Here is a 144179-nt window from a genome sequence, read left to right as displayed (position 1 = left end):
GGTACTTTAGAATGAACACTTAAAAATACGTAAAAAAGAAAAAAGAGACGGAAAAGGCAAAGGTTTTTGCCTTCACCTTCAATTTTTCTTAAGAAATTCAACTTTAAAACATTTTAACTTTTTTAACTTTTTATATTACATAAATTATTATTCAAACAAAAATACTCACTACAAAACTAATTTTTTAAAACTTTTTCATACAAATTCTTTCTACTTTATATTATATTAATAACTTTTTTTTATTATTCAAAAACAAAACTCACTTAAAAAATCTTTACCTCACAAGCAAAGATATTGGTTGTACGTGTTTGGTAACCGATTGGGTTAATTACCTCGATTTTGATGCAAGGTTTTTTTAAAAAAAACACAACCTCAAAATATTGTTATTTTTTATATCATATCAATAATTTAATATTATTATTCAAACACAAAATCACTACTAACAAAAAAAAAAAAAAAAAATCACTTTTCTATACAAAAATTTCAAAAGTTCTATCTGTTTTGTATGGCATCAATTATTTATATCTACTCCAAAAATTCTCCATCAAACTCGAAATAAGTTAAATAACTGAATCGGTTGCCAAAGGAAAAGCCATAATTATTATTGGCACCGTATGATAACCATCTCTACTCTTCTCTCACTTGTTTTCACTTCTCAAATTTGAAATGAATATTCTACATGCTTATTGAATCTCACTTATTAAGAATGAGTTTAATCTCACATGCGAAGGGATGTGAGAATATTAGGTAAATGATATATTAAATAAACTATTTTTTTATAAGCTTAAACCTTTAAAATAAGTGATTATTTAATACGTGCACACATGCCCACAGAACATATATAAATCAAAGCCATATCGTCCATCATATATTATTAAGAAGAATAACAGTACTATTTTGACAACTCTGGCCGTACAGCATGATTCAAGAAAAAGAAATTACACTTGTTAGTTTTGTAATTTTTATGTTCAATCAAGAATGAGGTTAATTAGTAATAACTTGATGTTCACATATATATGCATGGCAGCTGTGATCCATCCGTTTGCAGAACACATAGCGTATTTCATACTCTTCGCGATACCATTGTTGACAACATCGTTCGCGGGGACAGCCTCAATAGCATCCTACTTCGGTTATATCACATATATTGACTTCATGAACAACTTGGGTCACTGCAATCTCGAGCTCATTCCAAAGTGGCTCTTCACTGTCTTTCCCCCGCTCAAATACTTCATGTACACCCCTTCGTAAGTCATCCACATATATAACCTTGCATTCTCTTTTCAATGTTATATATATGCTTTGTTGGATTGGATTTTTAGTATATTTTTCAAATCCCAACAGTTGTTTTAAAATTTAATTAATATTTACCATATTTATTGTTTTTTATGGAAAGTAATGATAAGATGATAAATAGTAATAAATATAGTAAATAATGAAGTGATGAATGTTGATAAAGTAATGCTAATCTTCACCAATTTTACACTAGCTGACGTAACGTGTTTTAAGTGACTTTTCATATATATGAGTCAATTCAAAAAAAAAAAAAGGTGTTAGCCACTTAAACACGTCAAATCCTATCGATCGGACTAGTTCTATGCATTTCATATATTGTTTTGAAAAAATTTCACTTATAACCCCCTGATCTTTTTTCACTTTTGCAATTAAGTACTCAAACTTTAAAAAGTGTCAATTTAGGACGTCCATCTTTCAAAAAAAAAAATTTCAATTTTAACCCTCTGTTTGAATTTTCTGTTAAATCCTGTTAAAATTTTCAAAATACCCCATTTTTTTTCTTAAGGAAAAGAAAAAATAAAAAAATTTGCAAGGATTTAAATGTTGGTCAAAACTTAACAGAATCTGCAAAAATATCCATACCTTAATCTTTGAAAACATTTCTAATTTTTTTTTTTAAAAAAGAAAAGAAAAGAAAAAAAGAAACCATAGTATTTTGAGAACATGTCCATCACCATTGATGAACCATATATCTGAACTACGTTCATTATAGAATACTTTTAAGTTTCAGTCCTTTTAAACAATTGACCTATGCCTAATCAATCAACTAATCAAAATTTATTTCTATTATTATCTCTATTATTGTTGTTTTCATTATATGAATTTCAGGAAATTATAATCTAAATTTTTTGACTCAACAGATTTCATTCACTACATCATACCAAATTCCGCACCAACTATTCACTTTTCATGCCTATATATGATCACATGTATGGAACCATGGACAAATCCTCAGATGCTCTATACGAGGCTTCACTAAAAAGACGTGAAGAGTTACCTGATGTGGTACATTTATCGCATCTAACGACACCAGAGTCCATCTATCATCTACGGCTAGGATTTGCCTCCTTGGCCTCAAGGCCCCACACGTCCAAATGGTACCTGTGGTCGATGTGGCCTGTGACACTACTATGGTCTCTGATTCTAACTTCGAACTATGGCCAGACATTTGTTCTAGAGAGCATCACCTTCAAAAAGCTCAAATTGCAGTCTTGGATGATACCAAAATACAATATAAATGTAAGAAACGTTCATTTCTCTTACTATTGTGATTCGACTTGTGTTCAGTTTTAGTTCGAGTTGGATTCGTTGGCATTGGGACATGTGCTCTTTATGTCCTATTGTGAGACGTATTCTAATTTCAACGAGTTCAATTTCAACTAGAATTGAACCCGGCCCAAACCAAACCCAATTATTGCTGGTCACATTCAATTTGATTCAACTAGTTTTTATTTTATTTTTATTTAACTTCTTCCTTTGTCTTTGTTTTTGTTTTAACCTTCAGTACATGTTACAATGGCGAAGGGAATCCCTCAACAACTTGATTGAAGAAGCTATACTAGATGCTGAAGTGAGAGGAGTTAAGGTGCTAAGTCTAGGTCTTCTAAATCAGGCAAGTAAATCTAGCTTTCTAATATTAAATTGATCAAGAACAGATCGAAACTACGTACACTTATCTTGGTGAAAATTCTAGGTCTACCCACAATCTTACTAATTGGATCATCTCAACTGGTCAAAATGGAAGCATTCACATTCTATCTCACCCCGTTGTTGTTGTCTCGATTAGTAATTTGAATTCCACTTAGGTGCTTCATTCCTTGTTGTACGTGTCTCTTTGTTTTTTACGTTTCTTCTGTTTTGGTTTGTTTACTTCTGTTATTCGCTACGGAAAAAAAGTAAATAAATAAAAATCCAGCTTTCTAATATATTAATTGAAACTTTTTTTTATCGATCCAATGATTAGTTTGCACAATGGAGAATTGTTGATGTAAGAGAAATTCAATCCATATACTGGATCTCTAATATGATTCAGTTTTATTTTTATATTTTTATCCTCATGAGCTCCTCTTATTGGAAGTGTTGAAGAAACTAACACAAAGAAAAGACATGGATATTCATTCTTTCTCACAGTATTTTATCAACCTTTATTTATGTAAATTTTTGCAGGGGGAGGAACTTAATAAAAATGGTGAGCTTTACATCCAAAAGTACCCACACCTTAAAATAAAGCTGGTAGATGGAAGCAGCTTAGTGGTGGCTGTGGTGCTAAATAGTATTCCGAAAGGAACAACTCAAGTGTTTCTTAGGGGCAACCTTACTAAGGTTGCTTATGCCATTGCCGATGCTCTATGTGAAATGGGTATTCAGGTACGTTTTAATTATAAAATCCTTGCTCGACCCATGTAGCAATGTTTTTATTTATTTATTTATTTTTTTAATGTTTCTTAACTTAAAAAGGGAAAAAGAAGGTAGTCGAATTGCACGTGATCCAAGAGAAGTATTAGGGTATTACATCAAATGATTAAATTCAATCATTCATAACTTTTTAAACTTTTAGAAGATTAAGTGGTGATTTAAAACAAGTTTATTCAAGCATTTGGCTTAAACAAGATCAATTTATTCTAATCAAAGCCGTCTTTTATATGTAAAGACAATATTAATAGAATTAATCATGGAAATACGAATAAAAAGTATTCAATATTCTACGAGTAATACTCGTCTCTCACATGAATAATATATAGATTTCATTTTAATTTCACCTAGCTATGCGATTTACTGTTATATTAAACAATAGAGAAAATACATTAAAATGTTCATTTAGTTTTCTAACGCTATACTATAATTGTTTCAGGTTGCACTACCATATAAGGATGAGTATGAGAAGCTTCAATTAAGGCTGACCACAAAGGTGAAAAATAGCTTGATCCTTTCAACAAGTTTTGCTGATCAGAAGGTAAATTTTGCAGCCCATTTCATGCATGATTAATATTATCATTTCTTTCTTTAAATCCACACAAAAAGAAAGAATGCGACAATAATTGCTTATTGTCACATTCTTTCTTTTTGTGTGGATTTAAAGAAAGAAATGATATGTATTTAGCAGTTCACTTTAAACAACTCTCCTTTTATTTTATTGGATTAAAGACGTACACTCGAATACAAGTGTATAATTGAGAAATTTGTACGGTGTATCCATAGATTTTTACGAGGAATTAATGCTGTTAGAAGATTGTAGTTGAAATAATAGTGACGTGGACCATCATGTCATTTTGTAAAGAGATTGTAGTAAAAATTGTAGCATGCATCATAAGCATTTCCCTTTTATGAGACTCATGGCGAAATTATAATATAAAAAAGAATAATTTTTTTAAAAAAAAAAGAATGTTTACTACCCTATAGTTTCAGTTAATGGAGCTAATTAATTAAACTTTTTAAAACTATATGATATCATTGATATATATGACATAATGAGACTTGCAGACATGGTTAGTGGGAGATGGATGGAACGAAAACGAACAATTGAAGGCATTAAAAGGAACATTATTCATTCCCTTTTCTCAGTTCCCACCAAAGAAAATGCGGAAAGATTGCTTCTTCTACAGCACACCAGCAATGATCACCCCCACATCTTTCATCAACATGCACTCTTGTGAGGTTAATATTTAAAATCACCAATTATTCCAACCGTTTAAGCTTTTGATGATAAAAAATGAAACAATAAATTTAATCATTTAGTTAGGATTTTAACACTCCATATTTCATTATGTGACAGAATTGGCTACCAAGGAAAGTGATAAGTGCTTGGCGGATTGCTGGGATATTGCATGCCTTAGAAGGGTGGAATGTGAACGAGTGTGGAAACACTTTGTTAAATATCGAGGATGTATGGAGAGCAAGCCTTCGACATGGGTTCCGTTCTTTTATAGTGCCTGTTTGATCGTTCTTTAATTAGCTAATTATTACTTTACATCTAATTAGCTTATTGCTTTATATTCATATGTAGAACATATATATATATATATCTATATATGTGTGCGCGTCTATTTATATATTCTCTCTGAATAAAATATAGCTACATATCTCATGTGATTTGATGCATGCATGCATTTCTACGTACCGAAGAAGAAAAAAGACGTTTATGGAAATATTAGTTTATATATATGAGAACAATTATGTACCAAAGGGACTATAGCAAGATCTATAAATGCAGAGATTCTTCTTAAAAAAAAAAAAACTAGTTATAAATGAGGATTGAATTACACTAAGCAAATAAATTTGATTAGGATTAAATTACAAATTTATACTTTTGAAACTATTCAAATTATTTGTAAGCTCTATACAAATAGAGTCATGTACATAATCAGATTAAGTTAATAAGAGTATAATGTAGTTCTATTGGGCTCTTTCCTAGTAATTGACGTAAGTGTCTAATATCAAACGCAAATTACTCCTTTGTCTCCATTTTCTTTATTAATTTCTTCCTCTTCCGGCCTCTTTCCATTTAATTGCATACTTCTTCATTGATGTCAAGTCACCACAAAACTGGATTGGGTCTGAAATGTTCAGCCTGCAGCGTAGCTCAACATGCCTATTTCCTATACTAAGGTGTAATTCTTTTGTGCTGGGCTAGGCAGCAGGCTGCATGTTTAGACCTTTTGGCCCGTAACCACCCCCGTTGTCGATCTCCTTTGGTATTAATTTCTTTGTAATAAGACAATTTTTCTTTAAGCTGAGTTGAAGTAGTACTTACATGTGTCATTAGAATATGTGAAAATTGAAAATACACGTGAGAATCATATGCTCTAACGACAAATAACAGTTTAATAAACTGAATTTGAGAAATTTCAACTAACCCATTTTATTTGAGTTTGGAAATTAATATCCCATTCAGCGTGATCTTGGCATTGAAGCAGATAATGAGACTTAATTTGTATTATAAGTTCAATATAAACAATGTATTGTCGAGGGAAAACTATAGCATAACAAGAAAGAAAGCTAGCCATAGAGTAAGATTCTACCTTGAGTTTTCACCCAATGCAAAGGAAATCTCAAGGTTGATGAGAGGATATTACATATTTTTCCCGAGAAAAAGGTGCAAGAATGAAAGAAACTGATGTCGGAGACCATGTTATTTATGCCGATGATCATTAACAAGACATGATGAGATCACCTTTGTTCTACAAAGTGGGCACGTAGAATGGGAGTGGAACCATACATCGATGCAGTCAACATGGAAGCAGTGGCTGCATTTGGGCAACCTTCGGAATCTTTCCCCGTCCGTGACCTCGTGAAGGCACACCACACAATATAAGGTGTCCTTGCTGCTACGATTGCGGTGGAAGCAGGTGAACACAGCTGGGAGGTGATGGTTGTGCCGGAAAATATTCTTTGCGCAGAAATGGATTGTGGGGAAGACGATTGCGATCACTATCGTCTGCCTGCAACTGCTTGTGCTAGCACCTATGGAGTTGGCTATTTTGACCATCAACTCCAATGAATCTTCCATTCCTTTTCACCTGCAGACTTTCAATGCCCTCTCTCTCTCTCTCTCTCTCTCTAGCTCGAACAATATGGAAGACGAAGGCGATTATGAATTTTCTGCTAGTATTTTAAGCTTGCAAGAATGGAGTCCTAAAGTTTATGAATTTTGTTATTTAATTAATGTAGTTTTTTCTTAAAAATAAAAATAAAAAATTAATTAGTGTAGTTGTTTCCAGGGAAACCCGTACGTAGCCATATGGAGATCACCTAATGCATATTAAATTGTTAATTATTAAATCCGCGTGCCGTTAACGGCATGTCTATTTAGACTATTTACCTTAATTATTATGCTTTTGGTTGAAACTTGAAACGAGTGTTAGAACTATTTCTGTTGTCATTTCATGTAAAAGTTTTAAAGGAAAGAAAAAAAATAACAATATACTTTATGTAGGAGCCTATCGTGGGCAATTATATATGAGTAATACTATATATAAGCTATATTTTTATTTCACAATATTTTATAATATTGTTGACATGACAGTCTCAACCAACCTTTAGATCGATCATTGTTTTTTTAAAAAAATATATATATCCCATGCTTGTTCTCATTTAAATTCTACTTGGTAGCTCTATGAGAATAAAATTGTTGCCAATTTTTTTATATTTTTTAGTAGAACCAAATTCTAAAGGGGAAGCAGGGGCAAAATGAGTACAGCTAGATATTATAATTCTTACCAACAAAATTGACGTGACATTCATAACTAATCCTTAGATTAATTCTTGTTAAATACTACGAAAAAGTTCGCACACCCTCTCAAACTAGCACCAAATTAATAATGTCATTCCAAACTTTCAATTGAGATAATGTCGCCCCTGAACTACAAAAAAAGAAATTGTGAATGTCCCCCCAATGCTAACAAAAAGACAAAAATGACCCTATAAATTACTCAATAAAACAAAAATACCCTTATAAATTCGTGAATTAAAAAAAAAAAAAAAAAAACGCATTTTTTTCCAAAAAAATAATAATAATTAATTTGGCCACCCTTGGTTTTATTTTTAAAAAAAAAAAAAATTATTAAGGGTATTTTCGTCATTGGGTTGAACAATATTGACAATTTTTTGTAATTTCGAGAGACATTGTCTCAATTAAATGTTTGGAGAATATTGTCAATTGGATGATAATTTGAGGGAGTATGTGAAATTTTTCTCTTAAATAATTATAAAAAAATATTAAATGGTTGGTTGTGAGTGTTATGTTATGTCAGCATTGTTAAATTAGTGTTGGAGAGAATTATGGTATCTAGCAATTGTTAGGGCAAATACAAACGAATTAAACGAAAGCAAAAACGTGAACCCAATCCTACAACATAATAGCAACAAGACCTTCCAAGTTACACCTAACCAAAAATTAATAAATAAATAAATGAAGTAACAAAGTGTAATGCAATAAACTATATTTTTATTACATTATTATCCCATCGTGCTATTAAAAAACTAAAAAATTGATCAACACGACCACATCAAAATAATAATAAAATAAAAATATATTTCTAGCCATTTCTCGAACAAAACATACACATGCGAATGGTGAGTAACACCACCAACCATTTGTTCACATGAAGTCTTTAAAAAATAAAATTATTATTATTATTATTATGTTGACTGGCTACAGTGAAAAAATATTTAGCGATTTTGAGTTTATAAATAATTTTTCAATGTTTTGCTAATATTTTTATTTTCAGTTTGTATGATTCTATTGTCTATGTATGATGTTTCTCGTATATTTCCCTTTATTTTTATTTTTTTTAGTGTTATTTGAGTTTATTTTTTCTTATTGTTTTATTTGAGTTTTTGATATTTAGTTGAATTAATTTCTAATGAAAGTTACAAAAAAATTAATAATAATAAGAGTAATATCATTTAGTAGATTGTCATACTACTTGATTATGTGCCAATAAAAATCAGCCTTTAAATCGTCATTGAGTGTTGAAAGGTACATGGATAATAGCCTCATGAATTAGTTTATTCTTAGCAAACCAAATTTGATCCATTAGCACCAAAGCAAACATCTTACACCGGGATTCCAAGATAGAAATGAGACCGAAGTAAAGCCTTCAACCATGGCATGTTTATTTTGACTTAAACCACACAATTAGGGAGGGGAAATGCTGGATGGGGGACACTCATCCGTCCCCCATCACCCATATATAATAAAAAAATAAATTTTTATTAAAAAAGTTGGCTTTGATGTCCCATCAAAGCCAACTTTTTAATAAAAAATTATTCTTTTATAATAAAATGCTCACAGGGGACGGATGAGCGTCCCCTGTGTAGCAAGTCTCATTAGGGAGAACATCGTACCCTGACCTTGTAGATACGACTCCGTACAGTGTCGTGTTCTAATTTGGTTCCATCCCATCCCATAATAATGGGCACAAAATAACTCAAAACATGCACACCCCCACACCCCCCTCCCCCTCCCGGTTTGTGGCCTTGTTTGATAAGCATGGTTACAGAACAGGATAGAATCCTGCTTGGCACTATTTATTGTACTTTTTTTTTTACTTTTTTATTTTTTTAACAATAATTTACATAAAAACATTCTTACTTTTTTCACTTTTTATATCACATCAATAATTTTTTATTACTATTCAAATAAAAAAATTCACTACAATACAAAATTTTTTCTTTTTTTTTATACAAATTCTTTTTATTTTATATCACATCATCACTTTTTACTAATTTCAAAACTAACAACCCACTACTATGTTCTGTTCTGTTCTTTGCCAAACAAGCCCTGTATTTAGTTAATGAAATCAATTTTGCCTGCTGATATGATTGACCGTACACTGAGGAGAAAACTTGCAAAAAAAAAGAAATAGTTCGAGGTATGGACGAGAGAGAGGGGAGTAATTCTATAAATTACTTTTATGTCTCTTTAAGAATTATGTGATTTTTAAAATTAATCATATTTTTATTAAAATTTAATAGTGATTAATTATACATTTAATGATAATTTTAAAAATTATCTTATTTTTTAAAGAATACAAAAATAATAAAAGAGTGACTTCTAACTATACTTAAACAAAAGACACTAGCTCTCATTGTCTCTGTCAATAAAACAATAGGAGAGAGAGACCAAAAGGCAAGAGAATAGCAAAAATAAAATAAAATAAAATAAAATAAAATAAAGTGCATACTTCTCTTTTAAAGAGGATCCACTCCTCAACCACCCTAGTTAAGCCCAAGTACCCATAAAACTCTAAAAAGAGTAAAGTCTAATACTGCTCAAAGGGCTAGAAGGGAAAGGTGATGGGCTTAGACAGGGACAAATCATGTGACCATTTAATTAAGATTTAATACGAAATTATTAAATGAAAACTAATAAGAGGAAGAGGAATTTAGACTCTAGATGGCACTCAACAGCATTAGTTATGAGCTCCATCTGTCATCTCCAAAACCGTCAAAGAAAATGAGATAAGATATTCATTTTATTTTTCTTCTCTTTTTTCCTTAAGGACTTGACATTGAGATAAGATATTCCTGTTATCAAATTGATCCTTTCAAGTATGAAAATGAGATAAGATATTCCTAAATTCATGTCACAACTGTTACCCCTCACCATCAGTACGTGGGGCGGCCTCACCTCACCCTCCCTTTAATTAAATATATATACTAAAATTAGTCATAAAATGGTCTTGTGGGTCCTCCCTCCCGAAAATGGATACTTGAATGTATGGACCCAATAGATCTAGCCACAGTGCATGATTCTAACTTTCATAAGCTATTAGTCATGAAATTCTCTTATGGTCCACGTGATTCATATATATATATATATATATATATAGGGGCGGAGCCAGGTTTCAAACATTGGAGGGGTCAAATTGAGAAAAAAATTTTTAGGGGGCCAAAACTAAGAAAATAAAAAAAATAAGGGGTAAAATATAAAAAAAGTGAAGTCTAATATAATACTGCTCAAGGGCTACAAGGGAAAGGTGATGGGCTTAGACAGGGACAAAGCACGTGACCAATTAATTAAGATTTAATACGAAATTATTAAATGAAAACTAATAAGAGGAAGAGGAATTTAGACTCTAGATGGCACTCAACAGCATTAGTTCCTAAATTCATGTCACAACTGTTACCCCTCGCCATCAGTACGTGGGGCGGCCTCCCCTCACCCTCCCTTTAATTATATATATATATATATATATATATATATTTTAAAATTAGTCATAAAATGGGCTTGTGGGTCCTCCCTCCCGAAAATGTATACTTGAACGTATGGACCCAATAGATCTAGCCACAGTGCATGATTCTAACTTTCATAAGCTATTAGTCATGAAATTCTCTTATGGTCCACGTGATTCATATATATATATATATATATATAGTACATGGTCACATCCGATCCTAGGTTACACTTTGAATTTCCTCCATTACTGTTGGTGCTTTTTCTTTTCTGAAAATGAAAACTACATTGAAACTGTCGATAGAGTAATGCTAAAAAAAATACTTATATCCTCATTTAATCATCTTGAAATTGATGTGACTTTTAAAATTATCATTAGATATGTGATATATCACTATTGAATTTTAATTTAATTATGATTTTAAAATCAATCCCTGTGTTTTACATGATCTACAATTAATTTCATGTAGTATTAAAATGAACTTAGAGGTCATTAATTGGGGTACGTATGCCAAAAAAACAAATCACTTCATATAGTCAAATTCCATCAAACAATTAATAAATTCCGTTAGTGTGTCATTTCAATACCAATAAAATGACGACACGTGTCACTACAAGTAAATAAAAAATATATAGAATATAAAATATATAAAATTAAAAAATAAAAATTGTAGAGCTAACATATCTCCGTCTTAAATTGCTATGACAGTACTATAAAAATCATAGACGTAACCTAAGATGCACATGTTTTTAGATTGCAATGTAGTGACTAGATTCAATCAACTGCAAAGACATATCGCTCAATGCATGAAAGCTGAATCGCTTCAAAATTTCTTCCTTTTTTATTTTTTTAACAAAGTAACAATTTTTATTGATAAAATCAAGAAGACATTTGTTCTTTAGTAACAATATCATAAATACAGCATCAAATTTATTCGATTCAAACCCTATTTATAACCCAAGAACTTACCTCTCAACAAGATAATAGACTGCAAAATTTGCAGGGTAATACTTCAGTGAAGCAAAAATTTTGGAAATCATCCGGAAATTTTGCTTGATAATGGCATTTTTGTAATTATAAATAATTACAAAAATGCCATTCTCAAGCAAAATTTCCGAAAATTTTACCTCTCCCAAGCACTGCTCATTTGCATATCTCCGTACATGTGCATTAATATTCCACAATCTGAGTGTATCATCAATAAAGTAAGCAGCTTCACAATTTCCTGCTACGTACATTAATGCAGGGAAATTAGGTGGAGCGTTTTAAGTCATATCTACTTTATTGGAATGGGGTTCGGCTCCCTAGCTACTTGCATTTAAAAAATAAATAAATAAATCAATAGAGTGAGAAGCTACATTTTTTTTTTTTCTGAAAGAAAGTTAAACTTTCATTAAAAATAATCAACATTACAACAACAAAGGTGAACATATTCAAACACCTTAAAGGTGTGCATACATCTCACATCAATACATACAGTTGAGAAGCTACATTCTTAGGTTAGTATTTGATTTTTTTACCAAAAACAGAAGCATTAATAAATAATTTAAAACATACAATTATCGCAAAATACTTATAACTATTTTTATCTTTATGTCAAATTACAAGCAAAACGTAAAAAATAAAAAAAAAAATAAAAAAAAAAAAAAAAACTCATGTATTTGGTAACCCTTTTTAATTAGGATAGCTTTTTTGCTAATAAAATCATTAACAAATTATTCAAAATATAAAATACTTATAATACACTAAAAACTACTTTATATCGCATCACACCTAAAAAGCAAAAAAAAACACAATTTAAAAAATTTTGTAAATACAAAATTCCTTTGGATATATATATATATATGTCCAAATAAAGATAGAAAGACTTAAATAAGCCCCCCCATAAATGTCACTCTATTATTAGTATAAATCACGAGTGGTATTAAGGCTATAAATGAATAGAGTTATTCGCAAATAGATTTGGGCTAAGCTCGAGATCAATTCATTTATTTAACAAATAGAGTTTGAACAAAATTTAGTACTGGTTTATTAAACGAGCCGAACACGTATAGGCTTGTATAAACTCGTATAATTTATTTTTATTATTTTTATAATATTCTTTTTAGTTTCTTAATAATAACATGTTAAATATTTAAAATAGATAAAAAAATAATAAATTTTTTTCATAATATAATAAATATAGCTTGAATTATTGTAATTGTGAGTCTTGATACAGATATATGTGTATTTGTGTATATATAAATGGGTTTTTGTGTATGTATATGTGTGTATAATGAATGTATATACATACTATAAGACAAATATGAACTCAATATTAAATTATTTAAGATTTAAGTTAATTTATCTAATGAATTAAACAATAAAGCTTAACAATACTTAAATAACTAATAATTAGTATGAACTTACGGAAAATAAAAAATTAAACAATCATGACATTTAATTTATGTATGGAATAAGTAACTCGTGATCAAGCTTGAATTTATTCAAAAATAAATAAATGATTTGAGCTTGAACAAAGTATTTAACTCGATGATAAGTTTGAGCTCAGCTCATGCTAAAAAATAATTAAATAAACTGAGTTTGAACATTCAATACTCAACTTGGTTACAACCCTAAGTGGCCTACTAACGAAACTTTTGTTTGCTTTTATGAACAAAAACCATCAATATGATGCATTATTGACCAATGTTTTGTTTTTGTTGCAAAAAAACAAAACGGTTTCTTTGAGCTTTGTTTTAAGCACATAGATTTGAATTTGGACATGTTTTTCATATGTAGTTAAAAACATAAGAAAATTAATGGCTTCTCAATAGGAACAGAGACAACCCCTCTATTGAAGCAATTTCAAAAGTATTTTTTCATTCTAGCAATCCAAAAGGCAATATTCTCTATTTTACCTTACTTCCTTTTTCAATAAACAATCCAAAAGACACTCTATTCTTTTCTTTACTTTCTTCAAATATTATTTATTACTAATTTTCTTATTATTTTCTTTCCAACCCATAAGATAAAAATTCAATGTCCATCAAAGTACGAGAGCCAACAAAAAACCCACATCCATTTTCCTCATGACTCCTGAAATTCTCGTAATTCAGCCGGCCTATGCCTAGATGAATAAAACCTTGCCAAAACCAATTTGAAAGCTGAAGCCTGAAGGAACCGAAACTTCGACTCAAACAGTGGCTGGGAAAATGAATACCCATTTGGAGTTTTGGTTTGGATATATGAAATTGAAATGGTGGGTAAGAGACACATATACTGATATACGTATGAGATATGAGAAGAGGATCGAGGGGAAAGAGTTGAGAGAGAGTGACGATTAAAAAAATATGCAAGGAATAATTAAATAGCCACTGTAGTAATATGTTAATTAAAATAATTAAAATTTAGGTATCTACATTTATTGGCTGGCCGACCAATAAATGGAGGAATCTCAATTAGGTATCTATGATGCTTTTCAACATAATTAAGCTAGGAAGCAAAATCTATTGCCACTTTGACTTCGTACTGGTTCCCTGACGATGGTGTAAGAGCACATATCTAACAAAAAAATGATAATAAGGAGGATATTATTAGCTCACAATCCATTTGAACAACTCTCTCACAATCCCACTCACAATGGTGTGAGGCTCACACATATGAGTTTTACACCATTGTGAGTGGAGGTTGTGAGGAAATTGTGATGGGGTTGTGGTTTTATCATTTTTCTAATAAGAAAGAGGGACGTAGAATTAAGGTAGTTGAACCTATAATTTACATTCATACATTAAATTTTTTTGTTTGACTACAATTTTTCATGATTATTGTTTGATTGTATGCAAAACACTATTTATAGAGAAATAGTCTAAACATTACAAGTCTCTTCTAATTCTATATTAATGTATAATAATAAATTTAATTTATCATTTAGCTTGTAACTCTTGTCTCATGAGTACTTATAACTCTTGTGACCTTGTTTTTTGAGTTATTGTAACTCTTGTATTAATAGATAGAACTTGTAAAATGAAAATGATTATTTTATGGTTTCAATTAATTTTTATAGATTTAATGGTATGTGTGTTGCGACATAATATATATGTTATTACTTCTTTTAAAGTTTTAAATAATATAATATCATATATGTCGATATATGCAAAAAAAAATATATAATTTTTAATTATAAAAGTGAGAGTATTAATATGAAACCTACTTGCTAAAATAAATTTGAATTATTTGGCTATCTATTCAGACATATAAATTTCATGTGAAATTTAGTCCAACGTTCAAAATGAAATGAAAAGGAAAAAAATAAATGTTAAGAAGGTGGAAAGTCTCTAAATAACTTATTCAATTACAAACTCCTTTTTTTATAAGTTTATATTTTTTTCTCTTTACTTCTCTATCTAAATTTGAATTATTCTCTTCTTCTCAAATTTCATTATTTCCTGACAACTTATTGTTCATCAAGTTCATAAAATCATTTCAAATCTTATCAGTGATTTTTTTTTTGAAAAAAAAGAAAAAGAAAAGAAAAGATGATGTATAGCACATCTCTTACCAAAAACTCAATCAATCACTTGCTTTAATTTTTTTTTTTTGTTTGATTTTAGAAAATATTTTTACAATAATTTGTCTTTCCTTATGCATTTTAAAAGCGTTAAATAACCCTATATTATAAAGATTAAAGCGAATTCGAAATATAGTTTCTTTGACAAATCAGGTTTTATTGTTATATTTTTAAAATTTTATTATATATATATATATATATATATATAGTAATGATGTATCTGATTCTATTGTTACAAATGTTAACGACTTACGTCAATAGAAAAATATTGATAAGTAATTTTGCATCCCAAGAGAGAGAATAATAATTTTTAAATAAAAGATAGTATTAAATTAATATTTAATTTTAAAGAAAATGCCTCATTTAACCTTCTCACCTTATAGCACCAGCCACATATTCCGCCTATAACCTATTCCCTTCATTAAATATATAGAGAAAATCTCAAAAAAATCACAAAAAGTCACTTGCAGCAACTTCTTTATTACTTTTCTTAACACTGAGAATGCTAGAGTGTAACTTAATGTATTTAGTAGCAGTACTTTAGAATCTTTATACATTATTTTAATATAAAATATCTATCTCATCTCTCCTTTTTTTATCTTTTTGTCTTTCATCGAGGATTATGTTTAAAAAGTTAAGGTACGCAAAAAACTTATATTTTGTAAAGAAATAATATTTTAACTGTATAAGAAAATATTAAAAAAAGTTATTGCGGTAGAAAAATAAAGATTAATTTTATTTCCTAAATATTTTTAAAAAATAAAAAATAAAAAATCTAAAAAACACTACTGCCAGTATTCTTAGCTCCAAAATGTATCAAGTCGGCTGGCAACATGCCACATTGCATTGCCATTTGGGCGTTGGGGATATTTAATTGCTTTCATGGCAACTTTTCTACAATTAATTGCGCGTCTGTACGTGCTCAATCTGTCAAACGATGGCCGATGGGTGATGCAGTGGGTTTTATTGAAGTACTGCCCTGACCATGAATTTATATCTTGATTCAGATAAAATAATAATAATAATAATAATATCTTATTTAAAATCTCAGGCATGACACAAAAAAAAAGGAGCCTGTAACGGCATGCCACATGGCATTTCGGCGGTAGGGACCCTGTCAATGCGTTCATGGCCGGCGGCTTCGATTTCTACATTTTATATTTTTATTTACGAATAATAGAAGAGCATGCATTATATATAGCCCTCGAAAGCCATGCACAAATAGCACAAATAGCACAAATACCTTAGGAGTATGGCTACGAAACCAGGGATCCTCACAGACTGGCCATGGAAGCCTCTTGGTAGCTTCAAGGTATTGGACATATATGCTTGCAGTTTATGGTCAAGTTTGATGTACAAATTATTAGGTCATATATATTGGTTCATTACACTGATCTTCATAAAGCATCGATCTTTGTTCTTTTAACGTATTTTTTTTAACTTAATTTCCTTAATTTTGTGTTCTCCTGTTGGGGATTAAGTACGTGATTTTGGCTCCATGGGCGGTTCATAGCACTTACTCGTTCATGGTAAAGGGAGAAAGTGAGAGAGACCCCTTGTACTTCCTTATACTTCCATTCCTTTTGGTGAGGATGCTGCACAACCAGATATGGATTTCTCTATCCCGTTACCGAACAGCCAAAGGCAATAATAGGATCGTGGACAAAGGTATCGAATTCGAGCAGGTTGATAGAGAAAGGGGCTGGTAAGTAAGTAGATTCATTCAGAAATTAATCTACTTGCATGATCAGCAATTGACACATGCATGATTTGAAGGATATTTTGTTTACAGGGATGATCAGATCTTGTTCAATGGAGTACTATTTTACGTAGGCTATATGATTAATCTTCCAGGGACTCATAACCTACCCTTCTGGAGAAGTGATGGTGTGGTTATGGCAACTCTGCTTCATGCGGGTCCAGTGGAGTTCCTCTACTACTGGCTTCACAGAGCATTGCACCACCATTTCCTTTACTCTCGCTACCATTCCCACCACCATTCTTCCATTGTTACTGAACCAATTACCTGTAAGAGACTTCATTTTTTTACGTACGTATATATTATATTATATATTATATATAAATATTACATGTTTAATTAGCGGTTGTTTAACTTGTTTCTCTGACACGCAAAAGTTGCCTTTCACGAAAACCTAGCTTTTATATATATATATAAAATAAAAATAAAATCGCAGCAGCTGAGATTTGAAATGGAATATAATATGTATATAATGCTATATTTGTTTCGACGTAAAATGATTTATGAAAAATGATTTCTGTATTTATCGGTGTTTGGTAGGGACGAAAATAATAGTCAACCAGAAAATGATTTTTGTTTGACAAAAAATGCTTAGTAAATTTCAGAAAATAATTTATGCTTTTTAAAAACGTAAATCATTTTTCGAAGACGCCAGACGCATTCAACCCCTTTTAAACAATACAGTTGACCTTCATGTTCGAGCGGTAGACCATCACTGAAATCTTGCTAGTACCGGAATCCGACAACATCAGGTCAATATCGCCAAAATCCGGCGACGGAATCCGGTCATGGCAGATTCCGGTGACCATATTGGTCGCATTCCGGCTGAATCCCTACCGACTTGCCGGGATCTGGCCAAAACGGCCGGATTCCAACAGTTCTGGCAGATTTCCGCTAGCATGCAGGAGTCCGGCCGTTCTGTGCCGGATTCTAGCAGTTTTGGCCGGAATCCGGCCAACCCAGATTATGACAAAAGTGTCCGAATTCTGGCCTTTATCTTGGATTCTGACTATCGGTAAAAGTGGCTGAAATTCTGTCGGTCAATGACGGAATCTCGTCTTCGATGATTTTTATATTATTTTACATTAATATTTATATGTTTTGAATAAAAATTAATTTTTATAGGTTAATATGATTGAATAAAAATATAAAAAATAGTTGTGATTTTCCGTACACGCCAAACACTGTAAAATGCTTTCGAAGAAAACTATTTTTCAAAAAAATAACTTTCCTAAAACTATTTTACGACGAAAATTATTTTACATCAAAACAAACGAAGCATAAAATAAAAATAAAATCGCAGCAGGTGAGATTTGAAATGCACGCTACGTTTGAAGCTTATTTACGAATTAAGCTTTCCAACAAGCTTTTACGATACGAAGCTTTTGGTCCTTTGGATAAGAAAAAAAAAAAAAATTGCTATGTATTCTTAACAGTCTTAAGTGCTCATTGTTAAGGGTTCGGTCGGTGAAAATTATTATTGAATATATATATATATATATTTAAAAATAATTTTAAATGTCACCTTAGAAAGAAGATACTTTAGAATGAACACTTAAAAATACGTAAAAAAGAAATAAGAGAGAAGGCAATGGTTTTTGCCTCCGCCTTCAATTTTTCTTAAAAATTTCAATTTTAAAACATTTTAACTTTTTTAACTTTTTATATTACATAAATTATTATTCAAACAAAAATACCCACTACAAAACTGTTTTTTTTTTTTTTTTACTTTTCCATACAGATTATTTCTACTTTATGTTATGTTAATAGCTTTTTATTACTATTCAAAAACAAAACTTACCTAAAAAATCTTTACCTCACAAGCAAAGATATTGGCTGTACGTGTTTGGTAGCCGATTGGGTTAATTACCCCGATTATGATGCAAGGTTTTTTTTCCAAAAAACACAACCTCAAAACATTGCTATTTTTTATATCATATTAATAATTTATTATTATTATTCAAACACAACATCACTACAAAAAAAAAAAAAAAAAAAAAAAAAAAAAATTCACTTCTCTATACAAAAATTTCAAAAGTTCTATCTATTTTATATCACATCAATTATTTATATTTACTCCAAAAAATTCTCTATCAAACTCGAAATAAGTTAAATAACTGAATCAATTGCCAAAGGAAGCCATTAATTATTATTGGCACCGTTTGATAACCATCTCTAGTACTCTTCTCACCTTTTTTTCACTTCTCAAATTTGAAATGAATATTCTACGTACTTATTGAATCTTACTTATTATGAAAGAGTTTAATCTTACACGTAAAGGGGTGTTAGAATATTAAGTAAATGATATATATATTATATAAGCTATTTTTTTATAAGCTTAAACCTTTAAAATAAGTGATTATTTAATTCGTGCACAAATGCTCACAGAACATATATAAATCAAAACCATATCGTCCATCATATATTATTAAGAAGAATAACAGTACTATTTTGACAACTCTGGCCGTTCGATCAGCATGATTCAAGAAAAAGAAATTACATTTGTTAGTTTTGTAATTTTTATGTTCGATCAATCAAGAATGAAGTTAATTAGTACTAACTTGATGTTCATATATATATATATATATATATATGCATGGCAGCTGTGATCCATCCGTTTGCAGAACACATAGCGTATTTCATGCTCTTCGCAATACCATTGTTGACAACATCGTTCACGGGGACTGCCTCAATAGCATCATACTTGTGTTACATCACATATATTGATTTCATGAACAACTTGGGTCACTGCAATGTCGAGCTCATTCCAAAGTGGCTCTTCACCGTCTTTCCCCCGCTCAAGTACTTCATGTACACCCCCTCGTAAGTCTTCCATATATAACCTCTGCATTCTCTTTTCAATGTTATATATCTGCTTTGTTGGATTGGATTTTTATTATATTTTTCAAATCTCAACAACTGTTTTAAAATTTAATTACTATTGACCATATATATTTATTGTTTTCTATGGTAAGTAATGATCAAATGATAAATAGTACATAGTAAATAATGAAGTGATGAACGTGATAGAGTAATTTTAATCTTTACACCAATTTTACATTTGGCTGACGTAATGTGTTTTAAGTGAGTTTTTATATGAGCCAATTCAAAAAAAATAAAAGTGTTAGCCACTTAAAACATGTCACATCCGATCGATCATACTAGTTCTATGCATTCCATATATTGTTTTGGAAAAACTTCCCTTATAACCATTGATCTTTCATTACTTTTGCAATTAAGTGCTTAAACTTTAAAAAGTGTAAATTTAGGGTATCCACCTTTCAATTTTTTTCAATTTCAATCATCCTTTTGAATTTTCCATTAAATTATGTCAAAATTCTCAAAATACCTCGCTTTTTTTTTTTTTTTTTTTTTTTTTATAAGGAAAAGAAAAGATAAAAAAATCGCAAAGATTTAGATAGTCAAAATTTAACGGAATCTGTAAAAATATCCATGCCTGAATCTTTGAAAAAATTTATAATTTTTTTTAAAAAAAAAAAAACAAAACATAGAAGTATTTTGGGAACCTGTCCTTTTAAACAATTGACCTATTCCTTATCAATCAACTAATCAAAATTTATTTTTATTATTATCTCTATTATTTTTGTTTTCATTCATTATATGAATTTCAAGAAATTATAATCTAAATTTTTTGACTCAACAGATTTCATTCACTACATCACACCCAATTCCGCACCAACTATTCACTTTTCATGCCTATATATGATTACATATATGGGACCATGGACAAGTCCTCAGATGCTCTATATGAGGCTGCACTAAAAAGACGTGAAGAGTCACCTGATGTGGTACATTTAACGCATCTAACAACACCGGAGTCCATCTATCATCTACGGCTAGGATTTGCCTCCTTGGCCTCAAGGCCCCATACTTCCAAATGGTACCTGTGGTCGATGTGGCCTGTGACACTACTATGGTCTTTGATTCTAACTTGGAACTATGGCCAGACATTTGTTCTAGAGAGCATCACTTTCCAAAAGCTCAAATTGCAGTCTTGGATGATACCAAGATACAATATACATGTATGAAACGTTCATTTCTCTGACTATTGTGATTTGGCTTGTGTTCAATTTTAGATCAAGTTGGATTCGTTGGCATTGGACATGTGCTCTTTATGTCTTATTATGAGACGCGTTCTAATTTCAACAAGTTCAATTTCAACTAAAATTGAACCCAAACCAAACCGTACTCGATTATTGCTGGTCACATTCATGAATTTGATTCAACTAGTTTTTATTTTTATTTTTATCTAACTTCTTCCTTTGTTTTTGTTTTTGTTTTAATCTTCAGTACATGTTACAATGGCGAAGGAAATCCCTCAACAACTTGATTGAAGAAGCTATACTAGATGCTGAAGTGAGAGGAGTTAAGGTGTTAAGTCTAGGTCTTCTAAATCAGGCAAGTAAATCCAGCTTTCTAATATTAAATTGATCAAGAACAGAAACTACACTTATCTTAGTGAAAAATATTCTATAGGTCTACCCACAATCTTACTAATTGGATCATCTCAACTGGTCAAAATGGAAGCATTCACATTCTATCTCACCCTCGTTGTTGTCTCTATTAGTTATTTGAATTCCGCTTAGGCGCTTCATTCCTTGTTGTGTCTCTTTGTTTTATATGTTTCTTCTGTTTTGGTTTATTTGCTTTTGTTATTCGCTAAGGAAAAAAGCAAATAAATAAAAATATTTGAAACTTTTTTTTGTCGATCCAATGGATAGTTTGCACAATGGAGAATTGTTGATGTAAGAGAAATTCAATCCGTATACTGGATCTCTAATATGATTCAGTTTTATTTTATATTTTTATCCTCATGAGCTCCTCCTATTGGAAATGTTGAAGAAACTAACACAAAGAAAGACATGGATATTCATTCTTTCTCACAGTATTTTATCAACCTTTATTTATGTAAATTTTTGTAGGGGGAGAAACTTAATAAAAATGGTGAGCTTTACATCCAAAAGTACCCTCAGCTTAAAATAAAGTTGGTGGATGGAAGCAGCTTAATAGTGGCTGTTGTGCTAAATAGCATTCCAAAAGGAACAACTCAAGTTTTTCTCAGGGGCAAACTTACTAAGGTTGCTTATGGCATTGCCAATGCTCTATGTGAAATGGGTATTCAGGTACGTTTTAACTGTAAAATCCTTGCTCGACCTAGATTGCAATGCTCTTATTTCTTATCTTTTTTTTTTCTAATGTTTCTTAATTTAACTTAAAAAGGGAAAAAGAAAGTAGTTGAATTGCACGTGATCAAGGAGAAGTATTAAGGGTATTACATCAAATGATTAAATTCAACCATTCATATCTCTTTAAACTTTTAGATCGAATATTAAGTGGTAATTTAAAACAAGTTTATTCAAGCATTTGGCTTAAACAAGCTTAATTTATTCTAATGCAAAGCCCTTCTAATATACTTTAATTTTATATGTAAAGACAATAACAGAATTAATCGTGGAAATACGAATAAAAAGTATTCAATATTCCAAACCTCTCACATGAATAATATATATATAGATTTCATTTTAATTTCACGTACCTATGTGATTTACTGATTAAACAATAGAGAAATACTATAATTGATTCAGGTTGCATTACCATATACGGATGAGTATGAGAGGCTTCAATTAAGGCTGACCACAAAGTCGAAAAATAACTTGATCCTTTCAACAAGTTATGCTAATCAGAAGGTAAATTTTGCAGCCCCATTTCTTGCATGATTATTACTTGTCACATTCTTTCTTTTTGTGTGGATTTAAAGAAAGAAATGGTATTAGATTTTTTGTTTTTCTTTAAATGAACTTTTTAGGTGTTAACATGTACGTAGTATTAGTTTTACCCTCTAAAAAATGATTTCTAGTTTTGCCCCACCCCTACAGTTTCAGTTAATGGATCTAATTAATTGGACTTTTTAAGACTATGATATATATGACATAATGAGACTGCAGACATGGTTAGTGGGAGAAAGATGGAACGAAGGCGAACAATTGAAGGCATCAAAAGGAACATTATTCATTCCCTTTTCTCAGTTCCCACCAAAGAAAATGCGGAAAGATTGCTTATTCTACAGCACACCAGCAATGATCACTCCCACATCTTTCATCAACATGCACTCTTGTGAGGTTAATATTTTAAATCACCAATTATTTCAACCGCTTAAGCTTTTGACGATAATTATAAATTTAATTATTTAGTTAGTATTTTAACACGTACGTCATATATATTTCATTATGTGACAGAATTGGCTGCCAAGAAAAGTAATGAGTGCATGGCGTGTTGCTGGGATATTGCATGCCCTAGAGGGCTGGAATGTGAATGAGTGTGGAAACACTTTGTTAAATATCGAGGATGTATGGAGAGCAAGCCTTCGACATGGGTTCCGTTCTTTTACGGTGCCCATTTGATCGTTCTTTAATTAGCTTATTGCTTTATATTCAAATATGTAGAACATATATATCTTTATATATGTGTGTGCGCGTGTCTATTTATATATTCTCTCCAGATAAAATATAGCTACATATCTCATGTGATTTAATTTGATGCATGCATGCGGTTCTACGTACTGAAGAAGAAAAAAAGACGTTTATGGAAATATTAGTTTATATATACGAGAATAATTATGTACCAAAGAGACTGTAGCAAGATCTATAAATGCAGCTAGAGATTGGTTCATATAAACATCTTCTTAAAAAAAAAAGAAAAAATAAAAAGTAGTTATAAATGAGGATTAAATTACACTAAGCGAATAAATTTGATTAAGATTAAATTACAAATTTATACATTTGAAACTATTCAAATCATTTGTAAGCTCTATACAAATAGAGTCATGTACATAATCAGATTTTGTTAATAAGAGTATATAGTGTAGTTTTATTGGGCTCTTTCCTAGTAATTGATATAAGTGTCTAATATCAAACCACTCGCACGCAAATTACTCCTTTGTCTCCATTTTCGTTATTAATTTCTTCTTCTTCCGGCCTCTTTCCATTTAATTACATACTTATTCACCGATGTCAAGACACCTCAAAACTGGATTGGGTCTGAAATGTTTAGCCTGCAGCGTAGCTCAACATGCCTATTTCCTATACTAAGATGTAATTCTTTTGAGCTGGGCTAGGCAGCAGGCTGCATGGTTGGACCTTTTGGCCCGTAACCACCCCCATTGTCGATCTCCTTAAGTATTAATTTCTTTGTAATCAGACAATTTTTCTTTAAGCTGAGTTGAAGAAGTACTTACATATGTCATTAGAATATGTAAAAATTGAAAATACACGTGAGAATCATATGCTCTAACGACAAATAACAGTTTAATAAACTGAATTTGAGAAATTTTAACTAACCCATTTTATTTGAGTTTGGAAATTAATATCCCATTCAGCATGATCTTGGCAATGAAGCAGATAATGAGACTTAATTTGTATTATAAGTTCAATATAAACAATGTATTGTCGAGGGAAAACTATAGCATAACAAGAAAGAAAGCTAGCTATAGAGTAAGATTATACCTTGAGTTTTTACCCAATGCATGCCAAGGAAATCTCAAGGTTGGGATCGAGGATATATATTACAAATTTTTCCCGAGAAAAAGGTGCAAGAATGAAAGAAACTGATGTCGGAGACCATGTTGTTTATGCCGATGATCATTAACAAGACATGATGAGATCACCTTTGTTCTACAAAGTGGGCACGTAGAATGGGAGTGGAACCATACATCGATGCAGTCAACATGGAAGCAGTGGCTGCATTTGGGCAACCTTCGGAATCTTTCCCCGTCCGTGACCTCGTGAAGGCACACCACACAATATAAGGTGTCCTTGCTGCCACGATTGCGGTGGAAGAAGGTGAACACAGCTGGGAGGTGATGGTTGTGCCAGAAATTCTTTGCGCAGAAATGGATTGTGAGGAAGACGATTGCGATCACTATCGTCTGCCTGCAACTTGTTGTGCTAGCAGCTATGGAGTTGGCTATTTTGACCATCAACTCCAATGAATCTTCCATTCCTTTTCACCTGCAGACTTTCAATGCCCTCTCTCTCTCTCTCTCTCTCTCTAGCTCGAACAATATGGAAGACGAAGGCGATTATGAATTTTCTGCTAGTATTTTAAGCTTGCAAGAATGGAGTCCTAAAGTTTATGAATTTTGTTATTTAATTAATGTAGTTTTTTCTTAAAAATAAAAAATTAATTAGTGTATTTGTTTCCAGGGAAACCCGTACGTGGCCATATGGAGATCACCTAATGCGTATTAAATTGTTAATTATTAAATCCGCGTGCCGTTAACGGCATGTCTATTTAGACTATTTACCTTAATTATTATGCTTTTGGTTGAAACTTGAAACGATTGTTAGAACTATTTCTGTTATCATTTCAAGTTAAAGTTTTAAAGGAAAGAAAATATTGATATATATATATATATATATATATATAATTATTTGGTATTTTTAACAGAAAATAACAATATACTTTATGTAGGAGCCTATCGTGGGCAATAATTATATATGAGTAATACTATATTTAAACTATATTTTTATTTCACAATATTGTTGACATGGAGTTCCAACCAACCCTTAGATCGATCATTGTTTTTACAAAATAAAAAATAAAATTATTATTATTATTATTATTATTATTATTATTATTATGTTGACCGGCTGCAGTGAAAAAATATTTAGTGATTTTGAGTTCATAAATAATTTTTCAATGTTTTGCTAATATTTTTATTTTCAGTTTGTATGATTCTATTGTCTATGTATGATGTTTATCGTATATTTCCCTTTATTTTTATTTTTTTTAGTGTTCATTTTATTTGAGTTTATTTTTTCTTATTGTTTTATTTGAGTTTTTGATATTTAGTTGAATTGATTTCTAATGAAAGTTACAAAAAAATTAATGATAATAAGAGTAATATTATTTAGTAGACTGTCATACTACTTGATTATGTGCCAGTAAAAATCAGCCTTTAAATTGTCACTGAAAAAAAAGAAAAAAAGAAAAAACGTTAATTTTTACTGCCACACCATCCCAGTTATATAGCGGTCAAATAACAGTCAACTAAATAGCATTACTCTTGTCGCCATGTCAGACGTTGTATTAACTCTTTCGATTTCAATAGCAATTATAGAGAACATTTTTTTTTTTTACCATAAATATCATTAAAACCAGACTTAATTTGCAAAAACATGAAAAGTGACTTTCTTGCGAAATTGCTAAAAAATTTAGCAAATAAATTTTGACAGATTATTTTTGCAATATTAATGTTGAGTTTCACCATTATATGAAATTTGTGAATTTTGTGTACATCTATATCTAAGTTGACTAGATATCCTTTCGTATACTCCTCTTTAGTTCTAAAACAATATTAATACATAAAAATAAATAAATAAATACTGTTTGATATATATATATATGTGAATCCCACCAACCCATCAACCTCAAAGTTAGACTCACGCGTGGCTTCAGGTACTTGTTTGAAGGAGCAGAAATAGGTGTACCGACTTGAAAGATTAACAATGCTTCATTCTTTTCGTGTTTCACAATAGTAAGTAAAGTGTTGCTTCAGCCATGCTTATTGTCCTTGGTATTGTATTCTGGAGGCTTCGAGAGAAGGGTATATCTTCTATGAAATAGGCTATGACCGACATTATATATACATGAATGATTCTTTGCATTCTGTCGTCTATCTCGCATACATTTTCGCTGAGTTGGCATATATGCTTCTTATACCCTTAATTAAAAAGGAAAAAAAAAATACAAATCATAAATAGAGCATGCCAACTCAGCAAAGATATACACGACCTGGACACCAAAAGGCCCAAAATGCAAATAAGCATTTCTCATATATATAGCCCATATTAGTTGAAAACCAAAAGGAAACATGTTCCTATCTTATCATCCCCATGGAATAAGAAAAATGAATGCTATCATTAGAGGTTTTGTTCTCATTGCCAATTTTTACTGGCAAGGCTTGCATGGATTGGCTTACAAGTTAAGATTCTGTTTCAAGGTACTCTTTCCAAGAATTGTACGCATATTCTTTTCCAATTAGATACAAGATACATAAAAAGAATACCCAATGTTTTATAAAATGCTATGGGATAGCTTTGTTTCCACGCATAGGGAAAATTTTATTTGAATTTAGTCATTGAGTTTTCAATATCAAGAATAAAGCCGGTAAGTTTTGCCCAAATTTTTAATAGGTCCTCATGTCACGTTACCATTAAAATTAACAATTTGTCATCTATCACGTATGTCTCATTTGACATATCAGCATCCATATCAACACCTATAATATCAATGACACCTCAACAAATGCCAAGTCATCCTTAGAACAATAAAAAATAAAAAGACCCTACTATGGCTTTGATTACGCTCGGCAATGAGTAAAACATGGGTTTCTAAAATTATGCTAAGGACCATCTTTTTGTACTCTTTCATCCTCTCAAAGTTGATATGACTTTTAAAATAATCATTGAATCAAAATCTAATAGGGATTCATCTCAAATCTAATAGTAATTTTAAAAATCACATCAACTTTGAAATGATAAAAAAAGGACAAACAAATAGTCCCTAGCATTACTCCCACATCTTGTTCTCAAGTTTTTGTTTCTCTTTAAGATTCACGCCAAAAGAGGTTAGATCTTACACGTCCAAAGTTGGGTCTTTTTCTTGTTTTTTTTCTTTTTTTTTAATGACTAGGCACTCGATAACATGACATTGATATTGGAATACTAATATGGACACTAACATGTCAAATGAGACACACGTAGCATATGACAAATTATTAACTTTAACAATAAAGTGATAGAATGACTAATTTAAAATTCGAACAAACCTAAGGACTAAATTCGAATAAGGTGAAAAACCTATAAACTAAATATGATTTTTTTTTCCCCCCCACAAATAATTGAAATACAGGCTTTGTTTGTTAAGATGTTTGTTCTCTATCTTTTTGTTTTAAGGATAATTACACCGTTGGTCCTTGTGATATGCTATAATTATTTTTCACTCCCTATGGTTTAAAAAATTTATGGGAAGTCTTTGTGATTAGCAATAATTACAAATCGATCCCTATCGTCAAATTTCGTTAAAAATTTTAACAAACGGGAAGCAAAGGGGTGGCCGCCAGGGGTGGCCCAAAGGCCATCCCCATTGGCTAGGGGTGGCACGCGGCCACCCCCCCCAAAGGGCCACCCCTTTGCTGCCCTTTTTTCTTTTTAAAAAATAAGTTTTTTTTTTTTTTTTTTAATAAATTTATATTTTTTTTATTAAGATGAACACGTGTCGCCATCTTATTGGCGACACGTGACACTGATGTGACCTTTGACGGAATCTGTTAAAATTTTCAACGGAATTTGACTATAAGGATCGATTTGTAATTATTGCTAACCACAAAGGCTTTTCATGAACTTTTTAAACCATAGGGAGTCAAAAATAATTATGACATACCACAAGGACCAACGGTGCAATTATCCCTTTGTTTTATGTTCTCAAACAAAAACAATAACCAACTTAAAACACAAGAACAATTTTCACCTTATGTCACATCATAACACATTTTCAAACAAAAAAACCTCTCAAAACACATTAACCATTTCTACTAAAAACTATTTTCAATAGAAAATGGCACCTAGGAAAGAAGAGCATAAGCAAGTTCTTGGATTGAAACCTCTGGTAATTGATCGATGGGAACCTCAAAGCTGTCTAGGGCAGGAGCAAACCCATTTAGACACTGCCGCAGCATGCACAACCCAAAAAGATAGAAAGACTTGTCGATCAAAGAAAATTCTTTTAGAGCTATCACTTTGATAACATATGTCCAAATTTTCAATCTTTATAAATAAAAATTGCTCCAGACAATCAATTAAGTGCATTTATCATTTTTTTTCCTACCGAAAAGTGAAAATAAAAATGAAACGAGTGAAATTTCAATGATTTTATACGTATGTAAAGAATCATCAACGAAATAATGTATATACAACCAAGTCTCACTCTACCGAAAATTAAAGAAAGCAAAATACGTGAAACAAGTAAATAAAAATCTGAGGGAAGCTGTTCCAGTATACGTGTCCACTAGTCTAATGGTTTTCCCACTTCCCTTATTGCTCGAGAACAAGTATAGGCCATTAGCAACGAAGAGGAAGCACACCGAGAGAGTGATAGGGAGAGAAGACAAAAGGTGGTTTGACATGCTAGAGGCTTGCATAGGAAAACATAGGGATTCTCATACGGGCACTATCCAACCCTCTTCACTTTTTCTTTTCTTTCTAAAGCTTTTCTCCTGGTAGGCATGCAGGCGTAGGCTAGTAAAAACAATCAGAATCTTTTTATGTACATGTGCGGAACACCTTAAGGCACACTCTCTAGCTCTCATATAATGTATAGACGTGACTATTTCAGCTGAATGTGATTCTGAATGGAAAAAAGTTAGAACATAAAGCAGTAAGGCACAACAAGTAGGCAATACCAGGGATTCTGAAAATAAACTGCATTAGGAGCCAACACATCAAGTGTAGCAAGTAGCATCTAAGTGACAGCTCTCATCATCTTTCTATGTGCTTCAATTTGCGCCAATCATGCATTTGACTGGACATTTCTCTGAAGAAACAAAATAGCTGCTGAGCCTCATGGATGCTAATCTGGAAATAAAACTTGTATTTCAGCTGATTCGGTCTGCCTGCATTATGAAGAAAAAACCTTATTTTATGAAAATAATCAGAAGGACAATATAAATTAGCATTTCTTACAACTTTAGATTCTCATCTTTTCATATTACTGGATTCTAACCATAATTTTAGGTATTTGCAGGACAGAAGCAAAATGAGAACAATAGTTCTTAAAATGATTAGAGAGAGCCTCAAAGTCATCTGCTACAAAACTCATTTGTAGATTTCATAACTCTCAGTGTATAATGATATTAACATATACAGTTGGTAATAAAGCTACTTCAATAGAACCAATGATTTAATTCACCTTTCAATTATGCACCCACAAGGGTTCCAAAGAGAAAGGCTTCTCATTGCGGGTATGAGCAGCAGATGTCCCAGGAGGCGCATGCACAGTAATTGGGAGAACCCACTCACTTTTGTCTCTTCCCTCTATCAGGAGCGGGTGCTCATATCTGAAGTCATAATATCCAGAGTTTTAGGACGGAGAGGTGATGAGAATTCTCGACGACTACTGATATTGCATATTTTTGGGTACAAGTAAAATCTCTAACTGTAAACAGGGTTACAAACTGAAATAGAAAAGCAAAATCCCTAGCATCAAATAAATCTGCGATTTCTGATCAATTGAAATCAAACTTGTCACCTAAGCCACAACTATGAGAGAGTCAAGACTATAGTTAGATACATAACATATCCTTATAATCTAATGTTGTTTTTTCATTTAAATTACTAGTTGCCAAGAAAAACTATGATAATATTGATCACTTATTCATCGAAAAAAAAAACTATGATAATCTTTCCTGGCCACATCATATACCCCTTTTTTTTTATAAGTCATCGTATAACCCTTTTACTTCATGTACTTCAATTATACTTCTCATATCATGGGAACCTTCGCAACATACTAATCACTTGCATTGGAATAAAGCAAGATGCTATGGTAGTGCTACTATCAAGTCATACCTGGTCCAATCTATATTCTTTGGAGTGGTAAAAAATTCAAAACGAAGCGACCATTGCACGGATACATGGGGAGTGGAAAAGGACATGGGTCCATCCATGGGAATGGAGAAAAGAAAGCTTGATTGGACCAAATCCGCAACAACCTCATAATGATCACTTTGAACCTGCAAGCATATTGGTCCAACAAACATGCCGCAAAGCAAAAACATTAAATTCCTACAACTATTAATATAAGTTCACAACAGAAACTATTTCAGTCTTGCCAAATAAATCTGACTTTCAAAATCTTTCTGTATGCATTTTAAATTAGTAGCTTTATGCATCTTAGCAATGTAATGTCAATGCAAGAAGCATGGTTTACAACATAAACTGATAAATGCTGTACATGCTTGATTGGAAAGAACACCATCAAGAGAAAAAGAAAATGGAAAACATAAAATAAAAATAAAAATAATAATAAATAAATAAATAATAAAAACAAAAATAAAAAATAAAAAATGCATGAAGTAACTATACCATAACTTGTGTGACAAGCCAAAATTTTTAAAAAGGAAGCATACAAGCACCAAGATCATCCATATTAAATTGCTCCTCTATCAAAGAAAAAAAAAATACCACTAAAATCACTAAAACATAATATCTGCTCAGTATTTGCAAAAATTATGATTGTGCCACAAGCTAAAAAAATGCATGTAACTCTCAAATATAAGGACCCAAAAAACTGTTTTTTTGGCATAGGCCCTAAGTGACATGAACTTCAAAGCAATGTTGGCCTTTCCCAGTTCAAGTTCATGTGAGTTGCAACTCTTACTGACATGATCATCAGAGCCCCAACTCTTAATCATCTTTTCTTTCCATTTTCATTTTAAAATATGAGATGAGAATATTAACGGAAAAGCAAAAGTTTGCAAAGCTTCAATGGGATGCTTAAAAAACTTGAGGTTGGGTTAAATAAGAAGTATTAGGACTGCTATTGAAACAAGCTGAGCAAAATATTAACTTTTCACACTCGGCTCTACACATCAGGAAATGTTCAGAACCTTGAGCTTGAATAGAGTTTAGCAAAGATTGTTCAGATTCGGCTCAGCCATAGCTTACCCAAACATGAGCTTGGTTTGTGAGAGCTCAGCTCAGCACATCTCATCATAAACTTAAAGTAAACTAAACCCACAACACCTTACTTCTTGAAACTTTACATAGATCGTATTGAAGCTTTAGCTTCAGAATTTTTTTTTATAAGCAAGCAAAATAACATTGATAAGTAGCTTCAGAAATTTGAGGGAGATTTAAGATTTAGAGAGAGAAACTTGATAAAGAAATCCTTATCTAAGCAACTCACAGACAAACTAAATACTAAAATAGTAGAGTAGGAAATACCCTGCACAAATGTCACACAAACCAAATAATAGAAAGAAAAGACTAAGATAGAAACCCAAATCAGAATCCCTGCCTGATGAAATCTAGACTTCTCTCCCAAAAAGCATGAAAGGCTAAATTTTACATTAAAACAAGAATGGTAGAAAAGAAGAGCGGTCATCCAAAGATAAAAGGCAGAACAAGAAGAAAAAGATATGTAACAAAAAACAAAAAGGAAAGACAGAGAGAGGTGTAGACCCTATGCTCTGAAAGAAAGGGAGGGAAACAGGAAATTGCTGGTGTCATCCCTGTGTGTTTAAGTTCTGTCTCTAATGAAAAGTTCTTAAAATGTGTGGCTAGCAACAATACAGGCATTACTGTGGGCTGCAGTTGGATGTATATATATGCTAGTATTAAATACTGCCAACATTCTCATAGGGCCCAATGTTTCCAAGCCCTATTAAGCTGAGTGTAGGCTGCTTGGGGTAGGCTAGTTAAGGGAAACAAACTATATATTTAAGCTTGAGACATTGATAAATGATCTTTAACAAGCCAATTATGAACTTATCAAAAAAAAAAAAAAAACAAGCTTATTATGGAGCCGAGCTGATAGGTACATAAACAGCTTAGTTTGCTTGCAGCCCTAAATAGTATATATTTCTAAGAATAAGATTACACTAAATTTCAAATACTTAAATAAACACTACCAATTTACTTGACTACAAAACTATGATACCAATCTTCATTTCCATATATAGAAAGATCTAGCAACCACAATTCATGCATCCCATAATGGGATTCGAAAAGAAGTAATCAAGTGTAATCTATGACTTCAACAAAGGTACAACACCCGATCGATCAGACAATCAATGCAAGTGAGATAGCTTAAATTGAAAATAATAAACAATAATGAAATAGTACCTTTGTAAGTGTAGGAGAATTCCTCCGAGAAGGATGGACGAATCGCCGACTTACAGTCTCTGAAGTCTCCAATGTTATTGAAACCTGGAATATAAATCTTTTCATCAAGCATCAATAACACTAAACAAATAGATACTAGCTGATGATGATCTTTCTACTCTTATAACTCCACGATTACCTCAAGGCATCTCCTGGCTCCTTCTTCATGAAAGAAAGTAAGAGTTCCACCAATCTGATACCAGTACAGGTTGTTGAAAATGAGAAAAACAACAAAAACAAAAGGAAAACGGAGGAAAAAAAAAACAGACAGAGATAGAGATAGAGACAGAAGAAGAAAAGAAAACCCTTGGAATATGCAAAACAGACCCAAGATATCAGTATAAAACTGAAAGAGGAATGGCTACAAGCATGCAAAGGTCAGATCTTGGCCATTGGATGCAGCCCACACATCTATGTGAGTCCCACTGTGGAACAGATTCACACATTGGTACCTGCACAGACGCATGGCGCCCTCACAGTGCAAGGAACAGACCTTCAGAAATGACCATAGTATTTCTCAAACTGAAATTACCATATCGCTGAAGTAATAAGTTGAGTCAGAGTTTTTTGGAGAAAATCTAAGCAGAACTTGATCGTCCAGCCTGATATTGTAAGACCTTCCTCGAACAAAGCCTTCTGCTGCAGAAAATGTTTGCACCAAATTAGTTTACCAGAACTTATAACACACTGAAATCAGTTGATCCTAAATATATGACAAGTGCATAAAGATATTTAAAGGAGAAGTGTGATAATTACATGCTACGGGTTCAGCAACTTCCGATCCTGGCAAAGAAGATACTCCTGTTTCATCATCTGCAGAAAAGGGCTTCATAAGCTTCCGCTGCTGGCTTGGAGAGACAACGGCAGCCGGCTTCTGCGTTGATAAAACATCTGTTTGCAAAACTAAGCTTTATTCAGAAAAGCTGTGCTTCTGAACTCAGAAGAGAATAGCAGAAAAAAATATTTCTTTTTTTTTTTCATTACTCCACTGTCATGACAAAGAAATTGCAATGAGAGTTATCATAATCCAATACTGCACTGAAATATTTCTGAACTGAAAAATATATATAAGGTTTGAGCATACAGCGAGTGATTAAGATGGCTTAAGTAACTTACCAGCACTAGAATCATATAAGACCTCAGCCACTGACAGCCGAGGAAGTGGAACATTTGAAGATAAGCTTGTACGTTCTCCCTCAAGATGTGGAATATCCTTAGTTGAAGACCTTGCTGCAGATGATTGCAAGGATAGTGAACTTCCAAAGGTTCTCTGTACATGTTCTTTCATGGGATTGTAGGAAGAAACAGACGAGATCTCATCCTTCGAGCTTTCATAGCCTTCCTCAATGCCGTCATATATGTCATTAGCTCTAACCTGTAAGTAAGTAATTCTACTCTATATCAAAACTCTCAGTGGAAAGCATTGCCTCAACAGAATGTATTTATTGATCTATGCACCCAGAGAGAGAGAGAGAGAGAGAGAGTTGCAAGTTAAAAAGTATCATTAACAGCATACCCAATCAGAGTCTCCATCCATCTCTTTCCAAAATATATCCAGTTGGATGGTTGTAGAAGGAACAATCCCTGGAAACATTGAGAACACAGGATATTTCTCAGTTATCCTATTAAATGCATACGGAAATTATTACATTTAGCGTGAGTTGTATGACAGATAAAAAACCATAAGCATTAAGAAGATCAAATGCATTTTTGCTGATTTAGGAATTTGTAGCATGACATAAGATTATTTTTAACAATAAACAACAAATTTTTACTGATCCACATTACTGTCATGCCTTTTCATTCAAACAAACAAACTGCAAAGCATAAAAAATCGGCTGGCACTATATGACATACAGAGAGATTCTTCACACGGATTCCAAAAATAACATAACAAACCTCATGTCAAGAATGGAAATAAAATTCATGGAAACAAACAAATACCTTCCTTTTTTTTATAAGTAATTGGCCCCAAACATGAGGCATGGTCCCTAGCCCATTGAGTTACCCCCTTAGGGTCAAAGATGGAAAAGGATTAAAAGAACAATAGAAAAACACATTTTCGCTTTAATGAAGATAGTATAACGTTTAATGTGGAGATCAGACCTTGAAGGAAGTGTTGTTTAAAACTCCCTGTGGGTGGATAATTGCTTTCAACAGTTCTTGATTTTTTAATTTTCCTGATTTTCTGGATTTGTGTTCTTCTTGCTAATTGGGTATCTCTCTTGTATACTTAAATTCAAACTATTAACACACTTAGAAATAGGCCACAGGTGGACCAGTACTAACTAAAGGTCAAGTCAAATTCTATAGGACAACCAAAAAGGTTGTTGATAAATAATTTGTATACTTACAAGAAGCATAACAATGCTCCAGTGAGCATTAACACTAATACTGTTTTCTTAGCCTGATGCATGAAGGTTTATTTATCATTACAACCATTCAATCAATAGCCAAATGCAAGTCTGAGGATACTCGGCTAGAGGAAAAAATAAGCGAAAAGCTTCCCACAAAAGAAGCATAACTATAACTTATTATCAAACTTCAATGCCAATTCAAGTATACCACAAGCGGGAAAGGGATAAAGATAATGAGATCTTCAAATATAGTAAGAATTCATATATATGTTGCAAAGACAGAATATTTCCAAGACTAGGATGTTCAGAATTTCTTTTAATGGGAATCCACAGATTGAATTAATAATTTTCAATCCATGTTTTGAACTAAATGACTCCAATTCAGAGACAGAAGCAGTGACATGCACTTTTCAGTAAATGGAACTTAAAAGGAAAACTCACCATCACTTTGACCATCTTCCGTTAGCAACCCACTGGTTTTTTGAGCAACCCATACTTGTAATGGGATACGAGTTTCCTGCATTGGTTAAAGTTCAGCAAATTTCAAATCTAAATCATCATATTAATACAAATATTGAAAGGCTGACATGTAAGCAAGGACTTGGAAATTATCTCAAATATTCCCATCCCCCACTCAAACACATACACACGTGTGTTTGTATGCATGTGAATGCACATGTTTGCTAGTGGTTAGCCATTAAAAACACTGTACCATTATGTCTGCTTCTGATAGAAGAACCATAGAGAAATGTCTTTGATAACCATAACATGATATACTGGTCACTGTATGAACAATGCATGTTGCATCAGTGAGTAGTAATGAATTATCATCAGTAATAATGACAGAAGTAACTACTCTAGCTAAGGCCCAACATCAACCTAAGCACAAACTTCTTGAACTGTCTACATATGGTTAATTAATCAGCAAGCAATCAGAAATCTAACCACTCATATTTGGGAAAAAAGTGCCCAACAGAATGCAAAACTAAGATACATGACAAGTTGACAGAAATAGGTACTCTGTATCACAACCAATATAATCATGCAGAAAGTTAAAAAATAAATGAAGCAAAAGTTTTAACTGAGCTGAAATACCAGTAAATTGTATATACTACAAGAAGCAGGAGATATGAGCAGTGCAATAATCCATTGCAGAAAAAAAAGGAGTTAATAGTTGAGATATAGTCTAAAGCAAGTTAAAGGAAACCAACCAGCTCAGTACGATCTTTTACTGACTCTCTATGAGAGTGGCCATTTTCCATTACCAGCCATTGTCCAAAAAATGTAGTTTTAACATAGTAAAAGTAGCGTATGGTAGCACCCTTGTACGATGGTGGTATAATGTTTGGCAGCACAGTTCGCACCACATCTGCAGATGGCATTGAATGTTTTACAGAATTAATTGGCTTGAAGCAAGATGATAGAAGCATGAACTCAACATGTTGCAATGTTTTATGGAAAATAACCGAATTGATTATGAGCTTAAGACTCATGTAGCCCCAGTCAAAGGGTCCTCCTAATCATGTAAAACCAAAGAATATGCACCCAGGATTGAGCTACAGGGTTTTATAGTCAACAGATCAGGTTCCATTTGCCCCCCCTGTTCAACAACCATATCGAGCAGACCTCCATTTTGGGTTAAAAAGATTGTTTCTTCTTCTACATTTCTTATTATATGGTGTCATTCACATTTCTATATAATCGGCTATAAAAAAAATAAGGATCCGTTTGGGTTTGCGATTTCAAAACACACAATTTAAAAATATCAATTTTTAAAAAAATAGTTAATCATTTGGTAAAATCATACTTTGGCCTTTAAAATCGCAATTTAATCTTTAAAATCATGCGTTTTTAAAAACATATCCTATTTCTTGTGATTGGATAACGCAGATTTTTCTACATTTTCAAATCGCATTTTAAAAAAAAAAAACCAGACTCCCAAACCATACACTTTTGGCCTGCAAAATCACACCAAACGCACTCTAAGTGGTGGTTTCAACACTGAAATCAATTTGGTAATCAAAACTCAAAGTCGTAAGCTCAACCGAAAAATAAAAACACTGAACTATGTGCATCACAGCAACATCAGCCATGGAATCCGGATAGATATCAATTCAATAATTGATTGAAGAGAAAGAAGAACACATATTACATTACAGAATCACATAAAAGCAAACAAAAAACAAGAACAGAAGCTTACATGACTTAGTGACCCCAGAAGGAACAATCTGATTAGAAACCATCGACGGTACCGCGCAGTCCATAAACACGTGTTCACCTAAAAACACAATTCTTGAACATAAACTCGAACAAAACAAACAAATTAACTAATTAATCATCCAAAAAAATATAATTCACATTTAGAATACGAACCTCGTCTTTGCTTGGATCCAGGCAAGGGCTTGGGAGTGGCGAACCACTGCGAGTCGAGCTTCTCGACGCCTTTGATCTCGAAACCAAGGCGCTCGAGCAGGAGCGAGCAGGCGAGCTCGTCGTCGCTGGCTCGGGGGTTGGAGATCTCGACGGTGACGACGACCGGATCGCCAGGCCTGTACACTTCCTTGTCCGTCTGGAGCTTCAGAGTCGGCCGGAGCTCAGTCTTCGAGGAATCGTCCTGACGGTCACCGGCTCCGAAGAAGGAAAACCTCGGCGCCAACATTGCCTCCGATTTGGCTTTTGCTTTCCCGAGAAATGCGTCGTCGTTTTTGTTTTTCTTCTTCGAAGGCTTTGAAGCGTAAGGACCTTGGGCGAGATCTGATCTGTGTGTTTGTATTTGGCAAGTCTTTTGTATGAGTTTTGGCCCTTTTGGGTCCATCGGCTGTTAAGTGAAAACGTCGAGTGATATCACGTGACTACTATATATTTTATTTTTCTGGAAATTTGGGAATTTCCATTGTTTTTTTAAAAAAAAAAAATTGGGGCTTTCTCTTTTCCTTAATTATTTATTGGGGTTTAAATAAAAAAAAAATTACATTTGTTTAAGGGTTAATTAACATTTTTTACTTTCAAGATGAGTGTGATTATAAGTATTAAAATTTTTACTGCAAATTTCTTACCAAATGGCAAATGACCTAATAATTTAGGTGAAACTCATCAAGTTAACTAACTAAATAATTAAATTTATCTGCAAACTTTTGTTATTCAAAATTTCTTTGCCATGTGACACTACATGATATTTATGCAGACTGTTACATGATTTTTTTTTTTAAAAAAAAAAAATGTGATAAAAATTAGGATAAATGTCTTATAAATTCATGAGTCAACGCGTGATTTGAAATCATTCCCTCATTTTTTAAAAATTAACTTTTACTGTTTAAGTTTTTCATGAATTTGACATATGTTAGTGCCACATCACTTTAAAATAATATATTTTTACTGTTTTATAAATTAAATTCTAAAAAAAATAAAATTTAAAAGATAAAGTCAAAAAAAAAGTCATGTATAGAAAAATCCTAATGTATAAGACAACTTAATAGAAATATTGCTGTTTTGTTGCTTTTAACACCATTTATCGACAGTCTCAATGTCAATACCATTTAGCTTTCATGTGAAATTTTTTATTGCTTAGATATATTTCAAATTATAATAAATTATTATTTTTAATGAACCAAGATAACTATTTTTCCAATATAGATAATCATTATTTGGTTTTCTGAATTGATACTGATTGAGCAAACAGAATTTTATTCAATTTCAGCCTACAATAATTTTTTGTTTTTGTTTTGAGGAACAGCCTACAATAATTTATGAAATCATAGATAACATATTAATCTAATTCAAACCTTACAGTTTAATCTAAGAGATAATTGTACTATTGGTCCCTAAGTTGGCCTAAATTACGAATCACTCCTTATGATACAAAAAGTTTATAAAGGATCTTTGTAGTAAACTATAATTACGAATCATTCCTTAAACTCGTTTTTCGTTCATTAAGTTAACAGAATCCGTTAGTTTACTATGTCATATAAATAGTGAGATAACCTTTAAATATCATTTGTATTGTAATCTATTAATGGACTTTGTTTACTTGGTAGACAGAAAACGGATTCAGAGAGTAATTTGTAATTACAGTACTACAGGGAGTGATTCGTAATTTAGGCCAATTCTAAGGACTAGTAGTGTAATTATCCTTTAATCTAATTATAATCACCTCAAGAAATATAACTATATATAAGATTTTTTATTTTTTATTTTTCCTTCAATATATATATAACATGCTTTTTTTTTTGTTTTTTCCCCGTCTGAACGATATAGTGGGTGTAGGAGCCTAGGAGTCCAAAAAGAAGAATCCTATCGTGAAAATCTGAGAGTTCAGCAGAGCTTTTTAAGAATCAAAGATGGCATGCATGTCAAGCCCTCCGTCATCCTCATCATCGTTGCTTCTTCCAACCGAGTTGCTTCCAAGTCGCTCAGTGAAACCCACTTCGTTTTCTTGGACATGTTCCTTTCCCAAGCTTGGCATCTCCTCCAATTCCATCACGCACCCACCTATCCCCACACTGAAAAAGGTATGGAACTGTTGCTAATCTCTCACTTTTCCTCTCTTTTAGGATGATTTGCTTGATCTTTTTACTCTCCAAGAGTATTTTTTGATGACCCATTTCCTTGGTTTTGCTAGAATGTCAGAAATTGTTGAAAACCCAATTTGTAAATAGTGGTTTGTGGTACTGGGTATGTATGATGGATGGACTGAATGAATTTTAGCTCAAACCCCAATTAATTCTTGTAATAAACAAAACCAGTTGGTATCAGAGAAGAAAACTTGAACCTTTTCGGCATCTTAGTAGTTTTTAAGCTTTGTAGTAGCCCAATGGAGCTTGCCGACAAAACCAGTTTGGACGACAGATTATACAACCCAATTTCATTCTTGTGGAATAAACAATAAATTTGTGTTGATTATAGAAGGGAAAGCTGATTAATGTGGCTTTAATGCTTGTTGAAATTCTTGAGACAATGAATGTCATGATATTTTCAAATGAAAGGTGAATGGTCTGCAACATGCTGGTGTTAGTGGTCTATGTAGAATCGAACAGATATTGTGGAAAATAGATTATATACTCAGATTTGTACATCCATAGAAACTCTTTGCTGTATGACATAGAAATGTTATGCTAAATAGGAAAAGAAACAGCAGATGTTAGATGAATTGCACTAGATGGGAGTTATTTTTTGGACAGGATATGGTGACAATTTTTACAAGAAGAGGCCATTGCAATTGATGAACAACATCCCACAATTTTGTTAGATAGATAATATAAGTTATCGTGTTTAAGGGTGTGCTTAGAATTAAAAAGAAAGCTCTAAGGAATTTCCCATTTTATTTTCTAGAAAATATATATATATTATTTACTCACACACATGCGCACACACGCACACACATTTATATATTGATAGAAAAGTAATGGCGGCGTAATGCTATATACCACATTTTTTTTTCCATAACTATTGCACAATGTTAATGTGGTAAACTCAACCAACCGTTTGATTTTTTTTTTTATTTTTTTAAACAGAGAAATGCTAAAAACCACATTTATATTCCACAATGTTAACGTGGCATTCTCAACCAACCTTTGGACTAATCGTTTTTTTTTAAAATAAAAAATAAAAAATCAGAGATTGATTGAGACTACCACATTAGCATTGTGAGATAGTCGTGAAATAAAAATGTGATATATACCATTATTCTTTTTAACAAAAATTGATCCAATGGTTGGTTAGGACTACCACATCAACATTATGGGATAGTTGTAGGATAAAAATGTAGTTTATAGCATTGCTCATTGATAGAATGTCTGTGTGATACTATGATATACTATTCTTTACTTACCTCCTGGCAAAGAAAGCGTCAAGTGATTTTCATGTTAGATTAACCCCTAAGAGTAGCTCATTGCATTTATGGAAATTTTTTAGATAGAGCAATTCTAAAGGTTGAAGAATAAATTTTAATTTCAGGTTGCCTTCACCTTTTCCCTCACTTATAGAACTCATTATGCAATGGGTCACTCTGTATTATTCTTTCATTTCGCCTGTTGTTCCCAAATATATTTTTTAATTTGTTCCTGTTTATTTTTATCACTCAAAGAATTGACCTTTACATATGTTTCTTAATCAGTGACTGAGAGTTTATCTTCTCATTTCTAGGTCTTTGGCCTGCTTGTTTCTTTATCATGGTCTATTTGGAAGCAATTTTGTTGAATAGTAAATGTCTATTCCAGGATCTTTTTCGCAATTGAAATATGCACCCTAAAACATGTGGAATGGGTCATTAAACTGAAAAAGACATCCACCATCAATGTTTTAGGGAAACTGGATAGTGAACTTTAGCATTAGTCGCGATCTTCTACTGGATTGCATCTTTAGAAGTCATTCTTTCTTGTAGTGGGTTCTCTGGGCCTCGAACATGTTTCATTCAGATTTCAAGTTGTTATTGTTAAAATAATTGATGGATTCTTTTCTAAATAATTTTTCTACACTCACAATCTAGCTAAGTAAATAGAAGAAATCTGCTAACTTGCTTGGTGCCTGTAGGATTCTTTCATTCAAGCTGCTGCCTATACTCGGAGGTCTCGAGGTGAGGCTGCTAAAAGACCAAATAAGAAATCATGGAAACAAAGGACAGATATGTTCATGAGACCATTTTTACTAAATGTTTTCTTTTCAAAGCGATTTATCCATGCCAAAGTTATGCACCGGGGTACCAGCAAAGTGATATCTGTTGCTACTACGAACTCCAAGGATCTGAGATTTTCGTTACCATCGCTGACCGATGACAATGCCTGCCGAGTTGTAGGGAAGCTGATTGCAGAGAGGTCAAAGGAAGCTGATGTATTTGCAATGTCTTATGAGCCCCGAAAGAATGAGAGAATTGAGGGTAAGCTGGGGATTGTTATTGATACCATTAGAGAGAATGGGATTATGTTTGTTTAAAGTATATGCCAGGATTTGGAATTTATTTTCACCTGGTGATGCTCTGCCCTCTGCTTGGAAGTTTGTAGGTTCCTTTTAGATGCTTCAACTGTACTCGAGTGAATGAAAGAGAATTTTGGGGGGAAGGGGAGATCACTCTCCTAATGTATGAAGTACTATTGCATTTATGGAATTTTCCTTTGCTTTGTCCGTCCATCTAACCAAGCTAAAATCACTTTTGTTATCTTTTAGCTGTTTGTTATGTAGCTCCGGTCCACTGGGAGCACATCCCAAAAGGAACGAAGGATGTACCAAAAAAGTTATTGGCATTTCCTACTATCAATTTTTTTCTTTTCCTTTTTTTAAAAAAAAAAAAAAAAAGTTATTAAATGAGGAAAAATAGGGAGCCTCACAAAAGCGATCTTAGAAAGGGTGAATTTACGGGTGACAATTTGTGTTTGCGTGTCAAGTTTGAGTTATGTCGAGGCATAGATATAAGATTATATAGATTAATCTTAACTCGGCCCATTTAATTAAACAAGTTAAACTTTTCAACTTTATTCTGTTAATTTCGTGTTGGGTCGTATTGAAACATGAATGTAAAACTATATCTATGAATCCGTGTTAGACCCTTCAATCTTAACTTGTTAATTTCGTATTAAATTTATGTCAAATTTACAGATCGTATAGAAAATATCATAGTGCTAGGCATGGTTTCACCATAACATAACATGAGAGTAGTATGTAAACTAGTTGTCAGTATAAACTTTTCTATCATATTGTGATCCTACCCTTATATCTCTAACTCCGTTAGAAACTTCTAACGATTCAATGGACTTGGAGATTCGACTTTCCTCGAAAGCTTTTTTCTTGGTAGGAATTATTAGAGAAGTGGAAGATGTTGTTCGGTAAAGCAAATGCCAAATTCTTGGAAAACATTCATACTGAATTTGGGGCAAATAAAGAAGGGAGGGGAATACTTTGCCCCCAACCACCATTTACAGAGTGGTGCCTTCCTCTCTTTGCAAATTTAGTTCATAATTCAACGTATGAAAGGGGAGAATTGGGTATGGTCTAGCCTTCTGTCTTTAGATCCAATAGAAAAAATGAAACAGAGAAAACAAACAGTGTATGGGTTATACTCCTTTTGGACCTTTTTTCATGCGTGATCCAAGAAAATGTGAAAAGAGCCTTATTGCTGTTACTAGAATATTAATAATGTAATTGAAAATACAATCACAATAGTAAAGATATAGAGGTACAATCTTCTGTAATAAGGAACAAATGGGAGGTATAACATCCTTAATAGAATACAATCATACGCAGCCAACAATACATAACCTGGAAGAAGAACAACGACATAAATAAGTGATGGGCAAGCTGCAACATTTAGTGGTACAATTGTTAACTCATATCAAATTGTCAAGTCTAGACCTGTGTGTGTACGTGTGAGTATCACATGTTAGGCCTTCTTCGATAATCTGTACCATAATTCTACTAAAAGAACTATGAATTGTTTTTTCAGCATGCATAGATTCCCATGTAAGTTGGTCATACTACACAGGAATTGAATGTGAAGATTACTTTATGAAAAACTTTGGCATCATTTGCCAACACTTTTTGGAGAAGCTTTTTTGCTTAAAAAGCAAAAGTATTAACAAACTCCAAACACAACACTCAAAACTACTTTCACCTTTATATCAAATCAGAACATTTTTTCAACCAAAAGTTTTATCAAACAAACCTTTTAACATCCGCTCCAGTTCGCAAGAACCATAGAAGTCAAAAAATTGGAAGAGCAAAAAACAAAATCGTTGATTTCAGGGTGAAGAATAGCCATGTTCAATCCTGATCTACCTAGAAGAAGATAATCATTAGCAGAATGGATGCTAAAATGTTTTTTTTCTTCTTAATCATAGATTATTTAAAAATTGCCTTCAAAGCATGATCAACTTCTAATTTCAGTGGCGTGTCTCAGTTCAGATTCTTAGTATTAAACTGAAAATGAACTAAAAAGGCACGTAACTAAATGAGTTCAACCTTGGAAGTGACCTCAAAATGCAAAAACAATGTTATCAAAAACAAATATATAGAATTCTTAAAAAGTACAGGATCAAATTTTTACCTCAATAGAGATATATTGTCTGAAATTTCAGGTAGATATGCAGCTCTCAGTCAGCCTGCAAACAAGACCCCACATGAATGACAACAAAACTATACACCTGAATGGCATATTGTTGTTTCAATGAAAAAGAAAATTAAAGTTCAAATTTCTTCTTTTTCTGCAGTTCATGCATTGTTAAACCACAATATGATGCATTATTGTACTTTTGAGTACCTAGTCGTTGCCCTATATATGGAGTACAGACAAGAGTGTAGTGGCTTCGACAGAAGGCTAAGTCCAAGAAATGCAAAATAAAAATAGAACTTGGAGAGATATGTGGTTCATAGATTACTGAAATATTCAACTTAATTGTTGAGGATACACAATGCAGTTATTTCAATTAGATATTTTAGATCCAAATTGTTCTGAATAAAGCCTATCTCTGATTTCTTTTTTAAAATTTTTAGCATGCCAGTAGCACAAAAAATAGTGATATAACATAAACTCGTTTTTTCACCCAACATATCATCATGTCCTAGGCCATGCATCTACCTGGTTGCAACCTGGCTTCTCTGAATATTACATACATATGCATGATTATACCCCCCTTGCTCATACCAACCATGGCTGCTATTGGTACCACAGAAATTAATTCAATTATAAAACTATGCCATGATCCTATAATATACGAAAATATTAATTGTTAATGGTTTCTATGGACTTTAATTTCAGAAACTACAAGCTACTATTAAAGCTAAATTTACATCATATTGGACATTCATTTCCTTAACTCTATTTACAAAAGCACACTGATGTAATTATTGAGACAATACAAGCCCCATTCAACAGCACTAGTAAACTCTCTTTCCAGATTTTAGTTTCCTTCCAAAACAGAGTCCAAGTTGATTGAACTTCCAAAGAGCACATCTATGGTGCTTTACCTTCTCATTTTTAGAGGTGAAAAAAGCTTTAACCGACTCAAAAACCTCTTCAACAGGCTTTGCAGCATCAATCTGGGGATGAAGGCACAACATCAGTAGTAGGATGAACATTCAAAAAGGTTGACAAAATAAAAATATTGAAGTTGGAACATCAAGAAAAATTACCTTTCGAACCTTTCCCCTCGAATCATAATGCTCAATAACAGGGAGACTAGACTCCAAGAAAACCTTAAAGCGCTTCCTAATTGTTTCAATGTTATCATCTTCCCTTCCCTTCATTATGCAGAAAAAGGATAAGAACAAAATAAAATATTAAGATCCAGGGGAAAAAAATAGTAAGGAAAAGATACAATTAAACCAAAGAAGGATATTTACTCCAATAAACAGAGAGAGGAGTAACCTGGTTCCTACTCAAAAGCCGCCTCTCCATCTCTTCTTCAGAACAATCAAAAAACAAGACAAAAGCTGGCTCGATTTTTGTCTGCATAACACATAACCATCACACATGATGGCACTTAGAAAGAAAGGCATCGTGAAATAGTAGTTTCATATAAATATCAACTAAAGGATCTATTCAGAGAGAGCTACTTCAAACAGACAAAGTCTTCTACAAGAAGCAAAATCAAAATAAAAAAGAAAGACTTATGCAGAGAGCTTACGACGTCCTCAAATGCCGCTCGATTTTCCTCATTACGAGGAAAACCATCGATAAGAAATTTGTCATTACCATTTTCCTCTATTGCTCGTTGGAGAAGCTTAATGGTTACCTCTGAGGGAACAATCTTTCCTTCTTTAATCATGTTCTGAATCATGGTACTGTAGACCATAAGAGAAACTGTTTAACTATTAAGGAGCAGAAAAAATCAACATCATAGAATAATCAATATTCATGTCAAAATTTGAAGCAGAACAATGCGAAAAATAATAAATAATAATGATACAGCAAAAAGACATTCAAAATCAGTGCATGAACAATCATCCAATTGTAATGTCCACATGCAGCATGAAAGACCTGATGAACCAATGAAAGCATGCCCAACAATAAAAATTGACTTGAGGACAAAGACACAAGACAAAATTACAAGTACTATCTTGTTAACATATGAATCATTTCCTAACAATGAGGATGGCAATGGATGGATTTGGGAGAGAGAACTCCTTTCCAACCCCAAACCCTAAGGGAACCATGAAAAAATAATAAATCATTTCCGGACTGATGAGTCACAACAGCACACAATTTTGAAAGGCAAAGATATGACATTGAAAGACTTTGTGCCTATAGACTAAAGGTCACAATAAAGCTGGCTCTATCTTTTTTAATATATGATGGTAATCATGCTAAACATACAGCTGTTCAATGGATGGTTAGCTGAGGGATGCAAATCTAATGTGAATAGTTCAGTAGATAGTAATTCATATGAAGTACCCATTTTCAGAACCAGATTTGATTTCTGCTCGGAGAAGATCACCAGCACTGAGATGGGTATAACCAAAGTGTTGAACAATATTCGCACATTGGGTACCCTTTCCACTGCCTGGGCCTCCTGGCCAATCGAATCAAGAAATCAATTTAGAAAGGTCTACAAGAAGTTTGTTACAGAAATGGAAGGAAGACAACTGGCTGTAAAACAAAAGAAACAAATAAAATAAAATATAAAATTATTGGCATATTTTAACCTTCTTTGAAAGGAACTAAGACCCTGCCCAGTGATTGTGGGTGCCTTTGGTCCTTTAGCATTATTTTAGGAGCCATTGGCAGTAGGAAATGAGAATCACAAATTAAGCTTTGGATTAAAAAAAAAAAAATAGAGTTTTAACACATCTAATTGATCCAACAGTTGACTAACCACCCTTTCTCAATGAGGAGGTTCATTGTTGAAAAAAGGCCAAATTTTCACTACAAGTATTGTTAGTGTCAATAACTTGATGAAAAGTAAAGGCCAAACTATTAGAGAAGCATATAGGGTGTCATTATAAAATGTCAAATCTTAGCATTATGGTTTTTTGCAGTTATGGATTAAATCTAAAAAACATATAGCAAGTCAAAAAGTACACAGAAACTATTTCTTCTTTCAAAATGTAGGAGAATTTCTAGCCAAGAAAGATATTGAGTTCCAATGTAAGGCCATTCAAAGCCTCAAAGTTCTGAACTTCGCTAAATTTATATCTAGCCAATAATAGAATGACGTGCATCGCCCCCTATATGGGAAGGAGAGGTATCTCAGAATCCAAACTAAATACATTCATGGGCATTAATAAGTTCTGGCTAATATCCATAAATGACTTCCATAAATGACTTGTTTTTGGTAAGAGATGGACATCACTATATGTAAATTCAAAGGTGAGGTTATGGTTGAAAACTCAGAGGGCGCTTATGTAACTTATCCAAAAAGAAAAATAAATAATCAAGATCCTAGTTCATTTTTTTTTTTTTTGATAAGTAATAAGCCAATCTCCAATGAAAGAGCCATTTTTCTTCTCAAGTCATGTTTCATATCATGTAGAAATCATTGTCAAACCATAAATTTAGAACAGAAGGGTGAAACAATTATGCTGAAATTAAATAACAGGTAACTTAATCAGTCAGAAAGGTTCAACATTCAAGCATCCTATTAATTCGATGTTTCAAGAAAATTGCCAGGTCAGGACCTTTTAGTTGTTTTTTGCTTCCAGCATGCTAGTCTAGAAATTTGACCAGGTGAGAAAGTGTTTTTTTTCTTCTTTCTTTCTTTCTTTTTTCTTTTTTTTTGGGGGGGGGGGGGGGGGGGGGGGGGGGTGAAAGATCTATTTAAATTTTGATATTCTGCTTTGCGAACAATCAAAATTATCATGCAAGCAAATACCTTGCTGAATATCCAATACAATCAGAAACATTGAGAGTCCAATTAATTATAGGAAAGATCAATAACTAAAACACTTTGAGCAAGGTGCTGACCTAAGACAAAAACAACTGTAGGCTTCTTCTCAGCTATGCTTCCATTAGCCTTCTGCAGTTGAATAAATTTGTCATATTAAACAGGGTATATCCCACTACTGAAAAAGATTCAGCCATAAGAGAAGCTGCATGCAGTCCAGCTATCTTTTCGCCAATCATAGCAAACTCTAATTGTTTGAAGGCACACAGAGATCACAGATGTGCCATCAGAACAAGTCTAACCCAAATTCCAAAAGAAATCCCCATCATAGGCAGAAGGTACAAAATCAATAGATACCTCGTTTGAAGCTTCAACAGCAGTTCCCATGAGCACCAACTAAATTGTTTTGAATATACTATCTGCATAAGCAAATATTACAGTCAAATAAACAAATACAAAATCTAACGATATCTATTCTTTTGGTATATAAAAGAATTAACTCTTAGCTGATCTCATATTGGTTAAGAAAATTCTGCGCTTTTTATATATATATATATTTGTATGTATTAGTGCACACATGTATGTATAAACAAACATACATTCATACATACATACATACATGTCTGTATATGTCTATAAATATAATATGCATGTTAGTTTTTTTTTTTTTTTTAAAAAAAATACTACTAAAAAATTATGTGTGCGCCATACTAGTCCTAGTGGAGCTACAAAGCTCCATCCAAACGCAGTGCAAGAGTTGAATGAAGTCAAGCAGATCAACTAACATAATGAATCAGATCTATGTAAACAAAGGATCTTTTACGTTAAAACAAAGATTTCCAACCTAAAAAAACATCAAATCAGCGCGTATTCATTGTTATTCTCTGCCAAAACGAGCACATCCAATTAATAACACGAAATTCACTTTGATCCTCATGCATAATTCAGATCTTCCAAATAGCAAAAAATCAGATCATTCCATTCAAGAGCAGCACTCATTAAAATCTCCACAGATCCACCATTCACTAACCACAATGTTCCATTTTTTAATAACGTAGAAGCAAATAAAGCACACAGCTTGTCAATTTTTAAAGTTCCTTACTTTTCCCGCTGTTTTCTCGGAAACCAAACGGGAGCGAAATCAAAAGATCTAAGCAGAAATGCAAAACCAGAGGAATGCAACATAAAAAATCCAACCAAGAGAAAGTGATACACAAATTAACTGAATTTCGCAAAGTTCAAAGAGATCAAAGCAAAGAAATATTGAAGCTCTTACCTTTGCAAGAGCGAGCAAGCGAACGAGAGAGAGAGAGAGAGAGAGAGAGATCTGAGAGGGAGACACGGATGCGAATGAGGCCGCGCGGCCTTAATTTATAGAGGTGTCTGGAACTGAGACCGATATTCTAAGGAAGGAAAAATCTGAGACCGTAATTTGAGCGTTTTGATCGGTGGGGGGTAGATTTGGGAATTTAGTGTAAAAATCACACGGCGTACGCGGTTCGCGACTTTGCGTAATTGAAACGGCTAAAACCCCTCTCTCGGACCCTGAAGATTTTTCGAGTATTTCCATCCGGTTATGGATATCTTAATTTATAATAGTTAATTACAACTCATTTTATTTAGTTTAGTTAATAAATTTTAAAATGCATCATCTATTTGATTATCTAATTTTTTTTTTATTTTATTAAAATAAGCATTTTTACAATTAAATATTCTTTTAATTGTAAAAGAAGACAAAAGGTGAAAGAAAAACAAAATGTGAAAGAAAAATAATAAAATAATTTTAGACATGTGAATAGTGCAACAAATGGATGAGAAATCTAGTCTAGCTTTTATTTAAATAATCCAATAGAGTGGGTTTTTGAGGTTTTTGTTATCAATTCTAACCTAAAGGTGAAAATAAATAATCGGATGGAAATGCTCTAAGCTAAACTTGGTTGACTTTGATTAGGGACGTCCAATAATTATTATGGATGGTGTAGCCATGGGTTCGAAATAACATCCTCTCCATTTCACTTCATTTTATGGTCTATATATACACCATCAAACATTATAAAATTTAATTAAGATCATGAAATAATTAGAGCATTCCTAATGAACTCGGCAAAGTTTGACAAAACAAGGTTTTAGCCAAATTTTGTTGAGGTCCTTCAAAATACCACCCGCAGCAAGCTTGTCAATGTTACCATAAATTTGCATCTTATCAAAATCCTTTGCTACCTATGGTGAACAACGTTGGCTCGCTACCTCATTTTCAGTCTTTGTATATTTTATTTTTATTTTTCAATTAAATATGGGAGAAGGATTACAAGGGTGGATCTTTGCCACTTATTATCCTAATGGAAGAGAATAAAAGAGATCCTAGGGAAATGATTTCAAAAACATGATTGGAAGTGGCTCACTTAGTTAGACAATGTGCACGAAAATTGGTATTACGAGACACTTTCAAAGCACTCAAACTAATATCTGAAATTCATTTATATATCAAAAGACCAAGAAGAGAAGAGAGGAGGATTGTTGATAGCAAGAATAACAAGTAGAGCATTCCTCTCCAAAAATAAATTTCCACAACTAGAAGATCCAGCCAACTGAGAAGTCAAAAGAGCAACAGAAGCTTCTCCAAGAAGTGCATCAGTAGAAGCCAGTTTTTGAGTAGCAACTAGAATAATATTACATTTTTCATCGCTAATAACTGTTGCAGCAACATCAAAATTTCCTTTGATACATCCAGTAAAAAGTGAAGTCCATAGAGAAGACTTTGTATATTCATTCTCTCTCTCTCTCTCTCTCTCTCTCTCTCTCTCTCTCTCTCTCTCTCTCTCTCTCTCTCTCTCTCTCTCTCTCTCTCTCTCTCTCTCTCTCGCACGGCGCATAAGCCCTCTTCACCCTCTTCTCTCTATTTTCTCTTCCTCTGAAGCTCTTTTTGCTTTGCATCCAGTGAATCTGTTTTTGTTCGCTAGGGTTTCTATGGGGGCTTCATAGCGGAAAGGGCGGGAATGACTTTATGCAGGAAGTTTCTAGTATTGAGGTGTTTCTAAGAGACCCATGAGGGGCAAGGGAGGGGAAGGGGAAAAGGAAGGCGCGGGGGGGAGAAACGACACCGTTCAAGTGTTGGTCCCGAGGCTCACGTCATTGCCGCTACTGTCACCAAAGGCTGCATATGCGTCTACAAAGAACAAGCGTATGGTGATGCAGAAGAAGGTCGCCGCCACAATGATCGCCACCAAGGATTATGTGAGGCGGTTTGAGTTCGAAGACCTTGTTGTTGCCGCTATGGTGAGAGAGCTTTCTTGCGTCTCGATTGATGGATATAAGTATAGTTTGTGAGTGGTTTATGTGTGGAGTGTGAGTTGTTGGGGTTGATTGGGTGGTTAGGTTTGTGAATTCGAGGGGATTGAGTTTGGTTTGAAATGCAGAAGTTGCCCACGGACAAACTCGAAATCATCACGCCCATTCAAAATTGATAAAGTTGATGATGATCCCTATGTGCAGCATATAGCTAGGCATATTCAAGATCCTTCCAAGCTGGGTCGGAAAGAGTAAAATGATCCCATAAGAATTGCATGCGAGCAAAAAAATCATTAATAGTTTATCTCAGTTCTTGCTTTAGATAATAGAGATCAAGCATAAGTTGGTACTCTTGAGAATCATCAACAAATGAGTAGCGATAAGCAAACATATCCTAAGCAAACGTAGTATCATCAAAACTACCAAACAATGTTGAAATAGATGGAATGGTTGTGTTACAGAACCACGTAAGGATCTGATGATGATTGATATCCTAATCAATGAGGTGAGAGTGAAAAGCTTCATCATATTCAATAGGGCTTTAGTGAGTTTTTTGAGATTCCTAAATACATAAAGCCAAAGCTTGCTGCCTTTGAGAAAACTACGCATGGATTGAGCTCAAATAGTGTATTTTGTACCATCCAATAACTTGAATATGATGAAAACATTGTATTGCTCCATTTAGAGATATCAAATGCAAAAAGAAAGACAAAATATATAAAATGAGGGCGAATAAAATGAGTAGAAAGCATTTGGTCAACAGTCAATGCCAAAGTCAACGGTCAACGGCCAATGGCCAACCCTAACTTGCACTGATGACTTGGTAGGGAGTAACGTTGGCTCGCTACCTCATTTTCAGTCTTTGTATATTTTATTTTTATTTTTTAATTAAATATGGGAGAAGGATTACAAGGGTGGATCTTTCCCACTTCTTATCCTAATGGAAGAGAATAAATGAGATCCTAGGGGAATGATTTCAAAAACATGATTGGAAGTGGCTCACTTAGTTAGACAATGTGCACGAAAATTGGTATTACGAGACACTTTCAAAGCACTCCAGCTATAAAAAGGAATATAAAACTAAACTAATATCTGAAATTCATTTATATAGCAAAAGACCAAGAAGAGAAGAGAGGAGGATTGTTGATAGCAAGAATAACAAGTAGAGCATTCCTCTCCAAAAATAAATTTTCACAACCAGAAGATGCAGCCAACTGAGAAGTCAAAAGAGCAACAGAAGCTTCTCCAAGAAGTGCATCAGTAGAAGCCAGCTTTTGAGTAGCAACTAGAATAATATTACATTTTTCATTGCTAATAACTGTTGCAGCAATATCAAAATTTCCTTTGATACATCCAGTAAAAAGTGGAGTCCATAGAGAAGACTTTGTATATTCATTCTCTCTCTCTCTCTCTCTCTCTCTCTCTCTCTCTCTCTCTCTCGCACGGCGCATAAGCCCTCTTCACCCTCTTCTCTCTATTTTCTCTTCCTCTGAAGCTCTTTTTGTTTTGCAACCAGTGAATCTGTTTTTGTTCGCTAGGGTTTCTATAGGGGCTTCATAGCGAAAAGGGCGGGAATGACTTTATGCAGGAAGTTTCTAGTATTGAGGTGTTTCTAAGAGACCCATGAGGGGTAAGGGAGGGGAAGGGGAAAAGGAAGGCGGGGGGGGAGAAACGACACCGTTCAAGTGTTGGTCCCGAGGCTCACATCATTGCCGCTACTGTCACCAAAGGCTGCATATGCGTCTACAAAGAACAAGCGTATGGTGATGCAGAAGAAGGTCGCCGCCACAATGATCGCCACCAAGGATTATGTGAGGCGGTTCGAGTTCGAAGACCTTGTTGTTGCCGCTACGGTGAGAGAGCTTTCTTGCATCTCGATTGATGGATATAAGTATAGTTTGTGAGTGGTTTATGTGTGGAGTGTGAGTTGTTGGGGTTGATTGGGTGGTTAGGTTTGTGAATTCGAGGGGATTGAGTTTGGTTTGAAATGCAGAAGTTGCCCACGGACAAACTCGAAATCATCACGCCCATTCAAAATTGATAAAGTCGATGATGATCCCTATGTGCAGCATATAACTAGGCATATTCAAGATCCTTCCAAGTTGGGTCGGAAAGAGTAAAATGATCCCATAAGAATTGCATGCGAGCAAAGAAATCATTAATAGTTTATCTCAGTTCTTGCTTTAGATAATAGAGATCAAGCATAAGTTGGTACTCTTGAGAATCATCAACAAATGAGTAGCGAGAAGCAAACATATCCTAAGCAAACTTAGTATCATCAAAACTACCAAACAATGTTGAAATAGATGGAATGGTGGTGTTACAGAACCACGTAAGGATCTGATGATGATTGATATCCTAATCAATGAGGTGAGAGTGAAAAGCTTCATCATATTCAATAGGGCTTTAGTGAGTTTTTTGAGATTCCTAAATACATAAAGCCAAAGCTTGCTGCCTTTGAGAAAACTACGCATGGATTGAGCCCAAATAGTGTATTTTGTACCATCCAATAACTTGAATATGATGAAAACATTGTATTGCTCCATTTAGAGATATCAAATGCAAAAAGAAAGACAAAATATATAAAATGAGGGCGAATAAAATGAGTAGAAAGCATTTGGTCAACAGTCAATGCCAAAGTCAACGGTCAACGGCCAACCCTAACTTGCACTGATGACTTGGTAGGGAGTATCGACGTGGTGCTAGGGTTGACGTGACAGTCTGTTTGGATGACACATGGTGCATATAAAGACTCACCCCCACGACACAATATTGTCCGCTTTTGGCAATTAGGCAAATTTAGTCTTTTTATGGGTAACTTGACTTTGGAACCGAACCTATTGAAACAAATTAGAACTTCTCAGCTATCGAACAGTGAATTGACTAAAATTCACGAGGAAGTGGAAAAAGGAGCACAATCAAATTTTCACATATCAACGAATGGAATATTGAAATTTCACGATCGGATTCGCATTCCTAATGATGCAGAGCTAAAAAGAGTCATCCTATTAGAAGCCCATCAGTCTTTATATACGATGCATCCAGATAGCACCAAGATGTATCGGGATTTACAGAAAACTACTGGTGGAACAGGATGAAGAAGGATATAGTGCGATACGTGGAGCAATGTCTTATTTGTCAACAAGTCAAGGTTGAGCATCAGAGGCCCACGGGGCACTTACAACCTCTAGCTATTCCTTAGTGGAAATGGGAACATGTTTCGATGAACTTTGTGTATGGCTTTCCCATAGCTCAAAGTGGCCAAGATGCGGTGTGGGTCATCGTTGACCGGCTGACCAAGACGGCACATTTTCTACCCATCAAGATGACTTAGAGTATGGACCGGTTCGTAGAGCTTTACATCAAGGAGATTATATGATTGCATGGAATTCCAGTATCCATTGTGTCAGATCGGGACCCAAGATTCACCTTGAGATTTTGGCATAGCTTACACGATGCAATGGGGGCGAAGTTAACCTTCAGTACTACTTTGCACCCTCAAAAAGACGATCAGAGTGGCCAGATGATCCAAACCTTGGAAGACATGTTGCGATTGTGTACTTTAAAGGAAGCTGGATCCAATACCTTCCATTGATAGAGTTTGCCTACAACAGCAACTACCATGCTAGCATCGAAATGGCGCCCTATGAAGCCTTATATAGGAGGAAGTGTAGGTCGCCGCTATATTGTGACAAAGTAGGAGAACAAAAACTACTGGGGCCAGAAATTATCAAAGATACGTGCAAGAAGATATCGGTAATCAAACAACAATTGGCAACAACGCAGAGTTGTCAGAAAAGCTACGTTGATGCGAGACGACAAGAATTGGAGTTCGAAATCAGCACAAAAGTTTTCCTCAAGATCACTCCTATAGTCCTATGAAAGGGGTAATGCGGTTTGGGAGGAAAGGAAAATTAAGTCCTAGATTCGTTGGCCCATTTGAAATCCTTGAGAAAGTTGGAACAGTAGCATACCGATTAGTGCTACCATCGAACCTAGCTGGAGTTCACAACGTGTTTCATATCTCAATCTTAAGGAAGTATGTCTCGGACCCAACTCACATCTTGGACAGCAAACCCCTCCAGATTCGCCCCAACATGACCTATAAGGAAGCATCAATCAAAGTGCTGGATAGAAAAGAGCCAGCCTTGAGAAACAAGAGCATCTCGTTAGTGAAGATCTTATAGAATAATCATTTTGTGGAAGAAGCTTCGTGGGAATTGGAAGAGGTCATGCGGGGCAAATACCTACACTTGTTTGATTGATAACTGAATAATGAATTCTATGTAACTAAAATTTTGTTTTGAATACAATAAATTTTATTGGGTTGCGAATTAAAAAAAAAATTGTGAATTAAGCGTAATTCTTACATAACTATTGTGTTAATACACGCAAATGACGACTTCAAGATGATTGTTAGACAGACCAATGCACCCGACCTTAGGTCGCTAACGCATCAAGCATTGGAAACATTGGTCAAAAAGCTAAGAGATATAATAAAGAGAAAGCGCCAAACTCAAGATGTAATTCCCTGTACCTCGCTTACCTTTAGGAGTGAGATTGAATTCTCATGCTGGAGGAGGCAAATAGAAGTCTTAAGTGATGATGACACTAATGAAGAAAGTACACGCTGCTCCCACTTTAGCCTTGAAGAAGGTTCGAAAAAGGTGTCAGAAGAGGAATCTGATCCGGAGGAAGACCTAAACATTTATTACAACTCGGAGGAGGATAGATTCTTTTACAAACCAGCTGATGTGGTAAGCAATGTGGACGGGCCTGAGTATGACTCAGACACCTTAGGTACATTCCTCAGTTACTAGTGTCGTTTTGTTTACCGAATTCCGAGGACGTTATTCTTATAAAAAGGAAGGATTGTAATGACCCTAATCCTCTTTTGGGAAGAGAATAGTAATTTATTGATAATTAAAACCTTAGGAAAAAGTATGCTTAATTTAGCGATGAAAATGGGTCACTGAGCAGAAATATATCAATGATAAAAAATTAAATTTTAAATACCATATTTTAAACTGGTCCTTACATGTAAAAAAAAAAAAAAAAATTAGTTGTCAGAAAACCTGTCTTGTTTTGGAATTTAAATCCCATGAAATTTCTTTTCCCCTACACATGTTAGAAACCTAGGAGTATATAAAAAAGAAATGATAAAATTACAACCATTGCACAACTATCCCACAACCCCAAGACACATTGAGAGGGACCCGCATGTGGGATTCACATGCATGAATCCCACCTATATGTCTTGATTGTGAAATAGTTATACAATATGAGTTGTAGTCACACTCTCTTTTCCTCTCATATTTTTCCTTCAAGCCGCACCTTTCTCCCTCTCTTACAAAAAAATAAAATAAAATAAAATTTGGTTTCCTCCACGGCTCCACCTCTATCTCTCACCCCCCGAACGAATTTGGACCTCTCCATTTGAAATGGAGAAAATCCTCTCCATTTAGTGTAAAAATAAGAATATAGTTGTCTTTTCACATTCTGTAAAAATGTGAAAAGACAACTATATCCTTGTTATTTAACTAAATGGAGAATCCTCACGGGACTGCAGTGTAGGCAAGTATGGTCTCTCCCATCATGTCTTGCTTTTTCTTTTTTCTTTTCTCTGTTATTAGTAGTAGGGAATGGGGACACTTAACCGTCCCCCAACCTTCCCTTTTTAATATAAAAATAAAAATAAAAAATAAAAAAACAAAAAGGTGTCCTATAATATCACATTAGAGGACACTCTTTTTTTTTTTTTTTTAATTGAAAAAAAAAAAAAAAAAAAAAAAAAGGGGGAGGTGGGGGACGGTAAAGTGTCCCCCACAAATCATTTCCCTTAGTCGTAAGAGGTTCCCTTCGTGTCTTGCTTTCTCTTTTTTCTTTTTTTCTTTTCTCTGTTACTAGCCGTAGCAAATACCTTTCATGTCTTACTTTTTCTTTGTGTTTTTTTCTTTTCTCTCTTACTAGTCGTAGCAGGTATCATGAACTTATATATTTTCTTTTTTTGGTTATAAAACAAAGGCTGCCCAACTTTTTGGTTAAGATGCGGATGGGGTAGTGTCATGAACTTATATTTTGGAGTAATAATAGGCAGGGATGTTTAGTCGTACCTTCCCGGCCCTTTTCTACGTGGAAAGGAGTTTTGATTAAAAAAGAAAAAGAAAAAATAAACCCATCGAAAAGACTCCTAAAAATCAACATTTTCCCCCCAAACCAGACATTTTTTCCCATCCAGCGTCCCCAAAATCAACGGGCTTGTTTGGTAAAGAACATAACAGAATAGAGTAGTAGGTTGTTAGTTTTAAAATTATTAAAAAGTGATGATGTAATATAAAATAAAAATAATTTGTATAAAAAAGTAAAAAAAAATTGTATTGTAGTAAATTTTTTTTATTTAAATAATAATAGAAAATTATTGATGTGATATAAAAAGTGAAAAAAAATAGAAATATTTTGGTGTCTATTATTATTAAAAAATGTAAAAAAAAAAAAAAAATAAAATTGATAGTGTCAGCCACTATTCTATAATGTCTCTGAGCTTACCAAACAAGCTCAACATTTCTCCTTCCCCTGCTTATCATTACGCTGGTACATAGACGTGTGAGTGAAGAAAAGCAACCCAACCTTTGGTTTAGTCAAAGCAATTACTTTGGCCATGATTGGTAAATGACAAACATGCAGAGTAAAAGTTTTGTATAAAATAGTAAAAAAAAAATTGAATTGTAATGAATTTTTTATTTGAATAATAATAATAAAATTATTGATGTGATATAAAAAATAAAAAAAGTTAAAATATTTTCATATTGATTATTATTAAAAAATATAAAAATAAAATAAAAAATACCAAAACTCTCTCTCCCAGTGCTCTGGCCTGCTCAAGGTGTTGCCAAACAATGCCTTTATTATTTAAAGCCTTGGTTCTATTATTGCATACTGCTACTACTGTTTAATATTAAAGCCATAGTTTGATATTTTAAAAACTCTCATCTCTCATACGAAAACCCTTACTTTTAAGAGAATATATATATATTGAGTCCTGCATTAACACCATAACCTTTCTTTTACCCTCGGTCTACGACGTTAGGCAGGATAAGAGTTCTATTTCGAAAATATGCTAGTCTATTTTAATGATTTAACTACTATCTGGTTGATGTCACTAACATTGAAATTTTTGTAAGTTTTGTTTACAAATAATGGGACCATTATACTTTTATATTTTTGTAAGAAACTTGGTGGACATAATTAGCGGTTACGTGTGTGTATATATATAGCGTAATGAATTTTCTACTTCAATTTCAAATGTCTTGTTACTTGTTAGTATAAAGATTTCACAGTTTCATATAAAATGATTTTTGCTATTTCGAAAGAATTTCTAAAAGGCTGAAATTAATCGGTTAATAGCATGCCAAATCAAATTTAAACATACCTCATGAGTCTATTCTCAATAGACTAGCAAGCTGAATCCGTAGTCGTGTCAATGTGTTTGTCTAGTGGTGAGTATGATATAGTAATTTGTTTAAACCCAGTGACTAGCTAGCTATCAAAGATTTGTCTTAGATGCATTCAAAGAGGTAAGTAAATACTCTGCCCCTTCTAGGATTATTTCATGTCATATTATTTTATCTATTGTTTTTAGTGCTATAGATATGTTAATGTGAATAATTGTTTATTTAATGTATTGCGAATTTACCTTACTTTCATAAAAGGTCTCCAAAGAGATTTTGAAAATTTAAGATTGTTTATGGAAAATTATATCATCAAGAAAAAGAGATTTGTTTTAGAAAGTTATTATCGATATCAAGACAAGTAAAATAGATGAAAAATTTTATAAGATGAGGGCACATGTGGAGGAGATACTTTTGGCCCAAGAGAATTAATTGAAAACACAAGTTGGTACCGACACTGGGATGGAGGCGTAATCACTGAATGAGGCTTTGCCAGAAGTTGTCATTCCATCAACAGTCACGCTAAGTGCACTTTGATTGATTAGCTGACGGGTAGGTCTGCAGCCACAGTTTCTGCTATAGTCTCAAGGACCGCGCAACCCTAGTAAACGGAGCGTAACGGTGTACATGAGCTCTATTATGAGAATGTTAGTGATAAATAAAGATATTTATGTATTCCGAAAAAGATGAATGGTATTTATCATAACTTTATTGGAAATCGATTCATTTCAAAATTAATTTGTGTCTTCATTTAAATAGTGATATGTGTTAAATATGCTTTGAAGTGTTACAGGAAATAAATCGTTTTAAGTGATAGGTTTTAAAGAAAATGAATTTAACCTAATCGTTTTATGATTGAAGATTTACTTATTGAGCCTTTCAGCTCATTCAGTAAACCTTTTGTTTTTAGGTCTTGAGTAAGGATTAGGTGGCCAAGATGTGGGGCTAGGATATCCATAGGGAGCATATCATGAACGATTTTTCTTTAAATCAAATAAGTGCAGTGGCACATGAGCATTTTCAATCATGAACTTGTTACTATCAGAATATCATTTTAGAAGTTTTGATCAAACACTTCCGCATTCAAATAAATTTTTAATTACAGTCATTTTTTTTACATGCATCTATTATCTCATTTAGTTACTGTTTTGGTATGCCTTATAATTCTTTGCGCCTCTGAATGGGGAAGTTGATGAACCTACCCCTTTTTGGGCTGGGGATGTTACAACATAATATCAGAGCCATTGCACAGCCTGAGATCAGGAGAGTGTGCATAAGCCTATGAAGGTTGCACGCGGGTACTCGTTGAGACACCAAGAATGAGGGGATCCCATGAGGGTCACCAGCGGGGACGCTAGGTCCTAAGAGGGGGTGATTGTGTCGTCCCACTTCGCCTGGGTATGTGAATGTGTATATGCTTATATGTATATTTGCACTCTTCTTGACACAGTGCGTTTTAAAGCCGTGATGACTATAAACCTATCAGAACTCCACAGTTAAGCGTGTTTCTACGAAAGTAATACCGGGATGAGTGACCTCCTGAGAAGTCTGGTTTGAAGGAGCAAAAAAGCAGACAATATTGTGTCATTGGGGGTGGGTCGTTACAAAATTGTGACGTCCCACATCGCCTAAGTATAGGAATAGGTATGTGCTTACACACACACACACACACACACACACACACACACACACACACACACACACACACACACACACACACACACACACACACACACACACACACACACACACACACACACACACACACACACACACACACACACACACATATATATATATATATATATATATATATATATATATATATATATTCTTGACACAACGCGTTTTAAAGTCGTGATGACTATGAACCTATTAGAATTCCGTAATTATGCGTGCTTTTGTGAGAGTAGTACCAAGATGTATGACTTCCTAGGAAGTCTGGTTTGAGAGAACAAAAAACGGGCAATATTGTATCGTTGAGGGTAGATTGTTATAAATGGTATTAGAACCATTGTCCAGTCTGAGATGGGGGAATGTGTACAAGCCAATGAGGATCGCTAGCAGCCACTCACTGGGACCCTAAGAATAGGGTGATCCCATGAGGATCGTCAACGGGGACGCTAAGTCCTAAGAAGGGGTGATTGCGATGTCCCACATCACCTGGGTATAGGAATGAGTATGTACTTAAATGTATATTCGCACCCTTCTTGACACAACGAGTTTTAAAGCTGTGATGACTACGAACTTATTAAAATTTCGCAATTAAGCGTGCTTCTGTGAGAGTAGTACTAGTATGGGTGACTTCTTGAGAAGTCTGGTTCAAAGGGGCCAAAAGTGGATAATATTGTATCATTGGAGTGGGTTGTTACAGTGCATGACGTGTGCAGTAAGTGTGCCAGAGCGTGGATGACATGGGAAACAAGAGTGGCAGCACGTGGCTGGAGCAACAAAAAATTCTGGTGGCATATGTGGATGCGTGGAGGCTTCAATGGGAGTGTTCTCGGTGGCGTTAATATGTTGGATCTTTCGACCGGCACGACCACCGACTTAATAGATCGATTGTGGCAGAGTATGGTTGCACCAACAAAATCTTCGAGCAGTATGTGGTAACTCCGATGGAACTAGTCACGGTGGGTATAGATATATTGTCTTTAGAGGTTTCGATTGGTGTAGTCACCGTATCGAAATAATGCTTGGAATAAAGAGGTTTGGAGAGAGTAGAGCTAGTGGAATTGCTGGCGAGACTAGCCGAGCCAAAAAGAATGTTGGAAAAATTAATGACGAAAAAGGGTAGGGAAGGTGTATGATACAAAACCTACAGCTTTAATACCATGTTGAAAATAAAAATGTATATTGAATCACCATATAAAACTGCAGATGAGGAGCCATAATACAATAACCCATGTGGAACCGTAAATACAATGTATCATAATATATAACTTAACGAGTAATGATTGAACACCACCCAAAGATACAACTGTACACCACCTTGCCTATGTGGCAAGGTGGTCCCCTACCTTAATTTATTTTTAAAAAATAAAAAAACTCAAAAAGTAGTGGGGGACCACCTTGCCACATAGACAAGGTGGTGAAAGGTTGTATCTTTAAGTGGTGTTCAATCATTACTCTAACCTAACAAAGGTGTTGGAATGTGGCAAGCAGATCATATATCAACTGTCAAGGACGACTTGGGTCGATCTGGATTCCAAGTTAATCCACCCAAAAACTAGAAATGAATTGGGGAGAAAAGAAAAAGGACAAAAAGAACAAGAGAAAGAAGGAAAAAGTTCACGTGGAAGTGCTTTACTACCAAACGAATCAGAGAATTCAATTCCCTGTAAAAGTTCTTTCTGGGGTTGATTATTCTTGGCTTCCGCCCTTATTTATCGCTCAATCAGTTTGGAATGTGTCCATTACATCCTCTTATAACGGTAGGGAGTTGGTCAACATGCAGAAGGAGAAAGGACCACAGATATCAAGTGGAGAGCACTTGGCAGTTGGAAATTCTTTTCGCAAGTGAGAGGCAACTTTTTGCTCTGCTTTTTATATCAGGAAAAAATTCCGGATGAATAATGCAATAGGCCATTAATCATCAGACTTTACTTGAGAATCAGAACATTAAAAGCAGAATATTTACCTGAAAGAGCAACTTCTTTCTTTAAAAAATAATTGGAAAAAGTATGAATATTCCCCCAAACTACTATTTAATTATTAATGTCCTCTCAAATTATCAATTGTGTCAAACTACTAAAAAATGTCAATGTTCCTACTAAGACAAATAAGGGTGCGTTTGGAATTACGATTTCGTAGATAAAAAGTGCGATTTTAAACCAAATTGTAAAAAATGAACCATTTGAAAATTGCATTTTTAAAAAATTGCGATTTAAAAATGCAGAAAACTGCTTTTTCAAATCGTAGGCAACGTGGTTTTTTTTGAAAACGCAGTATTTTAAAAAGCTAACTTGCGATTTTAAAGGCCAAACAACGATTTTGTCAAATGCTTAACTGTATTTTTAAAAATCACTTTTTCAAATCGTAAACCCAAACGGACCCTAAAAAGATAAAAATGACTCTAAATTTTTTTCAATAAGACAAAAATGTTCTTATAAATTCTAAAAAAAAATAAAAATTTAAAAAACGAAAATTTTTAAAAAAATTATAGGAAAAAAAATTAAAAAAAAAAAAAGAAATTTTTTTTTTAAAAAAAAAAACAAACGAAAAAATATTTGAAAATTATTTATTAAAAAATAACTAGTTTTTTTATTTTTTATTTTAAATTTTTTGTATAAATTTTTGTTATTTTATTTTTTTAATAATTTTTTTAGTTTTTAAATAATTTTATGAAAGGTATTTTTATCATTAGGGGGGACATTGACATTTTTTAGTAGTTTAGGAAGGAACATTAATACAATTGGTAGTTTGGGGGGACATTAACAATAATGTGATAATTTTAAGGGGTTTTATGTACTTTTTCAAAAATAATTTTATAATGGCTTTTACAAGATTTTCTTTAACAATGTCCTAACAAAATGGAAATAAATAAACATTAAACCCTTCGGGGCTAGCACCTTATTTGGGGTCATATCCTTAACGAGATAGGCCATTTAGCTTTCTCTTAGCCGGATATGACCTGCCCAATTTATTTTTAATTAGAAAAGAAAAGAAAAAATCAATAATAAATTGAGCACGTCACGTCAGCAGAGAATGCTAAAGAATGTTAAATATAATTTCTCATTCTTAACCACTTGCTCAACCTTTCTTGTTGTAACCTCTTTAATAAGTGATTCTCTATTTGCATCATAAAGAAGCTAAGCGGTTGAAAGAGACCATATATTCGAGTAATTTTAAAAGTTTTTTTTTTGTTTTTGCCCCTAAAAAAAATAAGGTAACCTTTAAAATTACAATTTGGTCAAAATTTAATAGTGATTAATCACAAAGCCCAGTGATGATTTTAAAAGTCACATCGATATTGGAATGACACAAAAAAAAAAATTTAACATTACTTTTTATTTTGACATGTCCACACAAGAGGAGGGAAATGAATTCAAACTAGTGACCTTCGTTTTATGAAGCGTGGTCTCTACCCGATTGAGCTACCCCATGGAGAACTTTTAGCATTACTCCATCCACTATAATAGACGTGCCCACTAAATTAATAATAATTAAAAAAAAATGCTACAAATCATTATGTTGTTCATTCGTTGTACATTTCCGTACAATAATTTTTACAAATCAACTATTGGGTTTGTTGGACACACTATGGGTTCCACAAATTTAATGGTTGATTTGTGAAAGAGATGGATCGCAGATGAACAATAGAATGATGTGTAACATATCTTAATAATAATATAGTTTAGTATGTCTTTTGACTTTTGATGTTGGCTTTCCCAGTAAGAGCATTCACATCTAGCTTAACAAATTATAGTTAAAGAAATTATTATTATTACTATTTTAGCCATCAATTTTTATTTTTTCTTAAAAAGTTTGGGTTAATTATAAAAAAAAACTCTAAATTACCAGTCGTCCTTAAAGTAGTCACTGAATTATGTGTTTGGTTCGTATAAAAAGTTGAATAAAGTTGAATAATATTTAACTTTTTTCAAAAATAAATCATATTTTATTTAACTTTTTCAAATTTTATCTCACAAAGTCAAACCTCGTAATTCGCACAGTGTATTCGAATAATATTCGTATTCAACACCCAAACGCACCATAATAAGTACTAATATGACCCTCCCAAGCTACCAAAAAGGCTCATTTTGTTGAAATATTCTTATGATACCATTGCCACGTGTCATATATTCAATTAAAAAATAATAAAAACTTAAAAATTAAAAGTTAAAAAAAGAAAAAGAAAAAAAAAAAAGAGGGGTGGCTCAAGGTTTGGGGCTGACCGAACCACCCCCGTGTTCCATGGGGATGGTTCGTCTACCCCCACAAGACCAGAGAGAGAAAAAAGAAAAAAAAAAGTTTAGGATTTGGTCATTGGGAGTGGTGCCATGGGAGTGGTTCTACAACTCTAGATTTTGGGGTGGTTTTGGCCACTTTATTTTGCCATTTAGGGGTGGTTCGGCCACCCTAGATCCGGCCACTCTCATTGGCCAAAATAGGGGTAGCCGGCAACTCCCATCGACAAAAATGAGGGTGGCCGGCCACTTCTATTGGCCACTTTTTAATTTTTAAATTGTTTTAATTTTTTAATTGAATATATGACATATGACAATGATATTATAGAAATATTTCGACAAAATAAGCATTTTTTGCACTCTTTGGTAATTTGGGGGTCATATAATTAGTACACTTGATAGTTCATAGGCTACTTTAAAAACGACCGGTAGTTTGAGAGGTTTTTCTTTCTTTCTTTCTTTCTTCCTTCTTCTTCTTTTTTTTTTTTTTTTCACGAAGTTTTAAGTCGTTTATTGGTTTCACGAAGAAAACTCAACCCTCGCTCTCTCCTTTGGCCGATTAAGGTACGTATTCTCTCTCTCGAAGCGCTCTTTCTGTTTCAATAGCAAAGCATGCTTTCGTAATTGTAGCATTTAATTTCCTTTTCTACATTCATCCTTTCTGTAAGCAAAAACAAAATTCATGCACTTTTTGTTTTTCTAAATTACCCAATTTAGTATTAGCGATTAAATGTTCTCTCTCTCCCCCTTTTATAATAATATGCCCACAAACTGTTTGTGTAAATGTTTCCCATCGCATTCGCACCATGTTGGCTTTAGTTTCCAAAAGGTCCAGACACCTTGGGAGTTGGGTGGGACTGGGATCATGCATACATGTGTGTGTGAAAATATATTCCCACGTTACTTTGAATTTAGATGTCCGTATTGTCTAAACGTTCACGAGTGATGATAGCATATTCTTCGAAATGGTGCTATGGTTGTCTTATGGTGTATGTTCTGGTTTTCACTGCAGCTGTGCGTGTTCACTTCCAGTGGGGGGTTTTGCCCCAGTTTTCTAAAAGGGCAAGTCATGGAAGATCCTCATTCTGTCAGTAGTCCTAGAAGAATTCTCAGCCTGTCAAAGAAGAGGAGGGCAACTGCTTTCTCTCTTGACGCAGATGATAGGGCTTCTGGGTTTGGAGTGTCTGGAGAACATGGTCCCAAGCCGTCAGAAGTTTATGGGTTCGTGGGTTCCATAACTACTGTTGTTGCAACAGGTTCACTTCATAGATCATGCTTTTACTTCATGTTTACTACTGTTGTTGCAACAGGTTCCATATCTGATGCTGTAGCATGAATTCGGCTCGAGCTTATAATGTTCTCATACACTTCTATTGCAGTGTAGGCAGGTATGATCTCTGTAACACTCCAATCCGTATTGGAAAGATGAGTAGCTCATATAAAGTGAATGGTTTATAAAGATAGTCATAAGTGTTAAGTTTCATATTGCCTAGTTATTAGGTGAAATTGGGTTTTATAAAGAATTTTAAAAAACTTCTAAATTGACTAGTCATTTTGAGGTAATAGCACCGATGTGGCTAGTGTTTTTCCTTAGGTCGTTACAAATAGTATCAGAACCACCTAGTAACGCCAGACCATATGGTACTGAAGCACCGCATAATGTGACCTTGACGAAGACGTCAGAAGTTTAAGGAGAGAGTTTGTAATACCCCAGTTTGTATTGAAAAAATAAGTAGCCCACATAGAGTGGGTGGTTTATAAGGAATTCTAAAGAAATTCTAAATTAATTAGTTCTTTTAAAATGATAGCACTGATGTGACTAACGTTTTTTCTTGGGTCGTTACAATCTCTCCCATCATGTCTTGCTTTTTCTTTTCTTTGTTTCTTTTTTCTGTTACTAGTAGTCGTTGCAGGTACCCTTCATGTCTTGCTCTTTCTTTTCTCCGATACCCTTCATGTCTTGCTTTTTTAGTTTTTTTCTTTTATCTGTTGCTAGTCGTAGCAGGTATCCTTCGTAGAGTCAAGTTTTTTTTTTTTAAGGCTGCCCAACTTTTCGGTTTAGATGTGGATGGGCCGGGGTAGTGTGAGTGAAGAAAAGCAACCCAACCTTTAATTGGTTTGTTAGTCAAAGCAATTACTTTATTATTTAAAGCCTTGGTTCTAGTATTGCATACTGCTAATACTGTTTAATATTTAAAGCCATGGTTTGATATTTTAAAAACTCTCATCTCCCATATGAAAACCATTACTTTTAGGAGTATATATATATATATATATATATATATATATATAGATTCCTGCATTAACACCAGAGCCTTTCTTTTACCTCAAGTCTACGACATTAGGCAGGTTCGTTAGGCAGAGTTCTATTTCGAAAATATGCTACTGTTTATTTTAATGGTTTAACTACTATCCGGTTGATGTCACTAACATTGAAATCTTTGTAAGTTTTGTTTACAAAGGATTAGACCATTATATTTTGGATAAATGTTTAATAAATTTCTAAGTCGGAATGTCATTTAAATTCGATTCCTTTTCGAAAGTTAGTATTGAATGCTTAACTTTTTCGCGAATTTAAAACAGGTCATTCCGTGATTTTTCTGTCCATTTTTGCAGCCATCGTTAGTGCCACGTCAGCATTTTCTCCACATCATCTTAAAATATTATTTTTATTATTTAATTATTAATTTAAAAACTTAAAATATATATATATATATATATATATATATATATATATTTTTTTTTTTTTTAAAAAAAAAAAGTAAGAAATTTGGGGGTGACTGCCACTTGAAGAGGGGGGTGGCTCGCAAGTGGCCGCGCAACCACCCCTAGGGCCTGGGGTGGCCATCTAGGGGTGGCCCGAAAGCCACCCCCTGGATCTAGGGGTGGCACGCGGCTGCCCTAGATCCATCCTGAAAGCCACCCTAGGGACTGGGGGAGCCGTGCGGCCACCCCCCTCCCCAAGGGTGGCAGCCACCCCCAAATCCCTTACCCTTTTATATATATATATATATATATATATATATATAAATTAATAATTAAATAAAATAATAATATTTTTAGATGATGTGGAGAAAATGCTGAAGTGGCACTAACAGTGGTTAGAAAAATTGATGGAAAAATGACTGAATGACCTGTTTCAAATTCGCGAAAAAGTTAAGCACCAAATATTTACTTTCAAAAAGTGAGGGATCGAATTCAAATGGCGCTCTGACTCAGGGATTTATTAAATATTTACCCTTATACTTTTATATTTTTGTAAGAAACTTGGTGGACATAATTTGCGGTTATGTGTGTGTGTGTAATCAACTTCCTGCATTAATTTCAAATGTCCTATTAGTTTAAAGATTTTACAGTTTCATGCAAAATAATTTTTGCTATTTCAAAAGAATTTCTAAAAGGTTGAAATTGATCATTTATTAGCATGCCAAATCAATTTAAACATATCTCATGAGTCCATTTTCAATAGACTAGCAAGCCGGACCCGTAGTTGTGTCAGTATGTTTGTCTAGTGATAAGTATGATGTAGTAATTTGTTTAAACCTGTACTCAAGTGACTAGCTAGCTATTAAGAATTTTTTTCAGCTGCATTCAGAGAGGTAAGTAAATATTCTGCCCCTTTTAAGATTATTTCATGTCATATTATTTTATCTATTGTTTTTAGTGTTATAGATATGTTGATGTGAATAATTGTTTATTTAATGTATTGCGAATTTACCTTGCTTTTATAAAAGGTCTCCAAAGAGATTTTGAAAATATAAGATTGTTTATGGAAAATTATATCATCGAGAAAAATAGATTTGTTTTAGAAAGTTTAATATATTTAGAAAGTGTTTCTCGATAATAACTTTCTAAAACAAATCTTTTTTTTTACCTATCAAAAAAGATTTGTTTTAGAAAGTTATTATCGAGAAACACTTTCTAAATATATTAAACTTCTAATTTTGTTAAGTTCTTGAATTGAGAAAGTTTTATTTTAGAAATTGATGATTACGAAGAGTATAAGATGAAAAACCTTCATACACATCGCCCTAAAGATATCAAGAAAAGTAAAAGATATGAAAAAGTTTATAAGATGAGAGCACATGTGGAGGAGATACTTTTGTCCAAGAGAATTAATTAATAACACAGCTCAGTACCGACGCTGGGATGGAGGTGCAACCACTAAAGGAGGCTCTGCCAGAAGGAGTTATTCCATCAACAGTCACGCTAAGTGCACTTTGATTGATTAGCTGACATGCAGGTCTGCAGTTACAGTCACTGCCATGGTCGCAAGGGCCACGCAACCCTAGTATTCGGGGTGTAATAATGTATATAGGCCATATTATGAGAATGTTAGTTATAAATAAATATATTTATGCGTTCCGAATAAGATGAATAGTTTTATTGTAACTTTATTAGAAATCAATTCATTTCGAAATTAATTTGTGTCTTCATTTAAATAGTAATATGTGTTAAATATGCTTTAAATTGTTACATGAAATAAGTCGTTTTAAATGAAAAGTTTTAAAGAAAATGAATTTAACTCAACTGTTTTATGGTTGGAGATTTACTTATTGAGCCTTTCAACTCAGTCAGTTTACTTTTTGTTTTCACGTCTTGAGCAAGGACTAGGTGGCCGGAACGTGGGGCTAGGATATCCATAAGGAACATATCATGAACGATTTTTCTTCAAATTAAATAAGTGCAGTGGCATATGAGCATTTTCAATTATGAACTTGTTAGTATCGGAATTTCATTTTAGAAGTTTTGATCAAACACTTTCTCATTTAAATAAATTTTTAATTACAATCATTTTTTTTTTATCATGCATTTATTATCTCATTTAGTTAACTGCTCTGGTATGCCTTATAATTCTTTGCGCCTTTGAATGGAAAGTTGATGAACCTACCCATTTTCGGGATGGAGATGTTACAACAATGGTATCAGAGTCATTGCCCAGCTTGAGATAGAGGAGCGTGCACAAGCCCATGAAAGTCGCCCAGCGGGCACTCGTTGGAACCCCAAGAATGAGGGGATCCCATGAGGGTCGTCAGCGGGGACGCTGGGTCCCAAGAGGGGGTGATTGTAACGTCACACATCGTCTCGGTATGGAAATGTGCATGTGCTTATATGTATATTCACACTCTTTTTGACACAACGCGTTTTAAAGCCGTGATGGCCATAAACCTATCAGAATTCTGCAGTTAAGCGTACTTCTGCGAAAGTAGTATCGAGATGGATGACCTCCTGGGAAGTTTGGTTCGGGTGAGCCAAAAAAGCGGACAATATTGTGTCGTTGGGGGTGGGTCGTTACAAAATTGTGACGTCCCACATTGCTTGGGTATAGGAATGTGTATATGTTTATATGTATATTCGTATCCTTCTTGACACAATACGTTTTAAAGCCGTGATGTCATGAACCTATTAGAACTCCGCAGTTAAGCATACTTCTGTAAGAGTAGTATCAGGATGGGTGATCTCCTGAGAAGTCTGGTTCAGGAGAGCCAAAAACGAACAATATTGTATCGTTGGTGGTGAGTCGTTACAAATGGTATCAGAGCCATTGCTTAGCTTCAAATGGGGGAGCATGCACAAGCCCATAAGGGTCGCTAGCAAACACTCACTAGATGCCAAGAATGTGGTGATCCCATGAGGGTCGCCAGCGGGAACGCTGAGTCCAAAGAGGGGGTGATTGTGATATCCCACATCGCCTAGGTATAAGAATGTGTATGTGCTTATATGTATATTTGCACACTTCTTAACACAACACGTTTTAAAGACGTGATGACCATGAACCTATCAAAACTCTACAGTCAAGCGTGCTTCTGTGAGAGTAGTACCTGGATGAGTGACATTTTGGAAAGTTTGGTTTAGGAGATAAAAATAAAAAATAAAATTTACCCCTATTATTTTATTATTATTCTTTTTTAGAGCCAAAAAGAATGTTGGAAACATGAGGAGGAAGGGTGGGGAAGGTGCATGATTCAAAACCTAAACTTTAATACCAAGTTGAGAATAAAAATGTATATTGAATCACCATATAAAACTGCAGATGAGGAGCCATAATACAATAACCCATGTGGAACCATAAATACAATGTATCATAATATATAACCTAACAAAGGTGTTGGAACGTGGCAAGCAGATCATATATCAACTGTCAAGGACGACTTGGGTCGATCTGGATTCCAAGTTAATCCACCCAAAAACTAAAAATGAAGGAATTAGGGAGAAAATAAGAAAAATGACAAAAAGAACTAGAGAAAGAAAGAAAAAGTTCACGTGGAAGTGCTTTACTACCAACCGAATCAGAGAATTCAATTCCCTGTAAAAGTTCTTTCTGGGGTTGATTCTTCTTGGCTTCCGCCCTTATATATATTTATTGTTCAATCAGATTGGAATATGTCCATTACATCCTCTTATAACGGTAGGGAGTTGGTCAACAGCAGAAGGAGAAAGGACCACAGATGTCAAGTGGAGAGTACTTGGCAGTTGGAAATTCTTTTCGCAAGTGAGAGACTAACTTTTTGTCCTCCTTTTTATCAGGAAAAAAATCCGGATGAATAATGCAATAGGCCATTAATCATCAAACTTGAATGAGAACAATAAAAGTAGAATATATACCTGAAAGAGCAACTTCTTTCTTTAAAAAACAATTTTATAATGGCTTTTACGATATCTTATTTAACAATGTCCTAACAAGACGAAAATAAATAAACATTAATGGTTCGTTGGGTTTGTGATTTTTTAAAAAATTGCGAATACCGAAAATATTTATTTTTTAAAATTATGTTTGAATGATTTAGAAAATTTAAGACAAATTAAAAAAAGTTGGATAAAATCTTAATGGAATTTAATATTTGAAAAACAATATTTAAATTTTTTTTCTCACCCAAACATGTCATTAAACCCTTAGGGTCTAGCGCCTTATTTGGGTTCATATTCTAAACGAGATATGCTATTTTTTAGCTTTTTCTTGGCTTGATATGACATGTTTAATTTATTTTTAATTAAAAAAGAAAAGAAAAATTCAATAGTAAATTGAGCATGCGATGTCAACAGAGAATGTTAAATAGAATTTCTCATCCTTAACCACTTGCTCAACCTTTTTTGTTGTAACCTCTTTAGTAAGTGATTCTCTATGTGCATCATAAAGAAGCTATGTATATACTCGAATAATTCTAGAAGTTTTCTTTTTGTTCCTAAAAAAATAAGGTGGTTTTTAAAATTACAATTTAATCAAAATTCAATAGTGATCAATCACAAGTCTAATGATGATTTTAAAAGTCACATCATTATTGGAGGGACATAAGAGAGACTTCTAGCATTACTCCATCCACTATGCTGGATGTGCCCACTAAATTAATAATAATAATAATAAATGCTACAAATCATTATGTTATCCATTCGCTGTACATTTCCGTATTATATTTTTTGCAAATCAACGATTGGATTTGTTGGACACACTATGGGTCCCACTAATTAGAGACGGAGCCAGAAGAAATTATGGGTAAGGACCCGCAGGGACAATAAGCTAAAATGTTTTTTTTTTTTTCCTCAGAGATTCGAGATGAAAAATAAAAGAGTAATGGTCGTATCTTTGGGTGGTATTCAATCGTTACTCAAAATAAAATACCTTGAAAATGAGATTAGAGAGCAAAAATACTGTGCAAGAAGCTTAAATTTCGGGTCTCTCATCAATTCCAATCAAGCACCCCATAGAACTCGTTTGACCCAACTATGTCCTCTCTCAAATAATAGCTCCCAACAAGTGTCCAAAGGGGCAAAGGGCCCAATCCAGGTCAAGCTCGGCTGCCCAAGCCAGGAAGCAATTCATATACTTGTCGTCATCCACATTGTTACCTCTCATGTTCATCCCAAACTCACTCACGAACAATGGCCAACCCTGGTCCAACAAGAATCCTGAGAGTCTCATCATGTTGTTTACCATGACTTTCCATCATGGGTTGCCGGACTCCCATGACTTTCCATAATTCCATCTGAAAACCCGTACCAGTGCGATCTCGTATACTAATTTTCCAGTGAAAGTGAGATTCATTAGTTGATTACTGGTGAATGACAGGCCTTTGTCGTAGCCCAGCCTTGGATGAAGCACATGCATTTTCTGGATGTGCAAGGAGCCCGAAAACGACTCTTTGGTGTAGGAAGAGAAATCGTATAGGACTCAAATGACATAGAAAAGGAACCTCTTGGATGAAGCACATGCACTGTTCGACCAAATGCCTGAAAGGAACGTTGTAAGCCAGAGAATTGATGGATTTTCTAGTGGCTAGATTTTGTGGAACAAAGATCTGTTTACATATTTTTTTTTTTTTTTTTTTTTAAGAAATGGGGGGAGGGGGACATGGCTCCTACCGGCCCATCTCCCTCCGTCCCTGCCACTAATCTAATGGTGGATTTGTAAAAGAGATGAATAACATATGAACAACAGAATGATGTGTAACATATCTCAATAATAATATAGTCTAATATGTCTTTTGACTTTTGATGTTGGCTTTTCCATAGCTTAGAGCATTCACAGTGGGTTATGTAAAACCCACTGTGCATTTATAATAGGTAACCAAAGCAAGAAAAAAGCTCCTCCAACAGATTCTCTAAACCCAACGCCAGAATACATCAACGAGCATTTGTGAAAAGTATCACGCCACATGTGGCGTGATACTGTTCACAAACCTATTATTATTTTATTAATTTTTCTCTTCTTCTCTCTCCCGAAACTTCTACCTTTTTGTTCTCTTCTTTCGCTTGCCTTTTCTCTCCAGAGTATGAGAAGACGAAGAAGAGGGAGAGGCAGATTCTGGTGTTTCGGTGGAAACCATCCGAAGATTCTGGTGTTTCGGTGGAAACCATGGGCCGCCGATGGGTTGATTTGGATTTGGATTCAGCTTTCTTTCTCTTTCTCTTGTCCCTGCGTCTCTCTCTCATACTCTTCTCCTTCTTCTCTTTTTTCCTTTTCCTTTCCATCGATTTGGCCTTGCTTTCACCCGGTGACCTATATATGCGCAAGGTGGAGGATGGGTCACCCACGGTGGGTGAGTCGTTGTGATCGAGGTCCTTGATTAGGTCCTGCAATTGTTCGGGCGAGGGAGCAGAGCGAAGAAGCGTGTTGGCCTTGATTTGATCTGGGAAATTTCCTGTGGTTTTAGCAATGGTGGTGTTGCGGTCTGTTCCAATGACTTTCCTCCAATGGGTATTCTTGGCTTGCTTTCTTTGTTCATCTATGGGTCTGAAAAGCACAGCCCCATCTTGCGATTCTCATGATCTTTAGCAACAATTCATTCTCCGGCCAGTTTAATTCTAACATTTGCAGCTCCTCAAATGGGATTCAGATTCTTGATTTGTCTGTGAACCGTCTGGTGGGCGGTCTTGGAGGCTTGGGAAATTGCAGCACATCTCTGCAACAATTACATGTTGACAACAATTCACTTTCAGGGCCTCTCCCTAATTCTTTGTATTCTGTGTCAGCTTTGGAGTAACTCTCAGTCTGTGGGAGAGAGAGAATGGCGAGGGGCAGTAGACAAACTGCTGGGAATGGTCTATAACTCTGCATTTGTTTGATGAAATGGCAGAGGTGATTTCGGGTTTGTGGAGAGGAGTGGGCATGAGTTTTTAACAAAAATAATAAAAATGATTATTTTAATAAAATAGATATAAATTTAGATCATTTGATGGAGGATAGTTTTAAAAGTTGTTATGTAAACTAGCAAAAAGCAAGTTTGATCATGTAAAATAGATTGAAATTTACATAATCTGTTGGGAATGCTCTTAGTAGCCTCACCAAAATAGCTTTATATCTATTTTGGTGAGGCAATTTGGTGAAAGCGTATAAAAATTACTCACTACTACAACAAAAAAGTTTTAGTGAGTGAATAGTACTTATTAACAGTAGTAAGCATTATTCACTCACCAAAAGAATAAACAAACATTAAAATTACTCCTTTCTCTTTCCTCTCTCGATTTCTCTCTCCACTCACGCTACTTATTAACTGCACGTAGCCTTTTTGATTGATTCACTATTCCCTCATAAAATATTTTGACGAGCTATGGACGAGCTCTGCATGTATACCAAGTCAAAGCCTTGAATAACACTTTCTAAACAATAAATCCCAAAATAGAGACATGCCAAATTTTGAAATAGAAATACATTAACATAAGACAAATATTTAAAAATGTGGCTATTAGAATAAGACAAATATTAAAATAGATTAACGTTTCTAAATACAAACATTAAAAAAAAAAAATTATTATAGAGAAAGAATAAAGAAATATTTGAAAAGTATTATTTAAATGAAATAGTGATAGTAGATAGCTAAAATGGTGAAGCTACGCTACTGTGGGTGTTTTAAAAAAGTGGATGACTAAAATAAAGTAAAGTTATTTTTAATTATTTTGGCTAGTAAAATTTGATGAGGCTACTATAAATACTCTCAAAAGAGCATTTGCATTATCTAGCTTAACAAATTATAGTTAAAGAATTATTATTATTATTTTATTGTTGCTATCTATTTTTTTTTTTTGATAAATGTCTAATAAATTCTCGAAGCCTAGGCAACCCTAGATCCATCTAGAAGTGGCCTGAAAACCACCCCCAGACCTCGGGGGTGGCCCCACCCTCGACCACTGGGGAGTGGTTGCGCGGCTACCCACGGTCCCTGGGGCGGTCGACAGCCACCCCCAATTCCCTAACTCTTTTTTTTTTTTAATTTAATTTTTTTTTAAATAATATTTTAAGTTTTTAAATTAATAATTAAATAAAATAATATTATTTTAAGATGATGTGGCGAAAATGCTGATATGACACTAACGGTGGTTAGAAAAATAGATGAAAAAATCACATAAGGTTCTATTTCAAATTCGCGAAAAAGTTAAGCATCGAATGCTTACTTTCAAAAAGTGAGAGATCGAATTCAAATCGCATCCCGATTCAAGAATTCATTAGGCATTTACCCTTTTTTTTTTTCTTTTTTTTTTAGTTTTAAGTCGTTTATTGGTTTCACGAAGAAGAACTCAACCCTCGCTCTCTCCTTTGGCCGATTACGGTACGTACTCTCTCTCTCGAAGCCCTCTTTCTGTTTCAATCACAAAGCATGCTTTCGTAATTGTAGCATTTAATTTCCTTTTCTAGATTCATCCTTTCTGTAAGCAAAAACAAAATTTATGCACTTTTTTGTGTTCTAAATGTTCTCTCTCTCTCCCCCCCTTTCATAACAATATGCCCACAAACTGTTTGTGTAAATGTTTCCCATCGCATTCGCACCATGTTGGCTTTAGTTTCCAAAAGGTCCAGACACCTTGGGAGTTGGGTGGGACTGGGATCATGGATACATGTGTGTGTGAAAAAATATTCACACGTTACTTTGAATTTAGATGTCCGTATTGTCTAAACGTCCATGAGTGATGATAGCATATTCCTCGAAATGGGGCTCTGGTTGTCTTATGGTGTATGTTCTGGTTTTCACTGCAGCTGTGCGTGTTCACTTCCAGTGGGGGGTTTTGCCCGAGTTTTCTAAAAGGGCAAGCCATGGAAGATCCTCATTCTGTCAGTAGTCCTAGAAGAATTCTCAGCCTGTCAAAGAAGAGGAGGGCAACTGCTTTCTCTCTGGACGCAGATGATAGGGCTTCTGGGTTTGGAGTGTCTGGAGAACATGGTCCCAAGCCGTCAGAAGTTTATGGGTTCGTGGGTTCCATAACTACTGTTGTTGCAACAGGTTCACTTCATAGATCATGCTTTTACTTCATGTTTACTACTGCATGTTGTTGCAACAGGTTCCATATCTGATGCTGTAGCATGAATTCGGCTTGAGCTTATAATGTTCTCATACACTTCTATTGCTGTGAGCAGTTATTTTCTTGGTATGGGCATATGTTCCTGAGGCTTGGCTACATTATATCGGAATCTTCTACTATCCTAGCAGGTATCTAAGATTGGTTTCTATGCTGTGTTTTTCAGCTTCAGTCAGTTTAGAATTCTTCTATTCCATACACATTTCCCATTGAGAGAAATTTCTCAGGTTAGAGGAAACCTAAATCAGTAGATCCTAGTTGTTTTCAGACACAAATAGCAAGTGTAAATCAATCCCCCCCCCCCCCCCCCCCCAAGAGTATCCATCCCTTTAGAGGGGCTCTGTAATTTTTTTAATTAATTAATTAATTATTTTAACGCTATACTGATGTATTAGTTTGTGTTTAGAACTAAAACATGTAACAAAGCTTGTGAATTAATTTTTTTTAGTCGTTGATATTCTTATGTCCATAGTATTGGTGGGCAAAATTATTTGTTCATTCAAATTTTGAGATCAACTTTATCCATTTCAGGTATTGGGCGTTGGCAGTGCCAGCTTATTTTATGGTGACAGTAGTATTAGCATTGGGATTTTATCTTGGTCTTAACTTCATGTCAACTCCTTCCCCAACTTCCTTAAACACAATGTTTGGTAAGCCTCAACTAGTTTCCATTATAATATGTTTGAAAATCTTCTTGAGGTTTAGGAAGTTTTGCCTTTGTTTCCAATCAACATAATTGACTCTTGAAAGCATTTTATTCAATAGATGAGAAGCTATGAAGGCAATATAGAATTTCATTAATCCTCTTTGCTTCTTTTTATTTTATTGATTTATTTAATTTTTGAAAATGGGTGTCTGTATGTGTATATTTCCTTCAACTCTCTGTGTTAATCTTGTGCTCATCACTTCTCCAGATGAATTCAGTAGAGAGCCATCAAGCTTCCTTCCTTCAATGGATGGAGATGAGCAGCCCATTGAACCCATATCTGATATTGGCCTCGATAGAATTAATGATGTCATGTTTAATAATGTAAATTCATGATCCACACTAGGTTATGGTTGTCTTGTATCTACATTAGATTTTGTTTGAGAAGTATACACTATTCTTCTGTTTATTAGATTGTTGAGATTATATTGTACTAGTTTGGTTGAGTAAAACCATCATAAAAGTTGTTGGTGGCATTGACATTGCGTGGCCTAAAATAATACTATAAAAACAAAAGCATTTTATGGAAAATGAATAAGGATCCGTTTGGATTTACGATTTCAAAAAAATGATTGGCAACTATGTCTTTAAAATCCCAGGTGAGCCTTTAAAATTATGTGTTTGGCCACTATGTCTTGATTAGAATTGCTGCCGGCCATCTTTATGCCATGGTCTAAGTTGTCGCGTGGACACCTTGAACTGGTTTGGGTGGGTTACAACCACCACTGTCTATGATTGTATATATTTTATGTACGGGAATTAAAGACGAGGTTTAGAATTTGATAAATTTCTGCATCCTAGTTAAGCAAATTAACCTGAGAAAACAAGGTTCAAGTTGAAATCCTGTACAAATAATTTGCATGGATTGTACCACATTTAGCGCGTTAGTTAGGCCGAAAGACATAATGGGCTGTTTATTACATCCCATAACATGTAACCTCTACTCTCCTACAACGTGAACTTAAAGCTTGATTATCATTGCACATATAGGTGAGGTTTGATCTCGCAATTGGCTTTTTTACCATAAATACAAACTTAATTTTTTTACCATACATAAAAAGGTATTGGAAAATACTTTTGCAATTGGGAGGTTCCACGAAAGGCCTAGGGCTAGGATTTACTTTAGCCTTCAAAGGAGGTGGAACATCATCTTTATAGTTGAACAAGAACAAAACGTTTTCATAATTATTTTACCATTCGTGTTGGTTTAATAAAATTAAGAAGATTGCAACAATAAATTACCAAGTTTTCCTAATTTAATCATATGTTCTGAAAGATAATTTCCAATTGTTCTATCTATACAATTCACTTAAGTTTTTCGAACGAACTTCAAAATTTTTTGGCAACAATATGCAAAGAAATGGTTAAAATATATACACTTACAAATATGTATTAAGCCAATTAGAAAAGAATTTCAGAGTACACAAATATTGTACGTTTAACTTCATTCCACTGCATCAACCGACCGGGCTACATGAGCAACACCTCACACGTGTGAACCTGGATGCCATGATCTTGAGCTAGTTGGAAGGCAGACGGCAGACGGCTTGTTCTCCATGGAAACGGTGAGAATTTATAGTGTCTGCTACTATGAATGTGTTTCAACCATAATTGGATGCATCCTAAGAAGAGAAACCTCAAGTAATAACTAGATTTTCTTGGTTGCTTTTCTGACTTGTGATCTTATCCATCTGCAAGGCCAGCAGCTCGTGTACTTTAACCTTCAACTGCAGAGAAAAGGGTCTCTAGATTGAAAGTTGCCAGGAAAATTTGGAACCAAATGTTGAACAAAGTTTGGCAGGAAATACACAGTGAAAAGCTCAAGATGTAAGCATAGGTCATCAGTGGAATAGTGAAATAAGAGCAGGAATGTTTTGGAGTTACCATGCAAATGATTCTAGAAACTCACAAGCATAAACTAAGAAGCAGTCAGGTATACATAGAAGTCAGGTTACACGTGTATAGCGATGAAAGCATTCGCAATGACAATGTGAAAAAGAATATGAAAAAGGAAAAGCCAATTTCAACACTCTAGCTCTAAGATTTTCCCCATAATTCACGATACTTTTGAACGGAGAACAAAATCTAAGAAACAAAAGGTGTTACAATTACATTGCTGCACCCGTAGAGAATACCGAACGCAAGTAAGATTCCTTTTCATAAAATGACGATGTGAAAAAATTCAAGTTCAAATATAAGAAATCAAGAAAAGCATATTATCTAGGCTATTTTGAAGGCTTAAATTTTTCATAAAACAGTTACCTCATTGAGCCCTGCTTCGCTCTTTACAGATACATGGATAGCTCCATCAGGTCCCAATTTCCGGTACCTTACCAGCTCAACGTGATCAGGATTATAATTCTCTGTGATGAATACTACAGGAGAATTTTGAAACAGATCACATTTGGACACAACATCAAGCCACAGATGGTCGCCAAATCTCTCCTTTATTTCTTTGTATATGACAAACTACAAAATTCATCATCAAGAACCCAAAAAATTTAGTCATACACATAAGGGAAAATCTTAAATGGAGCATTCTCAAAGTGGGTGAATTTTCAAAGAAATGAGAATGAACCTCTCTTTCTCTCTACTAAAAGGGAAGACAACTCTTTCTCTGGTATTTGAGAATCCAAGGGAAAAGAAAGAGAGTGAAATCAACAGCCACTCCATTCTTAACCACTTATTGTAGGTTTTTATTTAATTTCCCTACATCTTCTACAAATATAACTGATAAATGCATAAAGATTCGCAACATAACAGATGGACAAATGAGATGTCAAAATTCCCTCATAATGCACGTGCATGTGTAGCATGAATAAGAGACTTACAATTGAAACCCAACTATCAACCAAAATCAGGCCAAAATGGTTGATCCAACCACTCATTCTCAGTGATTGCTTCAAGCATTCCAACATACAAAATTACAAATATATACAGATTTGCTTCCAAAGTACTTGACATGTAAACTCAGATTACAAAGTAGCCTGTTTTGCAATTCAACTTTACCAAGTGCGGTATAGATTACATACCATCATGGTTTTTAGTATTATAACCAACAGGACTCTAAAAACACATAATACCTGATCAGAAGGTGAAGTTCCACACTCTCCAGAGAGGTCATGAACATATAATATTGCAGTAGGTAAATGTGAAAGGACAGCAAGTGTCAACTTTTCCAAATTATTCCTGTCGTCTGCAGATCCAAGCAAGAAACAGATGAAACAACATTGTGAAAAACAAGAAAAATGCAGACATAACAACCAAACACAACCCCTTCGTGTATGTGTTTGTGTGTATACACATTTGCATGAACCCCTTTGTATATGAAAAACCATGTAATCTGAGAACAATAATATTGTTCTATAAGTGATCATATTTTAGTCAAGTAATCCAACACAGTTCACAGATTTATCCAAGCTGTTTAAATTCTTGTCCCTGAATGATGTTTGGATGCTCCCAAAAAAGTAAGTTAATCCAGTCCGCTTCCCTTTTACCATTTTGAAAGTGAGTAGTTGGGCCAGCACTGTTAATTGAGTAAGTTAAATACTCTCAATGTTCTGAGAACCTAGAAATTAAGATAAACACCATAACTAGTTGGCTTCTCTATGTTCGGCCTATGTTTCTCTCAAAATTACTTAAAAGAATACACGTATGGTAACAAAGTTCACTGTAAACCTAACCAATTTGCTCAGACTTTGACCAACTTAAAATTGGTTGACGTCAAATAAGTTAAGATGAGACATGGTCATCTGATTCTACTTCATACTTCAAAAAATTTCCAATAATCCAATTACACTTTTGAAACAATGAGAAATGTGCAGTAAGAAGACTACTTAGTTTTTTGACATACAAAATACACCCTTGTCAGGTAAAAATAGAGAGAGATGATTTTGTACATTTGATCGCTATGACTTACAAGTATAGGAACATATGCACTCTATATATTCAACATGACAAAAGAAAAAGGGTGACAAAAAGGGCAAGTGTCTTACCATCACATCTCTTCAGCAAGCCAGGAGTGTCCGTCACCTGTGGTCAATTTTCTAGTTGTTACTAAAACTGAATACATCTCAAATTGAAATAGCATTCCACATCTTAGATTGAATGATTGACCTGAAAATTCTGGTAGTTAAGAACTATGTGACCCATAAGTATTCCTCTTGTTGTAAAAGGATAGTTGCAGACCTAAAACAGAAGAAGGGAAGAAACAGAGGGGCAAAGAAAAAAGATGACAGTTAGCAGCAAGAAAATAATATTTTTTTAGTATACAATCTCCATTAACCCATTTAAGAAAAAGAAAAAGAAAAAACACTTAAGACTAGTGTTATTTTTTCTTAAATGAAACTTTTTGAGCACTGGTGATTTCATATTGACAAGAATCCATAGTGAGATATACTTGCCATTGTGTTACAACCCTCTGATGATTAGTGTCAAGTTGGGTCAAGTTGGGTCTCAAGTATTTTAATTCTAGTAGGAGTTGTATCTTTCAATAAGAGTACATCTTTAAGATGTCTCAGTGTTGAAGTCTTTGAGTCAATACGGGTTTAGGAGTCTTTGAGTTTGTTTTGCAGTAGGAATAAATTGATATGGTTGTAAGTCTATTTAAATATTATTCTAGTGCAAATAAAATAATAGAGAGAAGTTATTTCCAAACATATGTTCGAAGGAGGTCCAAGTTTTCTCTAAGAACTAGCCAAATTATCCCATTACAGATTCAGGTTTGTAACAACTTGGAATCAGAGCCAACCATCACGTCAAGTATGGGATCAGACGCAACTTGTTGACTATGAGAGCAAATGGGTTGCGGCTTTGTGGTCAAGTCACGGAGGGGGTGTGATGCAGGACAAAAACACGTGAGAAGAAAGCTTGAAGAAATAGACTAAGAAGAAAGGGAGAAACCGAGAGAAAGAAGAGAGAAACAAGCCCAAGGAGAGGAGGAGGAGGAGGAGGAGAAGAAAGAAATAAGTTAGAGAGAGAAGCCAGAAAAAGTAGGGGAGAGAGAGAGAGAGAGGAGAAAATTACTTTCTCAACAATTTTATTTCATCATAAAGTCCGACTCCATTGGAATACAAAATATGCTTAAATAGACCTTGACTAAAAACCCTAGGGCAACGCCCATTTATTAATTTACCTAACATAGTTTTATTGACTTGCCTAACACAATCTAGGGCAACGGTAATGCCCATTTATTGAATTACAAAAATAACTAACTCATAAAATAAAATAAAACATAAATTAATACACCGAATTAAAAACCTAAATAAAATTAAAGGTTGTTGCATTCCGCATAAAAGGCGACTTATAGGCTGGATTAAAATGTTTTGATACTATGTATGAACATAATATTAAGTCGTCAAATATTGGATTACACGCAACTCGTTGAGTATCAAATCGAATGGGTAGCGGCTTTGTGGTCGAGTCACGAAGGGGTGGCCTATAGACTGGATTAAAATGTCTTGGTACTATGAATGAGCATAGTGTTAAGTTATTTAATACTGATGGAAGAGTGGAGCCATCAAAAGAGAAATTACTATCATCAGGTTAGTGTCAATAGAATCAAGCCACCAATAGAGAAATTACTATTATCAGGTCAGTGTCGATAAAGTGGGCTGTCATGGACGTCGGTTGCGAAGCATGGTGGTATGTTACAGTTCTAAGTGTTCCACATGGCTTTCGTGCAATCTTAATCATATGTATATAAGCTTTTGGGCACCCTCCCCTTACAAGCCGGTTTTCAAGGGTGGGCTCTACCTGAGGTTTGTATCATTTGGTCTTAAAGCCAATGATGGCTTCATTACCTTCCAATTTTGAACAGAGACTTGAACGTTTGGAGGCAAAGTTGGATTCAACGATGCGTGAGATGAGAGAGTGGTTTACTGCCATGAATTCACGTTTTGGTCAGCTGATGCAGGAGCAACCAACAATGCCATCTCCACACCCATCACAACCAAAAACGCCAACCAATTCTAGTCACAACCCATTCCAATTGACACCCTCACCATCTTACTTGGCCATAGCTACACAGACCCACTCACCACTAAACCGAATTTTCCACAAAAATTCAACCCATCACTGCCTGAAACCCAAGTACTCAAAACCCCACTTGAAAAATCGCAACACCATTAGAACCCGCACCAAATTTTTCCTTCCAACTGTTTCAGTCTGGCTGAAGATGGAGAAGCAACACTGAAGACCCACACGTGGTGGAGTCGTGATTGAGCACCACCAATTGGAACCCAGCAGCTCAGACCGACATGGTAGAGCAAGATTCGCGCATCAAGTTGTCTAGTAAAACATAAGGTTAACAAGCGGAAGAACAATACTCAACAAAATGGCACTGCTCGACCCTTGCGGAGCAACACTTAATGTGGTCAATCCTGGAACCCCATTGTTGTCCCTGATTATCATGGCAAAGACCAGGTTGCACCAACAACAGGTTGACATGCCCCCACCTTGTGTCGCCATTTCGGCACGAAACCGTCAGCTCCATCCTCACGGGGCCACTCCGATAGTGAAGCAGCTCGGGGTATAGCTTTGTTCGTCCAGCCACCACAGTGTACCACCGTCTGCACAAAGGTCGCTCACGGTTGAGGAATCAAACCCAAAGGGTGAACGCCCGCCTGGGAAGTGGATAAGGAGCTTGGATCCAGTGTCAAAGAAAGGGGAGGGGACGAAAATAAAGGGGGAAAAGCAAAGAAGAAGATTTCTAGCTGAAACAAAGAAGAGAGACCAAGAATGAAACATCTGAGACATTTATACACATTCACATTTCACAGGGGAAGAGTTGAAGCCGACAGAGAGCCTGGAAATTTTGGCAAAAAAACAACAAAAATAAGTTGTGGTGACTGATTGTCGAGATTGGCCTGGTTAATAAAGAATCCAAATTGAATAATGGGCCAGACTAGAAATGGGGAGATGGAAATCACCTAGGACCTTGAGGACAAGATCCATTTAAGGGGGGAGGAATGTTACAATCCTCTAGTGATTCGACTAGAAGTCCATCTCTCTGTCTACCTCTGGACTAGATTGGAGTGGTATCAAATTGGGTCTCAAGTATTTTGATTCTAGTAGGAGTTGTATCTTGAATAAGAGTACATCTTTAAGATGTTTCAGTGTTCAAGTCTCTGAGTCAATACGGGCTTAGGAGTTTTTGAGTATGTTTTGCAGTAGGAATAAATTGTTATGGTTGTAAGTCTATTTAAAGATTGTTCTAGTGCTAATAAAATAATAGAGAGAAGCCATTCCCAAACATATGTTTGAAGGAGGTCCAGGTTCCCTCTAAGAATCTACCCAAATTATCCTGTTACGGACTTGATATTCAGGTTTGTAAAACATTGTGTAAGGAAGTTCAACAATAGGACATCGTTTTGTCCTTTTTATTTTCTTGTTGCTTGAATTGCACCATCTAAGATTGCTTCAACTTGGCTTGTTAACACCCTTTTGTTTACAGCATAACTTCAAGGTTATAAACAGAACCAAAGGAGGATATATAATCAGCAATCAATATGCAAGTACCTCTGGCTTCCCTGTAGAGAGTGTACGGACCAAAGATGACTTGCCCACATTAGGAGCTCCAACGAGACACAGTGTTGGTGTTTCCAGATCAACAACTGGCATTGCCCTTAAGGTCTGCAAAAATTATAGATTATAGAAAACACACTGTCAGGAAAATGTTTAATAATGACACAAATAGTCACGAACACACTCACAAATATATACATCATTACTAGGCTATTAGCACAGTGTTTCTCATTAAAATGAAGCTTCATAAGCTCTCAAATGCATTCTTAACAAGCTGAAGATGCATAGAGGACTGAATCTAACAAACAAATAAGAAGCAAAGGAGCAGATTGGTAGTGTGAATAGCTGGAAAACAATGAAGGAATCAATGATATAAATCTCTAAAAAAAGCGCACACACACACACACACGAAAAAAGAAAAAGAAAATTCCTTCAACTGCAAAATAAACACATCTTCCTTGGAGGCAAGTAAATGTCCTCAATTGAGTGATGTGTACATCAAACTGAACTGTTAATGAATGATTTATTTCGGAACCAAAAAAAAAAAAAAATCCCAATTTATTTTTGCCAAAGTTTCATAACTTAATTCAGACTCCAAAGTTTCCAAAAATACAGCCTGGTTACATGTATATGACTGTTTAATAATTAACTGCCATGAAATGATTACACTTCTAAATAGACCAACATTTAACCAACAGTTGCAACACACACACACACACAGGGGACAGAAATTTCCTCCAAATTGGGTTGAAGACTTGTCTCTAAAACAGAAATTTCCTCCAAATTGAGTTGGAGACACACACACATATAGGATAGAAATTTCATCCAAATTGGGTTGGGAACCAGTCTCTAAAACATAAATTTCCTCCAAATTGGGTTGATGACCAGTCTCTAAAACTGTTGTGTCTTTTGAACATGTGAGAAGCACCCACTTTCTTATTAATGATATTAAAAAGTATGTGAGAAGCGCATGCCATTAAAAAATCATGTGATTCTCACATGTTAATGGACACATGACAATTTTAGAGACTAGGTTGGAGGAAATTTTTGTCCATAATATATAGACACATTGTGCAATGAGAGAGAGAGAGAGAGAGAGTTTATTTGCATAATGCTAATATCAGCTGAAAGGTAATGTAAATTACTTGTAAAAAAAAACATATGCATGTGTATAGCTAACTATAAATTACATTTTATGCACATAATGTTGTACAATATACAATAATATTTGCAGCCACATCCTGATCATCTTTCACATCATACAATTTTCAGATTCATTGTGGCATTGTCTCCAAATAAAGTTATGTTCATGTTCACTGTCCATGTCCATTCTCCATAATAATTTCTCCATTAAAAAGCATATATGATATTGTCACGATCCTACCATAGAAGGAAAAGAAAATGTTGTCATGCTTGATCATCCATCCCTTTATTCACACCTGCATACTAATGTACGTACAACATATAAACACACATACCCATACATAAAGAAAATTGCAACGCCATATGGTATTGTTTCTTTTGGTTTCTCTCTTCAATCTAAGACTCCTGCTTCAGAAGGAAGAATACCTTGGCAATATGTAACAAATCATCGACAGCTTTTGCTTCCCGATTGAAAATCTCTTCAATTTTTTTCATACCCTGCATACAAAGCCATAATAAACAAAATAATCTTTGTCGATGTGAATGGAAAATGTATTCTGCATAAAGACAAACACGCACCTCATTCAGTCTTTCCTCTGCTTCACGCTTCGTTAAGGACTGTGCAGTTTATAGGACAGAAGCGTGTTAACAGGAAACAACAAGAAAAAAATGTTGAAGGACCAGAATTTCCACATTCATTATAACATTGAATGTTTGTACTAATAGGACTCCAAATAGGCAGAACTCTTCAAAAATAGATTTATCACAAGCAGAAAGGATAATAGCCAGAAATATAGCAGGAAGAAGAACTCATTTTATGTGCAACAAACACATGGATGGAAATGAAGATTAATATCATGCGAGTAGCTTTATCAGCTTGATGGACGCAACAGTAAAGTAATCAATATCACTGCATCATTCTCCCCTCAGAGGGAGCCTAAAAGAACTGTATTGTCTAGCACAGGGTGGCAAGTAAGGACATACTTAAGATAGCAATCATCAGGCTTTTATTTGTAGCTGTTTGGACAAAAGTTATGTCCTATCTACTGTGACACTGCTGTTACATCTATAACAGCCAAGGCAAAACCCATGATCAACATCTATACTAAATCAAAGGCATAAGAACCAATGTTCTCATAGAACACTCCTTTTTATGTACATATGACTAAAATCACCACAAATGACACTACGAAGGGTGTACATAGTTGCATACTTTAACAAAAAACAATTTCCACTCCATTGGTCAGCTCTTACTTGAGGTTGATAGCTAAATTATTTAATTTTCTATATCAAATTTCTGAAAGCATCTAACAATAGATGCTAAAAGAAAATAATGCACAAAACAATTTGTATTTTGCAAATATCGAACTTATTAGAGAATAAGAGGGTATGTAAACACAGAACCTTTATAAAAGGGAATAAAATGTTGTGATATTAACATTATACCCCACCCTAAACTATTAATTGATGTTAGTATGTTCTGATCTTAAATTTTTGACTGAGCGTATTACCCTAAAAATGCTTTGTGAGGAGTTATTTCTCTTTTTCCAATTTTGTTCTCCGGAAAGAATTTGAGTTACCACTCCTTAAGTTTAGTAAAAGTCTTGGTAGTTCTGAATCATAATCAGAGCAATAGATACATGTACACACACACACAGAGACACATTTACATGTATGAGTTTATCTATGTATATTCACCACACTTGCATACATACCCTGGAAAGAGATGCAAAATTCTTGTTTCTACCCTAATGAGCAACTTAAGTTCCCTTCATAGTTCAGTCACATCTTTGAACTGACTCCAAGTTACACTTCCCACTTGAGAAGCTATGGAGTTGAAAAATCACATAACTCCTTTTTTTTTGTGGAAAAATCATATGAAATGCATATGGAGTTGAAATCACATAAGAAGCTACTGCCTAAAGCCTGTCAAAGGCAATCATCAGGGACAATATACAGGATGGCAGTCAACTTATAGAATAATATGGGATCCCTAAGTTAAACAAGAAGTCAATGAATAAAATTTTCCAGTTGTAAGTCTGAATAGAAATTAACAGGTTTCAGCATGGCTTGAAGCAAGCTTAAGATTGCGACTGATGTTAGCAATATTCATATATGACCACACAAGTAACTATGGATATCCACAAGTGACATAGAAGCTCTTAAATTTGAGCAAAGATTCCAACCCTGGCACAAAGGGAAGCGTGTTCCTTTCCAACAGATACCACCTTCTTCCTCAGACCATCAACCTTTCCCAACACCTGTCAAACCATGAGAAAATCCACAATCAACAAATTCATAAAGGAACTACTCTCACAGTCACAACATGTCTAGTGGTAAAAACAAATCTGAATGCTTTAAGCGTCGCAAAATTAAATTCTCTTGTCATGTAAAACAGTCAGAATGCTGACCAGCATTCCACACAGAATAACAGAACTTCTTCTTTCTAAAACCAAGCAGCCTAAAAAGTAAAACAGAAAGAAGAAGAAAAATAAGAAGACATTATACCGACCACATTACTGGTTCAGTGAAACAGGAAGCATCCTAATACAATACTAACCCAACTTTGTAGTCATCATATATATCACTGCTATTTTAATAAATCTGCTATTGGAACATGTTGATCCCTTCAAAAGTTGCATTAGAACCATAGAATGCATGTATAAAACGTTGACAATGAGTCAATAACTATTTACCTCTTCATAATTTCCATCACCAAGAGTTAATTCAATAAGAGATCGTTCATAAGGGTGAAGATATTTCTTCTTTGGAAAATTTTCCAGATACATCCTCAAGGAAATTGCCAGTTCCTGAAGATGAAAACGGGAAGTTATGATGTCAGCTTTGAACAGCTTCATGCATAGAAACTCCAAAACAACAAGTTTGTTCCATAGAATATCATGACAGATATGAAGTCAAGAACAAACTTTCATCAGTGCATCAAGTTGTTTTGCACCTCTATTTCTCTCTCGCTTTGCAATATTGGCAATGCCTACAAAATAAACAAAGTAAATATCAAGTTTGCAGCAGGTTTTAGGAACCAAGTTTCACCCATTCAAGAATGTCATGTGAAACCCGATGTGTCCATGATGAAGAAAAACACACTGCCCTCAACATGTACCCTTTGTAGGTAAAACCCTTTTTGCCTTCCTCAGTGCTGAATGAAGTATATCAACAGATGGCATCACCATGGGTAGCTTTTGAAATGCACCAACATTATCGAGTTTTGCTGATGACTTGTCCTAATATTAGAATGTTGGAAATACAACCACCATTAATTCTTTTGCTATATATATGAAAGTTAACCACCATAAACCTTAAAGAGAAAGCTGAAAGTAAATCATGGAGTGGAAAAAAGAAACTCAGTTCAGAAAAGTTAAGAGAAACTGAGGATAAAGCCCATTCCAGTCACTCGCAACCCTAAGAAACAAAATTAAATAAATGGTATGAAACTTCACTAATTCCAAATTTGCTCGCAAGTTGTTAAGGGTAAATGTCACTGTAGTTAATCACTATCCAGATACACAAAGTGATCACCAATGCTTTGAATTGATTACACACTATTCAGCCACTACTGTCATGGACACAAGTACACTGATTTTTTAACCAGGCTGCATTTGTTTGCTTAAAATATTCTAGAAGCCCTCAACATAATAATCTCATACCACCAAACAATATAGACGCACTAGACCATTGGAAGATTACCTTGACCTAGATGTAGGCATAAATGTGTTCCTTTAGTTGGCAGGCCAGACAATCAGAAATTGTTAACAGCATAATTGCCATTTTTTTGTAATCTAAGCGAGATTTGTATAAGATTCTAAGGACCCACTCCTAAGATCCTCTTGATTCCTTCACAATTGACCTTACTTTTCACTCCAATAACTCCATTTTCCCCATGAATTTGCTTACTCAACCTTAAACTTCCATATCTTTTTTATTTTTTATAAGTAAATTAATTTTAATACAGAACAAAGGCGCACAACCTAAATACACAAGGGGTATATAAGAGAAACACCCGCTTAAGGAGAGGGAAAGGAGCACAAATTCAGAAACTCTACAAAGCTAGCAAAGCGAGAACTATTAATAGCAACCATCCACCCATAGAGAATTTTGAACAGTATATCTTTTAGTGCTATCATATTCTCTCTCAAACTTCAAAATTTCGAGAATTGCATTCTCTCCAGATGCACCATATCACACATTGGGGAATTGCGTTCTGTCCATATCATTAAACCACCAAAGCTTTGTTCACAGCCCAAAGTTTTCCAGACTTCTTGAAAGAACATACCACTTCCCACCCGGGCATGTGATGTGTGAACTCCTGCATTTTATTTACACAAAATTCGCCACTCATCACCAGCTCTTACCCCGTGATGTCTCTGATCAATCCCTCCCACAATTTCTCTGCAGCAATTTCATTCCATTTTGGCTAACCTCCTCAGCTCCTCCTTCAGTTCATTACTGGATTCAAGTCAAATCCCTTCCTACCTTAAAGTCAAAAACTTTCATTTCAAAAGGAACCTCTTCATTTCCACTACATGTAGGACAATTCTCCCCATCATTTGGCATGCAGAATACTTATAACATTAAACCCATATCTGACATTTGGACATGAACGGAAGAAGAAGAACACTATTTATTAACCCTCCTCTTTTTCAATATATTTCTTCAAACTAGATAAACGATAATCATACCAAGAAATACCTTTGTTTCCTTTTCTTGTTTAGTTTGTGAAGTGGGCACATAGCTTCCATTGACAACTTCATAAGTGGTAGTTTGCAAGCTTTTACAGAAGTACAGGGTCGGATAAAGTTTCCAAGCAGGTATCACATATAAACCTGCTTTCCAAAGAGGCTTATTAGTAGCTGAGATGAAAATCATTTAACGTAAAACTAAAAGCATCACATTCAAACTGGTATTACATTAAAACTAGAAAGAATAAAAAAAAAAATTAAAAAAAAAATAGACCTTGAGCTTAATTGTCGTTGGTTTTATTTCCTTCTAACATGATTCTTAAACAGAATACAACTTAAAGCATCAAATTTTCTTACTACTTAAATCTTTTTCTCACCCTTTCTTGGTACCAAGCAGAAGCTTTAAAAACAATGGCAAAGCAAAGATTTTTTGAAACCAATACAAATGGGTGTCTGGCTTGAACCCACATCAAAATATTCAAGATGTTTATAAAGCATTCATTAAAAAAAAATCAAAAGAGAATGCTTTTAAAGCAATACTCCAGAGAGAGAGATATAACCTCTGGGGAATTTGGAGTTTCTGAGAAGCAAATTGGTGGAAGGAATCTGGCATAGTTGGAAGATACTGGAGGCCCTACTCATCTTCTATTTCTCTTCAGTCTTTTTAACTCCGCAGAGAAAGAAGGTGCAAATCGTTGGTGGGTTTTAGCTCTTTTGGTTTTGGGGTTTTACGCCATTTTCTTGCGGAATGCGGACCAACAGGTGATTTTAAGATAGCCACAGATAAGTGGGCTTTTTTTAAAAAAAAAAAAAAAAAAAAAAAAAATTATTTTTGGCCTTTTCGTTTTGTCAAAACAGTTCTTTTTAATTTGGCTGAAGGGAAAAAAAGAAAAGAGTAAAATATGAGACGAAAAATATGCAGACAAAATAAGCAAATGCTTCATTTGGTAACGAACCAAAAAGAAAGAAAAAAAGAAAAGAAAGAAAGAGTGTTTCATTTGGTTTTTAGGCAAAATGCTAATACACCAAAGTGTAAATATATGTACATGGGTATTACTATTTTTTACTAAAAAAATGGAAAATAAAATGACATTTATTAATTGTCCGATTGTCTGAGTTAATTAAATTTAGACAACCAATCAAGAGAGAGCCTTGATCAAATTCACTTTAAACATAAGAAGGTTTTTCTTTTTTACTGTAATTCTTTACGGTAAGAATAAAAATATTTCAAATTTTTATGGGGGTTTTTTTAATTTTTTTTTTCATATTTTAAATTTAATTTTTAAATTGTTTTTAAATTTTACTATTTTTAATTGAAAAAATAACTCGTAGCAAGGGTATTATGAAAATATTTCGACAAATTGAATCTTTTTGATACTTTTTGATAGATTAAAAACTGCTTTCAAAATGATTAGTAATTTAAGGAGCTTAAATGTAATTTTTTCTTATTTCTTTTTCAATTGTTTTATTTTTCTATTTTAAGCATTTCACTTGCGGCTAGCTTATTTATTTATTTTTGAAAAAAAATGGTAATTGAAAATCATAAATTGGACTCATAGTCAGCAATTCAGTTGCCACAAATAAGATAACAAAGTACCCCTTTTGGTTCGCTGTGCAAGGACAACCCCATAAAGCAGGAGAGATCATCAGAGTGTTTGCATGTGTGTTGCGTGAGAGAGAGAGAGCGAGAGAGAGAGAGAGAGAGAGAGAGGGGCATATTCTCTCTTGCTCTCTCCAAAAGCCGCTAAATACTATGCTATCTCTTGCATCTCTTCAGCTTCCTCATCATCACCACCTATTCTTCGACCATTTACCGAAGACCCATCTGCGGAAAACTGCAATTTATACACAGAACCGCTGTGACTTGGCGACTAACTATCTCACTCGAATTTCCACCTCTTCAAATTCTTACCCAGTCGACAGGTATTGTATCATCTTCATGATTGTTTTTTCTTTCCATCATTCAATTCGAAATTCCTTTTCTTAGTTCTTTACTTCTTCTTTTTTTAAGGTAATTAATTGATATATCAAGGTCTATGTTGTCCGTTTTTAATCTGCATTTAGCTTAAACAGTTTTTTACTCTTTCGGGAGCTTAACGCCAATCTCTACTAGGACATATTTTGATGCTTGTTTTGTTAAACTCATCATTTCTTATCGGTTTAAGTTTTTGGGATAGTATTAGAGCTTGAACCATGATTCCACAATCAACTCCTATTTCAGATAAAAATTACTAGATGGAAAAACATTCTCATTAGTTATTGGTGATTTGAGTGTGATGAAAGCATGAACATGCATTCGTAGATAACAATGCAATTTCTGTTGTAAAGACCCATCTAATTAATTGTATGAAGTTGAATATATTTTTGAGAAGTAAAGAAGTAGTAGTGCACTCTTCCTTCTACTAAACTTTGCTCAAGCTTTTTAATCTTAACTTTTGGCCTTTCTTCCTTATGCTCTGCGCAGGGAAAAACAAAAAGAAAAATCAATATTACAATTTCTTTGTTGGAATGCCGTCTGTGAATTCAAAAGGCACACCCTTTCTTTTCTTTTCTCTTTCTTCCTCTTCAAAGCACCAAAACATACTTTAATCTTTTAAATTTGGTGTAAAGTGAATTAAAGCACACCTGGGAGTTTGGAAATTCTTTTCGTTGTTGGAGGAGATTTGGGCATGATTAAGCCTTCCCTAGATTGATAATCAGGTAAGTGTGTGAAATAAGTATAGTCTATGAAAATTTATCAATATTGTTAGTCTTCATTCATTTTTATACATAAGAAGGTTTTTCTTTTGTTGCAGAATTATAAACATTCAAGAGCATATGCATCTCTCATATGAAAGAAAAAAAAATGGAAATTAATAATTCGGTCCTTCTTTTATAAATAAATGAAAATTATATTTTGGCGCATAGATTCATTACTCTTCACCAAGCAAAAAAGAAAAAAAAAAGATTTATATTATTTTATTTCAATAATTTAGGCAAAAATTTGAAATTGTTTACCTTAGTATTCATAGAATTTAAAATGGATAGATTAGATACTCATACAAAAAAAAATTATTAGCAGTGTTAATTATCTTGTTACATTGTTTGATAGCAGCAAATCTTCTCTCGCTTGTCTCGCTCCCCTTCAAGCAATTCTATTTGATATTGATGGAACACTCTGTGATTCAGACCCTCTCCATTATTATGCCTTCCGTGAAATGCTTCAAGAGGTATTCTTAAAAATTTCATGCTATGTTGTATCTTATTAGGTCAACTGAAATGCTAGTGTTCCATGTCCACAGGTAGGTGTCAATGGTGGAATCCCCATTACTGAGGAATTCTTTAGTAAGAACATCAGTGGCAAGCATAATGAAAATCTCTGTCGTGTCCTCCTTCCTGATTGGGATCTCCAAAGAGCACGGAAATTTATGGAAGATAAAGAAGACATGTTTCGGAGGTAACTTAATGCAACTACATCCTACATGAATCTTAATACTCACCACAGGTCCAAGGTGGGCTTTGTATGTAATGTAGTTAAAACATAGTCAATAGCCTAAAGGTTGGTGCTTGATATAATTGAATTGCTGAATAATTAAATGATTACATTCACCATTTCCTATTAGCATAAATTTTTCGGATAAATGGTAATTTACTGTTATTAGAGTAGAGCCGTAGAGGTCTTAAGTTTGAACTTTATTGCACGTGTTTACCATTTCCTATCAACTTAAGCTTTTGTAGCGATAATGCTTTGAGTTGTACTACTATCATGTGAGGAAGGGTTCTTGTCTAAAACCATATTATTTAGCACCTTTCTTGTTCAGTAGGACATGGTACAAATTTTTAGATAATAATCTGGAAAGTTTTGACTCTATTATTGAAGATGAGATTAATATTCAAACTGTAGGTTTATGAGCTTGCTGATTGTGTTTTGTAAAAGCTTTTGTTTTCTTGATCTAGTTTGGCATCTATATATTCCTTTTGCGACTCAACTAGAGGTATGGAAGGTTAACATTTTTTAGAAGTGGAAAGTTACCGGTCTGCTCGTCTCAGATTATATAATGGAACCATGTTGAGTATGATGCGTTGATGGAAATACACAGGTTGGCATCTGAACAGCTAGAATCTGTTAAAGGCCTGCACAAGTTACGCAAATGGATTGAAGAACGCGGGTTGAAACGAGCTGCGGTGACAAGTGCGCCAAGACCAAATGCAGAGCTCTTAATCTCAATGTTGGGGCTCTCGGATTTCTTTGAAATTGTTGTCCTTGGAGATGAATGTGAACGGCAGAAACCGTTCCCTGACTCCTACTTGAAGGCTCTCCAAGCACTTGAAGTGTCAAATAAGCACACTTTTGTATTTGAGGTTTGGCCCCCAAAATTGTGTTGCATAAACAGCAGTATTACATAAGTAAATGCTATTTAATAAATTATACGTTATACGACTGTCATAAAATTGGAATAACATGATAGTAAGAATCAGCCCTTATTATTTTTATTTTTTTGTAAGTTCTGATCCAAAGACTGATTTTCACTATCATATCATCAAGTTATATGGTAGTTGTATAATAGTCTACTAAATAGCATTACTCACATTACATATATGACTTTGATGTATGACTTCTTTTGTCTTTTGGTTTTTCCTTTGGAAGGATTCTGTTTCTGGGGTCAAAGCCGCGGTAGCAGCTGGGATGCCTGTAGTGGGCATGGGTTTAAGGAACCCTGCAAATCTACTGATAGAAGCTGGAGCATCTTTTGTTATCAAGGATTTCGATGATCCGAAGTTGTGGAAATCATTGAAAGAGTTGGAGAACAAGGAAGACTAATAACAGTAAGAAATTGAAACTGTAGAAGAACTTGCAAATTATTATGAAATAAGTGGCATTGATGGAAGAGTTTTAGCCATTCATTATTTCAAACTCGCTCATTGAAGCGTTTGGACATCCCAATGGAGTCCATCATACTTTCTTATTTTGTTTGAATGAATCACTATTTTTCCTCCTCTCTTTCATTTTGGCACCACTTCAAATAATTCATTTTTTTAAGGCTAGCGAAGAATTTCCTTGCATTAAAAGAGAAATACAAATAAAATTCAGAATGAGACCTCAGCTCATACAATCACTTCAATCTAATCAGTACAATGCAAGTGAAACCATAAGAGGAGACATTCTTTACTCCTTTCCAGGCTCTTACAGAAGAGAGGGGCTGCTCTCACTAGGGAGAGATGGAGCTCTCATATAGGAAAGAGGGCTTTCATGCGGATGTTTTAAATAAGGGAAGTTACTGAATCACTAATTGAGTTTCGAGCTTTTATCAAATCACTCTTTAAACTTCGATTTTTATCCTTTTAACTTATAAATCTTGTTTATGATATCCAATTACTCCTTTTAACTTATAAATCTTGTTTAATTTCATGAAGTGTTAATTATTTTGATAAAACCTAGGTAAAGTTACAACTATATCCTTTTCCAAAAGAGAAAACAACAAAAATAGAGAGTTGGCTTGCGGCCGCCACCTTAGAAATATGAAGGTAATCAATTTTCCGGTTCGAATCTCCCAGCATGTAAGGGTAATGGGCGGATTTTCCCCCATTACCTCCGGGAGGAGGGTAGGCAGGGGTGGAGTTACAAGCCCCCCAAGCCAAAGGGTTTCCCCCAAAAAAAAAATTTAAAATTAAAATTTTACCCCTTATTTTTTTTTATTTTCTTAGTTTTGCCCCACCAAAGTTTTTTTTTTCTCAATTTGGCCCCCCCAAAGTTTAAAACCTGGCTCCGCCCCTGGGTAGGTGAACTTTTCACTATTCGTCCATTTACAGGCAAATAATATACGCCCGCCCAAGTACTCAATGTATATGTATGGGTAGGAAAAGCTTAATGGTTATTATATTTGACGGTGACTAGATTGCTTGTTTGGTTGCTTGATTTTGTGATTTGCATGGTTGACATAGACATATAATCACAAATCATCCATCCGCTGGGGATGGATTCCACCCCCTGTAGACGAGAGGCCGAATAGTAAAACCTTCACTCACCGAAGGCAGATACAGTGACGGGGTAGGATTGAAATTTGCTAGTAGGAGGCAATGGTCAACCCTACCTGAAGGTACCTCATGAATAATAACGTGTAGTAAAAGCTTATATTCGTACAAATTTTCTAATTTATAAAGTATTTAAGTAAAAATTTCAATACATAAAGTGATGCCAGACAAATTCTTTTTTTCCCTCCCCATTTGAATAGTAAGAAAAAAAAAAAAAAAAAAAAGTACACATAACCCCCTCAAACTACCACTCAATTGTCAATGTACCCCATAAACTACTAATTGTGTCAATGTCCCCTCCTAAACTACCAAAAAATGTCAATGTCCCCCCTAAGACCAACAAAAAGACAAAAATGACCTTAATTTTTTTTTGAATAAGACAAAAATGTCCTCATAAATTCAAAAAATTAAAACTAAAACTTAAAAACTTAAAAGAAATTTTTAAAAAAATTTAAAAAAAAAACGAAGAAAAATAAAAATAAAAAAAGAACAAATTTTTTATTTTTTGTTATTTATTTTTTTAAAAAAAGCAAACAAAAAATAACTGACATTTATTTTTAAAAAAAAATAAAAAAAATGAAGAAAAACCAGTTTTTATTAAATTAAAAAAAGAAAAAGAACAATTTTTTTTTAAAAGAAAAAAAACAAAAAAACAAAAAATAACTGAAATTTATTTATTTATTTTAAAATAAAACAAATGAAAAAAAAAAAAACAGTTTTTATTAAATTAAAAACCAAAAAAGAACCAATTTTTTTTAAAGAAAAAAAAAAGAAAAACAAAAAATAACTGAAATTTATATATTTATTTATTTTTTAAATAAAACAAATGAAAAAAAAAAAAACCTGTTTTTATTAAATTAAAAAAACGAAAAAGAACAATTTTTTTTTTAAAGAAAAAAAAAACTGAAAATTAATTTTTTTAAAAAATAAAAATAATAAACAGTTTTATTTATTTTTTTTATTTTTTGGAATAAATTTTTGTTATTTTATATTTTTTTAATAATTTTTTTAGTTTTTATTTTTTTTTAATAATTTTATGAAGGACATTTTTGTCATTAGGGGACATTGACATTTTCTGATAGTTTAAGGGGGGAGATTGATACAATTGGTAGTTTGGGGGGTACATTGACAATGATGTGGTAGTTTGAGGGGGTTATGTGTACTTTTCCCCAAAAAAAATGATGCCAGACAAATTCTTAATATTATCATATATAGCCAACGATTATCACATTATTTTTTTACTTGGCAAAAAAAAGATAGTTATAATTTTGCATTAATTTAGTTTTCTACAATAAATATGTCTAGAAAATCAAATAAATTAATAGGAAGAGTAATTTCATTAAATTGTACCAGTAAAGTTCTTATTGTAGTCAGCAATAAACGTCTTGAATTTTTTTTTTTTTTTTTCCAATATGTAGTCTTGTACAAAAATCATTCTATAAACTATATAGGATTTGTTATACACTCACTTTACCTCTAACTCTTCTAACAATTTACCTCTTTTTGTGTATTCAAATTATAATTATAATTTTTATTTTTGATATTTGAGACTAGACTGACATAATTATTTATATAACTGGCCTTCTACTTATTTTTTTGGTTTCACTTTCTTGATTATCCACTTTATTTGCTTAGCTGCATTTCACACATTGCATGCTATGGTTTCAGAGTTGATTGGAGGCTTTTCAAGGGAGATGCAAGAGCTAGACTTGCCTGGATTTCCGTTTCAAATATCTCTTGTTTTAAATAATTTTGTATTAGACTTTTTTATTTATTTATTTATTTTATAGAAAATGAAACTTCATTGATCAGTGCAAAGAACCTTGCTCAGCAAGAATAGTAGAAAGGATACAAGGAGGAATTTCCCCGACCCAAACCCGATTTAGACTATTTGATAGTACCGTTGTATGTTTGAGTTTTAATGGTAACTTAATTTGGTATAATATATGGGAGTTGTTATTCTCTTTTTCATTTGGAGATTGTGATTATAGAGTCATAATTAATGCCGGATAGTAATATTATAATATAATTGTGTAAAATAAACTAGGGAAAAGTATATATCCCTTCAAACTACCATTCAATTGTCAATGTCTCATCAAACTACTAATTGTGTCGATGTTCTCCTTCAAACTACTAAAAAATGTTAATTTTCCTCTAATGACAAAAACATCATTCATAAAATTATTTTTTTAAAAAAAAATACTGGTTTTAGTTTTTTTTTTTCGTCTGTTTTTTTTTTCAATTTTTTTTTTTTTTATAATTTTAGTTTTTTTTTTTTAAAAAAAAAAAATCGTTCTTTTTTCGTTTTTTCTTTAATTTTTTTTAAATTTGTTTTTTAAAAAATAATTTTTATTTAGTTTTTTTTCGAATTCAGAAGGACATTTTTGAAAAAATCATTTTTATCTTTTTGTTGGTCTTAAGCTGGACATTGAATTTTTTTGATAGTTTGAAGACAAACAATGACACAATTAGTACTTTGACAGGAATAATAACAATTAAATGGTAATTTAAGAGGAAACTTTCACTTTCCTTCGTTCTCTGTTAGTCATGGCTTCCGAGGAGGAGGTAGTGAACCCCTTCCCCCTCTCTTCCCTTTTCCTACCTCCCCCTCCCTTTCCAGCCTCTTCCGAGGCTCCACCGGCCTTCTTGAAGGCCCTACCTGCCTCTTTTGAGGTTTTACCTTTCAATAGCAGCATCATCAGCTCCTCCTTCACTGTCCTGTCGGATTCTGCTTCCCCCAACCGTTCCCTTTGGCGGATCCCACATTTTCTTAAAATTTTTGAATTTGAGTTTTTCAAACTCAGATCTGTCAATTTCTGGAAGCCCCACCCTCCAACGCGCCATACCACCGTGCTCCGCAGCTTCCCCGCTTCCATCCGACGCCGATCTCGTCTCCATCCGGCTAGCACGCATCCGCAAGTAGATCTTACTCGCTAGCGCGTGGGTTTCACGCGCCGACGCGTAGCTGGTCGTCCACCTCCATGCGAGCTTCTCTTCCACCGATACTGCTCCTGTTTTGTTGCATTTCTATTGTTTTACCACACTTTTGTGAGTGTTTTCTGAACTTTCGTTTGTGTTTTGTTGGTTTTGTTCTATGGTTTGGGTTATAATCTCACAGTTCCTTTGTAAGCTGGTATGTTAGTAGAGATTATTGTATTTGGGTTTCATTCTTCACCAATAGATCCTCTCCAGTCTTTGGTAGTAGTTCTTCTGCAACAACCATCTCCCGGTGGTTATTGTTTTTACTGGTTGGAGCTCTTTGAGTCCTTTTGCCATTTTAATCCGCCTAGTGCAGCCCCAGGAAAGGCCCGGCTCGTTTATGGTTTTTCTAAAAACATAGATGATTACCATGCCTACTGTTACCCGTTTGTGTTTTGCTGCTTTTCTGTTGTGATTTGATTGGTTTGTAGTTTGATCCCCTTTCCCTTTCCCATGTTTGAATACGAAGAAAAAAGAAATGGTAATTTAAGAGAAATACGTATACTTTTCCCAATAAAATATTTATAAGTGACCGGGCGATGATTCTTATGCTGACAACCACGATCTTGCTGCTTATATTTATAAAGAATAATGATTCATTGCCACCTTTTGATACAACTTTTTACCAACTTGCTTCTGTGATAAGGTGGTTCCCTATTTGATTTTATTTTTAAAACTCAAAAAGTAGTAGGTGCTAAAGTACCGGAGAAATAGTCCAAATTTAATTTCACTTTTTCTTTCTCGTAAAAAACCATTCTCGTAAAAATCCATTCAAGGAAACCAAACTAGTTGCAAGGGACAAATAATTCTCCTCATCCAATTTATGTGCATGGTGATTCATTGTACGAAGGAAAATGCCTAAAAATGTTGAACACTCAAATAAACATTGAATATAAAAGGCAAGACATTACCAGGTTTCAATATCCCACCAAACCATCCAACGAATGACCAGATTGATCATGCTAAATTGCATTGCCTTTGGACCAAGTCAGAACAAGATCACAAGAAATTGGTTAATCAAAATTAAAAGATTAAAAAAAAAGGAAGAAGCTAAGCTAAATCAACCTTATGCGTTGTCATATATGTAGCAAAACAAGCATCCGGATTTAAATACAACAATATAATAAAAAAATTGCACGACAAAATCAAAGAGCAAAGATTGTGAGAGAGAACCTAGGCTAGCTCTCTCCAAGAATTTAACAAATTCAGTAAGAAGCTGACCCACCGTATGTTGAACTATATAATACAAGGCATCTACGGACAGCAATCAATCTCAGCGGACCCATGATACGGAATCAACCTCGTCCCTTGCTGCCTTATATAATTCAAGCCTTTTCGCACACTGTTGCCTCCTCTCCATCAACGCAGGGTCTTCATCCAACAACAGTGCAAGCTGCTTACCCTGAAATAGAAGCCAACACTACTATTAATTACGCAAGTAACAGAGATCTTCCAGTTTAAACTAATCAATACAGTGCATCTATGTCCATGTTTAACACATAAAAGAAGCCTCACAAACTGAATCGATCAAGCTGAAAACACCGTTGCAGGATGCCGATTTCCTGCCCTCAAGTATTTTGTCAATGATTCACGATAATCTTTGGACCGTTGAACACGATTATTTTTTAGTTACCACTATCTAATTATATTTTCAGAACATGGAAAAAACAGGTATTAATCACATGTGTTTCACACACACACACATAGAGTACCTCTTTCTTCCCTATTTGTGTATAGAAGTGATTTAGCAATGACTGTTTAGCCTCCTTGACTTGACAAAAAACCACAGCCTTGGGAATTGTGTTCTTCAGGGTCTCAGAAACCATGCCCACGTAAGAGGACACATTCGAGCCTATTCTCCTAAAGTGCCCCTCTGTGTACCGGTCCATGGTTGAGGCAGCAGCCGGGTTTCCGGCTTTCTCCACTTCCTGGGGAAGTCTTCTAAAGAAATCCACAGTCAAATATGATGATTCCATGTCCACCAATCGAATAACTGTCTTCTTACTATCTTCGCGGAACCTTTCCAGGGCCTCATTAGCAGCACCAGCTATTTCAGCTTGAAGAGTTGGAAAGCGCTTCAACTCCTATGTAATCACAAACATTAATATAAATTTTCTTCCTCAACAGAAACCAGCACTTATTAAATTAAATAACCATAAGTAATTTCCCTGAATTTCACCTGAGTTTCTCCTATTGACTTTCTCACGAGTTCTTTCAAAACAAAGTGTACCTACATTACAGTAGCTAGATCAGTCAAAGATGAAATTTTCCCAAGTAGATTTTGACAAATACTGCAAACTTGGAAATGCATTCCAGAAGAAACTTCACAACCAGTAAGTATAAATAACATGACAGCTTACAGCATCCACAGAAGCTTCAGATGGACCTCTGAAATAATTAAGTGCCCCCTCAATTAGGCGCCGGTAACCTTGCTCGGGGGCAATCAAGTGTGGCTGATACCCGTCTGCTTCTGAAACCACTTTTCTTACATTCTGTAGAGAAAGATGCCTATCAAATGGAAGCTTCCTTAAAGCAGCAGGAAGCTGGTTGTCAAAGACTCCATAAATCCGATCACCTCCAGACCGCCTGAATTTGAAAAAAAAAAAGAAATCCAAAGACACAGTATTATACTACAGGCATGCAATCACAATTAAGAGATAGTAGCAGATCTAGCTGAAGCTGATAAAACTGTGGGAGAAAAATGTCAATCTATTTAACATCTAGTTTGTAGGAAGAGTGCATGATTACATATTGCAGTTCATCTATTACAGAAACAGCTCAAATACAAAACAAATTATTAAGGCAGGAAATGAGCTGACATTAGGAATGTGATGAGAACCACCCAACCTGAGCCTGAACTATACATGTGTGTCAACACTCAAAAGCCAATGTACCTTTATTATTCAAGTTGAGAAAATCTAAGATAAGAATAACAATTGCACTACAGTTGGGTTAATCAGTTATAGGCTCCGGCCACATGTGCAATTATAGACAGACTAGATTGTTGTCACCCACATTTGAATGAGACAACTCTCAAGTGAAAGGTCAGCCTTTTGCTGCTTTTACTGATGATAATAAAGAATAGGTTCAAATTTTTACACCATTATTTCCTTAAAAAGAGTTGAGAGTACAAAATGAGCTCGACAATACATGATTACATCCACTCCAATCATTTTATAAGCCAGGCAGGAAACATATAAGATTTTGGTTTCACAGAATTTGCTTTCAGAAAAATCAGAAGTCCAGGAAAACAGTAACAGGCAGAAGTAGAAAAAGTTAATAGATGTTTTACCCTCCATCCAAGTGCTCCTTGAAAATTCGGTCAAAAGCACGGCAAAGTTCCAAGATAGTGTATAATTGAGCCTAAAAAACCACATTTTAGTTAAGGGATTAAAATAGCATCTTCTTTACAAAAACAAAAATAGAACTTCAACAGATTCAAGCCACTAACCCCAGCATCAACAGCAATAGGTCTACCAAGATGATCCATCTCCGACTCAAGTTCATCAATGCTTTTGTTTATCAAAGATGTTATACTTGGAATCCGAGCCCTAATCACAGACTCCAAGTGCTAGAAAAAGGTGACAACATTAGTATGATATCCTCTAAAAGGAAAAAGAAAAAATCATCTTAATATGCAATGAAGCTAGTACAAAATAAAACCTTAGAGAGAAGTTTTGCAAGATACTCTGAACCCATTTTATTAGCTAAGTGCCCATAGTCAGGACTGGTTGCAAAGTACTCACGCTCCTTGCGCCTCGCAAGTATCATGTCAACATTTTTATTAATGTCAGCTTGTGAACGGTTCACAACTCCAACCCAAGGATATTGCAGTCGATAAGATCTTCCTTCAAGAACCTGAGGGGATAAAAAGCCTTTAAGAGACAAAGCAATTATTTTCAGACATCAATTATTTTCTATTAAGAAACAAATATGTGAGAACGATGAAAATGCACCAGAAGGAACTGTAATAGCAAGGTTCCCAGAATAAATTTTGTAACAACCTAAAGAAAGCGATTACTTCTGAATTATTACTCCAAAATGACTAGTCAAGTTGTAAATGGAGCATCCTAAGTCTAATCTCACATAGTAAGAAATCCGTATGGAACTTAGCAACCGTGTGCTCCTTAAAATCACTCAATGTGAGCAATCCACCCACCTAATGTGGAACTAACTTTCTACAGTGTTACATCTCCACTCAAATCCTTGACGTCCTCATTCGGATCTACGTCATGCAATGTCTTAGCGCCACATGGTGTTACTAGATTGCTCTGATACCGTTTGTAACGACCCAAGAAAAGCGCTATTTACATTTACGCTATTATTTTAAAAGGACCAGTCAACTTATAATTAGAACTCCATCGAATTACTTCTAAAGCTTCTTAATATGCAATGTTGGACTTGACTTAACACCTGTGAACACCTTTATATTCGTTCACTCAATGCGGGCAATCCACCCACCGAATGTGGTTTAACTTTTAGAGTGACATAATAATTATAAAATCCCTCACTTTCTAAAGCCCAGCAAAACACGCATCTTGATGTGTCAAAGACTCAAAAGATAAAACTATTATGGCCATCAAACTTTCTACATCAAATTTTGCAATAGCCATTTTGCAAAAAAAAAAAAAAAAAAAAGAGAAGAAGATTCGAGCTCCGATACCAATTTGTTTTGGCAAAATAATTTTAGGATTCCAAAGAATAGAATAAAAATAACCTAATCACACAGGACACCAAAATTTACGCGGTTGGACTTAACAAGCCTACATCCATAGGCGAAGATGACCAGGAGCATATTCACTATCAAAAGATTGATTACAAGGAGTATTAAGGAGAATACCACTAAAAATCCAAAGCCCTAATAATCCAAAACCTCACACTCAAACAAGTGAGGATTTTTCTACAAAAGAAAAAACAACAAACTCTCCTTAATTCTCTCTGTCGGTGACGGCTTCACAAAGGAAAAATCCTTTGTACTATAGCGTCAAGCTTCTCTATTTCTCCATGTTGTGCAGCTACCTCCTTTTAAAGACAAGAGGTCATTCTATTACAAGGACTCCAAGTCCAAGTTGAAGAAGTAGTGAAGACCGATTGACATTTTGAAAAGACAACCAATTTTAAAGGCAACTAGGAGAGTAAAAAACGTGAGCCAAGTAAGACTTGATAAGTCAAGTCACCGTTTAGACTTTTTGTTGTGATTGTATTTTGTTGTTATTCGACTAGTTGCTCTCTACTTCTGTAATCTTTTTAATTGTCATAAAGCACAAAGATTTATTTGTTACAAGGTCAAAACACATGGACTAATTTAACAAATTTTCCTATAATTTAAAATAAAACATTGTTTGATGAATTCAATTCAAAATATTAATATCTAATATTCACCTACGTGAAATGAAATTTAAATTAAACTTTAGCAGATTTTGAGCACATCAAGACTTCGTAAAATCAATTTAAGATTTCGGGTTAGGTCAAGCTTGATCCTGAAACTTGACAGCTTAGAGTATTAATATAAAATTGACCATTTGACAGCTTAAATTGATGTCCAGAGTTTGATTAGTATTTCCATTGGGAAGGCTTTTTTAGTCAAGTTTCAGGATCAAGCTTGACCTAACCCGAAAAGCCTTCCCAATGGAAATACTAATCAAACTCTGGACATCAATTTAAGCTGTCAAATGGTCAATTTTATATTAATACCGCTATTCTTATTAGCTATGGTCCACTTAGCACTTAATAAATTGAAAATCTGCTCCACAGGACCACAATGTTTGTTATCCTGTCCAATCATACTTGAAATATGTGCATTAATGGAGAAATGCAATCCACCACTTGTTGGGAACCTACTTCTCACCGTTTCTAGAGAGGATAGTTAAATGCAACTTTCAAGTTTAAAGAAAAACGTCATGGTAGCATGCGAGACAAATTAAGGGCAATTATAAAATGAAACGCATTTTGGCTAGTGAAATGGACCAACAAACAAGAAGCTTGATTCGATAGTTCTAAATTAAGTACATTCAAGTTATAATCATCATAGAAAATTCTAAACAATTTTAGCGTTAAACACATTCATGTTCTAATTAGTTTATGAAATTTTACAAGAACTTTAAGTTCAAAAATAAATTTTATCGCCCCAAAAGACTCACTCCAGAGGGAGAGTTTCACCCCCACCAATCAATTGCATAATAATTATACATTATCTCTATATGAAATACTTATCCAAGATAAATTGTGATTATTCAAGTAAGCACATTTTTGGATAAATGATTAAAATTAATATTGAGAAAATTCATGCAACTGATTAAATTAACAAGGGAAAATTACTAAATTGGTCTTTGTAGTTTGACCTTGTAATGATATAATTACAAATTTAGCTGAAATTAAAATTATAAAAATAAAAACAAAAATCAAAAGAAAAAAATTGGTTTCAAGTGGGGTGGTTGGCCACACACTCTAGCGTACATAGCCCGTACATTCCAAAGAATCTTGGGGCTTTGGTCGATTATGGGGGTGGCCGAACCACCAACAACAATCGGTTGTGGGGGGTGGTTCGGCCATCCCAATAATTGGCCAAAGGGGGTGGTTCAAACCACCCCAAGAACTGCCTGTGGCCGACCACCCCCACCCTAAACCATTTTTTATTTTGTTTTTTATTTTTATTTATTATAATTTTCATTTGAGGAAAAATTTGTAATCTCATAACGATTCTATCAGGAAAAAAAAAGATCATTTTGTTACAGAGGCATACCACAAGGATTTATAAGTTCATTTTGAAACCAAGACGACTTATTTGTTAAAAATTTAAACCACATAGACCAACTAGCAATTTTCCCTTTCCTCAATAAAGTAAAAAATAATTTTTTGAACATATGGAGAAACTGCTTGTGTGTCCAAGTTAATAGTTTAGGACAGCAGTGAAGTGAAAAAAGTGAAAAACCAAAGGAGTTAAAAAGTGTGTATTCACCCACTACACTAAACCTGATCATGATGAGTGTATTTACCCACATACACAACGTGTGTTTGTGCATGCGTGTGTGTGAGAGAGAGAGAGAGAGATCTCATAAGGATTCTATCAGGGGGAAAAAAAAAGACCATTTTGTTACAGAGGGATACCACAAGGATTTATAAGTTCATTTTGAAACCAAGACGACTTATTTGTTAAAAATTTAAAACACATAGACCAACTTAGCAATTTTCCCTTTTCTCAATAAGTAAAAAATATTTTTTTTACATGTGGAGAAACTGCTTATGTGGCCAAGTTAACAGTTTAGGACAGGAGTGAAGTGAAAAAAGTGAAAAACCAAAGGAGTTAAAAAGTGTGTGTATTCACCCACTACACCGGAGTTAAAAAGTGTGTATTCACCCACTACACTAAACCTGATCATGACGAGTGTATTTACCCACATACACAACGTGTGGTTGTGTGTGCGTGCGTGTGTGTGTGAGAGAGAGAGAGAGAGAGAGAGAGAGATCTTACATCCATTGCATTAGTTCCTTTGTCCATCAAATCCAGCTTCGTCAACACACCAAATGTCCGGTCACCTATGCAATTTACAAACATGGACTCATAAGGGAAGGCTAAACAAAGAGCAATTTACAAATAGGATCTCACAAGGGAAGGTTAAGCAAAGAGAAGTAAAAAAAATCTGCACATGAAGCATACCAGCAGGATCCACTTCCCTGGCAAGTTTGATAGCATCAGAAGTTGCAATATCTTGATTGGCTGGAGATATTGCTAATATGATAGAATTGGGCTACAAAAAGAACATAGTCATCGTTAGACATAGATAATTGATGATACATTAGAATTTTCATATGAAAACTGATGAAATATCTAAGACACTCACAATAACCAGATACTAAATTTATGCCATACAAGACAAAACTTAACCAGAGACAATAATAAAAGGCATTGGATTCTAATAGAGAACAGAAAAGGCTTGTCTAAAGAAAAAGAAAAAGAGAAGGGAAGATGATGGTAAGATACAAACAAAAATAGGAAAAATTATGGAAGCAACCAATAAAAACGTTCAATGAAATTTATTTAAAAAGAAAACACAATACTAGTCCACTAACAGAAAACAACAAAAACTACAGGACAAGGATCCATAAAAGAAAATGATTTGTTTTATTGTACATCATTCAACAATTATTAGATGGGATAATTAAAGAACTTACTCATTGTTATCCTCTAACTCTTAACTGTATAGTTTCTTGTGTTCATACTATAATTATAGATATAATCAATCATGCTTTTTCCTATGGGTTCCACTAAGATCTCAGCAACTACTTACCCGAATTCCTACGAAGTTATTTTGTTCATAATGCCATAAAAAATTAGAGACCTCAATATGAAGCATACATCTCAAATTTAATCATAATTACTTTGTTCAATTGAAGGAAAAAGCAAAAGTACAAAGTTGCCCCTCTGAAGGGTTTATTAAAAGAATAAAAAGAGCAGTAACTTTTTGCAGTGAAAAACCATAGATCTCACCAAAATGAAATGCTCTACCACTCATTATACAAAGATGAGCCATTTTTTTAAAAAGAAAAAGGTATCATTACCTTCTCAACATAAGTTCGAACCATGCTTTCAATATCTTGAACAATACTTTCAGGTTGTCCCTCTGATGGGAGAAAAAGAAAACTGTCTTAGTAAAGACTGAAATATAATATCATTCAGAAGTTCAATCAGGTATATAACATACCAACAGCAACTTTTGTCAAACCAGGTAGATCAATCAGGGTCAAGTTGACAACTGCAAAATGAAGGAAACGAGAAATAGTGTCAGGAAAAAAAAATATTTATAATACAGACTATAGAAAGATATCGACTATTTATTCCAACTTCACGCCGTGTGAAACCAGAAAGTACAAGACATCAGGAGAAGATAAAACTTAAGTGCAATTAGAGAATGCATTAAATAAGTAAAAATTATGTACATGGAATTTATCAGAAGAACTTAATAGATTAATTGTAGAGGACACACCAGTAGTGATTCTACAGGCATCATACATAATCCTCAGGAATACACCAATACAAATCTTTGCACATCTTAACATTCTAAGAAATGTTATATATCCTACCTTTTCTTCAATAAATGCATAGCATAGGTAGGAGCCAATGCCAAAGCGAACCGGTTAAAGAATTTTTTAGGATATCAAACCTTCCAAAGAGAAGCCAAATAGCAAAATTGATACTTCAAACTACCACCACGGTCCACCAGACTTCTTTAAGTGACAAATACATGTATGCATTGTATATATTAACTATCATACATATTAAATCAAATTTTTGGAGCATCAGAGGAAAAGTTTAAGGTATGTTTGGGAACAAGAAGAAACTTGATTCTATTTGCTACAGTGTTCGGGTTTTTCAAAAACAAACCAAATTTTATCTCACTTTTTCTAATTTTATCTAAGAAAGTCAAACTATTCAAACATCTTTTTCAACTTTATTTATTTCGGAATTCACGCACTAGATTATAGTTGAATTCAGATTTCAAAAAATTGACACCCAAACGTGCCATAAAATTTCATTTTTCGAGTTAAAGTATCACTTATTTTCAGTTTAAAATACTTTTGAGGCAATTAACTAATATTGAAAAAATAATTATTGGTTGCACTTGAAACTGCCAAGAATATTTCTTTCACGCTAGCCTGTTCGTCCACTCATCCGTTGCCTATCCAGTTTCCTCATAATGGGGCCCTCCTCCCTCCTATTAGACCATGTAAAGAAATGACCCTCGAACTTTTAAGTCATCAAACTCTGTTTCATTGATGCACTCATTAGGGGAGTTCATCCCATGGATATAACCTTTCTTTTAAGGGCCCCTTTTTGTTAAATGCAGCAGGTAGATGATTTGCAATCATTACAATGGGCAGATTTGCCTTTTTAGTAAAACAATTTGAGTATTTTGAGTCTAAACGCAAGTCTTTTCTGAAAAAACTCGCAGTTCTCCCCCTAATCTTAAATATATATATATATATATATTAGACACTAACTCTTTGGGTGGATCAGACAGGGACTTCTATGAAGATCTTTCCACCCATTCATCATACTCAAAGTCGAAGTCAAGGCATGGGGGCCAGAAAAATAACGAGAATCGCTTTCGAAGGCATCACACGTCATATGCATACATAGTCAAAATAGGACTTTACTGGAAAAAAGTATGACTTTTCACATGAAAAATAAACAACATATTCTGCAAGAAGTATGTCAAGCACTGGTTATTACTAGAACAGCACATAACTTTCCAGAAAAGACAGAGAAAAACACAAATGAACTCTCAAAGTGGCAAAAAGTGCAACTATAATAAAAATTAAAAAAAAAAAAAAAAAAAAAAAAAGTAACCCAAATGACAAGTGTTTAAGAAATTCAACAAAAAATTGACATTAGTAACGTACCATTTGGAGAGTAGATACTGAGATGAATAGGAACAGGAGATATCTGTTTCGTCTTCCCAGTTATTCTATCAGTCTCGTCCTGAATTTCCTTGCGAACCAGGGCTGGACAGAAAATTCAGAAGCCTTTATAAGTTCCAACATCAATTTTTTCTTAGAAGCAACAGGAAATAAACAAGCTGGGTTCTGATAAGGTCCACAAGCTTAACCAAGCGAAACATGAGAACTAACTTAACTCTAGTATTTGATAATTATGTATTTAACAAGAATTTTAAATATTTTTCAATGATAACATCCCGAGGTTCATTCTAGCCAATCCCCTAAATATCTGGTCGAGGCGGCTTTTAACCCAGTTACAAGTAGGCAGGGCAACCCATAGTGGATACTCGTAGATCAGATGTGACAATGCCCAGCACTAAATTCCCAGGCTTTTATAAAACAAAATTTAATCGACAACAAAGCACATAAAACAAGAAACCAATTTATAACTTTGTTGATGAAGAGCTATAATGCAATATAAGCAACCAACTATGAGGAAAAGATACCCATACCGAAATCAGTGAATTTCCTCCTAGGGAGGTGAAGGAACTCAGCGTACTCCGGTGAACCCTCCTCCGTCTTGTGAAGCTGCAACACCAACGGCCGCCTCGTAACGATCCCTGCGGCAATCCAAATCCACACAGCACAAAAATTGTAGCAATAAGCAAAAATAAAATCAGCAAGCAAATAATCTTTTGAAAGCAAAGTGAATCCAAAAGGCTTCACCTGATCCTCTTGGAAGAAAGTCACGCCCAACAATGCTCTCCAATACCGACGATTTTCCTGAACTCTGCTCTTATTCAAACAAACAAAAAAATCAGGCCAAATTCAGCTCAAAATCGCTCTCTCTCTCTCTAGAAAATCTCTCCGAAATCTCTCTCACTTAAAACTATTTCGAAAATAAAAATAAAACAAAAAATCACGCCAATTTGAACTGAACAAAAAATAAATAAAAATTCTCTCATTTCTACTTTTTCTCTCTCTAGAAACCTCACTTTCGCTCTCTAGAATCAGCTCCAGCGAGAAAATAAGGAAGCAATCGAAAAGGACCTGGCCACCGATGACGGCGACGGAGGGAAGAGCTTCCCAGAGAGAAGAGAAAGTGCTGTCTCCGCCGCCGTAGTCTCCGAGCACGGTGCAAGCTCTCTGGATCCGGTTCACCAACCCAATCAAGCTCTCCATCGTCGCCATCGCGTCTCCAAACACAGAAGTCCCCCAAACTTCACAAAGTCCCGACTCTCACCGACCGTCAAAACCCTAGGCTTCCAGAAGCAACCAAAAAAGCAGGCACGAGAAGAGAGTATCTGACTTGGAATAGACGCTACTGCGCTTCCAAAGAGAGAGAAATAGAGAGCTGAGAGTGACTTTCGAAACGGGTGTTCATTGGGTTTTAGCCTTTAGGACAAGGGTCAGAGGAGCGAAGGAATTCAATTGGGAATAATAATAATATATATCGTAAGGCGGTGCGCACCGTTGGGATTGGTGGGGCATAGGCAACAGTGATTCATCCGATTCTGGGACTGGAGTGTCGTCGACCTGCTTTAAACTTTAAAGGCAACGGACACGTTTTCAAATTTTGAAATTTGAAAAGTTTTTGGGAGGTGGGGACCAGTGGTTTTTGTGTAATAAACCAGTGGATCAGGTGCGTTGTGAGTTTGGCGGCCGTGGACTTCATGCCCAATCAGAGTGGTCCGAATGAGAGAATATAGGAAAGAGGAAGGTGGGTCGGGAGGTAGGTAGGTAAATATCGCATCCTATGAGGGCTGTTTGGCAAATGTCTTTTAATTGATAGGATCCGGCTAGATGCTTTTTTTTTTTCGTTTTTTTTTTTCAGCGTCATCACGGCAGCGATGGATGTCCAACCTTCCTATAATTTCGAGAATTCCTCTTTTCTTTTTTTTTTCCTTTTTTTTTTTTAATTTTATAATTTTTTTTTTAGTGATATTTTCAAGTTTAGAGCATATACTAACTCATATATCATTTTTGGTTGTTTCAATTGTAATTTCAATTCGTTTGATAATCTTATTAATTAATGAAAGCGCAGGACTATATAATTCATAAAAAACGACATAGTTACTAAATACTGACAATATGTTTCTTTATGATGAGGAAAATCTTCTAATCTATGAGCTAATCCTAATTTTGGATGGATAATAAAACTGTAAAGAGTCTCTTTCAATTGTGATATATATATATAAAGTTGCTTTTTAGTTGTCTCGTTGTGATGAATATTGCCTATGTGCTTGTAGTAGATGACTGCTAGGGGGCAAGGTTCAGTTATTATTATTGCTATTATTTTATTTTATTTTTGTGTGTATGGCGCGTGGAGGAAGCATGATTCTGGAATTTTTTAAATACTAATATTAAGTATCTACCAAATTTCCAGTTCTATACACGAGGATTATATATTATAATGAATTAGTGACTGAAAATTACAATTTGTCGGTCATAAATGGGCCCCCAAATTGACCCTAAATGTTTCCGTTATACATAAATGGTTTTGGGACAGAAGGATATCTAAAGATTGAATATGACTTCATGCTTGTTAGTGAAGCTAACAAAATTGGCTATCCATGATGTAGTAGGGACGCAATTAGTAATTTGGATGATTAATATGAGAGAATATATATGATACTTACCTAAGGTGAACATTGAACCATTTTCTCTTTAGCTTTTAAAGAGAGAACTTCACTATTTTTTCTTTTTATAAAACTTTTTCTTTTGATACTTCCTTTCACCTCCGTTGTGAGTGTCCGGGGAGGAGAGAGACCTTATCCCTTTCCTCCTCCCTATCCCGAATCTCCTTTTCCTCTCCTTTTTTATTTTATTTTTTCATTTAAGTAGCTTATATATAGTCTATCATTTTACCTCTGATTGCCCATCCTAAAATAAAATAAAAAAAAAATTTGCCACTACTTTAAATATTATATGCGACAAAATCCTCAACAAATTTATCAAAAAGTCCAAAGCAATTATAGTGTCATGTACTCAAAAGGTAAACACAAGCTTTATGGAAGGAAAAAAATAAAATAAAATAAAATTATATGAATGAAAACTCATAAAAGATCAAAGCAATTATAGCCTCACGATTAACCAAAAAAACCTTAACTAATATGTTACAGGGAGGAAGGGTCAGGTGGCTTGTGCGGTGGGAAACATGCACTACAATTCGAGCCAAGTTGCAGAATGCTTGTGCAATTACTGTTAAAAAAAAAAAAAATCATTACAAACCATGGTTACTAGATTTACCAAACACCATTCTCAGAAAGACCAGGCCGAATATGCCTGGTAGCAACAGCTTGTAGGAGGGGGACCACTTGTGCCACAATCAAAAAAATTAATTTACTTTTAATTCCTCTCCTTTCTGCCTCCAAAAATAGATAGCATCTTTTTATTAAGAGTCAAGAGTATGAAAAAAAATAAAAATTAGTGATTGCTATAGAGAATAATCAAATTAATAATATATATATAATATATTCCCACGATAGTTTCTATTCCTCTCTTTTCTGTCCCCATAGAAAAATCACTTTTTTTTCCCTTCATTTTCCTTCTGAACTCCCATTTATGATTTATGATTTAAAAGTCAAGAGTATCCGACATATTTGACGATTGTTTTGCAAAATAATTAAATAGATTAAACCTCAAGAATTGGAATAGAATCTGCATATGTTATTGAAACTTTTTTTTTTTTTCTTAAATTATAAGATCTTTTTTTTTTTCTCATCTTCAAATTTCAAGACTGGATATATTCCTTTGCATTATATAATGAAAGGTAACCTCTCTTTCTTTAATTTAGTTTATAAATAGTATTGTACTAAATAATGCAACCATCTGTGGATCCAATGAGTACAATGTACATGCAAAGCATTGGTCATATGTCAGCGGACAGAGAGAAGCCATGCCCTAGTGTACCGACAATCTCTGTGCTACCCATTCACCACCTATTACGTTTGCAGAATTTTATCCGACCCAATGGGCCAATATAAATTTGTTGATCATTGCTCTGGATGTATTCTCACGAGTGCTATGAACCCAAAGTTGCCTAACCCGACAGAGACTAAGGCAAACACACTATTATGTAAATGAAGTTTTAACACATTCTTATGTGATGAAAGTAAATTGTGGAGATCTTTGATAAGTATTCAATGACAAGATTTGGTTTGTTTACTTAAACAATACAATTAAAAAAATTAAAAAAAAAAAAAAAAAAAAGGGCTTGCACACCCAACACAATTAAAGAGCATCTTGGGCACTTGCTTGTTAACATTCTTGTTTTTTTTTTTTTTTTCTCTTTTTGTTTTCTGTTTTCAAAACAAAGACATTAACAAACTCATAAAAACAGTTTTTACCTTTGTCACATAAGAATATTTTTTCATACTAAAAACAAAAAACACCCCCCAAAACACATATTATCAAACAGAGCCTTGCTATTTACATATAAATTAAGCAAGAATAAAATACAAATAAACATGCTGTTGTTCTGCTCTGCAGGGTATGGGGAGGGGGGGAGGGGTTGTTTAATCATTCTTGTAAACCAATGTTGGGTAATCTGGACTCCACATGTTGTTCTTCACAAATTCTACAATCTGGTAGGGGTTGTTTAATCATTCTTGTAAACCAATGTCGGGTACTCTGGACTCCACATGTTGTTCTTCACAAATTCTACAATCTCTTCCTGAAAAGCAGATGCATTCACATTAATGTCGAATTAAACTACGAAAACGCCAAAGTTCAGAGATGTTCAAAGACAAACTGTTGCTATTTTACAACCATTCATCAAAGGTCCAAGACTTCTACCCTACAAAATCTTATCCTGCCATCAACCTTCTATGAATCAAGGCTAACTTCCTAGAAGGCCTGTTGGTGGCAAGGTGGGGCCTGACAAAATGCCCCAACCTCTGGGGATGTCATCAGCACTTGTTGAGTCATGCTAAAGATTTCCATTTGCTTGTTGTGAGCCTCCAACAGCTCCTAACGCCTCAAAAATAGCTCAGTTCTCATCAATATTCACAATCATTCTATCTTTTTCGTCTTGTTTTTCTCTACCAAACCCAAATTTCTAATTCTCATGTATTTCACAAACCCTAATGACTGCTGATATACCTCAAAAAGCCCACAAAGTTCCCAGCATTTCCCCTTTCCGCATTGGTGTCTACTTGATTCATTTACTGTTGTTGAAATTGCTAGATTTTAAGTCATGTTGGGTATATTTGGATAGTATCTTGGGTGTTTGTTGGGGGGTTTCTATTGTATTTTGGGTGTTTGATAGTTTTGTTGGGGGCTTCTTTTGTATTTTGGGTCTCTTGTGAGTTTTGGGAGTTGTGGGTTTGTAGTTCCCTGTGGGTTTTCTTGGGTTTTTATGTGGGCTAGCTGAGTTGTCCCTGTGTATACTTCCTGTGTACTTAGGGGCGCTTTACGTTTTTTTAATGAAATTTTCGTACTTATCAAAAAAAATCTTGGAGGGAAACATATCTTTGTGGGATATCTCGTTTGAAAAAAATTCTAATGCCAAATGTCAAAAATTAATAAGACAAATTGATTAGATACCCTAGAATATGGCTGAAGCAAAAAGTACTCCCATCTAACAATAATAACTTAATTTACCATAAGTTGCAGAAAATGTGTTGAATTAAATTCTTTCAATTGATGCTGACTTCATATCTTAGATAGAAAGCTAAAAATTATATGTCTTGTATCTATGTGCACCCATGCAAGGCAAACTTGGACTTCAATCCGTTATAAAGCTCATATCATACAAGATGTATCAGATAATTTTTTTTTAAGAACATGTATAAGATAAAATTATACTTAAGGTTGGATTTCTGATCACCAGAAACATACCTGACTAAGTTTCCGTAGTTCTCGGGCATCCATTTCACGGTATCCTTCTGCTAGATCCTCTTCTATAGCTTCCTTTACCACAGCTGCAGCTACCTCCTTCGTTATATCTCGTATTCTGCAAACACGAATTAGTTAAGTACATATGCACAAGGACTAGAAATAAAGCTGCGAAACTGCCTCACAGCCAATAATAAATAAACAGAAAATAAAAGGGCCCAATTATGCACCTAGATGTTGAAGGGTATATAATCCCTTTGAGAACCTCCTCTTCAGTCATATATGCAGCTAGGCTGTAGATTGCAATTGATTCAGAGAATAACCAATATCAGTAGTAAGCAGATTATTGAACTCTGGAAAAAAAAAACAAACTACAAAATAAAATAAAATTTGATGGCTACCCTTCCCCCATTACCCAAATCCCTACCCTCCCACATGTTAGACCCAAGACCTCCACCTTATAAAAGAGGGGATACCACTTGGCTAAAGAGCTGGTGGTTATAGCACAAAATAATAATCATGAATTACGACTATTACATTTATTGAAGCCTGCAAGTGATTAGTAATTATAAAATCCAAAAATTACTAACATAATTACCACATACACTAATTATTTTTTGTTTATTTTCTTAGGACATTTTGGGAGACTGCAGGCAGGGGGCATGGACTGCTTTTTGGTGATATATAATTCTAAAGTTGAATAGAACTTTCATCCTATAGAAATCACTTAAGAAAGGATATGTGATAAGTACCACTCTGCCGCAGCCTGTAACATGCCATCAGAAATGATCCTGGAGCCAGATAGAAGAGTACCAAGTCCAATGCTGCATCAACAGACAAGTTAGTAATATGAAAAGTTAAATTACTGAAACACAATGAATTTCTTTTAATAAAACTAACCCTGGAAAGAGGTACATGTTGTTTCCCTGGTTGCAGTAGCCAATATGACCATTTCCTGTGGAAGTCAAAAGGAGTTAAGGCTCTCGCATGCACACAGACACACACACACACACACACACACACACACACACACACATATATATATATATATATATATATATATATATATATATATATAAGTAATAATTTATTGAAAAGAAAAACTGGTACAGCCCTCGTATACGAAATGTACACAAGAGAGAACCACATTAAAGGTGTCTAAAATCTAAAAAGTTTATACAGTATAAAAGACTCGAAAAGGAGGATATATAAAAAATAATTTGAAGAGACCTCTATGTAGTAAACTCCTCTATCAAAATCAGTATGGAAGAAATAGAGAGATACACTTCATGCATCTAAGAAATAATAAGAAAATTCAACAGTTTCTTGAGTAACAATTAGTGCATTATTACAAACATGTTGTAAAATAATAAGCTATACATTAATAACAGTTTCTGCACTTTTTTTTTTTGATAAGTAAGAATTCATTAAAAAGCGCAGAGGGGCGCAACCCTAGTACACAGGAAGTATACAAAGGAGCCCCTAAAAAGAGGACTGAAACGAACATTAATAACAGTTTCTGCACTTCTGCTGACTACAAATGTAATCTGACTACTTTAACAATTTCCACCTCATGGAATAACTTGAAATTAGACTGCATTAATTGAATGAGTGTAGGATATAGTAAACATAATGGTCTTAATACATACCAAGATCAACATTATTGAATGGGCTTCCACTTGCAAATATAATATTGTCGCCCACAATGGAGAATGCTTCTTCAGAGGTGCATTCAGCTGTCAGATTAAGAAAAAAACAAGATAATAAGTCGGAGTCAAAGTTTTGAAGAGAGCTGATTTACCATACAATTTTTATCTAATACGAAGAAGGAAGAAAAATGAAAACTCAACCATTTTTTGTAGGGTTTGACATTGCAAAGATGGCTGGTCTTGTCGATGTCGAACCTTTAAGGGCCTCTAATACCTAAAAATCAATTTTGCAAGAAAAAAAAAAAACAGCTGGCAGAACTTAGTAAAATTAGATAAGGCATAGGTTGCATAAATTCCATTTATATGGATGCAATTGTTAAAATCTGAAGTATAAAACAAAATAGAGAGAAATATGCACAAGAATATTTTGAAGAAAAGAGAAAAGAAAACACAGATTTAAGTTGTTTGGCTTTCTAAAGCGTATGTCCACTATGCACAAAGCCCAAATGGGCTATGATTTTTATTTTTTTTATAAGTATTTGAGATATCATTAAAAGTGTAATGCGCCCCAGGCACACACAGAGTATACATAAGAAGTCACCTAGGAGCAAAAAGAACAAGAAAATCATGATAACTAAGCACCAAAGGAGAAATAAAAGCAACTGTTCAAAGATACAGGATGTTGAAAAATAAAGATTTAATGTCCTCCGAAGTCCTATTACGGTCCTCAAAACTTCTATCATTCTTTTCCCTCCAAAGACACCACAAAAGGCACGAAGGTACCATCTTCCACACAGCAACACTCTGAGTGCTGCCAGCAATCCACCAACAAGCATACAAGTCAACTACTAGTCTAGGCATAACCCAAGATAGCCCAAACCGACTGAAGAAATATTCCACATAGCACAAGCAACCTCACAATGAAAAAGAAGATCCAAGGACTCCCCATTTCTTTTACGCATACAACACCTATCGACCATAATGATGCGCCGCATTCGGAGACTGTCCATGGTAAGAATATTCTCAGAGCCGCCAATCAAGCAAAAGAGACCACCCTCAACGGAGCTTTAGCCCGTCAAACACTCTTTTTAGGGGAAGCATAAACCATCATTACAACTCATGATACTGTAAAAAGATTTAACATCAAACAACCCTCTTTTGGAAGGGACCCACCATAGCTTGTCCTCGCCTTCTCATCTCACTCTCCTTAAATACAACACCTAGAAAAATAAGGCAAAGACATCCACATCCCAATCATGAGCCGCTCTAGTAAAGCTCACGTTCCACTTAATGGAACATTCATGAATTTTCACGTTATCCGCAACAAAAGCATCATTTACGCACGCAATACCAAATAAATCTGGAAATGCTTCCTTAAGGGCCATATCCCCAAACCCTAGATCATGCCAAAATCTAACATTGGAGCCATCTCTCACCTCAAATCTAATATGACTTGAGAACTTCCCCCAACCCCTCATAATATTCTTCCATAACTCCCCCCCATACACCCCAAAATCTAACACGATTCTTACTACTTAACATATTACAAGAAACTCGTATTTATAATGAGATTTCAACAATATAAAAATATAAAGTCAATTATTAATTTATCATATTTGAATATCAAATCAATGTAATTGATTAATGTAATATCATAATTGGTCATAGCAATCAATCCCTTAATTTATTCATTATGATATGGAAAATGAATCATTTTTCAACACTCCACCTTAAGCTATGCATGAAATCATAATGAAGTGTGCAACTCGTAAATTTTTTTTAGGCAAAGATGAAAGCAACGAGAAGAACTCATGGCTGTGAGTGGGAATCTTTGGCACGTGATACCGCGAGCATGCTCAAAATTTATCGTCGTCTCCAATAATGTTACATTGATAGTTCTAATCCTCAAGTGAAAAATTTGAAGATCAAATCAACTTGCAATAATATGGATTACCAAAAGAGGAAAGATATTGAAGCAAAGTCAGATTAACCAGCTTTGATAAGGTGATGATAGAAATCACCAACGACCCAAAAAAGAAAAAGAAAAAGAAAAAAGAGATTGAAGCAAAGTTGTATCGATCAGCTCTGATAAGATGAAGATAGAAAGCATCAACAAAACAAAAAAGGATCGAAGCAAAGCTCGATCCACCCACTCCGATATCATGTCAAAATTTAAAATGTAAAATAGAATACGCTTATGCATAGTGCTTGTACACTAAAATGCGAAAGCCCAGGGAATTTACCATTGGATGGCATTTCTTAAACTATCACACAAAATTCAACTTCACTCCTTGAGACTTTTTTATTTTTGATAAGTAACTCTACTCCTTGAGACTTAAACCTGAAACTTTATGGTATCTTGAAAGCATGGCAATATTGTACAGTTCAAGCAGCATACGTTGCATAAATTTTTTAAATTTGATGAACTCAAATAGCCATATAGAGGGGCAGACTTGCCTATGTCCTGTGCCTTAATCTTTCTGCAAGTTGATGGTTAATGAAGCACTTAATAAGAGCAGAATCACAATGACAAGGAAGGCTAATTTCTGCTCTCTTCATCCCAAAGTAAATGTCTTCCTTTCCTTTTTAGAATATCCCAAACTTAGTATCCAATTTCCAATAGTGGAAATACTTACTCCTTCATTTTACTACTTTACCCTTACCTTTTTTAAGAAATAATGCAAGATTCTTTTCAAAAATCATGCTCACCTCTAGTAATGATTAAGGGTATTTGAGGCACATCACTATATTTATCCCTTGTTCTCAATAGCCATGCAATATACAACCAAGGGAGTATTGTATACTAAATGCTCCTAAAATGCATAACGATTTGTGAAGCATGATAAAGAAAGGGTACATCCCCTCAAGAGTTTCAGTCATTAATCCATTAGTCTATTTAAGCAGGACCAAGAATTTGTTTAGCCAACCACATAAATCCTTCCAGATACCTCTTTTGAGAACAAGCCCCCAACTGCAGATAATCCAAGAAGCACATCAGGCTTCACTTCCCGTACCTGATTAGCAAAGATTAGCAAGATGTGATCAGTACTGTGGTAAACAATGATAAATCAGACAGTTAAGTGATCCACATCAGAGAATATTCCCAACTCCATAACACTTTCTTCTCCTTTTAATCAACAAGAAACCTTGTTTATTAGAAGGATGGTAACATTTCTTGACTATAACTAATAGCAGCTTAAATTACTAATCACAAACAATTTTTTCAATCAAAGAGTCAAGACAAAACAATCTCATTGTTATTTAATTCCCTCCGATCTTTCGATTTCTGTAGTTGTAAATTAGTAATAAGTTGCTCAACATTGGCAAAAACAAAATTAAGGAAAAAAAATAAAAGGTAATATCCCTAGAGTTCCCATTGGGTGAGAAGCTACACAAACTTTCATTACCAGAAAAGCTTCATGCTTAGCAAAGAAATAGAAATACATGTATGGGGAAGGCCTGGTTTCAAATCCAGTTGCCTCTACTAATTTTTTCAATTGCCTACTACAGAGAAAATACACCAAAAGAAAGATGCAATTTTTTAATATAGCATACATAATTACATCTACCAGGATATCCATAATGGAAATAAGTGGAAATTTCACAAACCACTTCCACAAGACTTGCGCCTTCCCTTAAGCCTTGACGATTAATTTCTTTGACGTTCCTTGCAAATGGGCGTGCATCTGGATCAATATTTTTACGATCCTCCGTGATCAGGCCCTGCACAAGACAAAACAATGAATTTAATTATCATACCCAGCCAATTAGGAAAGATCTCCTTCAATATGCAACATGAGTACATGACAAGATCTCAAGAAAAATTGCATCCAACATTTTTTTATGAGCAAGATTAAATTTATTACACTAAAAAGAAGCAAAATACACAATAGGGGTGGGGATCCCAACAAACTCCTCAGTACAGGTAAAATAGGGTCAAATAAAAACAATTAAAAATAAACTGAAAATGGGCCAAAAAAATAACCCAGTTCAATAACTTGTTGGCCCACCGGCCAAGAAAAGGGCTGCCAAGAAATACGGTTTTTGAAGCAGTCCAAAGGTTTGGCCACTTGTAGGGACACCTATGGCGGCAACAAGGGATCTTGGTCCACAACAGGGAGGATCACACATAAATCAACTAGGTAAGAGTTGTTGTCAAGGAACTCTACTTTGGTGTTTGCTAAGAAAGGCGCCCGGCAGTTGATGCGCTGGGGACGTAGATTCTTTGCAAACTCCATAGACAAAACAAAGCACTGGCTATGGAGAAGCTTGGAAGAGAGGGGAATCAACACAAAAGCCTTAGCCCTGCTACTTGGACGGGGGACGCACTAGATCTATAGCTTAAAAGCCATAGATCTGCTATCCAAGGCAGCACGTACTGCGCACACGCGACGAAGAAGGGGAGGAGAAGGTGGAGATGAGGCCAACAAGAGTTGAGAAGAGGCATTGTGGTGTATAACATGCAGTTTCGAGAAGGATCATTCAATAGAATGTAATTTTTCCTACACCAGTTCGCAATTGGGAGGTGGTAGTATCTTTCTTTGAGAGGTTGTATTCTTTCAAACTAAGCCTAGGAGAGGAGTATAGAATAGGGAGTAAGTTTGAAGTGAAGTCGTTTTATCAAGTGTTAACTAGCCAGAATGGATCCTCATTTCTGTGGAAGTGTATATGGAGAGTCAAGGCTCCTTTGCAGGTGACATTTTTTGTGTGGGCAGCAGCATTAAGGAAAATATTGACGCTTAATAAATAAATTGAGAAAAAGGAATGTTGTTGTGGTTAAGTGGTGTTGCATGTGCAATAAGAGTGGGGAGTCCATTGATCACTTGCTGATTCATTGTGAAGTAGCAAGGGAATTATGGAGTTCCATTCTTAATATGTTTGGTGTAGAGTGGGTTATGCCTAGACGGGTGATTGTTTTGTTGGTTCGTTGGGGAGGACAGGTTGGACGTGGTACAATTATGGAAGTATGGAGGTTGGCTCCATTGTGTTTAATATGGTGTCTTTGGCGAGAGAGGAATGCTCGGAGCTTTGAAGATGTAGAGACTTCGGTGACAAAGTTGCGGAAGACTATATTCAACACTTTCTATACTTGAAAATCAGCCCATCATAGTTTGCTTAATTTTATTTTTGCAGTTTTTTGAATTTTTATTCTTCTTTCTCTTCAGATTATGGGTTTTCTTGCATACTCGGTTTTCTTGTATACCCCCTGTTTACTAGGGTTGTGCTTCTTTGCGCTTAATGAATGATAATAAAATTACTTATCAATATATATATATATATATATATATATATAGAAATGGGTAAGCAAGTCAAGATTAGGCTACAAGAAAAACAAGCAAGCACTTAGTTACTTTAATATTGAGAAACATAGAAAAAATAAGTGAATGTCTCAGGTTTTAGTTCCCTGCAGGCATGGTCTATATTCAAGCTGGGACGCTACTTCAATTTTCAAGGCCGGTGTAAAATGAATTTATATATGTAATCGACAATATAGGTTTATGATGCGATCACACTTTACAATCTTCTAAAAGAATTCTTAAAATTCCACTCATTGTAATGTTAGAGAATGAAAGAGCCATTGCAGAATAAAAGAGCCGTTACAGCATATCAAGATATCTCCTTGATTTTCTCTCCTTATTTTCCTCCCTGATTTTCTCCATATTTTCCTCTTTAATAGTTTCCGATTTTGTGCCATGATCTGTGGGATGTGTTCCCCTCTATTAGCCTATATAATCTATTTTGTAATCCAAATCACTCAATAAAATAAGAAGCAATGTAGTCGTTTCCTCTCCTTTGTGTTCTCCTCTTCTTCCCTTCTATCTCTTTTATTTTATTTTACATGTAATAATAAGAATTCTTAAATTGTTCGTTAAACTCTAGCTCCTAAGAACTTAAAAGTGACATGATTATTAGCCTCGGTGTATATAATTATCACATATTCACCATTTATTGGGGACCTTGCAGTCCTGTTCAGCAAGCCTGCCAGTTGCTGAGCTGATAGTTTATTTCTGTCAAATTGACCAGGTCAATTGCCATACCTCAATCTAACTGTATCAGCTATCAAGATATAAGATTTATCACCTCATAGCAGAGTAGCAGATGACAGAATTTGGGAGTTACTACTGACCTCGGCATCAACTACCCAGAATTGACTCCGAGCACTCTCAAAAGCAGATTCATTATTTCCTAACATCCTTGCCATTGTTTTCCTTAAGGCATTAAGAACCCCTATTCCTGCACTGAAATAGTAAAAAAATTCAGCAAAGTATTTATATTTTGTGTGAAACATGCAGGTGCTTTACTGTTGGATCACACAAAACATTAGACTTTTTGCACATGAATTAAGTCCTTGTGAAGCATTGGCATAACTGAAAAGGCCTCCCAAACACAATCAGCATGTTGCAAAATAATAGGTTTATAAGTGAACAGCAAGGAAAACAAGCCCCAAAAATTTAAAATCAGGAACCAAAATAATGTAGGGACATTGTCAAATAAGATTGCTTTAAATATAAAGACAACAGAACCTGGAGCCTTTGAAGTAATAAAATAATTGATAAAAATAAAAATGCATCATAATGTTGACAGTCGGAAGGACCATTACACCCATGGATTACATTGTATCATTACTTATATAGCAAGTACTGAAAACTCATTTGATGGTAGGGACACCAGTATGAATATGGTTAAACTCAAACATGTATGCTCTATAAATTGCAAAGATTGCTACGCAAACACACAAGTACTAAATAAAATTTTATATAACTTTAACAGACTCTTTTCAAACCTTGGCTATTTTCATTAGCAAAAATCACCTCAACCATTTCTATAGATATGGCATTGGCTAAACAATCCACTTTCACCATCATGGTCAATTTAGAGCTATTCATTCATTTGTGTTACTAGCATGTCAAATCACTAGTCGTCCTAAAAGCTCAAGTTAATAAGAAATGATGATTTTAATCATTTTAATTTATATTCTAAGACTTCCCTTCTCGTGTGGACTCAAATCCTCCCTTAAGAAGTGAAGCGCAATAAATAAAATATTTACTTGAAATGAGAGGTGAATTACAGAGACAAAGTTTGAATATAGAACCTCTATTCTGATACCATATTAAACCACCATTTGTCCCAAAAGTTGAAGTTGATAGGAAATGGTAATTTTTTTATTTAATTAATTAATTAATTAATTATTTTTATTTTTTATTTTTTTGTATTTTTTATGACGAGAAACTCCCAAGGCAGAGCCACTTCGTGTATCTACCCTTGTTAGGTAAATTTCGGACTCGTGTAAAGCACCCCCTCTACACAGATCGGGTAATACACCGACTTGGCCGACGGGCTGGCCTCAAGAAATTGTTTGCACCCAAGGAGATTCGAACCTTAAACTTCATGGGACTACCACAAAGACCAAGGAATTGATTACTCATTTTAATTAATATTCTAACATGGCCATCAATAATTTCTTATATCTTCACTATTCTGGCCTCATTAGGTCCTTCTAACACCTTCAACAAACACAGTGAACATAGTGCTAAGCCGTAGTCTTTGTTACAATATCAATTAAGTGATTAAATTTATTATTTTTTATCAGTTTAAACTTTTGAGACAATCGATAATTTGTCATAATATCAGAGCAAATAGTTCTAATTTCAAACATTGACTCCACTACCTCTTATTTAAAAATTAAATATTGCACATGTTAGGACACATTCATTGAGGGAGAATCTCCACCCACATGTGAAAGGTAATATTAAAATATTGACTAGGTGATTAAGTTCATCATTTTCCTATCAGCTTAAACTCTTAAGATAATCGGTAGTTTACCATTTCATTGAAAACAATAAATTAGCCAACTTTTTTATGGTAGGAAATTTTTATTAATAAAAGGAGAAATCTAAGCATTCAGAAGCATACAAAAAGGACTTCCTAAAGAATTACGGACAAATATAGTCAATAAAGTCTACAAAAGGAGGACATTTCCAAGCATATCAGCCAACTTTCTTCCATCTTCCAATCTTTTGCTATTAACTTAGAATTCTAATGTTCATACTTAATTGGATATGGCCTTCTTTATATTGCTGCTGATATTGCCTTTTCTATACCTCAGCTCAATGAACTTTTTTGTAAGATTGCATCCTTCATTTTTTTTTAAAAAAAATCCTCACATGCACTTTTTTGTGCATGCCTTTGACAGTCCAGACTTTTATATCGTAAACAATGGACTTTTTCAAGAAAAATTAATTTTATCTTTTATTATATATATATATATAAAAAATTAATCTCCCTATTCTATCTAAGTTTAATTCTTCGATGAGTCTAATCTTTCAAATGGTAGTTAAGAACAGTCTGACTTATTGGGATTATGTTCCACAACCATTTCTTCCTCTCATTCAACCACCAAAAAAAACTCTTCTTCTCTATATGAAAGAAATGCTTAACCTTCCAGCACCAGCGACAACAATCTTTTGCTTTGGAAAGTCTATCATTGGCCTTCCTTGTGCTCTAACAGCTCCTAAAAGGCCAGCAATTGCAACTCCTGCTGTTCCCTGTAAAGTGATTTGACATCATGCCAGTAGTAACAGACAGTAATACTCATAAATGCTGAAATATAATACAAATTACCATGGTCTATGTACTTTATCTCATATATTTAAATTCTTCTTAAAAGCATACCCTCATTTACAATTGAAACAATATAATACAACATCCACAAAAGGTATATAGAGAAATGTTCTGCCAACAGTCACTATAAGTCTATAATTACAACAGAGATTCATTCCATGGTTTGAAACAACTGATACAAGTGCCATAAATGAAAGAAATATGCTGAGATAATAATTACCTTTGCCTTTTTTCCGATAAATGTGTTAAAGCATTAGCTAAATAATTAAATTTATCATTTCCTATAAGCTTAAGTTTTTGGAATAATTGGTGATACAATATGGTATCAGAGCAAAGATCTTAAATTTGAACCGTGTCTCCGTCATCTATCCATTTTTTTGAATTAAAAGAGTCCATGTGTTGTCTGATCTTAAATGTGAGGTGAAGTGTTATAGTATTAATTAATTAAATTTAGGGATAATTACACTTAACCCCCCTGATTTATCCACGGTGTGGCAATTTACCCCCCAATGTACCAAAATTGGTACATGACCCCCCCGAACTTGCCAACGTGTGGCAAAATCAACCTTCCGTCCAATCGACCGTTCGTTTGGACGGAAAATCGGTCACGTGCAAGTCACGTGACCGTTTAAGACAGAGACCCTCCCCAAGTCACGTGACTTGCACGTGACCGACTTTCCGTCCAAACGAACGGTCGATTGGACGGAAGGTTGATTTTGCCACACGTTGGTAAGTTCGGGGGGGTCATGTACCAATTTTGGTACATTGGGGGATAAATCGTCACACCGTGGATAAATCAGGGGGGTTAAGTGTAATTATCCCTTAAATTTATCATTTCCTATAAGCTTAAACTTTTTTTTTTATAAGTAAACAACAATTTTATATAGAAAGCGTAAGGCGCCCCAGTACACAGGCAGTATACGACGAGCACTTACAAACCCAAAACCCAATAACACGCCCAAAAACAGCAGAAAGCCCCAACAACACCCACAAAACCCGAAACGCCAAAAAAACACCCACTACAACCAAAATCCAGAGGCACCCAAAGACCAAGCCTATTGAAGCCGACTGAAACCACAAGAGACCCAAAATCCAAGCCGACCGAGGCCGGACTACAAAGCAAACCCAAAAAACAACGGAAAAACAACCCACAACCTGCAAATACCTACTTCACGTGAGCCTTGCCTTTCCTACGCCTAAAAGGAACCAAATCGTCGCCATAATTGATGGAGCTATGCAGATTCAGGAGCTCTCTCTTTCCTTTGGACTTCTGGCGCGCAATCATCTTATCCCGCTGAAATTCTTCTTCCATGGCATCTTGAATTGCCATAACCTCCTCCCCAAAGTCCCTATCCAACGCAAAATCCCCATCCAACGCCCAATCCAAAGGCAAACCATCCCAAAAATCATCTTCCTCCTCCAAAACCACAATCTCCCTGTTATGATCAAAATCGACAGGCCAATTCTTGGATTGGGAGAATCCATTTCCCTCCACAGAGAAAGGAATGATGCAACCACTCGGAGGGGAGGAAGGTCCTACCACCCCGACATCGATGACTTCCGGAGGCGAAGCGGAAGGGGCTAAAACAATCGGGCGAGGGTTGAGAAACCCCTTCTTAAGAATACCCTGCTTCACTGGAGGCTTTACAACCTTAACCGCAGGAGGCTCTGGCATCAACACCTTATTGACAACAAGGCTAGCAGACAACTTCGAAGCTTCCAGAGAGTCCGATAATAACTCATCATTCCATTGCACTGAATGACCTACCCTAAACTCCTAGCCCTCCTGATATAATGCTGAAAAGGTTGAATTTGCAGCAAGGGGGGGAAGAACGAATCTTCACTCCCAGCTTAGAAGCCCCTGAGAGAGGAGGAGCAGCAGCAGAGACGGAAGGCCCTGAACCACACAAGCTACTGAAAAATTCCGAACTCACTAACAGCCCAGCCAGATTCGGAGGAGCAGCCGACGAGAAGGGAAGAGCCCCGCCAAACTCTGCTAGGTTTGAGCCCTTCAAAGAACCCAGGGACTGAAAGACCTCCTCCGTCGGTGCAGAAGAGGAACCTTGCGCAGGAGACACCGGAGAAACAAGCACAGAAAATGCCGGGGAAAAGGAGGCCCACCCAGAAGACGCCGAAAAAGAGACCGAAGCAGAGAGCGACTGGACGGGACCTGCAGGAACTGCCGCCGAAGGCCGCTCAACAGAAGGCGCCGGAGGCAAAGCCTCTAGGATGAGAGAGCGTTGAACGACAGGACCTGGAACCACCGCCAAAGGCCGCTCAACGGAGATGGCCGCCGAAGACGACGCCTCCGGGGAGGAAGAAAGTTGAACCAAACCTAGACTTGGACTCGAGCCCGAACCCGAGACCCGCCTCGAAACTGATTCAGGACCCGATTCAGCAACCCTCACAATGGGCTTAATCACCTTAGCCCCAGCCCGAAACCGGGACCCTTTGAAAGCACACTTGCACCTCTTAAGCATCCGGCCCGCCACAAAACCCAACCTGCTTTTAAGCCCAACAGAGGACTTTAAGCCCATTCTATGCGAAAACCCACAAGCCCAAATTAAAGCCTTGGAAAGGTGCCCAAGGACCTCTAGAATCTGCCCGAACACTCCAGACACGCTATCCCTTTGCAGAGAAGAGTCACCCTCAACATCGGCTACCCCAGGCACGCAAGCCGAACAACAGACACAATCTCTGGAGCTGAGACGCTCATCAACACAATGGTCCTTACCCAGGGGACCAGTCGCTTGCTTCTCCATGGCGGAGCAGCCCACTGGTGGCGGCTTCTTCTCCAAATCGCACCAACCCGAATTCAGCACCGCATACCGGCAACCCAAGACTGAGGCGATAGCTCCCGAGCGCACCACCTCCACGAACGACGGAGTACCTATTCCCTTTCCCATCTTAACACCCGTCGGAAACCCATCTGTGGCTCCCAGAAGATCCACAGCTTTGCTCAACTCCCCCCCCTTCTGAGTCCCCTCCGAAGAATACATCCCACCACCCGGCGACCGAGCCTTCAAACCGAGGAAAGAAAGCAGCTTCCTCAACTCACCCACCACCCGAGACCAACCCCACCCACCACGGCCTTCAGGGAGCCAAATAGCCCCTTTCCGACCACCCTCAGCGTAGGCTACCACCTCTAGGAAGCGATCGGCCTTGTTCCCATTCCCTCGAACCATCAGAGCTTTTGTATCCTCCAGAAAGTACTTGACGAAATCCAAATCTGGATCCTTCAAAGCCTTCTCGACCGTGGCCATCAACCACGCTGAGCCCTGGACACCAAAAACAATGAACCCACTAAACGCCTTCCTCCTCTCTTCCAAACGGAGCTCAGGCTCTCCTGCCTTCGTCGAAAAAGAGAAGCATTTCGCTTCCACGGTGAAGCAACGCTCCATCTAAGTCGATCCTGAAAGATTACAGGGCAATGCCCCATGGAGCCATACCCACAAACCAACCCCTCAGCACCACCAGCCAAAGACCAGCACCAATCGAAGAGGAGACCCCTTCTGTCGCACCCAGCTCAAACAAGCCAGAAACTAGAACAAGCGTGACGCGCCTACACGCGCCACCTCTAGCAGGGGAAAGAAAAAGAGAGCGGGGAAAAGAGGAGAGAGAACGACTCTGAATACAACCTGATTAATTTTGCAAGCAGCATCATGGCAGCAACCGACAACATTTTTGGGAAGATTGATGATTAAACAAAATAATAATAAAAAATAAAAATTAATTAGAGGATAAACCTAAGACGAAAGAGTCACCTAAAGAATAACAAACACATAAAGTCAGTGAAATGTACAAAAGAAGGAGATGAAACATTGTGAAATATAGAAGATCGGTCATACAAAGTGTACAGAAATAAGAATTTTAATTCAATAGTAGACATCTCAATGCAATTGAAGGTATGATCATTTCCAAATCATCCACATAAGGCATAGAGGGGCCGCATTCCAGAATGAACTCATTGTATGCTGTCCATGCCAGCAAAAGTATACAATAATCACCTTATGAAGCATCAGTCATTTAACCCAACATACTTTTTTTTTTTTTATAAGTAAATTTAACCCCACATACCATAAGAAGAAATGACCAAAGGTCTTCAGCAACCATGCAATGAAGTAGCAAGTGATCAGTACACTCACCAAATCATTTACACATACAACACCAATCCACTACAATGGTGTTCCTTTTAATTAAGTAGTCCACCGTTATAATTCTTCCCAAGGCCGTCGTCCCACCAAAAAAAAAAAAAAAAAAAGGAAGCCAATCTTTCTAGGAACTTTACTGCTGTAAATACCCCTCCAAGGAAGTTGCATGACATTAGAACCTCCTAATAAGAACGAACATCGAATTGGCTACCACGCTTTAGCTGCACTCTAATTAGCTTTGCCTCCTTGATCTAGTGATACTTGCACCAGTTCATCTTAATGCTTTGCACATGCCAAAGTTCAGAGGCTTGTTTTTTAATCAGACATGCTTATCATTATCAATCCCTTTATTGCTTATAAGAAATCCTCTAGTGGGTATCTATTTTGTAAAATGTCTGGGACTTAATTTTTTTTTTTTTTATAAGTAATTTTTCAAATTCAATAAAAAGCGCAGAGGGGCGCAACCCTAATACACGGGAAGTATACAAGAGTGCCCCTAAACGGGAGGAACAGCTAATAAATTTAGAAAGTCTACAAAAGTAGAAACACCTAGGTGGCAAAGATGGGACGCTATCCAAAGATATAGCGTGTTAAGAACACGCTTCCTTAACACTACCATTACAGTCTCGACATCTTCAAAAAGCCTCGCATTCCGCTCCCGCCAAATGCTCCACAAAACACAATGAGGAACTAACCGCCAAACTTTTTTAGCTAGGCCATGCCCAAAAAACGCACCCCATGTGGTCAACAAATCCAACACCGTTTGTGGCATGACCCACTCAACTCCAAATAAAGAAAACATAAAACTCCAAAGCTCACGGGCGGCGTCGCAATGAAGTAACAGATGATCAATAGACTCCCCCTTCTTTTTACACATACAACACCACTCAATAACCACAATATTCCTCTTTCACAGATTGTCATGGGTCAATATTTTTCCTAAAGCTGCCGACCATACAAAGAACGCCACCCTTGTCGGAGCCTTAGCACACCATATATTCTTCCACGGGAATGATGGGCCTTCTTTCCTACTAAGCACTTCATAATATGACCTTACTTCAAAAAAACCCCTTGTAGAAAGGTTCCAAACTAACTTGTCATCCTCTCCTTGTCGAATCGAAGTGGAGTACAACCTCTCGAGGAAAGAAAGCACCATCTCCATCTCCCAGTCCTAGAATTGCCGCGTAAAGAGAACATTCCAATGAATATTTCCATTTTGAACAGCCAAATTATCCACCACCATTGTAGCTTTGTTCCTCACAATACTATACAAAACTGGATATCAAAGATCTCTCCCCACACCACCAATCATGCCAGAAACTGATATGTGACCCATCCCCTACCACAAACCGAACATAACTGCAAAACTTCTCCCATCCTTTCCTGATATATTTCCAAACCCCCACATCTGGGACTTAATTTGCCATGGTTAATAACCAGTTTCCCAAAAGCTTCTTATTCTTTCTGATGATGTATTTGTTATACTTCATCAGAAAGAAAAAAGATTAAATTAGGCAGAACCCAATTACAATTCATGAAAAATTATGGTGAGTCCCAAATAGGTGTTTCTAGCAACAAAAATTAGAACTGTACTGAAACAACAATTATCTTCAGGACATATGTAATCAAATAATGAACAGCAGTTAATATAAATTATAATAATACCCGACCATTCAAGAATGTTGGCTATAAGTTTCATAGATACATATTATTCCTAATTTAAGATATATTTATCATCAATGCTTAAAAATAAGCAACAGAAATGCTGTTAAATTATCATTAAAGGTTGAGACAAGATTAAATTATGCAGATAGATATTACTACGATAAAATTAATGAGATGCTTTAACGTAACCAAGGAATTCAATTACCTGGACATCATCATTAAACATTCTGTAAGTATTTCTATAACGTTGCAACAACTTAAAGGCCCACTTGCTTTGAAAATCTTCAAACTGCACAAACCCAAGTTGCTTTTATCTCTTTTTTTTTCACCAAGAGAGAGAGAGAGAGAGAGAAAAGAAAAGAAAATAAGTGTTTATCATGCAATGCAGCTGCTAGCCTGCTAGTGACTAAATTAGCATGTGCCACGTTTAGTTACCTGCACAATCACATTTGGCCAACGAGTAAACACTGCATTCATGAATTCATCAATGACGGCAATATATTCATCACCATCAAGACGATGTTCTTGCAATCCCAAATCTGGTAATTAAGAATAAAATGATCATTTATTTTTCTATGGGATTTGCATTCATGTAAATGATTAAAAACAAAAAGAAAAAGGACTAATGAAAATGAATCTATTTTAGGTAAATTTGGCATTATGATATAAAAACAGAGTGCATGCAGAATGTTATATAATATAAAACAGGGTACATGATCCATAGACATTAATTAAAATGTGCATGATATGAGGCATGAAGAGAAAAATTGACAGTCAATATGATGTGGGAGCATAGGTATCATGAGAGACAATGGTAGACCAACCCATTAATCTCAACATTCAAGTAACAGCAATATGATAACATAGTTTAAAATATCGAACAAAAATGAGCTTTCATGCAAGGGAGTATGGACTTCAAATCTACCATAGGTCACCCACCAGGCATCACATATGAGAATGTATTGAAACTCTCTACTTATGGAGGCCACTATTTTAAGCAATGTGATTTGTTTTAACGAATGCACATTTCTTAGTTGGTTTCTACTTGTCATTTAGTATCCCTTTGTCACCCTACCTTACTCAGAAAGCACTTTGTTAAGTTCAATGCTTTATTCCTTTTCCATTTAAACATCCCCTCTTACGTTCTTTCTGTCGTGATAGTTTATTATTTTAATTCATCTGTATTCTAGAGCAGTGGTTTCCTTGATGCATAATATGAGAGTGCATTCCCTCACTTTCAAAATTTTCACAATATGGTCTCTTCTCTATTATAAGCGCTGAGATCGAACCTGGTTGGAGTACATAGATGACAAATTCCAATCTTAATTATTATGGTATCACATCTCAGACCATACATGGAGTGGAAAGGAAAAATAGTTATCTGTTAACAGTTGCCGACTTATATTATTTGCTCTATGGTAAAATTGTACATTTTTTACTTATCAAAAAAAAAATTATTTGCTCTATGGTGCCAAAAGGGGATGCAGATCTAACAGCATGGCATCTCGTGTGATGAACTCAATGCTCCATACAGAGTTACTGTCTGCTTCACCATCCCTCTTTTCCACAACACTAAGAATCTTTGGGTACCATGTGTTTTTCCCAAATCAATGGGAGGTTTCGAGGAAACTTACTAAGGCCTTGAATTGTGTGTATATAGTGTTTCCAGCTATCCCAAAAGAATAAGTTTTACCATTCTCCAAGGTATAACGCACTCATTATAGCACCAAGGTTACCTTCAATAACAAGCACTTTCCTTTTAGGACTTGGAGATTTCTCTTCAATAGGAGATTAGAGGTGAAGTTATGTCTTGTGCTACCAAATTTTACCTAGGAATCCAATGAAGTTCAATTTTTTCAATATGAATTTGGTAGGCATTCCTCACTAGGTATGTTGACAGTCTAACAAGAGAATGGCAATCAAAATCCTAATAGAGCACGCTACACAACAAAGTTCTTTAAAGAGAACAAAGCATTAGCAGTGACTATTGAATAAACAGCATAGGACATAAAGCAACGTTAATCATGTCATATATATAAAATTTTGCTTCAAGTGTCAATTTTTGTTTCCTGCTTCACAGTTAAATTGGCTCTCTTTTTTTATGCTTATGAAGGAATTATCATTCTTCTTGTACTGCATCTTCCTCTCAATGAAATTTTTGTGCCTGGATTGCAGTATGTGAATTTGGCTAGGGCTCTGCGTGTATGTCTTACCAATCTACCATGGGATCTAACAACAATCCAACCACAGAAAAATTAATACCACTATCACACACATACAGTGACGCAAAAAGGCATCATAGAGGAATGAAATTTGCTTTTTTCTTCAAAAACAGGGGCATGCATTGTTTTTTTTTTTTTTTTTGATAAGTTCTAAGAAACAATAGTAGCAAGTCCCTTTTCATGTACTAGGACAAAATTTACATGGTTGATAACAACAGAACAACCTTTTTTATGAAAAAAAAAATGGTGCAACTACAATATCATCACCATCAAATGAATAAAGGACTTACACAAGCGGTCTTTGAGCAGCTTCTCATTGTTAGTTCCCACATCAATCATGACAGGAAGTACCTATCGTAGGAGAATATCAAATATAAAATCTTTAGATAATACTCAGTAAGAAATCAATTAGTTGGGATCAAGGCTTAGTTGAGTTGTGTTGTTCATTAAAAAATCGAAATGAGAAAAAAGGTAGAGAATGCATAGTAGAAAATAGATCAGCTCGAGAATTGAATGAAAACAGAAAACAATCTCATCACTGAAATAACTACCAAAACTTTTTGACTCCTTATCAGTAATCTATGACTATGGTCCAGCGGTACACAATCAATAAGGAACTATGCTTTCTAACTTTCATCCAAAAAGATAACATTAGCATCTCTGCCACTGATAAATATAACTGTTACATAGCCTTTTTTTTATAAGTAAATTTAGTCTTATTGAAAGAATAACTCTTACATAGCTTATCAGAAATTACCACAAATCGTTCCAAAAAGTGTTAACTTCAATTTCACACATTAGATTTAAGTTTTCGGCCATCAAGGTTGATGCAAGAGATGCAACAAGAGTTAATTGGGTCCATGTAGTTTTATTTAGGTCTAATAATTGGGTTATCAGTAATTGTTTTATGTTTAATTTAATTTTCAAGAGCCGAGTGTTTTCGTCAATTCAATAAATGGTTGTTGCCCTACATTAGGATTTAGTCGTGAATCTAGTTAAGTGTTTTCTGCACTCCAATGACGGGAGACTTTGATGGAATAAAAATATGAATTCTCCTTACTCTCTCTCTCTTCCCCATACTCTTGTTTCTTTCCTCCCTCTCTTAGCTTCTTTTTTCTACTTCTTTCTCCCCCCTTTAGGTTCCTCTTTCTTTCTCCCTTCCCCTTTTTGAGCTTCTTTCTCCTCTCTTTTCCCACTTTCACTTTGTGATTCTTGCGAGTATTGTTGGTCCCACATCAAAGATTAAAATTGAGTAACTTTATATCTCCGCGATGTCACTGGAACACCTCACCTAACACAGCAACTTGCCAACTGCCGCATTCACTCTCTCTCTCAAAGTTGTACATCAACAGCTCTCCATTGTAAAGTATAAAGAAGTTCAAGAAGAACTCAAGCTATGAGTGCTCCTACTTAAAGTCTGTTCACTGGGTAGGAGTCGTCTTCAACTGTTCAGCTGCAGAAGCCTGTTCGCCAAACTAAATTGATACTTTAATTAAAGATCCTATATTGATACTTCCATCACTGTACTGACCACTTACCCTATAAATGTTCCATAGTATAAAGATAGCATTTGAAGAAAATTCTATCTTTGGCTTGCTCCATTCAGTAGTACAACAGCAGGTTTGTCAAACTGTTTAGAAAGAGGATTAGACCAACTTACTTAAACTAAATTTCCATCCTATTCATGAATCTTCAAAGAGTTTGTTTATGCATATATGATAACAGCATACACGATCATACTCAAGAAAGTTACCATTTGTGTTGTTTTTCTGGGCATATAATGGATAAAGAAATATGAAATAGAAAGATGTGATACATAAAATAAGAAATACCCTTTGAGGATTTATCCCTGCAGCAGCAACATATAGATCCAGCTTCCCAATTGCAATTCCAATTCCCTGAACTCCAAGGTCTCCTAGACCCAGTATTCTGCTTCCATCTGTGACAACAATCATATCAACCTGCAAAGCAAGGTTTTAATACTCAATAACTTAACAATAAAAAAATAAAAAATAAAAAAAAAAGGATTTTTTTTAAATGCTAGATATCATTAACTGAAAGACCTGATCAGCTGGCCAATTATAAACCATAGACATCATTTCTCCACGATCCACCGCACTGAAATACATTCCCCTTGGCCTTCGAAACAAACCACTATAATTCTGGCAAACCCGACCTACAGTTGGAGTATAAACTATAGGCGCATATTCCTCAATGTTGTCAATCAAAACCTGCCAATTTCAGGAATGATGCTATTATTTGAATTATAAAACAATGAGATCCATAAGGTTGGCTCTATACAATGTTTTTGACTACTCCAACCAGCATGAAATGCAAATAATAATGTAAAACTAATATTTGATGAAAGTGTGGAAGAATATATATGAATATGGAAATGCATCTAAAAGAATATGGCAAAGTATTAGAGATCCAAAATCAATATAAGGGCAAGGCTAAAGAAGAGACTCATGTCCTTATACAAAGTGGGTTGGCAGTGCAATGGCAGATGTATGATAGTGATGGTAGGTAGCATCTTAGAACTAGCATTAATGGTGCAGTCGTAGCCTGTTGCCAGTGGTAGAGTGGTCAAGAATTAAGTCATATTGAAGCTCATATTTGAAGGTTCGTCAAAGCAGGCTTCATCACATCAATAAATGTTTCTATATGAATCCAAGAATATTATTTCTCCTTTTGACTTTTAAAATTGGAAAAATGTCACCTTTTGGACCAAGGTATCAGCATAAGGTGTACAAGAATGCACTGTGCTTCTGTCTACAGACAGAAAAATGCAGAGCCTTCTCTAACCAGATTATATCGTGTTTTACACCTAAAATTTCTTTTCCAATTTTATAGCTCGTGTTCACCACATATATGTGGTTGCAGCATTCTGCTTGGCCCCAAATGCATTTTCCACATCATTAATAATTTCTTTTCGAATTTTGAAACAGAAAAAAAATTTGTTTTTGTACTAAACAATCTATCGTTTTTCCATAAGAAAAATGTTCAAGTACAGAATATATACAAATGTAAAATAGTGATTCAGTATCAATAGAGGGTAGCAGCCTGCCTCAAAACTCTCTTTTAATCCCTAACCAGGAAAAACCTCTCTCTTTATTGATTCTTCCTTTCAGCAGAATACTACTTGTCAAGGACCTAAATTGAAGTTCAACCTTTCCAACATCCTCTGAATAAAAGGAATATAAAAATACAAGGACCAAGCATCCTGACATCTTTCTGTAACCTACACTGTGTTAGGGATAGAAAAATGGGGCAGGGAAGGGTGACTCAGTTACAGCAAAATAGATTATCCATAAAGTTTTTTACTGAGCAGAAAAGAGAGAGAGAGAGAGAGAGAGAGAGAGAGAGAGAGAGAGATGCAACAAACACCGACTGACAAGTACCTAAAAGTTGCTGGATGTCACATGAATTTTTATAAGGTTTCCTTCTACATCACACCGTAGTAAAATGTCAATCTTCCACACCTTAGACTTAAAATCATCAGATTATCTTCTCATTACTGAGGTATAAAAATCAACAACTCCAAACGGGCAATTTTAGCAACTATCTCAGATAATTACTCAATTAAGCAAAGAGCTAAACACTAATTTCCAATGATAAATGCACACCAGCAAAGAGTAGATATAAAGGAATAAAGTTTCAACCCACCTTATAGTACATAGTCTCATTTCTGTCATGCAAACGGTTGAGTATCCGCCATTTTGCCAGAGCATTTGGATCAGATGGTCCATCTCTTGCTTGCACTTCAAGCCTCTTCAGGTCAACCACTGCCCATTTTACAAATATCAGCAATAATGTTGCTGAAAGAAAAAAATAATACTAGCACCAAAATTTGAAGTTAATTTATCTACATTTTACTTCCTTGCTCTATTGCTATAGAGTTATGGACTTTTGTCTTTGTCTTTTTGGTGCGAGATGGGTTATGCCCAACTCAGTGCTTGCTCTACTTCAGTGTTGGTGAAGGAAACCAACTTCATTCAGGTAAAGGGCATGGAATGTAGTACCATCGTGTCTCACATGGACTCAATGGTGGGAAAGAAATAGGTGGGCTTTTGAGGGACAGGAACTTTCTATTGATAGAATCATGTCTGCTTTTGTCCGATCTCTATTCTTTTGGATGTCCATTGACTTTACCGGATTGTTCAGATTCATTGTATACTTGATTATTATTTAACGGAGATAATTCAGTATCCAGCTTATGCATAAGTTACTCCCTCTAATTTTTTCATGCTGCCTTTGTTTTGAGATTAATAAAATCTATCTTTACTTATCAAAAAAATGCAATTACTTAAATACTTAAGTCATAAACCCTATCCTTAAATCCTAACTTTATATTTTTATCAATTTGCAAGCATCTCCACAATGCCTCCGAAAATAATCATGTAAATCCACACCTCTAACAGCACCTAATTGCTTTCCAAAGAAAGCTACGATCAATTGTAAATTGCGTTGACTAATGTGACAAAATGTATAATGTCGGCACCAAGAAGAAAAACTCACTGAATCGTTTAATTTGCTGCTCAGAAGACATAACATTCGGAGGTAGAAGCCCCCGAAGATCAAGACGATCCCGTTCCGTCATGGTAAACGCTGTTCCCTAATTTGACAAACAAAAATTGCAGTAACAAATTAACAACTACAGCATTCTAATTTGATGATCAACGTCATTTTAAATATCCAATCTGTAACTTTCGAAACAGAAAAAAAAAAAAAAAAAAAAAAATCAAACGCGGTAATATTCAGAACGAAGAGAATCAGAGAAGAGTTAAACGTAGTGTAATTGTGTGAAGATTTACTTTGTTGAACCAAGGATCATGGAGAATGTCGAGGCTGCGCTTGTGCACGATGGTTGGACGGTGGCCCTCGGTCGTGGTGAACGATCGGGCCCGCATCAGCACCGGATTGCTACTCATTTGTCTCAGCCGTTTGATCAGGGCGGAGGACGCTCTGATCTGATTGGAAAAGTTCGACATTCTCGAATTTCTTTTTCCTTTTTTCCTTTTGGAGAAAGATTCTGAGATCAAGCCCTAGTCGAAGAGTAGAAATAGCAGAAGTAGAAGCGAAAGGGCTTGCGGAAAGGGCCGACTGTCGACTGTCAACTGTCGAGACTCGAGAGCTAAAAGAGGAATAACCAATTAGCAGTTACTGCAGTGGATATATTACGTCTCTTTTCCGCTTTTTGTTTGTACGTACGTTGAAACCGCCAGTTTTACTCGTTGATTGCGGTAGGATTCTTTTGGCTTTTTTTTTTTTGTTTTTTTTTTTTCTTTTGTAATTGTAGGGAAAGGGATTCACGCCTCCGTAGGCTGTAGCTACGTGAGGCTTTTGGTCGAGTTGTGATTAAGATCGAGAGAATTTAATTTAATTTAATTTAGTTTAACTAATTAAGTTTAAATACTAATTTTGATTTTAATATTAAACAACCAAATTTGAAAAAAAAAAATTATTATTATTATTTTTTTTAACAAACAGTGCCAACTTTTTCATTACTGAGAGTCAATCCCTAAAGGGATACACAACCAGAAAGCCAATACAAATAACAAAAGCACCATATATAACCACTAAGCTAGAAGGCGAAATTAGTGCCCGAAGGCCGAAATTAGTGAATTAGAGATTCGTAGTTAGATTACGATAAAAGGGAATAATTTACATAAAACAGAAAACAGAAAACCTCATAACACTAGTACCGAAAAAAAATGACCGTCGGAGGTATAAAACACGCGCCTAAAAAGGGCGAGAAGGAAAAAAGTCAGCTGCAGCCGCCATGTTATTATATTATATTCAGCCACAATACTTTCTTAACAGAATTTGTGTTGCATCATGTTTATTGAATACCAACACATCTCTTTGAATATATAGAGATAGCGACAGAATCAATAATTCACTCGACCAAAATTTAATAATAAACTAATTTTTCAGGTTGAAAGGCTCTTGCTGGTCGACGAGCTATCAAATCAGATCTATTCTAACAATAGTGATTAGTGACAGAATCAAGAATTCCCTCTTTAGGGATAAACTAATTTTTCATGCTTTTTTTGTTTTTTTCTTTATATATTATGTTCTACTGTATAGAAAATATATAGTAAACACAATTCAAAATAGAACAAAAAAATGAATAAAAAAAAAAGAGTTAAAATTAAAAACCTGTCATTTTTCAATTATAAAATAAAAAAAATTCAAAATAAATTAGAAAAATAAATTAAAAAAAACTAAAATTTTATTTCTTATTATTATTATTTTTTTTAAAAGATAGGTATTTGTGGTGGCGTTATCTCCCAACCGCGTCTCGATCTTCCCGACACCCCTCCGGTCACCAGTCATACGTCCTCCGGTCAATCACAAATTTTTAAAAAAATAAAATTTTAGTTTTTTTAGTTTTATTTTTTTTTTAATTTTTTTAATTGAAAAATGACACATGGCAGGGTTAGTTTTTTTAGTTTTAATTTTTTTTAATTTTTTAAATTGAAAAATGACACATGGCAGGGGTACTATGGAGATATTTCACCAAAATGCGCATTTTTCAAAGGTTTTGATAGTTTGGGGCCAGAATGCAAGCCTTGGTAATTTAGAAAACCATCTGAAGAAATTGTGGTAGTTCGAGGAACTAAATTGTATTTTTTCTTTATATTTTATATATTGGAAATATATATATATAAAATTTGTTTGTATTTGGTTATTTGGATTTATAATGTTGTTGGATTTGTAATTTTTTGGTTTTTGATTTGGATTTGTATTTGTATTTGGATTTTTAATGTTTTGGTTTTGGATTTGTTTGTATTTGGTTATTTGGATTTGTATTTAGATTTGTTAATTTTGTTCCAAAAGGTCAAAAAATTATTAATTTATTTTAAAAAAAAAGTTAAAACATGCCAAAAAAGAGGCCCAAATTAAAAAACGATTTTCAAACTGCTGGTTATAAACATAATAACTGTTAATTGGCGGTTATAAAAATAACGGTAACCGCCTTAGGCGGTTGTAGTTAGCGATTTTAGCCAATAACTACTAACCGTAACTGTTTGTACATCCTTAGAGGTGGGGCGAAACTACCCATTTCATTTTTTCTGTTTTTTAATTAAAAATTTTAATTTTTAAATTTTTTTAACTTTTTTAACTATTGAGATTTTTTTTTGTTTTGTTTAAAAAAATATTTTTTATTTTAGTTTTTAAGAGAATAATGGTATCATCGAAAAAAGTGGCATTTTTGGCATAACGTGGTAGTTTGATAAATTATTTTATCACATTTGAAAATTCATAAAACTATTTTAAAACCGACTGATAATTGGTAAAAACCTTTTTTCTATTATTTATTTTTTTTTTTCAAAATTTTTAAATATTTTGTATCTTACGTGGCATTAAAAATATGGGTATAACTTGATACACAGCCACGCAGAATGATAATTTGAGTTAAGCCTCGTTTGGTTTGCAGAATGGTTATTCCATTAGGAAAATGAATAGTTATTCATATGAATAAAAGGTGGCAAAATAGAATGGCTATTCATAATATTTAGTTTGGTAAGAACACATATATTTTAATTGGAATTCAATCAAAATTATTAAAAAAACCTCATATTTTAAAGAAAAAAAATTAAAAAAAAGAAGAAGAAGAAGAAGAAGAAAACCCATGGGTGGCCGCAACCACCCCCGGAGTGGTCGCGGCTACCCCCAAAATACTCGTTGGGGGTGGCCGACCACCCCGAAGCCAGTACCGGGTGGCCTGGCCACCCCCAAAGCCAATTCGGGGTGAGGCCGCGACCACCCCCGGCTCCATATATTGGCAATGGGTGGCTGGCCTGTCAGTGAAGGGTTTGATTTTTTAGTTTTAAATAAAAAATAAAATAAATATTTTTTTCTGAAAAATATTGCATTTACCACAAATAATAGATATTCCTCTAATTTTTTAGAGGAATAAGTATTCCTCTTCGTAAAGGAATATATATTCCAACGGGAATAAATATTTCAATGAAAATACCTATTCCAAAGAACAAACTCTTACCAAACAAAAGAATGACTATTTATCTCGGGGTTTATTCAGCGAACTAAACAAAGCCTCAGGCTTCCTAGTTCCAATCGGACTGGTGTCAAGTGTTAACAGACACAAAACCCTAGTCCCCATAGCCGTAGCCCCACATCCTCTCTTTCTTTTCCTCTCGTCTTCTCCAAAATACTCAACCCTAGCCCCCATTCTTGAAAGCCTAACTCTGTGTTCTCGTTACGGTTACGTGATTTTTCTCCTCCTTGGAACTCTGCTTGAAAGCGATGAGGCCGATTTTGATGAAAGGCCATGAAAGGCCGTTGACATTCTTGAAGTACAACAGGGACGGGGACCTCCTTTTCTCCTGCGCGAAGGACCACACCCCCACCGTCTGGTTCGCCGACAACGGCGAGCGTCTTGGCACCTACCGCGGCCACAACGGCGCAGTCTGGTGCTGCGACGTCTCAAGCAAGTCCCTCTCGCTCGCTCTCTGATTCATTCACTGCATGCTCTTTGGTTTTCTGTAATAAAAATTTGTTTGGTTTTGAAATATAGGGGATTCCATGACGCTGATCACGGGGAGCGCAGATCAGACAGCGAAGGTTTGGAATGTGCAAACTGGGGAGCAATTGTTCACTTTCAATTTCGGCTCTCCGGCCAGGGCTGTGGACCTCGCGGTCGGGGATCAGCTCGCCGTCATTACCACAGATCCATTCATGGACTCTCCTTCCGCCATTCACGTTAAAATCATCGCCAGAGACCCTGCTGACCGTAAGCTTTATTATGCTCCGTTTCATGAATTTATGCTCGAAAGGGCTAATTGTAGTTGGTTTGTCGAGCCAATGTCAATTTCTTTTACCAATAAAATTCATGTTTTTGGCATATGTTTTGTGTATCAAACGGGTGATAGTTGTATAGCTGATGTAATTTATTGAGGAATATATGTGAGTGGTTCGTGGATATTAGAGTCTAGTTTAGGAGAATTGCATGTGGTAAGTCTTAGATTAACCGTTACTTTGATTTTCCTAGACGTTGTAGTATTTTTTGGAATTCTTTACCAAAAACACCTAGTTTTGTCATTGTTTTTTTTCCCTGACCAAAAAGGGTAGGGCATAACCGGATGCTGGAACTCCCTACCTAGACGTAACCATAGCAGTACTCATAGAACTACTTTATCCACTGGACATCAGTCAGGAGGGCCCAGATGAGCCGGCAACCTTGTCATTGTTCATTGCTTAGCTGAATAAGTTGCAGTGATATGTCCTGATTGCTTAATTTGTTCCTTTGCATTCACTTGTTTTAGGTTTCAGAACTGGCCCTTATATCAAAGTTTGGTCTGAATTATTCATCAAAAAAGAACTGGCCCTTATATCAAACGAATTGGAGAATCTTTTGTTTTTGTTCCCTGCAATTGTGTTTTGAATTGATATAGCATGGTTGTAAGTGTTATCAGTACCCTTGCATTTTTATACTATAAAAGTTTGGTCTTGCAATCTTGGGTTCCTTGACTCTTTAGCTGCATTGCTTTGAATGAAGATCTTAGAGGAATGCTATGTGTTTCTGTATCGTAAGATCTTTGGAAGCTTTAATATCTCAAATGAGCATTTTGCCGACTTAAAATCATCAATAATTCATGTTGCAGAGACTGGCGAATCTGTTCTTACCATCAAGGGCCCTCAGGGACGAATTAATAGAGCTGTTTGGGG

The 144179-nt window shown here is 34.8% G+C and overlaps 11 protein-coding genes across 16 annotated transcripts in view; 6 read left to right on the top strand and 5 right to left on the bottom strand.

Annotated features, from left to right (window-relative positions):
• The window catches only part of LOC133880012 (very-long-chain aldehyde decarbonylase CER1-like), a 6342-nt gene extending 968 nt beyond the window's left edge, over window positions 1–5374 (top strand). Inside the window, exons 4-10 of the mRNA XM_062318867.1 lie at window positions 1028–1247; window positions 2157–2535; window positions 2801–2908; window positions 3463–3663; window positions 4148–4249; window positions 4777–4950; window positions 5069–5374. Coding sequence (XP_062174851.1) covers window positions 1028–1247; window positions 2157–2535; window positions 2801–2908; window positions 3463–3663; window positions 4148–4249; window positions 4777–4950; window positions 5069–5233 — 1349 coding nt within the window. The 3' untranslated portion in view covers window positions 5234–5374. The remainder of the gene's footprint in view (window positions 1–1027; window positions 1248–2156; window positions 2536–2800; window positions 2909–3462; window positions 3664–4147; window positions 4250–4776; window positions 4951–5068) is intronic.
• Window positions 5375–16761: 11387 nt separating this feature from the next.
• LOC133880041 (very-long-chain aldehyde decarbonylase CER1-like) lies at window positions 16762–23797 on the top strand. Its single transcript, XM_062318907.1, has 10 exons — window positions 16762–16834; window positions 17004–17227; window positions 17315–17550; window positions 19885–20104; window positions 20946–21324; window positions 21593–21700; window positions 22225–22425; window positions 22888–22989; window positions 23248–23421; window positions 23539–23797. The coding sequence occupies exons 1-10, from the start codon at window positions 16775–16777 to the stop codon at window positions 23701–23703; spliced, it is 1869 nt and encodes a 622-aa protein (XP_062174891.1). The 5' UTR covers window positions 16762–16774; the 3' UTR covers window positions 23704–23797.
• A 5410-nt stretch (window positions 23798–29207) lies between these two features.
• On the bottom strand, window positions 29208–38387 carry LOC133880455 (uncharacterized). Of its 2 annotated transcripts, none has more exons than XM_062319404.1 (13): window positions 37974–38387; window positions 37801–37878; window positions 36812–36969; window positions 36042–36117; window positions 34760–34827; window positions 34360–34618; window positions 34000–34134; window positions 33776–33882; window positions 33383–33436; window positions 33205–33288; window positions 30928–31091; window positions 30269–30416; window positions 29208–29893 (listed from the first exon to the last, which is right to left on the bottom strand). In XM_062319404.1, the coding sequence occupies exons 1-12, from the start codon at window positions 38257–38259 to the stop codon at window positions 30272–30274; spliced, it is 1614 nt and encodes a 537-aa protein (XP_062175388.1). In that variant the 5' UTR covers window positions 38260–38387; the 3' UTR covers window positions 29208–29893; window positions 30269–30271. The 2 variants fall into 2 exon arrangements, with proteins under 2 accessions (XP_062175388.1, XP_062175387.1); XM_062319403.1 differs by having other exon boundaries at window positions 29208–29972; window positions 37974–38386.
• A 1443-nt stretch (window positions 38388–39830) lies between these two features.
• LOC133879661 (uncharacterized) lies at window positions 39831–42722 on the top strand. Its single transcript, XM_062318313.1, has 2 exons — window positions 39831–40108; window positions 42129–42722. Exons 1-2 carry the CDS (start codon window positions 39938–39940, stop codon window positions 42525–42527), a joined length of 570 nt encoding a protein of 189 aa, XP_062174297.1. The 5' UTR covers window positions 39831–39937; the 3' UTR covers window positions 42528–42722.
• Window positions 42723–43685: 963 nt separating this feature from the next.
• On the bottom strand, window positions 43686–49937 carry LOC133879660 (UMP-CMP kinase 3-like). 4 transcript variants are annotated; one of them, XR_009902133.1, is made up of 11 exons: window positions 49683–49937; window positions 48764–48825; window positions 48487–48538; window positions 46978–47095; window positions 46211–46367; window positions 45952–46032; window positions 45717–45824; window positions 45552–45623; window positions 44632–44686; window positions 44251–44363; window positions 43686–43847 (listed from the first exon to the last, which is right to left on the bottom strand). XR_009902133.1 is itself a non-coding variant. In XM_062318310.1 (10 exons), the coding sequence occupies exons 2-9, from the start codon at window positions 48791–48793 to the stop codon at window positions 44678–44680; spliced, it is 627 nt and encodes a 208-aa protein (XP_062174294.1). In that variant the 5' UTR covers window positions 48794–48825; window positions 49683–49937; the 3' UTR covers window positions 43686–43847; window positions 44632–44677. The 4 variants fall into 4 exon arrangements, 2 of the variants coding, with proteins under 2 accessions (XP_062174294.1, XP_062174296.1); XR_009902134.1 differs by having other exon boundaries at window positions 44251–44359; XM_062318310.1 differs by lacking the exon at window positions 44251–44363.
• Window positions 49938–75941: 26004 nt separating this feature from the next.
• On the top strand, window positions 75942–77980 carry LOC133880243 (phosphatidylinositol N-acetylglucosaminyltransferase subunit P). The gene is made up of 5 exons (XM_062319156.1): window positions 75942–76093; window positions 76519–76762; window positions 76897–76969; window positions 77370–77488; window positions 77753–77980. The coding sequence occupies exons 2-5, from the start codon at window positions 76576–76578 to the stop codon at window positions 77878–77880; spliced, it is 507 nt and encodes a 168-aa protein (XP_062175140.1). The 5' UTR covers window positions 75942–76093; window positions 76519–76575; the 3' UTR covers window positions 77881–77980.
• An 802-nt stretch (window positions 77981–78782) lies between these two features.
• LOC133878875 (uncharacterized) lies at window positions 78783–91658 on the bottom strand. The gene is made up of 14 exons (XM_062317429.1): window positions 91469–91658; window positions 90919–91052; window positions 89333–89453; window positions 89139–89203; window positions 88908–89021; window positions 88398–88472; window positions 86791–86829; window positions 86638–86709; window positions 85063–85176; window positions 81661–81732; window positions 81540–81576; window positions 80628–80740; window positions 79807–80013; window positions 78783–79271 (listed from the first exon to the last, which is right to left on the bottom strand). The coding sequence occupies exons 1-14, from the start codon at window positions 91548–91550 to the stop codon at window positions 79182–79184; spliced, it is 1335 nt and encodes a 444-aa protein (XP_062173413.1). The 5' UTR covers window positions 91551–91658; the 3' UTR covers window positions 78783–79181.
• Window positions 91659–92548: 890 nt separating this feature from the next.
• LOC133879470 (haloacid dehalogenase-like hydrolase domain-containing protein Sgpp) lies at window positions 92549–95776 on the top strand. 2 transcript variants are annotated; one of them, XM_062318043.1, is made up of 5 exons: window positions 92549–92831; window positions 94000–94117; window positions 94190–94344; window positions 94988–95249; window positions 95536–95776. In XM_062318043.1, the coding sequence occupies exons 1-5, from the start codon at window positions 92662–92664 to the stop codon at window positions 95707–95709; spliced, it is 879 nt and encodes a 292-aa protein (XP_062174027.1). In that variant the 5' UTR covers window positions 92549–92661; the 3' UTR covers window positions 95710–95776. The 2 variants fall into 2 exon arrangements, with proteins under 2 accessions (XP_062174027.1, XP_062174028.1); XM_062318044.1 differs by having other exon boundaries at window positions 92552–92831; window positions 94003–94117.
• Window positions 95777–100950: 5174 nt separating this feature from the next.
• Window positions 100951–111758, bottom strand: LOC133879469 (phragmoplastin DRP1E). Its single transcript, XM_062318042.1, has 15 exons — window positions 111387–111758; window positions 111063–111126; window positions 110849–110956; window positions 110301–110402; window positions 108602–108652; window positions 108459–108520; window positions 107557–107647; window positions 107371–107435; window positions 103563–103757; window positions 103351–103470; window positions 103192–103262; window positions 102260–102485; window positions 102079–102129; window positions 101612–101983; window positions 100951–101301 (listed from the first exon to the last, which is right to left on the bottom strand). Exons 1-15 carry the CDS (start codon window positions 111525–111527, stop codon window positions 101173–101175), a joined length of 1848 nt encoding a protein of 615 aa, XP_062174026.1. The 5' UTR covers window positions 111528–111758; the 3' UTR covers window positions 100951–101172.
• A 2899-nt stretch (window positions 111759–114657) lies between these two features.
• On the bottom strand, window positions 114658–139633 carry LOC133880048 (NAD-dependent malic enzyme 62 kDa isoform, mitochondrial). The gene is made up of 19 exons (XM_062318915.1): window positions 139298–139633; window positions 139002–139098; window positions 138150–138268; window positions 136547–136714; window positions 136316–136444; window positions 134774–134834; window positions 132697–132800; window positions 132467–132550; window positions 126263–126369; window positions 123951–124062; window positions 121433–121546; window positions 120772–120837; window positions 118025–118097; window positions 117824–117910; window positions 117075–117129; window positions 116927–116998; window positions 116405–116467; window positions 116178–116292; window positions 114658–115011 (listed from the first exon to the last, which is right to left on the bottom strand). Exons 1-19 carry the CDS (start codon window positions 139472–139474, stop codon window positions 114937–114939), a joined length of 1878 nt encoding a protein of 625 aa, XP_062174899.1. The 5' UTR covers window positions 139475–139633; the 3' UTR covers window positions 114658–114936.
• A 2893-nt stretch (window positions 139634–142526) lies between these two features.
• The window catches only part of LOC133880529 (eukaryotic translation initiation factor 3 subunit I-like), a 6978-nt gene continuing 5325 nt past the window's right edge, over window positions 142527–144179 (top strand). Inside the window, exons 1-3 of the mRNA XM_062319480.1 lie at window positions 142527–142941; window positions 143029–143244; window positions 144116–144179. The exon at window positions 144116–144179 is cut by the window's right edge and continues 64 nt beyond it. Coding sequence (XP_062175464.1) covers window positions 142758–142941; window positions 143029–143244; window positions 144116–144179 — 464 coding nt within the window. The 5' untranslated portion in view covers window positions 142527–142757. The remainder of the gene's footprint in view (window positions 142942–143028; window positions 143245–144115) is intronic.

Source organism: Alnus glutinosa, chromosome 10, assembly GCF_958979055.1.
Source record: "Alnus glutinosa chromosome 10, dhAlnGlut1.1, whole genome shotgun sequence".
Classification (NCBI taxonomy): domain Eukaryota; kingdom Viridiplantae; phylum Streptophyta; class Magnoliopsida; order Fagales; family Betulaceae; genus Alnus; species Alnus glutinosa.
Note: the sequence above shows the minus strand (reverse complement) of the source record. Positions and strands in the feature narration are given on the sequence as shown.

Coding starts and splice junctions, on each gene's coding strand:
- LOC133880048 (XM_062318915.1), bottom strand. CDS start 139,474: ATGTCGAACTTTTCCAATCAGATCAGAGCGTCCTCCGCCCTGATCAAA. Junction 138,269..139,001: donor GCAGCAAATTAAACGATTCA/GTGAGTTTTTCT, acceptor TAAAATGGGCAG/TGGTTGACCTGAAGAGGCTT. Junction 116,999..117,074: donor AACATGTACCTCTTTCCAGG/GTTAGTTTTATT, acceptor CTGTTGATGCAG/CATTGGACTTGGTACTCTTC.
- LOC133880243 (XM_062319156.1), top strand. CDS start 76,576: ATGGAAGATCCTCATTCTGTCAGTAGTCCTAGAAGAATTCTCAGCCTG. Junction 76,970..77,369: donor ATCTTCTACTATCCTAGCAG/GTATCTAAGATT, acceptor TATCCATTTCAG/GTATTGGGCGTTGGCAGTGC. Junction 77,489..77,752: donor TTCCTTAAACACAATGTTTG/GTAAGCCTCAAC, acceptor TCACTTCTCCAG/ATGAATTCAGTAGAGAGCCA.
- LOC133879661 (XM_062318313.1), top strand. CDS start 39,938: ATGGCATGCATGTCAAGCCCTCCGTCATCCTCATCATCGTTGCTTCTT. Junction 40,109..42,128: donor CTATCCCCACACTGAAAAAG/GTATGGAACTGT, acceptor TGGTGCCTGTAG/GATTCTTTCATTCAAGCTGC.
- LOC133879660 (XM_062318310.1), bottom strand. CDS start 48,793: ATGGGAACTGCTGTTGAAGCTTCAAACGAG. Junction 48,539..48,763: donor CTGTTGAAGCTTCAAACGAG/GTATCTATTGAT, acceptor ATTCAACTGCAG/AAGGCTAATGGAAGCATAGC. Junction 46,368..46,977: donor AAATCTGGTTCTGAAAATGG/GTACTTCATATG, acceptor TATGGTCTACAG/TACCATGATTCAGAACATGA.
- LOC133878875 (XM_062317429.1), bottom strand. CDS start 91,550: ATGAGTAGGGCCTCCAGTATCTTCCAACTATGCCAGATTCCTTCCACC. Junction 89,204..89,332: donor AAGGGTTTTACCTACAAAGG/GTACATGTTGAG, acceptor TTTATTTTGTAG/GCATTGCCAATATTGCAAAG. Junction 86,710..86,790: donor CAGAGGAAAGACTGAATGAG/GTGCGTGTTTGT, acceptor CTTTGTATGCAG/GGTATGAAAAAAATTGAAGA.
- LOC133880455 (XM_062319404.1), bottom strand. CDS start 38,259: ATGTTGGCGCCGAGGTTTTCCTTCTTCGGAGCCGGTGACCGTCAGGAC. Junction 36,970..37,800: donor TTCTGGGGTCACTAAGTCAT/GTAAGCTTCTGT, acceptor TGCCATCTGCAG/ATGTGGTGCGAACTGTGCTG. Junction 34,619..34,759: donor TGGATGGAGACTCTGATTGG/GTATGCTGTTAA, acceptor ACTTACTTACAG/GTTAGAGCTAATGACATATA.
- LOC133879469 (XM_062318042.1), bottom strand. CDS start 111,527: ATGGCGACGATGGAGAGCTTGATTGGGTTGGTGAACCGGATCCAGAGA. Junction 110,403..110,848: donor GAGGAAATTCACTGATTTCG/GTATGGGTATCT, acceptor TTTTCTGTCCAG/CCCTGGTTCGCAAGGAAATT. Junction 102,486..103,191: donor AAGGAGCACTTGGATGGAGG/GTAAAACATCTA, acceptor TTTCAAATTCAG/GCGGTCTGGAGGTGATCGGA.
- LOC133879470 (XM_062318043.1), top strand. CDS start 92,662: ATGCTATCTCTTGCATCTCTTCAGCTTCCTCATCATCACCACCTATTC. Junction 92,832..93,999: donor AATTCTTACCCAGTCGACAG/GTATTGTATCAT, acceptor ATTGTTTGATAG/CAGCAAATCTTCTCTCGCTT. Junction 94,118..94,189: donor TCCGTGAAATGCTTCAAGAG/GTATTCTTAAAA, acceptor CCATGTCCACAG/GTAGGTGTCAATGGTGGAAT.
- LOC133880041 (XM_062318907.1), top strand. CDS start 16,775: ATGGCTACGAAACCAGGGATCCTCACAGACTGGCCATGGAAGCCTCTT. Junction 16,835..17,003: donor AGCCTCTTGGTAGCTTCAAG/GTATTGGACATA, acceptor TTGGGGATTAAG/TACGTGATTTTGGCTCCATG. Junction 21,701..22,224: donor GTCTAGGTCTTCTAAATCAG/GCAAGTAAATCC, acceptor AAATTTTTGTAG/GGGGAGAAACTTAATAAAAA.